Source organism: Trifolium pratense, linkage group LG6, assembly GCF_020283565.1.
Source record: "Trifolium pratense cultivar HEN17-A07 linkage group LG6, ARS_RC_1.1, whole genome shotgun sequence".
NCBI lineage: Eukaryota > Viridiplantae > Streptophyta > Magnoliopsida > Fabales > Fabaceae > Trifolium > Trifolium pratense.
Genome location: NC_060064.1, coordinates 32,839,780 through 32,948,463, shown reverse-complemented (window position 1 = coordinate 32,948,463; position 108,684 = coordinate 32,839,780). Strand labels below are relative to the sequence as shown.

At 31.6% G+C, this 108,684-nt stretch overlaps 15 protein-coding genes and 1 long non-coding RNA gene across 24 annotated transcripts; 7 read left to right on the top strand and 9 right to left on the bottom strand.

The window, feature by feature from the left end:
• Nucleotides 1-6,395: 6,395 nt before the first annotated feature.
• On the bottom strand, nt 6,396-10,202 carry LOC123893003 (PI-PLC X domain-containing protein At5g67130-like). Of its 3 annotated transcripts, none has more exons than XM_045942917.1 (8): nt 9,898-10,202; nt 9,683-9,802; nt 8,827-8,964; nt 8,496-8,594; nt 7,925-8,228; nt 7,134-7,233; nt 6,833-6,919; nt 6,396-6,622 (listed from the first exon to the last, which is right to left on the bottom strand). In XM_045942917.1, the coding sequence occupies exons 1-8, from the start codon at nt 9,979-9,981 to the stop codon at nt 6,574-6,576; spliced, it is 981 nt and encodes a 326-aa protein (XP_045798873.1). In that variant the 5' UTR covers nt 9,982-10,202; the 3' UTR covers nt 6,396-6,573. The 3 variants fall into 3 exon arrangements, with proteins under 3 accessions (XP_045798873.1, XP_045798872.1, XP_045798874.1); XM_045942916.1 differs by having other exon boundaries at nt 7,010-7,233; nt 9,898-10,200; XM_045942918.1 differs by having other exon boundaries at nt 7,010-7,233; nt 8,827-8,900; nt 9,898-10,200.
• A 2,544-nt stretch (nt 10,203-12,746) lies between these two features.
• LOC123890490 (receptor-like protein kinase ANXUR2) lies at nt 12,747-15,319 on the bottom strand. Of its 2 annotated transcripts, none has more exons than XM_045940103.1 (3): nt 15,099-15,319; nt 14,032-14,473; nt 12,747-13,259 (listed from the first exon to the last, which is right to left on the bottom strand). In XM_045940103.1, the coding sequence occupies exons 1-3, from the start codon at nt 15,258-15,260 to the stop codon at nt 12,829-12,831; spliced, it is 1,035 nt and encodes a 344-aa protein (XP_045796059.1). In that variant the 5' UTR covers nt 15,261-15,319; the 3' UTR covers nt 12,747-12,828. The 2 variants fall into 2 exon arrangements, with proteins under 2 accessions (XP_045796059.1, XP_045796060.1); XM_045940104.1 differs by having other exon boundaries at nt 14,032-14,683; nt 15,064-15,318.
• A 561-nt stretch (nt 15,320-15,880) lies between these two features.
• Nucleotides 15,881-20,256, bottom strand: LOC123890491 (receptor-like protein kinase ANXUR2). Of its 3 annotated transcripts, none has more exons than XM_045940107.1 (3): nt 19,986-20,256; nt 17,996-18,635; nt 15,881-16,485 (listed from the first exon to the last, which is right to left on the bottom strand). In XM_045940107.1, exons 2-3 carry the CDS (start codon nt 18,615-18,617, stop codon nt 16,061-16,063), a joined length of 1,047 nt encoding a protein of 348 aa, XP_045796063.1. In that variant the 5' UTR covers nt 18,618-18,635; nt 19,986-20,256; the 3' UTR covers nt 15,881-16,060. The 3 variants fall into 3 exon arrangements, with proteins under 3 accessions (XP_045796063.1, XP_045796062.1, XP_045796061.1); XM_045940106.1 differs by having other exon boundaries at nt 15,941-16,485; nt 17,996-18,702; XM_045940105.1 differs by having other exon boundaries at nt 15,941-16,485; nt 17,996-20,256.
• Nucleotides 20,257-21,150: 894 nt separating this feature from the next.
• Nucleotides 21,151-27,319, top strand: LOC123888280 (putative disease resistance protein At1g50180). Its single transcript, XM_045937277.1, has 4 exons — nt 21,151-21,324; nt 22,800-23,837; nt 24,625-26,440; nt 27,043-27,319. Exons 2-3 carry the CDS (start codon nt 22,811-22,813, stop codon nt 26,409-26,411), a joined length of 2,814 nt encoding a protein of 937 aa, XP_045793233.1. The 5' UTR covers nt 21,151-21,324; nt 22,800-22,810; the 3' UTR covers nt 26,412-26,440; nt 27,043-27,319.
• A 1,421-nt stretch (nt 27,320-28,740) lies between these two features.
• On the bottom strand, nt 28,741-33,924 carry LOC123888281 (receptor-like protein kinase ANXUR2). 3 transcript variants are annotated; one of them, XM_045937280.1, is made up of 3 exons: nt 33,674-33,924; nt 30,638-31,320; nt 28,741-30,115 (listed from the first exon to the last, which is right to left on the bottom strand). In XM_045937280.1, the coding sequence occupies exons 2-3, from the start codon at nt 31,254-31,256 to the stop codon at nt 29,685-29,687; spliced, it is 1,050 nt and encodes a 349-aa protein (XP_045793236.1). In that variant the 5' UTR covers nt 31,257-31,320; nt 33,674-33,924; the 3' UTR covers nt 28,741-29,684. The 3 variants fall into 3 exon arrangements, with proteins under 3 accessions (XP_045793236.1, XP_045793234.1, XP_045793235.1); XM_045937278.1 differs by lacking the exon at nt 33,674-33,924 and having other exon boundaries at nt 28,741-29,288; nt 29,649-30,115; nt 30,638-33,593; XM_045937279.1 differs by having other exon boundaries at nt 30,638-33,885.
• A 635-nt stretch (nt 33,925-34,559) lies between these two features.
• On the top strand, nt 34,560-37,310 carry LOC123891588 (receptor-like protein kinase ANXUR2). Its single transcript, XM_045941475.1, has 3 exons — nt 34,560-34,803; nt 35,634-36,363; nt 36,787-37,310. The coding sequence occupies exons 2-3, from the start codon at nt 35,709-35,711 to the stop codon at nt 37,164-37,166; spliced, it is 1,035 nt and encodes a 344-aa protein (XP_045797431.1). The 5' UTR covers nt 34,560-34,803; nt 35,634-35,708; the 3' UTR covers nt 37,167-37,310.
• A 118-nt stretch (nt 37,311-37,428) lies between these two features.
• LOC123891586 (receptor-like protein kinase ANXUR2) lies at nt 37,429-38,670 on the bottom strand. The gene is made up of 2 exons (XM_045941474.1): nt 38,055-38,670; nt 37,429-37,862 (listed from the first exon to the last, which is right to left on the bottom strand). The coding sequence occupies exons 1-2, from the start codon at nt 38,668-38,670 to the stop codon at nt 37,429-37,431; spliced, it is 1,050 nt and encodes a 349-aa protein (XP_045797430.1).
• Nucleotides 38,671-49,079: 10,409 nt separating this feature from the next.
• LOC123892129 (coumaroyl-CoA:anthocyanidin 3-O-glucoside-6''-O-coumaroyltransferase 1-like) lies at nt 49,080-50,489 on the top strand. The gene has a single exon (XM_045941960.1). It carries the CDS (start codon nt 49,080-49,082, stop codon nt 50,487-50,489), a length of 1,410 nt encoding a protein of 469 aa, XP_045797916.1.
• Nucleotides 50,490-51,465: 976 nt separating this feature from the next.
• On the top strand, nt 51,466-52,035 carry LOC123892128 (F-box/kelch-repeat protein At3g06240-like). Its single transcript, XM_045941959.1, has one exon. The coding sequence runs from the start codon at nt 51,466-51,468 to the stop codon at nt 52,033-52,035; it is 570 nt and encodes a 189-aa protein (XP_045797915.1).
• A 498-nt stretch (nt 52,036-52,533) lies between these two features.
• On the bottom strand, nt 52,534-54,948 carry LOC123889384 (1-aminocyclopropane-1-carboxylate oxidase homolog 1-like). Of its 2 annotated transcripts, XM_045938685.1 has the most exons (4): nt 54,303-54,948; nt 53,378-53,699; nt 52,985-53,221; nt 52,534-52,733 (listed from the first exon to the last, which is right to left on the bottom strand). In XM_045938685.1, exons 1-4 carry the CDS (start codon nt 54,821-54,823, stop codon nt 52,707-52,709), a joined length of 1,107 nt encoding a protein of 368 aa, XP_045794641.1. In that variant the 5' UTR covers nt 54,824-54,948; the 3' UTR covers nt 52,534-52,706. The 2 variants fall into 2 exon arrangements, with proteins under 2 accessions (XP_045794641.1, XP_045794642.1); XM_045938686.1 differs by lacking the exon at nt 52,534-52,733 and having other exon boundaries at nt 52,912-53,221; nt 54,303-54,947.
• A 1,073-nt stretch (nt 54,949-56,021) lies between these two features.
• On the bottom strand, nt 56,022-62,573 carry LOC123889383 (solute carrier family 25 member 44). Its single transcript, XM_045938684.1, has 6 exons — nt 62,220-62,573; nt 61,050-61,431; nt 60,141-60,337; nt 59,039-59,183; nt 57,603-57,756; nt 56,022-56,423 (listed from the first exon to the last, which is right to left on the bottom strand). The coding sequence occupies exons 1-6, from the start codon at nt 62,258-62,260 to the stop codon at nt 56,398-56,400; spliced, it is 945 nt and encodes a 314-aa protein (XP_045794640.1). The 5' UTR covers nt 62,261-62,573; the 3' UTR covers nt 56,022-56,397.
• Nucleotides 62,574-69,095: 6,522 nt separating this feature from the next.
• On the top strand, nt 69,096-73,284 carry LOC123888759 (protein COBRA-like). The gene is made up of 6 exons (XM_045937921.1): nt 69,096-69,431; nt 70,092-70,171; nt 70,680-71,136; nt 71,766-71,925; nt 72,011-72,288; nt 72,523-73,284. The coding sequence occupies exons 1-6, from the start codon at nt 69,350-69,352 to the stop codon at nt 72,813-72,815; spliced, it is 1,350 nt and encodes a 449-aa protein (XP_045793877.1). The 5' UTR covers nt 69,096-69,349; the 3' UTR covers nt 72,816-73,284.
• Nucleotides 73,285-73,360: 76 nt separating this feature from the next.
• Nucleotides 73,361-81,396, bottom strand: LOC123888761 (COBRA-like protein 4). Its single transcript, XM_045937922.1, has 6 exons — nt 81,089-81,396; nt 80,891-80,970; nt 75,562-76,018; nt 74,981-75,131; nt 74,368-74,645; nt 73,361-73,870 (listed from the first exon to the last, which is right to left on the bottom strand). Exons 1-6 carry the CDS (start codon nt 81,138-81,140, stop codon nt 73,578-73,580), a joined length of 1,311 nt encoding a protein of 436 aa, XP_045793878.1. The 5' UTR covers nt 81,141-81,396; the 3' UTR covers nt 73,361-73,577.
• Nucleotides 77,187-80,369, top strand: LOC123888762. The gene is made up of 5 exons (XR_006802280.1): nt 77,187-77,557; nt 77,890-77,984; nt 78,379-78,534; nt 78,673-79,427; nt 79,839-80,369. It is a non-coding gene; the product is annotated as an uncharacterized LOC123888762 (long non-coding RNA).
• Nucleotides 81,397-91,641: 10,245 nt separating the features above from the next.
• LOC123890653 (UDP-arabinopyranose mutase 2) lies at nt 91,642-94,634 on the top strand. The gene is made up of 4 exons (XM_045940297.1): nt 91,642-92,088; nt 93,091-93,341; nt 93,443-93,611; nt 93,943-94,634. Exons 1-4 carry the CDS (start codon nt 91,777-91,779, stop codon nt 94,270-94,272), a joined length of 1,062 nt encoding a protein of 353 aa, XP_045796253.1. The 5' UTR covers nt 91,642-91,776; the 3' UTR covers nt 94,273-94,634.
• Nucleotides 94,635-99,026: 4,392 nt separating this feature from the next.
• LOC123893063 (cytochrome P450 85A) lies at nt 99,027-104,151 on the bottom strand. The gene is made up of 9 exons (XM_045942986.1): nt 103,563-104,151; nt 102,346-102,667; nt 101,977-102,126; nt 101,442-101,687; nt 101,259-101,345; nt 100,726-100,804; nt 100,075-100,184; nt 99,855-99,979; nt 99,027-99,322 (listed from the first exon to the last, which is right to left on the bottom strand). The coding sequence occupies exons 1-9, from the start codon at nt 103,748-103,750 to the stop codon at nt 99,235-99,237; spliced, it is 1,395 nt and encodes a 464-aa protein (XP_045798942.1). The 5' UTR covers nt 103,751-104,151; the 3' UTR covers nt 99,027-99,234.
• Between the last annotated feature and the right edge of the window lie 4,533 nt (nt 104,152-108,684).

Genomic DNA, 108,684 nt, shown 5'->3' with positions numbered 1-108,684 from the left:
CTAACTAAATCGCTAGGATATTGTCACAACGATTTCGCAATAAATCTCTAGCTGCACATTCCTAGCGATTTCACAGCCAAATCCAAGCTTTTAAAAATAAAAATTATTTGAATTCTTTATTATGTGCAGGATGTGGAGAAAATGAAAATTCTAGTCACTTATTTTTTGCATGTGCTTTCTTTGAATCTATATGGTAAAAAATTCTTAATTGGTTAATTAGGCGTTTCATGGTATTAAGATATGCGTCGCAAATTCTGTCCCGATTTAATTAGTTTGGGACGGAATTTAATTCGGTCACAAATTTCCGTCTCAGTTTCATTTTTTTCTAGTATTGTAGTCTGATATCAAATTTAATTAGGTGATGATCATACTTTACAATTTTGCAATGCTTATGTTTTTAGAATGTAGGTTATGACAGATCTCCAAGCCGCTTGGTTGACTTATTGGAGTATATGGAAAGAATGAAATAATAGTATTTTCGCGCTCTTACAAACATCATTGGTGTTTGCCAAAGTAAAATTATTGTCCGCAGAAAGAAAGTTTTGGAGTTAATCTCATATTTGAAATACTAGGATTCATGTTTTTTACTTGAATTTGTGGTGGTATAATCTCTTACCTTGCTTGGTATTAAGATTTGAGTAAAGAAGTTTTGGGGTTATTTTATTTTTTGTAATTTTGTTACACTTTTTTTTAGTTGTTTATTGTCGACTCCATCATTATAATTCCAAATAAAAATTTTATCTTATTTATTCGTTTTGTACTCCTAATTATTGCTTAGAGGAGTTCACAAATCTTAGCTTAACTAACAGAAATGTCGAAATTGCTAGTGTCGGACGTCAGGACCGGGGTTCGAATCCCGGTAACTCCACTTCGTGTGAGAGAGTTTTCAATGGATTTGTTATTTCGTCTATCAACAAAAAAAATTATTGCTTTGAGGAAAATAAAAAGAAGAAACTACCGAGCCCTGTATGTCGTCATTGAAGTTCAACTTATACTAATATATGGTCGATTTAACTTTATTTAACGAAAACGATGTTTTGGAGCTTTCTTCGTGGCTCTGTTTTAAATATCTTGTAACCAAAATATTCCACAGACTTCAGCAAGTCTTCGTCTTTACTCAAGAATCTTTATAAAGTTTATATATTGTGCATATATATCTCTTTTTATTTTATTTTTCTCGTCCAATCATACATGCAAAAAATATAGTTAAACAAGAAAATTGCTATATAATTACATGAAATGTGTTACAACTTTACACTTTGTCATTTGATAGGTAGGCCATGTTTGGATAAACAGTTAAAATATATATATATATATAGTTAAGCTTTAATCTTATAAGCACTTATGTATAAACATTTTTTCATAGCAAAACATAATATAAAGTCAGATTATTTTTTTATAAGTTATATAAAAGAGTTATAAAAATGAGCTAAAAAAATTATGGACATGTTATAACTTATTACAAAATTATTCCAAACATTTTCACTAGTACTTAAAGTGTCAGTTAGATTAATTAATTTTTAGTAATGATTTCATTGTTTTAAGAGCTTAATGGCGATAGCATTATAAAAAATTGATGTTTAGCCACGGTCATTTGGACTGTGGGTAAAGAAACTCATTTGTCACGGTTTAACCATGACTAAAAATATAATCTAATGCGCTAAATATAATCAAGACACGCCTTTATTTTTACGTTCTCCCTCCATCACTCTTTCTTTCCAAATTTTCACTTTTCAATTCCTAAAATTTTCACTTTCTCTTGTCTTGTCAGAAAATATTGACGAGTCTATCTCTTTCCTTACCGGAAAATTCCTCTTCTGCCACACCAGATCCATTGTTTTTGTCGTTTGGATTTCACTTACTATCACAAATATTCAATGGCCTATCACAACCATAGCCAAATCATTTTTTTTTTTAATTTCCATAGCCACGTTGGCCACGATATAACCATATCTAATTGGCCAATAACCGCGGTTCTAAACATGTTATACCACATTTTATTTTTTTCGTGGAAAATATCGAATTCAGGCGTGGCTCAATTTAGCAACGCCGGAATAAGCAACCCTCAAAATGTACATGGTTAAATTTTTTTAGCCACGGCCTATATTACTTTTAGCTGCGGTTTTGTCCGTGGCTAAATTGCATTTTTTTAGTATTAAGTGCAAAAACAAAAAGTCCTGAGTTAAAACATTTGTACCAACATATTAAATATTCATAAAGTATTTTAGATGTTATTTTCTATAATACTGTAAAAAAAAATGTTATTTTCTATAATACTGTAAAAAAAAATGTTATTTTCTATAATGACAATTTTTGATGTATTTTTTTATATTTACAATTTAAATAGAGAAACTTAACAATCATCCTTTATCAATATATTTGTCTTCGAAGACTTTTCAAAAGTTAACAATGAAATTTAAGAGATCCACATTATCCTTCATAAAAAAAATTATAATACTAATAATTTATCAAAATATTTATCTTCGTATTAAAGACTTTTCAAATTTTTATTTTTTTTGAAGAAAAAGACTTTTCAAAAGTTAGCAATCAAGAGACCCACATATCAACTTAATAATTTAAGCAATGAAATTTAAGAGACCCACACGTCAACTTAATAATTTATCAAAAATTGTCTTCGTATTGAAGACTTTTCAAAAGTTAGCATTGAAATTTAAGAGACCCACATATATGCTTATAAAAAAAACACAAAAACTAAAAAACAAAAAAAATATTGAGTATTGACGGTACAAAATAAAAGAAGGTTGTGTAGCCATAAACGATAAATTAATATCGTTCTTTCTTCGATCTCCTTATCTTGTTTAGTTCATTAGTCTTCTTTTAGTTTTCTCTTGTTTAAGGAAAATTTTCACATGCTCGAAGAGTTACAGAAGTTTTTTTTTTTTTTTTTTAATTTGTGTATTCGTCAAAGAAAAATGTTTTTAAAATTTAATTTGGTATTGTTATACAAAATTACTATACGAAGAAAAAATATAAAAAGTATATTTATTAGTAAAGAAAAGGTTAAGCAACAAAATCAAATTGGACCAATGAGTAGAAAATACTAACATCCGCAATAAAAAAATGAAAAAGAATTCAAATGAGTGTCTGTAGGACACAAGTTATGGAAACTAATGTGTTCAACTTTTTAAATATTATCTTGTAAAAAAATAGTTTTTAGAATTGTCGTTTTTAATGTAACAACTAATTTCTTTAAGTTTGTACATTTAGGTACTTATTACCATTATAAAATTTCTTTCAGCACAGGTAATGGAATTGTTGTGCAAAAGGCGCATGAAAGATTGACATGATATATGGAGATTGTGGGGAGGGGTACCACAGGCTCCACCAGTCTCCGAACGGCCTCCACTGATGATGATATCTTCGTAAATAGCTGCACGAGAAAGTGGTAGCAGACTCACTTCCTTTGGAATGGAGATAATGTAATGGCGAAGGACTCTAATTTGTCAAACGTCAGTCAATGCAACAAACTATAAACATCTTGAGTTATTCATGGGCTAACATGACTTAGAATGAAAACATTGTTGATTTGGTTAAAAACATAAATTAGTATTTTATGTTGAAGTCCCTAGAAAAAAGTAAAAAAATCTAAGAAATACTAGTATCATGTTGTGGATATTAAATGATTCAAGGTAACTGATTTTTTTTAGGGGATGTTGCCCCTTTTATTTTTGGACAACTTTATCTATTTTGACCTTTCTTTTTACACTTGTTTTTTTGAGGGTTTTGATTATTGTCTTGTCTCCTCTCTTATTATACTTTATTTTCTTTCAATTAATATAAGTGACCCCTTCTTTAGCATAAAAAAAAACACCAATAGTGAAAACCATACCAAAACAATATAAAGATAGCAATAAATAAAATATGTTAAAAAAATTTATTAAATGTTGGGAACCACATATTAAATCTATAGATAAAATTGACGAAGTTTGCACCTGGGAGAGGATTGTCTCCATTGACATTTCTCTCCCATTAAATCTACACCATTAATTTTATTTTTGTAGAAGTCATTAATCATAGTCAAAAATGAATGAAGGATGGATATCAACACTGAATTTTCTCCAGTGAGACATCCACGAGAGACAATCTTCTCCTCTTTGCACCTATCTACCACTTTGAACCAATAAACTAGTAAAGCAGGACATCACACCATGTGCAGATGAGATACTCACTAATAGAGTAAAGACTTAATTGCAGTTTTGTTCATTTTATTTTTACCATTTTGTAATTTTGATTCCCATATTTTAAAATTTTACAGTTTTGATCCCCCGGCACATATTTTGTCCAAAATATGATGATACAATGTGTTTTAAATTAATTTATGAATAATTTTTCTTACAATTTTATCGGTGTTGGTATTTTCTAATTTTCAAATCATATGCCACGTCATTAAAAACATATCACATTAATAATTTATAGTTAAAAATTAAGATAGGGGGACCAAAACTGTCGAATTTTAAAATAGAGGGACCAAAACGATAAAATGGTGAAAATAGGAGGACCAAAACTGCAATTAAGCCTGAAGTAAATTACAAAACTAATTCAAAATCAAATATAGGCACATTTAAGCATTTAATTTGCTACCGACTTAGCATCTAACAAATCATGACAATCTTGGCTAACTAAGAAATGAACAAGACACCACCAAAACAAACACTACTACAAGATCTAAGATCTGCTACAAGAAAAAAGAAGCCCAACAAATAAACAACAATAAAACAAGAAACAAAGTTGTTCAATTTTTGGATTTCTTATTCCTTTGAACCAAATATGGGCCTACTAAACAAAGTCCATTTTCTGTTTCTCATGCAACCGTTGTGAAGACAAACTTGCTTCCCTTGGTTTACATAGTAATGGTTTTGTTTGGTGGGATTCTATTGCCTCATGTGCCGCTGATTTTCGTAACCGCAATAGGTTAGGGCTTCCTGATTTTTGTTTCTATTGGTGTATCTTCAGGGCTCTTTCTTTTGTTCGCTCTGCACTATTTTTTCCTTCATCTTGGTTTCTCCCATTGAATTTTCCTAATAAGGTTTTTAACGAGGCATAAGATGTTTATGTCCTTGGTTGTTTTTATTGGGCATTGACCTAGTTCCCCTAGTAGTTGTAATCTCTTTTCTTTTCCTTTAATTTAATCTCTAATAGGCGTTTTTCTAATAGCCCATTTCTTTTATTAATTACTTTTTGAATTTTGCTTGTTACACCTGCTAAATTACTTCTTACCCCTCCAATATTCCATTTTTTATCCTTATATAAACTTCAGAAGACGTGTTCTAAATTACTATTAGGACTAAAAGATATATTTCGATCAGTGTGTTTGAGGATCTATCTTCCAAACCGTGTCTATATATATACACCAAAACAAAATTTTCATATGTCAATAGGGCTTTAAACATCCAATATTGAATTTTTCACATTCCAAGCTCTACTCTAAGTTCATCCATTAATTTTTATCAAGCTTACTTTAAAGACATTGTACTTGCTCTCATATTTCTTCTTAAACTCAACAACTATGCATTAATCCCACAAATATCTTTTTATTATTTCACTCTAGAAAAATTTGTCTTTTGTGACGGATAACTCTACTAAAAAGTAAATAAAAAAAATTCCGTCAATATGCAAATAACAAATTAATATATTTTTCCTATCATTATGGAAACTTTTTCCTGATATCCTTACAATTATGCCTCTACCCCGACAAACCATGAAAAATACCCATTTTAACCCTTTTAAAATTACACCATTCACCCTCATAAGTATTCCAGTGCCTTAAAAATTTCCGGAGATGAGTACCATACAGAAAACTTTGGGAAAGTATTTTGATTTTATAGCCATTGACTATTTGCCACGGAACCTTTAGATCTAATTGTTAATGGTAGAACACCAGCAATATTCAAACTGGTTAGTTTAGAGTGGTAATGCTTGTGTTGGTTTATGATGAAATTTTTGAATTTTTCTCTTCCCAATGTCTCTTTTCTTACCCAGAATTTTCGTTTTTGCTCTTTAATAAAAATTTCGGTACGCATATTTCGAATTTTCTTGCCTTGAAAAAAAAAACTTCATAACATGTTTTCTGAATTTGAACTAAAAAAAACTTCAGAAAAAGCATTCCAAAATTTTTATTTAAGGGCAAAACTGGAAATTGGGGGGGGGAAAGAGTCATGAAGGGGGGTGGGGAAGAGAAAAATCGGAAAATATTCCCATATGTGGCGTCAATCTAGAAGGCCCAAATATTTGGGTCAGCCCAATTGAAATGGTTATGTTGTTTCACTTGCAAATATTCTGAAAACTCAAATGATCGAACACATGATAGATCTCAATACTTTTCAATTCAAATTAAATAAATCTTCATTCAAACTTTTCTTTTCGACACAAATATATCATTCAAATTTAATTTTCTGATATCTTTATATTTTGGTAATATTGGAATTAATTTAATGTGTCACAACCATGAGGACATAATACAATGGTAAAGAATAATAATGCTTTAATGCTTTCATATCTCAATCATTGAAAGTCTCTAACATCTGAATTATTTCCAGTTGGTTGTTGCCGTTGTCAGTATATTTTTTTATGGTGATGTGCAAGTTTTTGAAGTTGATCCAGGCTGAAATTAAATAATCAACATAAAAATATTAGTAGTTAAATACTAAACATAAGTGACATATATATACAATATTCAGTTTCTGAAGAAATTTATGAAAGCCAAATGTAAAGAATATACACTTGTGCAAGTCCAAATTTATGAAAGTCAAATGTAAAGAATTCAAATTCGAATTTTTTTTTCTTTCTTAGAGTTAAGTTATAATTTCCTTACCACACATGTATGAACATCATCACATCCACACAATAGTTTTCCATTGAGAAAGTCTGTTGCCTGAAATGACCCTCCTCCCTCACTCCTCTGCATAAAAACCCCAAAAAGTATAAGAATATAATGATTTTGAATAAATTATTATATAAGGAATAAATGATAAAATTTGATTAAATGAACCTTGTAAAAATCAACAGCAACAAAATTAGCCCAACGGTTACCAGATGCACCATAACAAGTGTGCAACATGTTAATGAGTCCACCAGAATTATCTTCACATGAGAGTTGTTTTATTGGAAATGACCTAAAATAGTTTACCAACACTAGTGATTTGCTTGAATCATTAAGAGGAGGTGATTCTGCCCTGTTTGGACAATTTCCATCTTTCATTCCACCATCTCCATCTACATTATGGCAAAGAAAATTATAGAAAAATTATTGTGTTAATTAGAATGAAATTACTAATCATGAAATCCTTGTAACAAATGTTATAAAAACCAAACCGGACATCAAACTGACAAGATTTGTACATCATGATTCAACTCCTTTAAACCGTTCAAAGTAAAACAAAATTGCAATTGAAACAGCAAAGATAAAATAACCTAATCGTAGTAAAACTGATTCAAGGTTTAACCGTTGAACCATTACATTGAGTGTATTGTGTAACTATATATAACACGGTATAAAATGTGTTGGCGAAAAACATGTAAGCAACTACTTTTATCGCTAAATGTGTTAGACAATCTCATTGTTATTTATTTATTTTGGTAAAGTAATTTAGTGGCTAGAATTTCACTTTTTAAACTAAAATAGTGGGAGTATCAGGGTTCGAACTCCAATCCCTGCATTTTACGTGCAATGTTCCTACCAACTGAGTGATGCTCACGGGGTCTCATTGTTATTTCTAAATGTATTATAAAATTACAAAAACGTCTTTGAATCTTTCATTTATTAGCTAGTAATTTCATTGAACAAACTGATTAGCTAAAAAGTGGACCAAATTAACTAAAAAGATACATTCATGAATTAATAGTAAATAAAAATAGAATAGATGGTTACATATATTAAGAGATTTGATTGATGGTGTTTACTTACACTGATTTTCAACCATGTAGTTCCATTGATAAGCAATGCCTTCACTTTGTTCCTTAGATCTTTTAGAAGTGAACACTACTAATCTTTGGTTTTTGGCAACCATATCACTCACTAGAGGCCAATTTCCACCATTTTTTGGCATGCTAGCCAATGGAAACCAATACTTCTTAAGACCAGCTTGGGTGAAGACATTTGTCAAACCATTTGGGGTATCAACATAATCTTCCAAGATAATTGTGATAATTTCGTTTGGATTTGCTGATAAAAATGCTTCAATTTCCTTCAATGTGTCAATAGCTGGTTCCTAAAAAAACATAGAGTTAGTGATTGAAATTTAAAAATTTCAAATCTTTTTCCATTTCGACATATATCTTTTACAATTAGTTTTATGGTGCATTTCGACTAAAAACTGTTAGATTAAAAAAATGTGTGTTTTAATCTAACAAACTATAGTCAGCTGCACCATATATAGTTAATGAGAAATCAACACCCTCATTTTAGAAAAAAAATAGACGAAATAAAAAATGAAAGGCAAACAAAAATTATATATGTAGATGATTTTTTTACATACAAATGCGGTGAACTCATGACATTTGCCTCCAAAGGAATGACATAACCAAATATCTCCATCAAAATCATATGTATCTAACATTAGTGCCCGAACTCCATTCTACAAATTAACCATTGTTGAAACAAAATTGAGTTAAATTGACATTGTCTATAAGCATCTTACAAATTGAAAATTAACGAACATTCCCATATATGTAATAAAATATAAGTAAGACGCGTCTAAAAGTCAAATGTATTTAGTCAGAATTTTGAACGCATACATTTGACTTTTTAGAGTCATATTGTTTATATTTTATTATGGAGAGTAATTAAATAAGTATTAAACAACATACATTTAGTTGTTGGGTGATATTGTCTTCTTGGTTGATTGCGGTAACTCGAGGCACACCCGTGTGAGATGGCTCCCCTTCAATTGAAAATGCATTATGTGTTGTCAAAAATGCATATTTGTTGAATGGTAGAGAATTATTCTGTCCCAAAATTATAAATATTGAATCAATTAGCAAATTATCAAGATAAACATTACTAAAATTTCTGGTTATTTTCACTTCAAAAGAAAATTTGTTGTATTTGCCCCACCAAACATGAATTTGGATTATGTGTAATGTGAATGCATGTTGTCACAACCATCTCTGTTGTCCATCAAAATCAAACTTTTCAAAAAAAAAAAAAAATTAAAAAATCGAGTTTAAGATTTATATAGAGTTGGTGCTACACACAATTTAGATCTATAAAATATGGGATTATTACTTAGATAATGTGAAATGGTATAGAATAGTTTCTAGCCTACCAAAACCAAACAAGAAAAATGCAACTCACCAATAAAAAGTGATTCAATAAGTGTCAATAATCGGATCTAAATTGACAATTGTTCACACATTTTAAATTTCAGTCATTCATTTCTGATCAGACGGTTTATATATAAAATCCATTTCGGTCAACAACCATGGTTGTAATTGTTGGATGCTAAACTCTTATGCTGTGCAATTTGACCAATTTCACACACATTTTCAATTTCAATCGTTCATTTCGGATCGAACGATTGGTACATGAAATCCATTTTGGTCAACAACCATAGTTGTAATTGTTGGATACTAAACAATCTTTTGAGTTTGTGTGTATTAAAATTTTCTGAGAAAACTATGCAAAATTCCAAAAAGTAATAATTATAGAGATAAGGAATCTTACAATGAGCTTGAATTGATCTGTAACAGATGATCTCACACACCTTTGTCCTGAAAATCCAGTACATGAGAAACAGTAGAGTCCAGCTCCACAATCTTCATTAGAATTGCACTCATCAAGGAGCTAATAAATAAAAAAATTAGTAATTTGAAACCAATTAATAAATGATAACAACAATTAATTAACTTGATAATGTTGTAAAGTGTAGACATACATACCTTGCAACTTCCATTAGAACAATCAGCAGCAACGTTGTAAACAAATGGAAGAATTAACATAAGCAAGAACAAAGGAGAAGCCATGTGGACAATGATATGAAAGAAAAGGAATTAACCAAAGATAATATATATAATTTATAGAATAATGAATGGTGTATTTATTTTTTGTTTTGACTGAGAAAACAAAGTAATATATATTCATATGATATGTGACTTTTGTCATTTGGGTATATTCTGGCACCTTTTAAGCCAAGTTATAGGCAAAACCGTTACAACACAAAGATTTTTGTCATAGTTGACAAAGGTTTTTCACTATATCCATATAAAGTGTGATTATAATAATAATGATAAAAAACAAGAAAAATAAAACCACAAAAAACTAAGAGACTCATTTGACCATTTTTGTATAAATTAAGAAAAAGTGTAAAAATAAATAGGAGAATACAATTTTTTTATTGACTAATCTCGGTCGAAAAATTTGTCGACACACTAAGTGAATTATTTCTCCTCCCAACTGAATATACATTTTAGGCAACTTTTCGTTTGGTTTTTTTTGAAAAAAAAAATTAACTTTCCATATTTCCTTATTAAATATTGATATATTTACATATGCATTTAATATGAATATTAAGTGGAAGGAAAACATTGATTTGTGTTTATCTATACCATGATTTGTCTGATACTTATCAATTGGTATCTGCTATGGATATTATTAAGGGTGTGAGATTCAAATTTCTTCTAAATTTTATATATAGTATAGTATCCGATATGTACGCTATTGAACGGAAAAAATTAAAAAGCAAGACACAAAGTCTATGTCATAATTTATGTGGAAAAAAGATGTCTATATGATAATGATAATTATCACGGTTCGAATTCCGATCCCTACATATTACATGAATATCTCTATCAACTGAGTTATATCCAATGAGATCATATTGCAACGATTTTATTGGATTAATATGTTAGGTATAATCATGTAATGTACTTAGTCGAAATAATGTGCAGTGTGTATTGTTTTGTAGCGCGCGCCTAGTCAGGCAAGGCTTCGAGCAAACTTGGCTTGACCAAGTGAAACTAGCTTAAGCACTTAGTTTGTAATAAGCCTATATAAGGCATTGTCAATAATGAATAAGATCCGGCTTGCACTTTGTAATTAACAAGTGGTATCAGAGCCGGGTTAAGGACTGCAATGTGAGATTTGATCCAGGACCACGCTAGGTGTGAGGGTGAGTGTTGAATGTGTTAGTTGTGATGTTGGAGGTTGTTTGAAGTCTCACATTGCTTAGGTTCTTGGACGGTTAAGTGTATAAATATGTGAGGGCAGCCTCGCCTTTTGAGCTAGCTTTTGGGGATGAGATTCAAGCATATTTAACATAGTAAATGCCAATTATCAATAAAGAAACAAATAATTATATTATAAAAAATATATAAAATAATTAAAACACTATATTTCGTAAAAAAATAAAAATAAAAATATATCACTTTTTTGGAATATCAATAAAAATTAATAAATTAGTTAGAATTGAATACATATTGAAGCATGTCTCTAATTTCTTTTGGTTTAATAGTATAGTAGTTAGAAATTTCTCCTTAAAGGTGAATAAGTGGATGTCCGGGGTTCGAACCCCGGCTCCTACATATATAATGCGATGTCCCTACTAACTGAACTAAGCTCACAGGACTATCTCTAATTTTTTTATAAGAGATAAATTGGTCAAGTTGATGTATTTGATACATAAAAATATGAAGCAAATTCATCAAATCATGTTAATTCATTTGTCTTTTAAAAAAAAAATTGAAGGAATTATATAAAAGTCGAAGATATTTTTCTCGTTTTGTTTTGTTTTTTACCACCAGTTTAATCTGGTTCGGGAGTCAGTTCTGGCATCAAGTGGTTCCAGCCCCCTCCCGATCGCAGTTGCGAGGAATCGAACCGTGGTCCTCCCTACCAAGTTTAGCGCCAATCACCACTGAATCAACTAACGATTGGTAGATACTTTTCTCGTTTGTTTTTCGTTTATTATATATTTCTTAAAAAGACAGGGAGAATAATATATAATTTCATTTCTCTGTCTTTGAAATGCTAAGTAGTTGGGTTAATAGGTGTTTTGCTCCTTGCCGTTTGAGTGAGTTTTACTTTATCCTCTGTAAAAACAAAATTTTGTTTTACCTCCTTGTAATTCAATTCAAAGTGTTTTTAACTTCTGACCACACATGTTGGCATATGAGTATGACCATAAATTTTTATGAATTTAATAGTAAATAAAAAAAAAAGTGACAAGTAGGTATGTCACGTCGTCAAAATGTACAGTATGCCAACATGTACTTGGTTAGGGATTAGAAACTGAGAATTTTTTTATTACAAGAGGGTAAAAAAAATGAGGGGGTAAAGCAGATGACAGGGTAAAAATCACCATATTAACCCTAAATAGTTTAAGAAGTTAGTGGCAATTTTTTTAAAAATTAATGACAAATTAAACTAAATTTAAACTAAATGCTCGCTCCATCACCTTGCAAGGAGAGGGAAGGTCAGCCGGTTGTGGGAGTGTTATTAGAGGAAATCAAGAGGAATGGTGCATTTGGACGTTTTGCTAAAAGTATGGGTGTTTGTAATGTTTTTACCGCTGAACTTTACTGATTGCTAGAAGGATTATGTCTTTTTCGTTGATTGGGTTTTTTCAAGTTTTGAATTATGTCTTGATTCTCAGAATGTTGTGCATGTTATTAGCTCTGGGCGTCTAAAAGAAATGGTTGGTTATTTGTTACTCAAGAAGATAATATATAGGCTATGAATTGGGAGGTGAAAATTTTACATGATTATGGTGAGGCAAACAAGTGTGCGGATGTCTTAGTGAACATATGTTTTCTTTAAATAATAATGTAGTGTTTGACGATTGTTAGATTGAAATTAAAAAAGTTACAACACCATTACTCTTTCCAACACTTTTCTTCCTCCTCCTGCAGTGCTAGAGCATGCTCAAGTTCAACCTCAACTTCACCCATTGCTGGTCTTTCATTTGGATCAGATTTCAAGCATCTTTTCGCAATATCCATGTACACTTCCAAACACGGCAGAGCAATCAATCTCATAAGAATGGGATCAATAATCTCAGCATCTAGGAACTTGTCCCAGAAGTTATCTCCTTTAAGTATATCTTCATATAAAAGTAAAACCTCATTATGGTCTTCTAAAAATGCAATTTCCTCCTCCAACCGGAACATTTCAATCTTATCCCTGATCGTAAGATTGTAGTTTGTGCATGCTACATCAAGTAGAACCATACCAAAAGAGTAAACGTCAGATTTATCTGTGACAGTTCCATATAGGGCATACTCAGGCGCCATGTAATTGATTGTACCTGTCAACAAAAGAGCATTTAGTCTAACTTAACATGCATCTGAAATTATCTCCAGCCAAGTTAAGATTGGTTTGGGCCAAAAATCGCATATTTCATTTTAAGTTTTATATTTGGTCCTCCTATTTTTTATGATGTGACTATTTATTTACAGCATAATAGTGTTTATTAGGCATATTTTTGTTGACAAGAATATTCAATATGACTTAATAAGGATTGACACATCATAAATGAATAAACCACATCATAAAAAATGACTAAAAAATGAGTTGAGAACTAAATTTGAAAGAAGAAGAAAAAAAAGTGAATTGGAGACAAAATTGATTTTTAAAATAGGAAGACTAAGGGCCTGTTTGAATGAGTTGTGATTTTATTTAACCAAAAAATTGCATTGCATATACCATTTTTTTGTTTACCAACAAAAACAACACTATTCTTTCATTCATGTTTGTAGATAGTACATCAATCAAAATCATTACAATACCATTTTAGTTCTTAAGAAATTTTATTTTATAATTAGTACTCAAGAATGAAAATATTAGACCACATCTTACTAATGATATAGAAGTTTTTTTTTTTAATAGATGAAATGAGAACTAGAAACTCACACATAAAATGGAAAGATCGATTTTCAAACCCCAGTCATTGCGTCTAACATAGCAATTTCGGGACTTCTTCCCATTGAGGTAGGATTTGTGTACATACACACAAGAATTTTAATCACAAGTGCATAAATAATTTGAGTTTTACTCTATATATTAAAAAATTAAATTACCGAAAATTGCGTCGACTTGAATTGGTTTTTGGTTCAATTTAGAAAACTTCCCTTGTAAGGAAATTTCAAGTTTGAGTTTTGGTACCATTTTGCTATCTAAAAGAATGTTGTGAGTTGTGATGTCACGGTTGAAAATCGGGCGCTTTGCTCCAGTGTGAAGGTAGTGTAGTCCTTTTGCAACTTCAATGCTTATTTCAAGCCTTTTCTTCCATGACAGTGATTCCATATCCCTTGAAAGTAAGCGATCATGGAGAGAGCCATTGCACATGTACTCATACACAAGACATGATACATATTTGTTTTCACAAAATCCAATTAAAGATATCAAATTCGGATGATGAAGTTGGCAATGGAGTTCAATAATATTCTTCATTAAATCCCTCCTGTCTCTGCGTTTCATAACCTTCACCGCTATTGGATAATCAGATTCACCATTATGTTTGAGACAACCTCTATACTCTTTACCGTAATTTGCATCTCTAGTTTCAAATTCACTTCCAATTAATCGATCTTCATCAAAGTTATTGGTTGATTTCTTAAGGTCATCCAGAGAAAATTGATGACATAGCTCTTCTATAATTGTTGGATATTGTTTCTTGGATGAATTCTTATGCTTTGAATAATAAACAAACATATTTCCCAAGCGAGAGTTCTGTTTCATAGCCAATGAATATAATAAAGGTTCAGTCAGATTCATATATGTACATAACAAGTAACAACCAAGCCTACATATTGCATCATGAAACATGAATTCCTTTTAGGGAAGAAGGGATTGTTGTAAATGCATCATAGAATTAAACTAAAAGAAAGAAAACGAGGGAAACAAGTTGGGTAGAAATTTTAGCAATGTCAAAATTGTAAGTATCAAACCATTTTGTAAGCTAAAACTGATGAATTTTTGTATATATCACATGTACAAGTGAAGTTCAATACCACAAATCTACTTATACATCATAGTTTAAGTTGAGATCCTAAAACAAATGAAAGATTTCATCTAGGAGAGTGAAATCAACACACAAATTTGAAATTTACCTGGAAGATCAACAATACTAATTAGCACAATGTTCCGTTGAACGAACGTAACTTGAAAGCTTATTGTTTATAGAAAATAGTGTGATTGGCTTGAGACTTGAAAGAATTAATTTATTAAATTTCAGTATGCTTCTTCCAACCTGCAAATTTCTACGTTGACTTGAATTTTCTACACCTCCTTCCACGCAGTTTGGCATTGTTTTCTCTATGGTTAGGAAGGAGAGAATTGTTACATCACCACTCAAATAACAGCTCATATTTAGCTATATATTCAATCCGTTGGTTATTGGGGTCCCGAGATTATCACACTGGGCACTCAACAATTACATAAGTGAGTTGGACACCATATCTTAATTCAAAATCTTAAGGCATTAGGTTTATGGGTCATCTCACTTATAAAGTATTCAATATTTTTTTTATCTAATGTGAGACTCAACTCACACTTGAAATATCAACAGTATCCCCCTCAACTGTGAGTCCATCCATTCTTTGAAGGGTATATGCTCCCCCTCAAACAGAAGTTTTTTCAGCTATACACTTGCACTGCCGTTGTGGCATTCAACGGAACACGCCATCTGACAACCGTTGTCGGAAAGACTTTTTCTTCTCAAGCCCCTTTAAAATATCAAAACAACATTTATCAACTTTTTTCAATAAACTATCATTATTTATTATTTATTGTATCTCAATTACCAAATTACTCAACGTAACTTCCATTAATATGGCCATTTTTAGTAAACAAACACATTTTATTGTTAAATGAACACATGGTCATTTCCTTAAAAAAATGTGAAAAATTTAAAAGAGACACTTGTTCTGCATAAACTTTCCTCGATAATTTTCACATGAAGCTTGAAGAATGAGAGTGAGGTAGTATATAGATAATTAAAAACATTTTATGCTGCATTGATTTTTTAAATGACAATAAACAAATGGGAGATTTGTTTGTTTGGTAAATTAGATGGGAATGGTTGTGGGAAAAAAAGTTATAACACCATTACAATTTCCAAAACTTTTCTTCCTCCTCCTGCAGAGCCAGAGCATGCTCAAGTTCAACCTCAACTTCACCCATTGCTGGTCTTTCATTTGGATCAGATTTCAAGCATCTTTTCGTGATATCCATGTACACTTCCAAGCACGGCAGAGCAATCAATCTCATGTGAATGGGATCAATAATCTCAGCATCCAGGAACTTGTCCCAAAAGTTATCTCCCGTAAGTACATTCTCATCTAAAACCTCATTATGGTCTTCTAAAAACGCAATTTCCTCCTCCAAGCGGAACATTTCAATCTTATCCCTGATCGTAAGATTGTAGTTTGTGCATGCTAGACTAAGTAGAACCATACCAAAAGAGTAAACGTCACATTTATCTGTGAAAGTATTGGTTTCGTAATACTCTGGCGCCATAAAACCATATGTACCTGTCAACAAAAGCATTTAGTCGAACTTAACATACATCTGAAATTATCTGCAACCAAGTTATTAAAAAAAAAAAAAGGGTAAATAGTGTTATACCCCCTGCAAAATAGGCGAGTTTTGCGTTACCCCCTGCAAAATATTTTTTTGAGATTACCCCCTGCAATGTCAAGATTCTTACCCCCCTGGCTCAACAAGTGGGCATATGACATGGAAGAATCTTGACGTGGCATGACACATGAAAATTAATTTATTTTTTATTTATTTTTAATTGCCAACTCATTAATTAATGTGGGTTTTTAATTAAAAAAATGAAAAAAAAAACTTAAAAGTTGTTATATTTTTATGAACTTACTTAAAAGAAAGTTTTTTTTTTTTTTTTACTAAAAGTTGTTATTATATATATATAAAAAAATTCTTATATATATATAATAACTAATAATAGAGTAACCAAAAAAAAAATGAAGATGAAAAAAAAACTAATAATAATAATAGTAACCAAAAAACTAATAATAATAATAATAATAATAATAACTAATAATAATAGAGTAACCCAAAAAAAAAACTGCAATCACATGGTAACGCAAGAACAATCGCTTTGCCCTAACCCCCAAATTGAAATTGAAAACGAAGAACAATCGCTGCATATGAACGGAACGAAAAAAAAAAGTTTCTTTAAATAAAAAAAATTCTTATGTTTCTTTAAAAAAAAGTTTTTTTTAAAAAAAAAAGTTTCTTTAAAAAAAAGTTTTTTTTAAAAAAAAAAGTTTCTTTAAAAAAAAAGATTTCTTTAAAAAAAAAGTTACCGTAAAAAAAAAAGTTTTTTTCATTTTTTTTTAATTAAAAAATAAATAATTACTGAGTTGGCAATTAAAAATAAATTAATTTCCACGTGTCATGCCACGTCAAGATTCGTCCATGTCATATGCCCACTTGTTGAGCCAGGGGGGTAACGCAAGGAATCTTGACATTGTAAGGGGTAATCTCAAAAAAATATTTTGCAGGGGGTAACGCAAAACTCGCCTATTTTGTAGGGGATATGACACTATTTACCCAAAAAAAAAAAAGTAAGGTCAAAATTGGTTCGAGCAAAAAATAGCATATTTCATTTTTTTTTTTCCTTTTCGTAAACCTTGAAATTTAATCACTAACATGTCTTTGTTTTATCCATCTTACTAAAAGAAAAAATTGAGTGCCACATTTAAAATAGTTAAATTTTTTATTGACGCAATGAAAATGTTGTCAAGAAGAATCAAACACATGCCCTCATACTGCAGAATGTTAATAAAGAGTGGTACTTCTGACATTGTAAACTAATTTTGAAGAATAAATTACTATATGCACCAAGTCAGTCTAAAAAAAAACTCAAATTCACATTAAAAAGAGACAAACCTAAAAAAAAAGTTTTATAAAATGCGACACTTTTCATCTTACTAATGATAGACGCAACAATTTCATCTAAAAGTGGATAAATAATTTGAGTGTTTACTCTAAAGGTAAAAGAAAATAAATTACCATAAATGAAATCGACTTCAATTGGTATTGACTTCGAGTTCGAAATCTTCCCTTGTAAGGAAAATCCAAGTTGCCAGAGTTTTGGTACCATACTTTTATCTAAAAGAATGTTGGCTGGCTTTACGTCACGGTGAAAAATCGCGCGCTTTGCTCCGGTGTGAAGGTAGTGTAGTCCTTTTGCAGCTCCAATGCCTATTTCAAGCCTTTTCTTCCATGTCAGTGATTCGATATCCCTTGACAGTACGTGATCAGTGAGAGAGCCATTTACAATGTCGTCTTTTTTATACACAAGAATTTTCTCATCTTTTTGGTCACAAAACCCTATAAAAGATGCCAAATTCGGGTGACAAAGCTGGCAGTTGAGTTCAATTTCCTTCTGAAACCATTCGTCGACTATATTTCTCATCCGCATCACTGCTATTGGATAATCATTTTCCCCATTATGTTTGAGATAACCTTCGTACACTATATAGTATTGTGATTCTCCAATTTGTCGATCTTTATCAAAGTTATTGGTTGATTTCTTAAGATCGTTCAGAGAAAATTGATGGCATAGCTCCCTTATAAATGTTGGAAATTGTTTCTTGTATGAACTTTTATGCTTTGAATATTTTACATTCATATTTCCCAATTGAGAGTTCTGTTTGATAGCCAATGATAGTCAAGGTTCAGATTCTGATGTACATAAGAACCAATCCTCTGTATTTCTAAAAAAAAATGAAAGATTTTAAATGATACAAAATTTTAGTACATCAATATTTCCCATGTCTTTCTTTCACTCTTGAATAAAGTCATTTCACTTCTGTTGAGAAAAATAGACACTCTGAACTCGCATAATTTACATGTAAAATCTTGTTTTTTTTTTTTTAATGTAATACATATCTAAACAATTTCCACAAGCCAACAATCTTCTGTTACAAGGAACAGGGAGTGATATGGAGAACTGAGTCGGGGAGCGGGAGAATGCTCCCCAGTCTTGTCCTCTTGACATCTCTATCAGTGTATAATGTATCATTGCCATGTATTTCAGGTAAGTGTCTTAGAAGCATACTGATAGTTATGACATATTTTATAAAAGGAAACGTGGGCAAAAGGATACAGCTAATCATTCCCTTATAGGAATGTTTCCTTATTCAGCGAGGGAAGAGAAAATAGATGTGGATCAAATTGATTAAATAGCAGCATGTTCTCTGCCATTGTTTTTATGCATGATTTGAGTGGTGAATTTTACCCTAGGAGAGCTAAGGCCTCTCAAAGTACCTCCTTTATCATTTATAGCTTATTTCCTTTCATTTTAGTCTTCTGTTTGTATTGTGAGCTAGATCCCACATGAACTCTAGCTATTTCCAGCAATAAGATTTCTATTCACTACTATATTCTACTATTTTATTTTATTGATCAATGTTCATTCATAATCGAGATCGAGTCCTATCACATACAAATACATTGAAATCAGGCAACAAAAGATGTTGGTGGCAATAACCAGAAGCAAAAGTCACACCAAAGTTATTTTGGAGTTAACAAATGGTTCATGTTTCAAAAAAGTTTATGCTTCATTATACATCTGATTTTCTTATATTTATTGTGTATTTGGAATCATTCCCTTATGCCTTGTAGCCTATGATGTTCATTGTTACTCTGAAAGTTAATGTGGTTGCGGATAGACCACTAGAATAATTCGACCAATGGGGGATACTTTTGTTACACACTAATCCCTCTCTTCGGAAGAGAACAACATAAGTTTAATTCAATTTCTGAATGATCTGTTTCGTCTACCGTTTACCCAACCTAATTTGGATATGATCAGGACCAGAACAGACATCAAAGGTAAGCTACTCTAGAGATTTCTAGAACACTTCAAAAAATGACTAAAATTGAAATACTACAGTTACAAAAATTGAAGATCACTTTATACTAATTAAGAAACTAAAATTTATGAATGTTGTACATGAATTAAAAGCATTAAATATTTATACAAATGAAATTTTACCAGCAAGATCAATCAATCCGGAAGCGCTATCGTGAGCAGCACAAATTAGGACGGTGCTCTGTTGAACAAACGATCGAAGCTTGACAGCCTTTATTCCGTTTCCCTGAAAATGGGTGTCGTGGACTTTATTGAGGATCAATTGATGAAATGAAATGAAACTTCCGTAACTTCTTCGAGCAAAATGAAAAAAATTAAGCTTCAATTTTCTACTTTGACATCATTATTATACTCCTTCAACTTATTCTAACCTAACACCTCATCTTTAAGAACATCCAATCATGTATTTACACCTAATAAAATAAATAAATAAAAGCAAATCCACAAATTAGGGAAGAGGAGTGCTAGCAACACACTCTTTAACAAACACACTCTAACCTACTCTCTTCTATTAAACACACTCTAATACACTCTCTTCTATTAGTTAAAATTTATATGGGTCCCATAAAAGTCATGTGAGTCCACATTTTTTTTATGAGACTCATGAGAGTGTGTTGAAGTGTGTTTGTTAAAGAGTGTGTTCCTAACATTATTCATTAGGGAAAAAAGACCACGAGGCTCATCTCCTTTGTTTTCTCAAAGTAAAAGTAAATCTGTTGCTCTGCCGTGCGAGTAAGAAATTAAATAGTGTCCCCATACTATTTAAGCATTTCAATTTTCAATTTAACACATTTCCATAAAATGTTATTGCCTCCGGACTTTTTTATAAGAAAAACTTTGGAAAAAAAATTGGTTTTTTTATAAGAAATTTTGACCAATTTTTAAATATTTTAAATATTTAACTTCTGTTATGCCCTTATTTATTTTGAGAGAAAATTTAAAAATAAGTAAGTTAATTGAATTAAGGGTAATTAAATAAGGGTATATATGAAATAAATTTAAATTTTTAAGAGTATTAAATGAAAATAACCATTTACAATATATTTACTTGATTTGTGTAATTTTTTCAAAGTGTTTCTTATAAAAAATTACATGAATTATTTGCAAAAATTCTAAAAAAAACCTGGGCCAAACTAGCTGTTAATATTTTAAGGAGTGTCCCGGCTCCCAGCATTTTCTTTAATTTAATAATATATAATTTGAACCATTCGATCTTAATCAACGGCTATCATATACTACTGTGGGAAACTGTGTGATTTGTAAATGCAGATTAATAATTGGACGCTAATAGAAGTCGTCTTCTTTGTATCTGGTTGTCATATTTATAGGACACCAGTAGAAGTTGTCTATGTAAACGCGCTTTAGAATTCAGAACCATCCTACTCCTCTGCAAACACACACACACACACACCTCTGCTCTACACATTCCACAGTGAAAGAAGAAGAAGAACACGAATTGAAGGTGATGATTATATATTCTTTAATAGTTAATGTTTCCTATAGTCAACGCATGCTTCTTATGATGCATGGATTTACCTTTATTTATTTTACAATTCAACCACAAAATGAAATCTTTAAGTTCAGCTTTATTTATGGTTTCTGGAATATTATTTTCTCATGAATAGATTATAGATCCTTTTTCCCTTGCATCTTCTCAACACTTTTGTCACTTAAATAATTTTTTATTTCCAATTTTATCTGATTTTTGTACAGGAAGAAGTTCAAAATTTAATATGTTCTCAGTTCTACTTTTATCTCCATGTTGCAATTTGAAATGTAAAGAAATCTGTTTTTCGAATGGAACAATTTTCAAGCTATGCCATTTTGCCACTAATAATAATTTGTGTTGATGTCTGACACTGAGATACGCTTAATCCTATAGTTTTCAACGGCCAACAATATATACATTAGACATAGATTCCCTAAGATTAAGCTGATATCAGATCTGCCAACTATAAGAAAGAATATATAAACAAGCATATCAGAACTGTCACATGTTTTATTCATCATACTCCACCTTCATGTCTACTAGCTCTAGGAATCATTTGAGTCATCTTTGAATCCTTTTGACGAAATAGAGCCCATATTCTTACCCTTTTCCTATTTATAGGCAACACCTCTCATTCTCCTAATTAATTTATTCCTATTATAACATCAGTTATATATGACAGTTATTTTCTTTAAAAACTGCCTACTAATATTAACTAACAAGTTCCATTATTATTGCAATCCTAATTAAGAGCCCATATCTAACATCAACATTGTCGAAATCCAGCCTTGTGTAACACACAATTTGTTGGTGAATTGAACAACGAAGTTCAATTCGTCCAAATTTTGGAACACAGAGAATGTTAGTGTGTCTCAAGCCTCTCTCTAGCACAACAATCCCTTCTTTTGTTGCTTTTGTGCATAGACCATCAAGAAGTCCAATGGGCAGCTCTGAATGTCATGCAGGCCATGCTCACTATTCAGGTTCATGTCATGTGGTTTCAAGTTCCACTATCAATAATCCATGCACCAGTGATGCACTCACCTGTCATCCTCTTATTTCAATTTGTTTTCTGACTATTCAACAAATTCTTTAGCGGATGTATGAAAGTCAAAATAATTTCTTTTGCAAAATCTCATGAAAAATCAATTAATTGATGCACATTCAATTTTATGATGAAGAATATTATAGAAATTTTAAGAAACATTACTAAATTAAGACATAAGAAAGCACAAACTTAACATCCCTAGAGTCTTCTAGCCCTATGAACGGTATAGACCTTAATTTCTCTAAATTTTTCTTGCAATCAATTACTTGTTTTAAATTGCTCTAGATTTTTCTTTGAGCTACTTAGAGAGTTCTCTCTTTTCTTACCTTTCCTTTTGTCCCTAGGCCACTTAAGTGTGTATGTCTGATTTAATGCATAACTTATTATAACTTTTTTGTAGGATACAAGATAATGATAATGGTTGACTCAATTGTGTCCTTTACAATTGAAAGGCTTGGTGACCTACTGATTGAAGAGGCCAACTTGTTAAGTGGGGTAAGTGACCAAATTCAAAAATTGCAAAATGAGTTAAAGAGGATGCAATGCTTCTTAAGGGACGCTGAAAGAAAGCAGGATGAAGGTGGTGAGACTATAAAGAATTGGATATCAGAGATAAAAAATTTAGCTTATGAAGCTGAGGATGTGATTGAAATTTATGCCATCAAAATTTCATTATCAAGTGCAATGACTCCTTTCTATAAACTAAGACATGTTCACAAAGTCGGGAACAAGATTTTATCTATTAACTTTCAAATAGCTGACCTTACAAGAAGCTTACAAACTTATGGTTTGACTGCAACAACAAGAGACAATGAAGAATCACACTTTGTGTTTGAGACACGGAGACAATTGAGATGGTCGTATTCTCATGTAGTTGAAGAGTTCATTGTAGGGTTGGATGGGGACATAAAGAAAGTAGTTGAGTGGCTACTAAATCAAGATCAACGTTGTCCAATGGTTTACATTTGTGGAATGGGAGGTCTAGGTAAAACAACACTTGCTGAAAATGTTTATCATTATAGTTCCATTAGGCGCCACTTTGAGTGTTTTGCTTGGGCTTATATATCTCAAAAATGCATTAGAAGAGAGGTTTGGGAGGGAATTTTACTTCAGCTTACTACTTCCCCTTCCAAAGAAGAGAGAGATGAGATTAGGAACATGAGAGACGAAGAATTGGCTAAAAAGTTGTACAAAGTTCAACAGGAGAAAATGTGTTTGATCATCTTGGATGACATATGGAGCAATGACGCTTGGGATATTTTAAGTCCAGCTTTCCCCACAAAAAATACAAAGAGTAAGATAATTTTTACATCACGCAATAAAGCCATCTCATCACATGTAGATCCCAAAGGCTTGCTTCATGAACCAGGGTTCTTAAATGCAGAAGATAGTTGGGCATTGTTTCAAAAGAAAGCCTTTCCAACAAAAGATGATCCAGGTAACTAATTAGAAATGTCTATAAAAGTCAACTTTTTTGTTTAACTAATTTCTTTAACACTCATTTATATTCTATATTTCTTCACTATAATGTGATCACCGACAAAATGGGAAAATTAAGAGGTCCTTATATCTTGAAAATACATTTTTTCATTTATGAACAAAAAGTAGTTGTAGAACTTGATGGATGTTTAAGGGTAGCAACAATTGATTGAGAACAATAAACATAAGCAATTAAGTCTGGTTTGGATTAACAACATAATTAAATGTGTATAGCGCAAACTTACAGAATATTGGAGGAGGTCATAATTGAGTTGGAAGGATTGTCCTCCCTTCCATTTCCTTATGTTAAAGAAAAAGTTTTTTGTTCTTTAACAATAAATTATTTGGTGAGTGGATATTATTGCAAAGATTAGAAAATGTATCACTTAGCCAAAACCATCTGGATGGGGTGATCTTGATCTCTTTCTGCTTAATTAGAGGATTAGTATTCGAATATAGTCCTGCAAATGAAACAATACTAGAACTCTTGAGTAATAACTTTGCCATGCTTTGTGATCTTACCTGACTCGAGGGATTAGTCTATGTAATTGTGTGCAGAGGATACTCGATTTACACAAAAGAAATTGTTTTATTTTAAGTTTTTGCTAAACTTATTATAGGGAAACATGACAATATGTCAAAACTTTATGTTTATGGTTTTCATGCACCTCCAGGAATAATTCATGCATTCTTATTTGTAGTACTATTTTTTATTTAACTTGAATATTAACATATACCTTATGCAGGATTCACAATTTGCAATGAGTTTGAAAGATTAGGCAGGGATATGGTTGCAAAATGTGCTGGTCTCCCTTTGGCAATCATTGTACTTGGAGGTCTTTTAGCTACAAAGGATACCGTCAATGAATGGGAAATGATACATAAACATATAACCTCATACCTAATAAGAGGAGAGGTACTTGAAAGGCAATCAAGAATAAATGAGGTTTTAGACTTAAGTTACCATGACTTGCCTTATCAATTGAAACCATGTTTTCTATATTTAAGTCAATTTCCGGAAGACTTTGAGATACCAAAAAATAAGTTAATTCAGTTGTGGATGGCAGAAGGTTTTATTTCATCTCAATATGAGATTGAAAGGGATGAAACAATGGAAGATGTCGCTGAGCGTTACCTCGGTAGATTAATTAGCCGTTGCATGGTTCAAGTTGGTCAGATCGGGTCTACAGGAAAGATTAAAACTTGTCGACTCCATGATGTAATGCGAGATATGGGTTTGTCAAAGGCTAAAGAGGAACATTTTCTCTGCGTTAGTGGTAGATCACAACAAAATAGTAATAGCATCAATGATGTATCATCATCATCTAATGTATTATTAGACACAAGAAAAATCGGTGGAGTTCGTAGGCTTGCCTTTTTCTTAGATCAGCATGTTGATAAATTGATCCCACCTAACGACAAAGTGAATCAACACCTCAGATCTCTTGTATATATCCATGATAAGAAATGCAGAGTTGAAAGTTGGAAGCTACTTAAAGCTGTTTTTGAGAGCTTCAAATTACTTAGAGTTCTCGATCTTGAAGGAGTTAAGGGATCAAAGGGACAATTATTGCCTAAAGAAGTGGGAAACTTGTTTTGGTTGAAGTTTTTGAGTTTGAAAAGAACCTATTTACAAATTATTCCATCTTCATTAGGTAAATTGGAAAATCTGCAGAGCCTAAACTTACAAACTATCAATAAAGTAAGTTGGGATTCAACCGTAGAAATTCCAAATATAATATGGAAATTGAAACGGTTAAGACATTTATATCTTCCTAATTGGTGTGGAAATGTTTCTGGCATCCTGCAACTTGAAAATCTGATCAATCTACAGACACTAGTAAACTTTCCAGCTAGTAAATGTGACGTACAAGATTTGTTAAAATTGAAAAAGCTCAGAAAATTGGTACTGAATGATCCAAGATATTTTCAAAAGTTCGCCGAAAGTTTCAGTTTTTGTAATAAAAAGTTGGAATGTTTGGAATCATTGTCCTTAAAAACTGACTTGCTTTCATTCCCCGATCAAGTGGTAGATGTTGAAAAATTGGTGCTAGGTTGTCCTTCACTTCACAAATTGCATGTAGAGGGGAGAATGGAAAGGCTTCCGGAAGCTCAACTATTTTCTCCACAACTTTCAAAGTTAACTTTGTGGGGTTGTAAGCTTGTGGAGGATCCAATGGTAACACTAGAGAGTCTTCCTAATTTAAAGTACCTAAGTTGTTGGGAAATGTTTGTTGGAAAGAAAATGGTATGTTCATCAAATGGTTTTCCTAAACTGGAAGTTCTAGTAATCCGCGGCTTTTCTAATTTAGAGGAATGGGTGGTAGAGAATCAAGCTATGTCTTATCTTTATCGATTGAGTATATCTGATTGCAACAAGTTAAAAACTGTTCCTGATGGACTAAAATTTGTTGCTGGTCTAAGGGAGTTAGAGTTCAGATGGATGCCTAAATCATTCAAGAACAGGCTTGGAATTGCTGGAGAGGATTACCACAAAGTTCAACATGTCCCATCCATTGTATTTTTCCACTAGGCCTGCAATTTGAATCAATCAAACACCAGGTACAACTACAAGCAACTTTTTCAAAATTTTATTTTCTTCGACTATATCTACTTTACTCTACTTTCTTTTATCTGTTGATATTTCCGCTAGGCATGCAATTTGAATTGATCAAATACCTATAGCTACATATACTTTGCTGGTTAGGCAATAATTTCTATAAATAGGACCATTTGTAACTTATTTGATATTGATACAAAATGTTGCCGTCAGAGTATGCTCTGTATCTTTCTTATGTCTAAGGATTTTATCGTCTCGCCCTAACCAAGCAAATAAGAAGTTAGAAACACTTGTGGTCATTTTGAATGTGCTTGAGTGACTAAAGCATGATATTTTTATATGCACTCCATAATTAGTTGCATGTTATTATGTTTACAAGGAGAAATAATAAAAGTGCAACTCCCTAAATACATCAATCTATCAATCTAAACATACATGAACCTACGACTTAAATGCTCTTATTTTCAATGGAAAACATGCATGAACTTTACTACTCCAACATGATATTCTGTGAACTTTTATATTTTCGTGTCACGAAATTATTTTGTTACAATTTTGTTTACACTATAATTCATTCTTACAAATCTCTGCACTTCATTTGCAGTCTGGCAACAGGTGTCGTCAACCTTTCTTCTGATTTGGAAGCTTGAGTTTTAAATTGTGAACTTTTATGGTGCATAGTTGGTGCATACCTCTATGTTGGTGTTCAGTGTTTGTTTTCTTGGGCCCTTTTGTTGAATTTATTTAAGGATTTACTAGTATAATTTTATATGTAATGAACCTATTTGAGATTTTTAAAAGGTTTTCGAACTACGTACCAAAAAATGTAATTGGATCCCTAAACTTGTAAGTAATTTTTTAATTAAGTACTTTTTAACAGAGTACAGAGGTTGTCCTACTTGCATAGGGGCATTCCCCAGCCAAGTTTTGGTCCCAACAAAATCAAGAAAATCATGAGCTAATGCATTTAGATTCCTACTACTGATATGTCTAACAAAAGTGCTGTCAAGATTGTTCAGCAGCATAAGGTAGTCCAAGATAACAGCCTAACAGGCTCCACTCTCCAGTGCAGCCACACTTCCATTTATGTGAAACAGTCATCACTGCTACTTGTGAAACACACATCACTCTCGTCATCGTTAGTAAACTACAACGTACCGTTGCCTTTGTTCACTTTTTTACTTTTCTTGGATCCCATCAAACTTATTATCCTCCTCATTCGTCACCAATTGCAACACAAACTCTAAAGTTCCAACCACACGACCCATCGACATCCGATGATTTTCATCATCGTGCAAACAACTCCACACCATTTGACAATAACATTTCAAACACTGGCTTGTTATAGAATCCTTTATGAACGGGTCCACCATTGCTTCAATTATCGCACCCTCGTTGTAACATCTTTCGAACAAAACAACCAAACTCACTTGAACAAAACAACCAAACTCACATTTTCATATCCAAAGAATGATCCAACGATGGTCTTGAACACAAAACCTCAAGGAGCACCACGTTGAAAGAGTACACGTCAAAATTTAGAGTTAACCTTTGATGCAATGCAAGTAGCCTTCTGGATCCAAATACCCTATATATACTACCTTTCACCATAGTGCTGATATGAGTCTTCGACATCCCTATGGACCCCACTTTTAATAATAAGCCAAAATCAAAAACTTTAGCCACCCATTTTTCATCCAACAATATGTTCGTACTCTTCACATCACGATGTATGATATTATGCTTTGCACCTACATGAAAAATGAAGATAATGTAACCCCCTTGCTGCACCTGACCCAGCAGAATCTCGAGTCTTTAATTCCACCTATGAGGTTCATTATCCGAACCATGTAGATTTTCACGAAGAGAGTAGTCATGAAAAAATCCAATACTCCCTCCCTCTTGAATCTTTGGTCCTTTTAACTCTTGCAATCACAAAGAGTTATAAACACCAACTATTACACTTGTTGCAACTTGAAACTCCCTCTATGATCAGAAGAAAGCACTTTCAGAAACTATTTCCACAAAAACAAAAGAAAAATCACACAGTTACAAAGTGTGAAGTGTCCATTAGAATGAAATGAAGTACTTTGAATGCAAAATAAGCAATATTGGATCAGATGATTAAGTAATAATGTGTATTAATACACATAGTTATCAAAGTAACACATGTATAACAGAAACCAAATACCAACATCGAACATCAATATTTGAAGCTGCTGATTCAAATGAAACCTTGAGCATCATGTGCATATTTTGCTTCAATATGAATTGGCATTAGGAACACAAAAGAAACAGATAATGAACATAAGAAAATATTAACTTGCCATTATGAAAAACTGAACTCCAACCCTTATCATACATAGTTTATGAGAACTTGAATTTATTTCCATTTGAAGAGTAGGTTACAGAAAATAAATTCCAACCCTTATCATATTATATGAACTTCTATTTATAGGAATTTCTAGTAATAAGTGCCTATTCATCAGTGTTTCTAAATAACTTACAAATTACAACTGACATATAGGAATCAGCGTTGCCATTGTCGGCCTAAACCTAGTGTGCTTTGTACTGATCTTCAACTCGTCTATTCGACTCCACCATCAGCTTGTCCGAAACATGTGTTTACTTCATTGATCTAACTTTTGATACTCACTACCAGAACTCATAATCTTCTCTTTGACACTATAATGACTATATCATAGATGCTTGTCGAATCAAAACTGAAATTCTCGTCGTAGCAGGAAACGTAGGGACTAGGGAGAGTGTATATTTTCTTTTTCTTCTTTCATTACAAGAATAATTGTACATAGAAGCCAGCCAAAAAAGGAAGCAAAACATCAATACCATTTTGAATGAAACAGGGATAATGAAGTAGAATGGAAGAAAAGCTTGCAATTGATATTAATGGAGTTTCAACTACAAGGTAGAAAATAACAAAATAAAGGTAAGAAAGTAACAAACTAGTAGAGAGATTCTACTAGCCCCAAAGCACTAAGTGCCCCAAATCACTAACAAGTGATCCCATACAAATAACAGAATTCCAAGATGATTATTCTCTATCACTGACACCACTTATATAGCTATAATCCCATGCACACCATGCCTCACTTGGCCACGTCATCATTCTCTATGCCCTTCTCTTGGTTTGGGCCTAGTGTCAAAGCTCATAGTATCAAGGCCCATCTCTTATCCCTGTTTCTATCACATTTTCTATCAACCCAAATGGAAGATTACTGTAGTTAATTAGGTAGAAATGGTGGTTGGAAAAAACTTAAAATCACCATTACTTTTCCCATCATCTGCTTCCTGCTGCAGTGCCAAAGCATGCTCAAGTTCAACCTCAACCTCGCCCATTGTTGGTCTTTCATTTGGTTCTATGTTCAAGCATCTTTTCATGATATCCATGAACACTACCAAACATTTTGGTGCAATCAATCTCATTAGAATCGGATCAATAATCTCATCAGCTGGGAACCTCTCCAAAAAGATGGTTGGATTAAATGACTGATTTGTAAACCAATATATGTCCTCTAACATGACCATCTTATCAAAGATGGTATTCTTGTAGCTTGTGCAGGCTACTTCAAATAAAACTATACCAAAGGAATAAACGTCACATTTATCTGTGAAAGTGTTGGTTAAGACACACTCTGGTGCCATGTAACCAAATGTACCTATCATCAAAAGCATTTAGTGTAACTTAACTTCTGAAATTATCTGCAGCCAAGTTATAAATATAAGAGTAAAGATCAAACTTAGTTCATGACAAATTTGCATATACCATTTTGGTTCTTTAAGACATTGTATTTCATAACTAGTGCTCAAAAATGAAAAGATGAACTAAGTTCAATAGTATTATAAACTGATTTTGAAAAGATGAACTAGATCCAATATAAAAACAAATTTCACGCACTAAGTTCAATAGTACTAAGTGTGACGAGATGTATTTAGATAAACTCAAATCCTATATTCTATTTAGAAAAAGGGATATTGCAGTGCAAACTGCAAAGACATCATTTGTGACATCTGACATCTCAACTATATGTTGACACCTCAGACAATACCATACTCAAAACCTATATTAGAAAGAGATACGACATAAAAATGAGTTAATAAAAGGTAACAATCAATAATTTCTACTACAAGTCTAGAACTAAGTTGAGCCTTTACTCTAAAAATAAAAGAAAATAACTTACCAATGAGGGTGTCGACTTTAATTGGTTTTGGGTTCAATTTAGAAAGCTTCCCTTGTAAGGAAAATCCAAGATGTGAGAGTTTTGGTACCATACTATTATCTAAAAGAATGGTTTGAGGCTTTATGTCACAGTGAAAAATTGTGCGCTTTGCTCCGGTGTGAAGGTAGTGTAGTCCTTTTGCAGCTCCAATGCATATTTCAAGCCTTTTCTTCCATGAGAGTGGATCCATATCCCTTAAACGCAAATGATCATAGAGAGAGCCATTTAACATGTATTCATACACGATAATTTTCTCATCTTTTTGGTCACAGAATCCTATTAAAGATGTCAAATTCGGGTGATGAAGCTGGCAGTGAAGTTCAATTTCCTTCTTGAATTTCCATTCGTCAAATATATTTCTCATCCGTTTCAATGCAATTGGGTAATCAGTTTCACCATTATGTTTGAGATAACCTTTGTACGCTATGCTGAAACTTGTTTGTCCAATTATTCGATCTTCATCAAAGTTATTGGTCGAATTCTTCAGATCTTCCAGAGAAAATTGATGGCATAGCTCTTCTATAACTGTTGGATATTGTTTCTTAGATGAACTTTTATGCTTCGAATATTTTGCAAGCATATTTCCCACATGAGAATTTTGTTTGATATCAAGGTTTAGATTCAGATTTACATAAGAACCAAGCCTGCATTGCATCATGAAACATGATTTCCTTCTGGGGAAGAGGGGGTTGGACATGTATCATATAATTGAACTAAAAGAAGTAAATCGAGGGAACAAAGTTGGAAAAAAAATGTTATGATCATCAAAATTGGACATGTACTAAACCATTTTGTAAGCTAAATATTTTCTCATATATCCCAAGCAAGAACGAGAGAAGTAAGTAATGGTTTATAAAATTTGTTTAATTTTGCTTAGGTTGGCTTTCTTTATTGTCTATTCATAGAATAGTGATTTTGTTTATGTTTCATTTGTATATCCTTTGTTATATTGATTTTGCATGTTTGGAATCATTCATTTGCGTAGGAAAGAACCAGTTGGTTCCTTCTGAAACAAACTACTCAGGATGTGACTCTCTGCCATCCCTTTTTACTTTTTGTAAAAAAACTAAATCATGTACCAGTTCAGTCTAAAAGTCATACCATTTTATGTGTTAAATTATAAAGATTTTCTGATAAGGTTGTATCTTGTCATCTGCTAAGTAATTTATTGAGTAATTGTAATGAATATCTATCAGTTAAGTATTATTGTGAGGTTGAGAATTAAGAAGAATAACATTTGAATGTGGATTAAGTGAGGTTAGGATTTAGTATGTTGTGAAAGGAAGGGTAAGTGAGGTTAGTTTTACCTAATTGGAAGCAACTTGCAACCAACAATATTATGTTCATATTTAGACGAGACAAGGGCAATGTTAGGTTTCATGAATATTTTCATTGACATCAAAGTTTTGAAGTTATGAGATTGTACGTTGTTTTCGGATCCTATGGATGTTTTAGGTGCAACTTTAGCTTTTAGAAAAAGGAAAAGTATATTAATAGCTTCAATCCAAGCACAAACTGCGCAAGGATACGGGAAAAAAAAAATACAATCAGAGTTTAAACCATCAAAAAAGCTAATAAAAAACCAACCTAAATACAAAATAAATAGCCACCCAAACCTCTCATACACCAGAGGAACCTACAAATTAAATACACTAATCCTCTGCCATAGTTCCGCATGATAACAGCTGAACCATAACATGTGATATTTATGGCTGCAGCCTCCAAAGAATGCTTGTCAAGTAAATACTATCCAATACTGCTCCAAGTACGAGGAATAAATTTAACACAGCAGAAGGTAATAACCGACAGACTTCTTAGGATCTCTGATGTCACAACCGATCACCAGGCATCCGAAGAAGATGAAAAATAAAAATAAAACTCCTTCTAGTCCAGACAAAACGAACATGGATATTGAGATACAACTAAGACATCTTAAAATTACCGAAATCTTACCTCTGCTTGGATAATCTCCTCACACTCAAAACATAATATCAATAAATATGCTACCATTTCCATTAACCAAGTTGATGTTTGATCCTAAGGATATTAAATACTTCTTTTGTATTTATTTTTTTGTATAAGTTGGAGGTATTGGTTCAGTTCAGGGACTTGAAGAGTTTTAACATGTCAACCATAATGGTAAGATATCTAGGTTTCTTGATACTATAGCCAATTTTGGTGGTGAGAATGCACCACTCAAATGAAAAACCAAAGACATTGAAATAACATTCATGTTTATAAACCCAACTAAAGGATATAATTTGTTACCTTTAATTGCACCTCAATTTATCTCTTCATTCTAATCCCCCTCTTTTATCTTCTCAAGAGCACAAAATATGTTTTTTAGTCTTGTCCGTCTGGTTCCCAGGAGAAAGGGTTCTAAGTAATCTAAAATTCAACCAGAAGTTAGGTAAAGTAATCTGCCTAATGATTGTTTCAATCAGGATTTGAACTCGGATACTCACGATCTATTCGACCTTCACTAAAGCTCATTAAATCACACAAAACAAGTTTAATTTAAATTCTGAAGAAGTTCACTTCAAGCCCCTACCTGTTTTGTTATCTTGAATAACTCTTTATTTGCTAAGAAAGTGTATGCTTCATCTCTACAAGTATCTTTTTTATTAAATGTTCGATATTTATATGGTTTATCGACGTTGTTTTTTCTCATGACAATCAGCTCAAAAAAATATCATATGGGTTTCTATATAATAATTCAACATATTTTCTAGTTATATATACCTGTTCTAGAGTTACAAAATTGAAGATCACTTTAAACTAAGAACCTAAAATTTATGAATGTTTACATGATGTATCCATAATCCATCCAACAAAATGAATCTACCTGGCTGTAAACAATGATAGATTTAACAAAAAAATCTGTTACAAATTAAGTTTCCATCCCATTTGGCAGTATACAGCATTTACTTAATAGGTCAAGATAACTTATTACTTGCATCAATGAATCTATTACTATATATAAAAATGAAATTTTACCTGCAGGATAAAAATTCCGTTGATGAGCAACACTAATTAAGTTAGCACCATGCTCCGTTGAATGAAATGAATTGATGAAACTTCCATATGTATATATGGATGGATGTAAAATGGAGAAGGAAAAATTCAACTCTGTACTTTGACTTCATTTATCTAGTACTCCTTCTTCTTCTTCTTCAACGCAGTGATGAGTGAGTGGTCCCATTCACCACCTAACAGGAGACTTTAGCCACGTAGCCACGCCCAATCATGTTCTCGCTGTTTTTTTTTATTATTATTATAGATGAAAAATCATTTTTTACATTTAGTGAATAATTGTTGAACTATGAAACCTGGATACTTCAAAAACGACGAAGTATCTTGTTCGATACATATCTGATATCGATATGTGTCTGATACGTCCTGATATTCGTATCGAAAAGTATCGGATAATTAATGTTCTTTGATGATGAAAATAGAGGAGAGAGGACTGATACAATATGTGTTTCCTCTTAAATAGTTAATATTAGAGTATGATGTTGTTTATGAATCGTCAACTATGTCTTTTTTTTTTGTGGTACCGATGATGTTTTAGGGGTAGTACTATATCATTTTTGGGTAGTACTTTTTGGATAATACTTAATTACTTACTTAAACTTAAGATATGTAATTGTCATTTATTTGCTATGTTTAAGGAATTTGAATGTTAATCTATTATCATTATCAATTTTAGGTATATTTATATATTGTGCATTTGTATATTTAATTTTAAATTTAATTTTTAAATAACATATCGCGGCCATATTACATCGGAAACTTTGAGAAAAATTTTGTATCGTATTATCGTGTGACACGTATGTGAACTTCATAATTGTTGAATATTATTAGTTGAATAATGCTAGCAACAAGAAATGGAGCAAGTGTCTCTCACGTACGAAACAAAACGAAGCCTCAAGAAACGGGATCGGGACCACTGCATTGAATTGAAGGAGTAGAAGAAGAATAATGAAGTCAAAGTAGAAAGCTTCAGTTTCATCAATTCCTCTTCTTCTACGGAAACAGTTTCCAGCTTCGTTCGTTCAAACTGATCATTCATGCCTGCAAATTGCTAATCAATCGATGCTGCTGATCAAAAACAATAGCGCTTCATGGTAATGTTCTGTAATATGCTATATATGTTGTTCTATCTAATTCTTACTTTTTAGGAAGGACCATAAAACGTGTACAACTAGATAATCTCTTGGATTATTATTGATATACAAACCAACAATACTTTAAACAAGATTATTATAGGACCATAAAATGTGTATTTTAATTTAGTTCATTTGTTTCATTTCATAAAATTTATCTAATCTCAAGTTTTATCTATGTTATATGTTTTTATATTAGAATTTGGAAATTAAATCTGTTTTCATGAAGGACAAATTTGTACAAAAACAAGTTAAACCAAATTTAGTAGTAGTTACTTTTGGACTCTGAAGCTCTGATCCGTCAAAATTGTCAAAGTATACGTGTCGGGCACGTATCTAACAGCAATACGTGTCCGATATGCCTAATGATACATACCGAGGAAGTATCCAACAATTTAAGTTTAAATTTTTAAGAAAATAATATGGTCGATACGTTTGAGATTCGGTTGAATGACACACATTCAACACATGATATAGGTGAATGACACATTTACGGCATGAGATACGAAAAACTCCAAAGATATAGGATTTTTTTTAACAAAAACCAAGAGTTGGAAAGTGGAAACTACATTGTTCCTTGATGATGGGAATGAGGGAGACGAGATTGACACAATTGGTGTTAACCGTAAAGTAGTGAATATTAGACAATTTTATGAGCCCAAATTTCTTTTGGATAGTATTGATGATCTTCTTTTTGCCATATTCTAATTGATGTGGAAAAGATATGTAATTGTCACTTATTTTGATCATTTAAATTTAATTTCTGTATTCATGTTTCTGATGCATTTCAGGTAAAGTTATGAATGAAGATTGAAGGTTGACAACTACACAGGTTATATAGTTTCTGAAGTTAATAACTAATAATAATGTTTCTCAAATATTTGAGTTTCTACCATTGGATATGGAAGCATAGGAAGCACAATCCAACACCAATGGTAATAGAAGAGTTATGCCATCAATTTTCTCTAGCTAGTATTAAGAAATCGACCAACAACTTTGATAAAAATCAAAAAGTCGGAAGTGGGAGCTTAGGCATAGTGTACAAAGGTTGTCTTCAATTACATAATGATACTATTGATTCTATGGTTATAATCAAACGAGTTCATCCTATTACAGACAAAAAATTAAGAGAATTTAGGAATGAAATTGAGTTGCTATGCCAACTTGATCATCCTAATTTGGTCAATTTATTAGGATATTGTGACCACAAAGATGAGAAGATTATTGTGTATGGTTACAATTCCAATGGATCTCTCTATAATCTCCTTTGTTGTAAACATAGTAGCATGAAACCTCTTACATGGAAACAAAGGCTAAAAATATGCATAGGAGTAGCATGTGGACTACACTATCTTCACACAGGAACCAAACGCACCATCTTTCATTGCGACATTCAATCTCATAAGATTTTATTGGATAGCAATATGGTGCCTAAACTCTCAGATTTTTGGATTTCCTTGCAAGGTCCTTTGTTTACTTCAATGCCAAAACCAAAGTCCATATTGAATGATAACATTGTTGGTAAGTACCCTTTTTCAATTTTCTACCATTTGTTGCATAATTATTAGTCCTCTAAATTGTATGTATCAGTCAAATGATCTTTAAAATTTTATAAATTGACAATTACATTACTAAAATTATAACCAATCAATCAAATGGGCTCTCTTTTAATACGCATTCTTAAATGAACATGCGTTCTTTCACGGTAGTTCTCATCGCATCACTTGAAATTGACATGAAATATGAATTTAACATGCTACATGATATTTTGTGGATGATAGTGTCATTGATGTGCGATCTACATAGAAAATTATGTGTTCATTTAATGTGGCGTGTTGATCAAGACTAATTTGTCGTCTATTCACACAAATTATTGAGAAAATATTTACAAATTAATCAGTTAATTAATTCAACTGATTAATACTTTCTCTTATATATATACAGGTTCATATGGTTATGTGGCTCCAGAGATTTTAGAAAACAATAAAGCAACATATAAGTGTGACGCTTACTCCTTTGGTATACTTCTACTAGAAGTGCTATGTTGGGAAAAGTTAGAAAATGTTAAGAGACAGAGACTCCCAATGGAAGAGAATATTGATGAGAATATCAAAGGAAACATTGCACCAGAATGTTGGGAAATATTTGTGGATTTCACAAAAAGATGTTTAAAGTATGATCCAAATGAACGACCAACAATGGGTGAAGTTGAGGTGCAACTTGAACTTGCTCTATCACTTCAGGAAAAAGCAGATAATAACAAAAACATCAATGTTGATAATGATCATTATACACTATCATCTACAACCATTATTGATGAATGATGGAATCCTTATTTAAAATGTTCAAAATTTATGACAAAATCAAGATTTCGTGAAGTTTGATTGTACGTACCCGCAAACAATATTTACTGTGACGGTTCTAGCTCGTAGTCCTTATATTATAAATTTGTTATTTTTTTTCTTCCATCTCTACTAATAAGAGTAATGATATTTAGATCGTTCTAAAGTTGAATTATTTTATATACAACCCAGCATTTTGGAAATTATGATCTATCTTTCCCAAATAGGAGCTTTCTATGGTTAATTAGGTAGGAATGGTGGTAAGGGAAAAGTTATAATCATCACCATTACTTTTCCCATCATCTGCTTCCTTCTGGAGTGCCAGAGCATGCTCAAGTTCAACCTCAACCTCACCTATTATTGGTCTTTCATTTGGTTCTATATTCAAACATCTTTTCATGATATCCATGAACACCACCAAACATTTTGGTGCAATCAATCTCATGAGAATTGGATCAATAATCTCATTAGCTGAGAACTTCTCCAAAAAGTTAGCTGCTTCAATTGACTGTTCTATAAACAAATTCGGGTTCTCAAACATTCTCATCTTATCAAATATGGTAAGGTTGTAGTTTGTGCATGCTACTTCAAGTAGAACCATACCGAAGGAATAAACGTCACATTTATCCGTGAAAGTACTGGTTTGGACGTATTCCGGTGCCATGTAAAACAATGTACCTGTCAACAAAAGCATTTAGTCTAAATTAATTGCTGAAATTATCTGCTGCCAAGTTATAAAAATAAGAATAAAATGATAACCTTGATAAAAAATGACATCCCTCATTTTACAAATTATACGCGCAACAGTTTCTACTGGAACTGGGTAGCTAATTTGAGTGTTTACTCTAAAAATAATAGAAAAGAAATTACCAATAAGGGTGTCAACTTTAATTGATTTCGGATTCGATTTAGAAAGCTTCCCTTGCAAGGAAAATCCAAGATGCGAGAGTTTTGGTACCATATTGTTATCTAATAGAATAGTTTGAGGCTTTATGTCACAATGAAAAATTGTACGCTTTGCTCCGGTGTGTAGATAGTGTAGACCTCTTGCAGCTCCAATGCATATTTCAAGCCTTTTCTTCCATGACAGTGATTCCATATCAGTAGAACGTAAATGATCATAGAGAGTTCCATTGAACATGTCATACACGAGAATTTTCTCATCTTTTTGGTCACAAAATCCTATTAATGATGTCAAATTTGGGTGATGAAGCTGGCAGTGGAGTTCAATTTCCTTCTTGAACTTCCATTCGTCTGATATATTTCTCATCCGCTTCAATGCTATCGGATAATCAATTTCGCCATTATGTTTGAGATAACCTTTGTACCCAATACTGAATGGTGATTTTCTAATTATTCGATCTTCATCAAAGTTGTTGGTTGATTTCTTAAGATCTTCCAGAGAAAATTGATGGCATAGCTCTTCTATAATTGTTGAGTATTGTTTCTTGGATGAACTTTTATTCTTTGAATATTTTACAAACATATTTTACAAAACTCATTCTTTGCTATCTTTTGGTTCTATTTTTTTCAGCACCTTTGCATCCATTTTGGACAAACCAAAGGCAACAATTTATTCCTCTTTCATACTATATATTATTGGGTTTGTTGTTGTGTGTTATATTTTTAACTATATAGTAAAGTTGCTAGATGTGCTCTAATGATGTAATAGACAAGTAGTAATAGTGGACCTATAGCAAATAATACAATAATAGATAAATATAATCATCCACTAAATTGATTTTTTTTTTACTTCCATATATGTAAGTTTTGATCACTTATAAGCTTACATATAGAATGATAGTTAGTGTTCGTTTCACTTTTGTCTTGCCTCTTGATCATGGTTTTTAAAGATAACGATTTATGTGTCGAAATGTATTGTTTCTGTGGTTTTGAGAATGAATTGCGTTCAATATCATTTTCTATCAGAGGTATAACTACATGTTTATGTCTACAAGGCTTCAGGGTTGTAACTTGTATAACAAGGTTCATCAGGATCGTGTTCTTGAGTACCTTGAAAAGGTTGATAAATGTAACATCTGGTTGAAGGGTATGAAGGTGGCAATGGAATTAATGGATAGGTATGACAGAGTACCTCAGATCCTTCTACAAGATTGTTGATCATATTTGGGTCTTGGAGGGACAAATGGTTGGTGCTTTGAAGTATTTTAAGCTGCTTGAACAAATGTGAGCAAGTAACAGGAAATTTGATCAAGCATCCTTCAACACAAGAAGTATTAAAATAATTGAGAGATTGTTGGGATGATCTTTTAATTTCAATTTATTTTGTTTGTATTGATTTAGGTTTAGATTGTGTGTAGATTAGATGTTGCGTGTGTGTTTGTAGGGTGATTTTGCGTTTCGGCGATAGTTGGACGAAGGGGTTGTTTATATCATGTCCTTCTTTACTGTTGTTGCTCCCAGAGACGGGTGCATATTTCCATCCTTATAAGCTTGTGTTTAGATGAAGACTGGTTTTTTTTTTTTTTAACGTGTTATATTTTTAGATTTTTAGATTTGGTTTGAGTTTGGCTTTGAGTTTAACACGGGTTCCACCCTAGTAAACAACTAATCCTAGAAGCTTCATAATTTTTAAAATTAATTTTTATGATAGTAATCAAATAGAAAGTAGGATTTCAAAAAAAAAAGTAGTTTTAGATTTTTTATAAAATCTCTAAAAAATAATATTTAGATTTTTTAAAATAAAATCATTTTTCTAAAAATCAGATTAAACTGATGGTGCAAAAGCCAAAATGCGACATAATTCTAGAATCGACTAATACTTCATGTGGTGTATGATGGACAAAAGTTTATGGTGATTAAATGAATCAAGATATCATGGTCATACAATAGACCTTACACATATATCTAATTATTTCTCCTCCCTTTTCATTTGTCAATATCGCCTTTTGTTTCTTGTCGTTTCTTAACAATTGTTTTTGTTTAAACAATTGTTTTTTGAATTTTTATAAAAATTTGTGGAGTTGATTTACTCAATGAAATCTTTGAATTCAACAGTTGGATTGAAAAAATATAATGTCGATATCGAGTTATTAAGCGGAGTAAGTCAATGGAGACTTACTCCTAGAGTCAACGGATCCCCCTCAAAAAAATATTAAAAAAAACTTAAAGATTTTTGGGTTAAATATTTTTTTTTTTTTTTGACTAAAGGTTAAATATATTTTTATTCTCCACTGAATCACGAATTTTTAAGTCTAAATTTGTTATGGCTGATATTTTTGGGTCTTAAAGGAATTCATATACAAATCCTTCCATCTTCATTAGAAAAATTAGAAAATTTACAAAGCCTAAATTTGTAGACTATCAATAAAGTGAATTGCGCAACGATAAAAATACTAAACATTATATGGAAGTTGAAACAATTGAGGCATCTATATCGTACTAAATGGTGTGAAAAAGTTTATCTGCAACTAGAAAATCTTAGCAACTTACAAATATTGGTAAATTTTATGTGACTTAAAAGATTTGTTACAACTAAAAGGGTTCAAAAAATTGGTATCGAATGATCCAAGATGCTTTCAGAACTTCGTCAAAAGTTTCGATCTCTATAATAAAAAGTTGGGATTCTTGGAATCGCTATCCTTAAAATCTGACTTGCTCTTATTGCCTAATCAAGTAATAGATCTCTAAAAGTTAGTGCTACGTTGTCCTTCACTCTACGAACTGCACGTAGAAGGAAGAATAGAAATGCTTCCACAAACTCAACTATTTCAACTTACAACCCCGCAAAGTTTGCGGGGTTATAAGTTTGTGGAAGATCCAATGGTAATATTAGAAAAGCTTCGCAATTTGAAGTATTTAAGTGGTCGGGAAATGTTTGTTGGCAAGAAAATGATATGCTCGTTGGTTTTTCGAAGTTGAAAGTTTTAGCGATTCGTGGCCTTTTGAATTTAGAATAGTGGGTGGAAGAGAATAAAGACATGTCTACATAGTTTGAGTATATATGATTGTAGCATGATATTATAACATTTAACATTGTTGGAAGAATGGACATAAATTGTAGCATGTTATAATGTTATAATTTTATATAACTATATTCAAGTCAATTTCCGGAAGACTTTGAGATACCAAAAAATAAGTTAATTCAGTTATGGATGGCAGAAGGTTTTATTTCATCTCAATATGAGATTGAAAGGGATGAAACAATGGAAGATGTCGCTGAGCGTTACCTCGGTAGATTAATTAGCCGTTGCATGGTTCAAGTTGGTCAGATCGGGTCTACAAGAAAGATTAAAACTTGTCGACTCCATGATGTAATGCGAGATCACAACCAAATAATAGCCTTCCTGATGCAAAAGAAGTCGGTAGAGTTCTTAGGCTTGCTATCTTCTTGGATAAACAGGTTGATCAATTAGTTCCATTAAAGTTCGTAGGCTTGATACAAACTCTTTTTTTTGCTCGAGTTCGGCTCATTTAAAGTTCACAAACAGTTCAGTTCGTTTTCAGCTCGAAATTCAACTAAAGAGTCCAGCACAATTTTTTCCTAAGTAGGATGAATTAGTCGAGCTAAGTCAAAAATTCGTGAACAATTCTGTTTAACTCATTATATCAAATCACATAATTTAAAAGTAATAAATTTTAAACTTCATTTTATCGAACGTTTAATGAAAAAACTCACTAATTTTGATGAGGAAAGTGTTAAGCTTATAATAGTTAATGCTAAGTACATTGTTGCTTTTATATACATGATGATAGTTCTCAATTATTCATAAATATGTCCGTGGGACTTTTTGTTTCACTATTTACATACATAACTTCGTTATTGCTGTTTTACACAATTTGTTTTATCATAATTTCTCTTTTGTAGCCTAAATATTCTTTATTATAATATATACAATCGAGATAGTTCATGAACCAAACGAGTCAAACTATATATAGTTTATGTTCAGCTCATTTATTTAACGAATTTAATTGGGAACTCATATACAAATCCTTCCATCTTCATCGGGAAAATTAGAAAATTTGCAGACTATCAATAAGGTGAATTGCTATTCAAGAGTAGAAATAACAAACATTATATGGAAGTTAAAACAATCGAGGCATCTATATGTTCCTAAATGGTGTGGAAAAGTTTCTCTTAAACTAGAAAATCTTAACAACTTACAAACATGGGTAAACTTTCCCTCAAGAACATGTGACTTAAAAGATTTGTTACAACTAAAAGAGCTCAAAAAATTGGTATCAAATGATCCGAGATACTTTCAAAATTTCATCGAATATTAAACATGACATGTGGACACCGATAGAAAATTAATGTGAATTATTTTAACTAACTACATGTTTCTTTTTTACTAAAACTAACCACAGGTGTTGAATACCGGATAATACAATCTAAAATGTCAGTTGTAGATAATATATAATCATTAATTGTTGGAAGGAACATAATGTTAAGAGAGAAAATAACATTGTGGAAGAATGGACATTAATTGTAGCATGTTATAATGTTATAATTTTATATAACTATATTCAAGTCAATTTCCCAAAGACTTTGAGATACCGAAAAATAAATTAATTCAGTTATGGATAGCAGAAGGTTTTGTTTCATCTCAATATGAGATTGTGAGAGATGAAACGATGGAGGATGTTGTTGAGCGCTACCTAGGTAGTTTGATTAGCCGATGCATGGTTCAAATTGGGAAGATACGGTCTACTAGCAAGGTTAAGACATGTCGACTACATGATTTGATGCGTGATATGTGCTTATTAAAGGCTAGAAAGGAGAGTTTTCTCTATGTTATTGATAGATCACAACCAAATAATAGCCTTCCTTATGCAAAAGAAGTCGGTGGAGTTCATAGGCTTGCTATCTTCTTGGATAAACAGGTTGATCAATTAGTTCCATTAAAGTTCGTAGGCTTGACACAAACTCTTTTTTCTGCTCGAGTTCGGCTCATTTAAAGTTCACAAAGAGTTCGGTTCGTTTTCAACTCAAAATTCGACTAAAGAGTTCAGCACAATTTTTTTCCTAGCTAGGATGAATTAATCGAGCTGAGTCAAAAATTCGCGAACAACTCTGTTTAACTCATTATATCAAATCACATAATTTAAAAGTAATAAATTTTAAACTTCATTTTAACAAACGTTTAATGAAAAAATTCACTAAACTTGATGAAGAAAGTATTAAGCTTATAATAGTTAATGCTAAGTACATTGTTGCTTTTATATACATGATGATAGTTCTCAATTATCCATAAATATGTGCGTGGGACTTTTTGTTTCACTATTTACATACATAACTTCGTTATTGTTGTTTTATACAATTTGTTTTATCATAATTTCTCTCTTTGTAGCATAAATATTCTTTATTATAATATATTCAATCGAGATAGTTCATGAATCAAACGAGTCGAACTATGTATAATTTATGTTCAGCTCATTTATTTAACGAATTTAATTGGGAACTCATATACAAATCCTTCCTTCTTCATCGGGAAATTTAGAAAATTTGCAAAACCTAAATTTGCAGACTATCAATAAGGTGAATTGCTATTCAAGAGTAGAAATACCAAACATTATATGGAAGTTGAAACAATTGAGGCATCTATATCTTCCTAAATGGTGTGGAAAAGTTGCTCTTAAACTAGAAAATCTTAACAACTTACAAACATTGGTAAACTTTCCCTCAAGAACATGTGACTTAAAAGATTTGTTACAACTAAAAGAGCTCAAAAAATTGGTATTGAATGATCCGAGATACTTTCAAAATTTCATCGAAAGTTTCGATCTCTATAGTATAAAGTTGGAATTCTTAGAATTACTATCCTTAAAATATGACTTGCTCTTGTTGCTCAATCTGCCAATAAATCTTGCCAAGTGGTTAGACATATGAATATCAAACATGACATGTGGACACCAATAGAAAATTAATGTGATTTATTTTAACTAACTATACATGTTTTTTTTTTTACTAAAACTAACTACAGGTTGAATACCGGATAATACATTTTCAATCTAAAATGTCAGTTTTAGATAATATATAATCATTTATCGTTGGAAAGAACGTAATAGTTAAAAAAATTATTCTAAAAGTGAATTTTCGCTTATAGTAGGGAATTGAGGGAGTACATTAGAAAAAAAAATTAGTACTCGTGTGTTTCCGTCTTATTTTTATGCATGTGAGCCAAAATAAGAAATTGAAAAAGAAAAAAAAAAACAAAAAAATAGATGAAAACATGACACACGAAACATATAAGTAATTATATTTCGATAAAATAATAGAATATTACAAAATTTATGCAATCTAAACATAATAAGTTATTTAATAAATAATAGATACATAATGTAATAGGGATTTCGTAAATATAAAATAACAGGGGTTAAAATTTACAATACAATCACTTTATATTTCTATCATACTCCCTCCGTCCTAAATTATAAGGGAAAAACAAAAATCACACTTATTAAGAAAAAGTAAAACATGATAATTTGAAATATGTTTTTGTGGGTTTTCCTTGGAATAAGTTGCATGAGAAGATGTAAAAATAATTTTTATCGGTTGTTGTTTATTGAGAAAATGAGAGAAAGAGAAAATTAAATGCAATTTGCATTTAATTTTATGAGATTAAGAAAAAAAATTCTTGAAAATGGTTTTTCCCTTATAGTAATTTGGGACAAAAATATGGGGTTTTTTCCCTTATAATTTGGGATGGAGTATATAATAATCATTCTTACATGACATGCATGATTTAAAGAGTCATATTTAATACATATGAACAAAATGAAAGAGATAATATTTTTTATAAGATATATTGATGGGTATATAGTTGTTGATGTTGTTGAGAAAATCATGACTTTTCGACATTTATATTTTCAACCAACACGAACAATATTTAATATTGAAATGCATGACTATACTTATAATTAATTTTTAGTAAAAAAAAAAGTTACAACTAATTCACAAGAATGAAACAAAATCAATTGAATGTGAATTATATAATATTTAAAATAGATTTTTTAATTAAAAATAAATAAATAATATATCAATTTTTTATATTTTCTTTAATTAATATTCATAACATATAAATTTCTAAACTAAAAATAAAATTCTTAATATTAGACACATATTATAAAAAGCAAAGCATTTCAATTTGTGTCCAATCACCTAACTGATACTTCCATACCGACCGACACTTGGATTTGGACCATAACAATGTAGAACTATTAGAAACCAGCCAAACTCCCAACAGCAGGCCATCAACAATATGCAAGTTAAAAACAAAAGCTTCTTTCAGCAACATAATTGACAATGGCATAAGTCTCCTAATTCCTAAATAGAATCATTAAGCTTAAATTTGGTTCAAGAGTATAATAAGGTTGCATCTACAAGAATATGATCATAAAAGTTTCATGGAGAACACAGTAATCAATCTATTTGCTTAATATATTAAGATAAGGATTAAGGATATGAGTTTTTTTTTTTAATCTAGTGGTTGTTCTTATTAAAATTCACCGTTAGATTAAAAATTTATATAGTTTTAGTTCTACCAAAACCAAATTTTTTAAAAACATTATAAAACAATAAAAATTAATTAAGACTAAATTTAGAATATACCGATACAAAAAATATATTTAACTCTTATAAACATGTCGTCACTCATCTCTATAAATTTGTATTTTGCCATATGTTATAGAACACAGTTTCTTTCTCCAAATTGAAACACATTCTTTCATTGCATATAAGTTCCATGGATGATGAGGTGAAGATCATACATCAATGTCAAGTGAGTCCTCCACAAAGATCACTCATGAAAATTATAAATAAAAATTTGTCCAATCTCATGTTAAAGTTCATTTCTTTGTTCACATATTCATATTGTGTTTGTATTATGTTATAAATAAATATTTTTATTAAAAATGTGTAATAGTTTAATAGTGTTTAATTTTTTTAAATTGATATACATATGTTATTATATAATAATATATATAAAATAAATATATATCATGTGGATATGGGGCGAGGTGGGTACTAAGGTACCCACACCCATACCCGTTAATTTTTGCGGGTAATTACCCATTTTCGTGCCCATAACCAAAATGCAGGTTTTTACCCTACCCGTTATATGTGTTTTTTGCGGGTGTCCACTGAGTATGGGTCAAATTGTCATCCCTAATGTTGGTCCACCTAATACATTTGTGGTTGATAAATTAACGAAATGGAACAATGTGACAAATGGAGATGTCTTTAAGAGACCAATTCAGACTTTTTTTTTTTAAGAAATTATTGTGAAATCTAAAATGTGTTTAAGGGACCATTAAGTCTAAATAAAATAAAATAATTTATTATACCAAGATGCAATCTCGTTGAAAACGATATTGAGGTGATCTGATATCAACGTGATACAGCTAAGAGAATCTGTCAAATTGATCGTTGCATCTCATATTATATTATTACTATCATGAATAAACAAAGAGTGGTTCGAGTGAGGAGTGATCAATACACAAATTAATGATGAATAATATTATAGGGAATACAAATTTATTAAAATTTATTGTTAAATTAAAAATTTATATCATATATATATTTTTTGAAGAAACCAACAAGATATGCTATATATTAAAACAAAATTAAGCACAAGTGCTTAACTAAAGAGTTTTACAAAGTCTACAAAAAATGTACCATCAACAATATCCAAAAGCCAATCAACATCCTAGACAAGATAATCAATTTAATCACCACATATTCAAATCATAATGAAAATCAAGGTTATCAAAATCGGACCGGTCGGACCGTGAACCGGTCATAAAAATGGTTCGGTTTTGAGCAAAAAACGGATAGGAAACCGACCGGCAAAAAAACGCATGAACCGGGGTCGAACCGGGTTGAACCGGCGAACCGGCTGAGCGGTTCAAGTGGTTTTGCAGATTTTTTTTTTTAAAAAAAAAGGCAAAACGACGTCGTTTTAATTTTTTTTTTTTTTAAAAAAATCTGAAACAAAACAACGACGTCGTAGGAATAGGAAATGTTTTTGTTTTTCATTTGGTTTGAATTATAAATTTTATTTTATTTTGACTTGTGATATTTTATCTTTTTAATGTGTGAAATTATGAAATATTGAGCAATTATTCATATATATTTATTTATATATTAATTAAAATATATATTTAATTAAAAACGGTTCGACCCCGATTGAACCCGGTCCGACCAATTGAACCTTGAACCGGTGAGCTCGCCGGTTCGATGACCGGTCCGGTTCTGACAACCTTGATGAAAATCATTCTTTCTAGATTTCAACCACTACCACGATAATCTTTTCACCTTATCAAACAACATCTCCGCAGAAGAATTTTTATGAGCAAAAATTCTACTGTTTCTTTCCTTCCAGAGAATCCAACAACAAGACAATCAAACCGCTTGTAAACCAGAGCGAGTTTCTTTACGAAAGACATAAGCATTACAAAATTGCGAGGCGTGGTCACCAACAACATTTGGTAACGGACCGTGCACACCTATCAAATATGGATGAGTTTCAATAACCTATCAAATGATTTTCAATTTCTTTAAGAAAAATGATTGATAATCTATACGATATAAATTTTTAATTCAACGGTGAATTTTATAAAATTCGTATTTATTATAATATTATTTATGATTTATGCATCATGCGCCACTTGAACCATCATTTCATATTAGACAAAGCCGCTAATAAGAGACATTATTGGAGGAAAAATACTGAATCTAACTATTAGGCTAGTGAAAGAAAAAAAAATATTTCATTCGTCTCAAAATAATTGTCATATTTGACCACTGCATACTTGTCGATGCACAATTTTGATCATGAATATCTTTTGTCGTGTATTATTAAAAATTATGAAAAATTGATATTTTGATAGTACTCATCGAGACGAATCTAACAATGTCTCATTTGCTAATATTTATCTTTATACATTAATAAAAAATATGGTTAAAATAGTTTATATGAATAGTACACACAATCAAATTGTGACAATTATTTTGAGACGAAGGGATTACTGATCAACCAAAGATATGAATAAGAAAATGGACATGCTTTGAGCGTGGAATACTTATTTTAGCAACAAAACGGAAACATGGCTTTGAGGGTGGCATAATTTATTAATATATTATATGCCGTATCTAATATTTAATAATTTTGTTTGCTAAAATCTAATATTTAATTTGTAAGTGTAACTTTCATTTTTAAATAATATATTAACCGTACTTTGTTCACATTAGACTACTAAAGTTTTATTTTTTTTTTAAATATAATTTGAAACATGTTTTACTTACAAGTTATGATAAAAAAATTTATTAAATTTAAGGTCGTGCTTAACTGAAATTATCGGTAATATACTATTATTAGACTGAATATATATATAGTCATCCGTATTTGAATTTTAGGATTTTTGAATGAGGACGCCGAAGAGAGAATTGCTCTTGTAGTTCCACCAAATCTACTGTGTTCCAATAAAATATGGAATTTCTAAGAATCTTTGATAATTTTGGAAATTCAAAACAACAATTTCAACGGACTATCCCAAAAAAAAAAAAAAAAAAAAAAAAAAAAAAAAAAAAAAAACAGAAGCAAACTAATAATAGCAAAGAGAATTACTGTATCAAATTCACGGTAAGTACTTCCAATGTTTTTTTTTAAACTTTCATCACCACCAGTTTAATCTGATCGGGATAGTTCTAATATCAAATAATTTTTTTTTAAAACATTATAAAAACTCCGTTTAAATTGTGCCCTGTATTATTTTGTAGGTGTTATAAAACAATAAAAATTAAATTAAGACTAAATTTAAAATATACTCATACAAAAAAAACATATTTAACTCTTATAAAATATATGTATCACACTCATCTATAAATTTGTGTTTTGCCATGCTATAGAACACACATTCTTTCATTGATAAGTTATGCATGATGAGGTGAAAATCATACATCAATGTCAAGTGAGTCCTCCACAAGGATCACTTCCATCTTCAATCACCCTTCCATTAAGTTACCTTGACCTCCCTTATTTTTATTGTCCCAATATCAAAAGAATTTTCTTCTACAACTTCCCTCACTCCACACAACATTTCCTTCAAACTTCACTCCCAATTCTAAAAGATTCTCTTTCCCTCACTCTGCAACATTTCTTCCCTTTTTCCTCTAAAATCATCTTCCCTCCTAAGCCTCAAAACCCTCACATTCTCTACTCTCAAGGTGACTCCATCACATTAACAATTTGTGAATCCAAATCAAACTTCAACTACCTAATATCCAATTCACCAAAAGATCTTAAAATTGCATACCCTTTTGCTTCCTTAATTCCATCACCAAGTATTATTTCACAAGATGGCACATTATTGTTACCAACATTTGCCATTCAAATCACTGTCTTTCCAAACTTTGGTTTCACAATTTGTCTCACTTTTAGACATGAAATTTGTGACGGTAAATCATTTCATCATTTCATTAAATTTTGGTCCTCACTTTCAAAAGGAAACGTAGAAAATTCTTCTCTTTCATTACCATTACACAATAGAGACATGATACATGACCCAAAAGAGCTTAAACAAAGTTTCTTAGAACAAATTTGGAATTCTCCACCAAATTTGGAATATACTAGTGCCAATAATAACTTGCTTCGTCATAGATTTATATTGACACATCACCAAGTTGAAAATTTGAAGAAATGGGTGCGTACAAAAAGTCAAACTATTGGTCTTGAAACACTTCATTTGTCAACCTTTGTTGTCACATGTTCTTTGTTTTGGATTTGTATGATAAAAACAAAATCACAAGACGACAAAAACAAAAGTACTATAGTTGATTGTGATTCCAACAATGATTTTGAAGATAATTACGGTTTTAGATTTCTAATGGATTTACGTAACCATTTTGAGGTTTCAACAAATTATTTTGGAAATTGTTTAGGTGCATGTGTTGCAACACTTCCAAAGTGGAAGTTGGTTGGAGAAAATGGTATTTGTGAAGCAGTTAATTCTATTGGAAGAGAAATTAAGAGTTTTAGTGATCCATTAATAGGGGTTGAAAAACTTATGTTTCATCAACGTATTAATGAGTCAGGTATAAAGTCACATAACATGATTCTTGCTGTGGGGTCACCAAAGTTTAATGTGTATGAAACTGATTTTGGTTGGGGAAAACCTTTATTGAGTGAAAACATTCATGTGGATAATTCAAGTATATTGTGTTTTTCTGATTCTAAAGATGAAGATTGTGTCATTGAAGTTGGGATGGTATTAGATGGGGATCAGATCAAAAAATTTAGTGATGTGTTAGAAGCGCAACTTAGAGATATTGTTGGACCTAAATGAAATTATTTTATGGTTTTGTATTAGGAAGCTTTCTTGTTGTATTGTTGACATGAATTCGAATAGGTCTATCTAGTTCATCGTATTTGGAGACAAAACTAAGTTGTTTCCTTTCAACACTTCACAGTTCTTGAGCTTGACTCGAAAAGTAGTTGTTCTCTAGGGTTGATTTGATATCTATACGGAGAATATTTGGAGTTTTCCGATCGGTGGGATGTGTTCCTAGTGTAGATTCTCTTGCTAAAACTTGTCATTTCAAGTTTTGAGATGAAAGAAAAAGATTTGGAGAGATTCAGACGAGTGTTTAGAATTGAGATTGAACCTTTCAATAAAGTTGAGCAAAGCTTCTTTGTTTTTCTACCTTTTACTTTGTTTCCGATTTTTTTTTTTCACCACCAGTTTAATCTTGTTCGGGTGTCAATTCTGACATCAAGTGATTTCATCCCCTTTCGATTTTTTGTCTTGATTTCGGCTACGGTATAGAGTTGTAAACCTTAAATATCTGCTTAGGTTACCTGTGAAGTCTCTTGTACACTTCAAATGTGTTTGTAAGTCTTGGTTTTCTATAATCTCTGATACCTATTTTACAAATTCACACTTTCAACTTACAGCTGCAACACACACTCATAGAGCTTTGTTGATATCAACTGTAAAACCTCATGTAACTCGATCTATAGATTTAGAAGCATCACTTGACGATGATAGTGCTGCTTCTGTTTCACTCAAGCCCCCTTATTATTCTTTACCTTGTAATGCAATTAAAGGTTCATGTAGAGGCTTTATACTTTTTCTCCATGGTTATAGAAGCTTCTTTTTATGGAATCCATCCACTGGACTTCACAAAAAAATACCATTGTCTCCTTTTAGTTACAATTTAGATCATATGTATCCCAACTATTATGGTTTTGGGTATGATCAGTCAACAGATGATTACTTTTTTTTTTTGAAACAAACAACAGATGATTACTTAATCGTTTCAATGTCATATAATTTAAGCTCATCATACTATGAGTTTTTCTCATTGAGAGCTAATATATGGAAACAAATTGATGAGGGTACTCACATTCACTATTCGACTTATAATATGAAGGGAGATTATCGCACACAAGGGTCACTCTTTAATGGGGCTATTCATTGGTTTGCTCATCGTCTTGATTTAGAAAAGAATGTTATCATTGCCTTTGATTTAACCGAAAGGAAACTTTTAGATATGAATTTGCCAGATGAGTTTGGCGCTGAACTTCACTATGGTGGTTTGTGGGTATTTCAAGAATTTCTCAGTTTATCGGGTGGGAATTATTATAATGGTACAGTTGAAATATGGGTGATGAAAGAATACAAACAACATTCGTCTTGGACAAAGACTCATGTTCTTCCTACCGATGCCATTCCCTATAGGTACTTTTGCCCTTTAACCTCTACAAAAAGTGGTGATATTGTTGGAACAGATCTTCTTCCTGGATTTGTGAAGTATAATGATGAAGGACAGTTGGTAGGGCATCACTCCTACTCTATCCGTCGATATGAATCCCTAGTGACCAGTATATAGAGTCTTTACTTTCACTTCCCGGGGACAATGTACAAGCTTAAGAACAAACAAGAAGAAGAACGAGGTTTGTGAAACATTCTTCATATATTTCTTGATATTTATAATTATATTGTATTATGTACTCTTGGGTGGCTTCATTTGTAGGGTAATATGTGTTTGGCAGCAATTGTAACATGAGCTGATCCAATCTGTCATGAAATTTTTCTTTGCTTAACTATTTGTAGTATGCTTATTTGAAATGTTGACTGCCTTGTTTGTGTAATTTCATCGAGTTTTGATGTATGTTAGTTTACAAGTTTATGCATGTTGATCAAGATCGAAATCATAATTAAACGATTTTGATTCAAAACAATTCATTAAAAATTTGATCTTGGCCACATATGTAATTAAAGGACAAAGAAGATTAATACTTTAGAAAGATCGTAAGATGCTTTAAAAAAAAGATCATAAGAAACATCAAATCCTCATGAACCTAAATAGTACTGCCATTACAACTTAGAGTTTTCAAAAAAAAAGGGGGTTAAGAAAAAGGAAATGCAGTTTACAAGGTGATAAGCTTCTTCATGAACCTAACTCGGGCCAACACCGGCGAAGTTGATGGTTATCACCCAGCACCTCGGAATGTTTAGTCTGGAAACACAAACTATGTGTCGACAGAAATTTTGGAACTTTCATAGGCCCCGCTGATTGTGAGCTCTCTCCTTATAAAACAATGTAAGGGATTAGCTCTCTGCTTGATATTATGGGGGTCCGTTTAGAATGGACCTTTACATGAATTGATCCGTGTTGGGCAAATGTATGCGAATCATTAGATTAAGTGCACTAGATGATTTTATGATGTAGTCTCTCTATCATATAATGAAAACTTTACAAAACTCAGAGGGAATAAATCTGGACTAAATCAATCCTTGTAAAAACATAATATACATGTAGTTGTTCATAATCACACCTTGAAATATGATAATGCAGAAGTTCCAATGCCCTTTGCATAATATTGTGTTGAGTAGTCTTTTAAAGAGACATTCCTGTATACTGGTGGATTTTCTTCAGATAACAGTTCCTTGATTGGACCATAAATTATTGATTCATCATCTGTTCTAAACAATGATGCAACTGAAATTCTTGGACCTATATGCTTTGCTAAAACTCTATGCTGAACACTAATGAACTTGTCATTAGTTACAAGCTGCACAATATACAATTATATTGATAATCATAATCTTATTATTACTTTGTTTAAGAACATTTTGTTTAAATCATGAAAAATAGAAACATATGACTAATAAGAAACTATATGCTTAGCAAAAACATTTAAGCAATAATACTTTCAAGATGATTTTACCTGTAAAAGATCTCCAATGTTTACTACAAGAGCTCCATGGATAGGAGTTACATCAATCCATTTATTGTCATGAAGAACTTGAAGTCCACCTATATGATCTTGCAAAAGTATGGTTATGAAATCATTGTCTGTGTGATTGCTATTTCCTATAGTTAATTCTGGTTCAGGACATGGAGGGTAATAGTGACACAGAATAATAAAACCTTCATCACAACCTATTTCCTTAAGGTGACCGCGGTTTAGGCCTAGAGCTTCTGACAATAACTCAAGCAGTGTAGAAGCAAACCTCAATATTTTCTCTGAGTATTCAATCACTATATCTCTGCAATTACAATGTAAAGGAGCCACAAAACTTAGAGAGGAAAACTAGAGGTAAAAGAAGAGAAAATAGTTATATTTTTCATTGATTCAAAAGTTATGAGGCCATGCAGTGGTTACATAAGTTGGTGTATACACAAAGGACCAAACAATAACATTGTTGCCATCATCAATTTAGTCTTTTTTTAGTCTTATAAGTAGCATTCTCTGTCAAATTTAATCCCTAAAGTATATAAAAATAATAAGTAGTCGGAGAAGTATAAGAATTCTGTCATTTTTTTTTGTCTTAACTCCAATTCTCGGAGGAAGACGTCCTGGTGATCTTAAGTTCGGTCAGAAGGTAAACTTTGTCAATTTAATCCCTAAAGTATACAAAAATATGTCATGTTGATCCCTAAAATGGTGGATTTCATATAGTTTAGATACTACATATTACATTTATATACTTTAGGGACTAAATGGTTTATCTTCATACCATAACAGAAAGACCCTTTATAAAATAAATTAAAAAAGCCATTATTTTCTTAACCTCAAAGATCCTATATCATCAGTAAATTATTGTTTAACTTCAATGATAATAGTAAAAGTAGCAGAATTAAAAACAAACCTGCAAACTTCTGGAAAATCTTTTAGTTTTGGTGGATTAGGTGCCATCAAAAAACCAAGTGAGTCCCTCCAATTAGCAGAAGGGTCATGATAAAGACTATAATTAGAAACATAAACAACTTTCTTGCTAGGATCACGAGTATAGTATTCTTTCCTCGTCATAACATCTTGTTGATGAAACTTACAAGTTCCTTTAATCATCTCATCCAAAACATGAGTTGAAATTTCATGATTTATTACTTGAAAGAAGCCCCATTTCTCACATGCATTTTGAACTTTTCTCACAACTTCATCTCTCAAAACATGATCATCATGGATACCTGTTAAGTCAATTATAGGGACACTGACCTTTGAATTTGATTCATTGACTGAACTATCATTGATGTTATATTGCTGACAATAGAACATCTGTGGAACTTTTGTTACTCCATTTTCTATAAGTCCTTGAACACCAGCTTTTGAATCATCAAATTCCTTCACTGCACTTTTTCTATCATACTCTAAACCAGTTCCTCCCTCCATAGGTGATCAAGAAGACAATATTGAATTGAAAGAAGAAACTTAAAAGTCTTTGAGATATCAAAATTTTCTTTCCATTAGAGCTGAATAACTAAGGCACCTTTTTTTTAATAAATTATGGTGACAACATGTATTTAATAAAGCAGCTACTTAAGAAACACTTGTAGTAATCTACCTAAAGAATAGACCACAATGAATAATAAACTTTTATAGTAAAGTATTTAATTAATCTTTGTCTTGATGTTGAGGATTACAGCCTGTCTTAAAACTATCATCTCCCAATTCATGTGTAGCTTAGGAGTTATAGATTATACTATTTGTTTAAGAGATTTATTTTTGCCATCATATCACATTTCTCGCACGCCCTATAAATTTACCAAAATACTCATATCCGCTACTTACAAGATGGCACATTGTTGTTACCAACATTTTCCATTCAAATCAGAGTTTTCCGATCGGTGGGATGTGTTCCTAGTGCAGATTATCTTACTAGAACTTGCCATTTCAAGTTGTGAGATGAAACAAAACGATTTGGAGAGGTTCAGATTCACCATTTTTCCTTAAAGACTAAACTTTATTTAGCATGGTGCCTTTTAACTTTTAATGTACACAACGCATTCTATTTGTGTTATACATATACCCATTAAATCTAGTCTATTCTACAACTTGCGATGGTGGGTTATATTAAGTCTAAAAAATTTTGAAAAAAAATAATTTATCATGTCCAAATACTTGGATGGTTGTTCTTAAGGAGTATGTTTTTAAATTTAAGAACGATATTTCATTTATTTATAACTTGAGAGTGATGTGATGTGAAAGTCAAGCTAACCGTTCTTATAGTAACTAAAATAGAATATTTAGAAATTGTGTAACTCTTTAAAATTCATAGTACATTGTAGCGACAATATATGAATAATTTCCTCAAAAAAATAATAAAAGAATGCCCATAACATTTGAATTTTAAGACCATGTTTGTTGCATTTGAATGAAGGAAATGCAGTGGGAGAGTATCTAAATGATTCCGAGAGGTAAATAAAATCTGGTAAAAAATTGTTTCTTCCAAGAATCGAATTGTCCTTAAGAAGAGTCATTAACCAGGAGTTCTATCATTTGGTTCTAGTTATGTGGACTTGGCATGATAAATTTAAATTATTATCATTTAAAAAATAACAAATACTTTCACAATATGTAAGCAAAAAGGTCTGCAAATAAGATTTCATGTTTCAAATAAGATTTCATGTTTCAAATAAAACTACATTCAATGCAATCTATTTCCTTCCTTTTCATGATACACAATCCACAGCAAAGCTAAAAAAATAATACAAAAAATCCAATTTAATCATAAAGAATGGAACTATTAATTTCCTAGTGTATCCAGCAATTATTTTCAGAATAATCTGTTAGTAAAGCTTTGCTGCTTCAATTTTAACCCTCAAGTCAAGACTGAAAAATGTGTCAAACAGCAACTCCAGTGTTGAAGGCGTAGGGTAAAAATTATTGTGTAATTCTATAACAATATTACCACTCTAATCTTGGCTTAATCAATTGTTGGAAGAAAAGCTTGCAGACAATTGCATCTATTCGTCTTTTGCGCATATGCGTTCTGAGAAATAGAAAAAGAATAAAATGATTTTAGGATAAGAAACATATAGACACAAAAAAAAGGCACCATGATACATTAGCATTCAAAGTTTGCATTTTTATTTTTAAACTTAATAATCGGTAAAATGAGAATGGAAGCCCCAGCAAAAAAACCAAGTCATAATATTAAGGCAAAATTGTTTTTGTAGTCCTTCAAGTTATTTAGTTGTACCAGATTAGTCCTTTAAACGGTGGATCAACCATGATTTGCATCAATTCGTAAAATGCATCGACAAGAAGAGAAAAATCAGTGGTTCCCCCAAACCTCAAGTTCCCAAAAACAGCAAATTCCATTTGAGTAAAGGCAAAGGCAAGGACTTGCCAAATAAGTACTGTAACAGATGCATCAGCATCATAACGGACATGTGGGGTTTTCTAAACGTAGTTAAACAGAAATTCAGAAAAAGGGTGCACGTTATGAGACTTAAAAGACCTAGTTGGGACCAGAAAAACTTAAAAGTCTAATCTGATACAGTTAAATAAAAAAAAAAATCACTAAATAAGCTAAACTTGTAAGAGGAAAAGAAAAATAAAGAGATAAATACATTCAGTAGAACACTAAAAATAGTTTGTGGACATAGATTGGGTCACTACTAAGCAATCTGTGAAGGATGGTGTGTCAGTATTCAGTAAGCTCACACAAAGAATCTAAGAGTCATTCAAACAATCAGAAGGATTGATGCTATAAGGCTTTGGTTCAATTACCCCTGTTGTTCCTCTATGTTGAGAGTCTCATGGTAGATGAGATATGGCCTAAAAATTTCTTTATGTGGGAGGCATGCCCTGCATTACAAGCCAGTTTTGTAAATTTGAGTTACGTCTAACCCAAAGTCTAAGATGGTATCAAGACCTAACCAAGATCAATTGGGTCACCCACTATCAAGTCACTCGGGTGACAGCCCAGATGTCCAGTCCCGGGCATGGGAGGATGAGTTGAGAGTCTCACATTGGATTAGATATGACTTGAACATGTTTTATAAGAGGCATCTCTCAGCTCGAATCAATTTTGTAGGGTTGAGTAAGGTCCGACCTAAAAACTAAGACTCTAACAAATATCAAACACAAATAAATAGCATAAACAAAAACACCAGTTCAGATACACAAAAAAGATAATATAAACCGAGAGAGGAAGGGATCTTACTCAGATACTCATAAGTCAATATCATTGAAGTACCCCATGCAGACATGCTAAAAAATCTCGGACCAAGCCCTCTATATAGACCTTTCCAACCATCTTCTTTGATTAAATCTTTAGTAACTTGTTTGATAGAGCTTCTCTTCTCAAGTCCCATCACCTAAAATGCAGAACCATCCGGTCAGGAAGAAATTAAATAAGCACTAATCTGGATTGCAAAATATCAATAATTAAGTGAACCACAACTACACAATCAATGTTCATGAAATGTTATTTTCACTCTCTTCTTCCATTTTAAGTATTCCTTTTGGAGAATGCGGTCACGATCAAACTCTCTTCATCTTTATAAACTAAGTTCTACACTTAGAATGATAGAAAGAGTATGAACTGAAATGAAATTCTGCTATGCAACAGTGCTATACGCCGCTTAATCAAATTCTGCTACGCAACAGTGCTATACACCGCTATTTGACAACACTTTCTAAAAATTAAAACGTATCACAAAACAACAGTGATTTGTTTGACACTACAAAGATATATGCAAAAAGAGAGGGAAACAACATGTTCAATGCAGCCTGTATGAGTAACAAAGAATAAATCAAAATTACTTTAGTAAACACAAACCTGACCTAAGAATAGGAAGTTGGATTCAAGTGATGAAATGGTTTCATATAATTTAGAACACAAGATATAAATAAGTTACTATAAAAGTTCAAAGATTGGGAACTGGAAAAAATCTAGCACAAGATAATGGAAAAATAGATAAGAATAGTTGTCATGAACTATGCCTCCTGAAAGCTTAAACTGTTTGGGGAAGACATGAATGGTTGGTTTAATATTACACTTCAAACATGCCCCCTTGTGCTAGACCCTACTGGCTTTGAGCATGGACAGTGCACAAGTCCACCTAATTAACTTGAGCAGAAATTTAACTATAATTTTAATTAGAAAATGGGGGAGGCAAGGATCAAACTTCGGATACTATGTCATGAATCGACTATCCCAAAAGCTTAAGCTCTAAGGTGAAAACACTTCAATGTTTTTTTTATCATAATTTCTAACAATATTAAAGTAGACTTTTTTGTTTATGATTTTTGTGAACATGGCAGTTGAATAATGACAAGATTAAGTCATGCCATCATGAAGTGGAGTATTGCTTCAATACTTTAAAAGCAAACTTTCTCATTAAAAACAATTTTTCAAGGAAAGAAGAGAAAGAAAATAGAAGCGGCTTAGTAAGAAGCAAACTTTCTTATTTCTAAGCATCCCTTAGAAGGCACAGGTAATTGTTAAAATGAAGTTGCATGACAGATGGAAAAACACCTAAAATTGCCACTTCCAAAACTCCATAAGAATGTTATAAGAAACAAATACAACAGATAGCACGCACAATAACAATTACCGAGGACAATGAACTAACAAGAAAATGAGGTTGTGCAAACCTGTAACCGTGTCTTGATAGTATCCAATGGGGTTGTAATGCAGGAAGCAGTTGCACCAGCAATAATACCTCCCGCAGCCTGAACTAACATAATCTTCGGCACACTTGGAGCAACTTCGTCATATTTTCCACCTTGGTCCAACAATCTGTCCATGCAAACAGTTGCTAATTGTCTTTAGTATTAGAAAGTTTGCATAATAGTGTAGAAATAGAAATGGCAAGCACATATACAAAAAATTCTTAACCTATTATTTATTAAAGTTAGCACATATACAAGAACATTTATCAGATTTAAGCGATTTACTATGCCAGAGCTTCTGCAGCTCTGTGTTGTTATTGGAACACAATAAATGCCCATAACTCAACTTCATAGAAGACCTATAGACTGTATGAAATTCATGTGTACAACATAATTAACCTTAGTAATTGTCGTGTAGAGGATACCATGTAATTTAGTGAAGACTTACTTGATTAATACCATCTGAACATTATCAACACACTAGTACTAATCATGGCATAACAGTCAAACAGTTCAACTTTAAATATAAAAGGGAAAAAAGTTAGGTTTAATTTTATGAATCTTTTATCAAAGTTTTGATACATAAAGCAAGTCGGCACCAAGTTAGTTGCATCAAAGTTGTCCAACACTAGTATCCAAAAAAAAAAAAAAGTTGTCCAACACTTTTGGTGAGAGAGAGAGAGAGAGAGAGAGAGAGAGAGATTGCAAGGTCTAAATAAAAACATTTGTAAAAGCAGACAAAGGGCTATCCTCATATAGAAAGCTGAAAAAGAGAGGGAAAGGCGGAGAGCCCCTTAGTAAGCAGTGGGATAAAGTGTTGTCAAATATCGGCCATGGCGGATTGCGGTTAGAGATTTTTTGACAATGGCCTTGGTGGACATTGGTGAAGGATGGCGGCGCCGTGGCATTTTATGGCTTTTTGCCATGGTCCTCCATCCGCAATCAATACCACTGTATAGAGATGGGGATAATTTTAAAGTTACAATTACTTGAGAGTTAATATAAATAAAAATAACTGAAAATGTCATGCAACTACTCAATATTCATATTCAATAAAAAAAATACAAGCATTACAAAGTCTTACCTCCAAATGTAGCGCTGGCTTGAACCATAACTTGCCCACCAAACTGCGCTAGAAGGTGAATAAGTAACAACAGAAAGACCAAACCCTCGATACAATCCCCGAATGCCATCAGCCTTTATAATCTTACGAGCAACATCCAGACCCCCACTATATTTGGTATGGCCAGAGTATCCTTGCACCATCAACTTTTGGCTAACCTGAATACCATTCGATGAGAATTAGATATTAGAATTAGTCATGTTTTGTGAAATAAGAAAATTTTATCAACAAGAAAATAAATGAGAACAAATTAATAGGCAAAACAAAAAAAAATTCCTATTTATCTAAGAATCTGATATATCTGTCAATTGACACCCTTCAAATGAAGCATCAGTTGAACAACATTACAAAGACAAAAGGCATTGATAGAACAATTTAACAGAAAAAATTTCTGTATGTAAAATCCTGCATCATGTTCCAATTGAATGCACCGTAAGTATGCAGACAGAACACATCCTTGCATAACCTCACTTTCCATACTTCTTCCACAGAAAAATTTCTGATATTTAAGCATTATAAAACCAACAGTTGCATTTTAAGTACGTATGCAAATACCGAGTCCTAACAATATAAAATGAAAGCATCCATCATCCATCAATTGACAGTAAAACAATAGGACTAGGAGTATAGCATAGTTTTTAAAATAAAATTTAAACAACACTTATGAATTCATAAACAAAAATGAGTTCAATAAACACTTATTTGGATTGCAGCGCACGTGGTAGAAAATCAGCAAACAAATTCCAATACTTGCAACAGTGAAAATTAACATCAAAGATTGATAAGCAAGGAAGAACTAAGTTAACAATCCAGAGCAGAAGCACTGAATGTACCACCCTATCCATATCAACATGAATTAGATTTTCGTACCACATCAATTGGTACAAACACAGATTGAGCAAAAAGTGACGATGTCATGCCTGCAAATCCATTTGCTAAGGCAGCCTGAGTAGTTCCAGATAGTCCAAATGGTTCCAGCATTTTAAAGGCATACACTTTTGTGCTCTCTAGAACCGACATGAATATGACTCTGGCCGGTATTGCACCAGTGATAACCGTGCCAAACCCTTTATACAAACCAGGGATGCCATCAGTTTTAAGTAATCCTTTTGCAACAGAATAGGCATTTTTCTCTATAGAAGCCTTTGTTGCTACCTGCAGCCTAGTTTTCACAACTGAAACCGGGTAAAGTGCAACTGTAACACCAGTGAAGAGTCCAGCACCAACGACATAGAACTTAGTTTTATCTAGCCTGTACAATTTAAGTGAACATAATTAGGATACAGAGGTTGCAGATGCAAAAGCAAATACATACAAATTTATTTATTTGCATAAGCTGTTTTACATAATCTCAAAAATAAGCTAATCCAAACATGTTTCAATAATAAACAACTTAATTAAACACGTATAGCATAAGTGCATAACATATATGTGCTTTTGCATAAACTATTTCTATAACAATATATAAAACAAAGTCAAATTTTTTTCAAATAACCTACAAGTTGTTCTCTTAGCTATTCTGTAGAGCTTAAACAAGGTGAAAACAGCTTACGGACATGTCATAAATAAGTTATTTCCATAGGCTCTCACAATTCCTTGTGTCAGTAGATAAGTTCAAATAAGTCAATTTAAACTCAATTAAAGGGCAAGATAGCTTCAATCTTCATAAAAAAACTATCATCCACAGATAGAACATACTTAATAGAAAAACAGAATTAATAATTCAAACAGAAGAATGTAATCACCTTAAATATGCACCATAAAAAAAATCTCATCTTTTTTCAGCAATTTCTATCATATTTCCTATTTAATTAAGAAATTTATAAGCTTTTTCAATATTTCAACCTATCAGTAGCTTACCCTTTTGTTGATTTCCCACACCATAAAACCCTAAATCTCAAAGCCCCAATAATAATATTTATAAATTATAAAAAAACATAATGAACAATAGTAACAATCAGAAATTATATAAATTTTTGAAAAAATAAAATAAAAAAACAGAAAATAAAAAAGAAAAAGATAAAAAGAAGAGAAGCATACTTGTCCCAATTAATTTCGGTTTGTCCAAAAGATTGGGCCATTTGATTTGATTGATCAATTATTGTTCAAGAACAAGAACAAAATATCATGACCTAGCTGCGTTTTTATGATGATGATGATGATGATGATGATGATGAAATGAAAAAGTATTGAATTGAATTGAAGTATAAACTAAAAACAAAAACAAAAATATGAAAATGTTGTTGATGGGTCGAAAGTAGGAGGAAGAAGACTGCGCGTACGCGATGTTGTTGGAAGGAAAAGTTCGATTTTTTCGATTCACCGATATTTTTATTTGTTTTTTTGACTAATGTTCTAGTTTTTTTTTTTTTTTGTTACACCTAATAATGTTCTATATTTTTCTTTTGGTAATAACTCTTTATCAGGGGAATTAATAATGTTCTATGTTTTTTTATGTATGTGTGTTAATCTTTTGTTTCGGTACATAGATGAAATGATGAAATCATCCTAAACTCGTACATACGATGGAGTCGGACTTTGAATTTCGGTCGTGATATTCAACCTAACAATTTTGAAATTTATTTATCAATTGATCTAGGACTTGTAGATTGTACACTAATTTATTTACTTTTTGGGTAATAGATAATGTAAATGGTTATTCATGGAGAAATATTATGATATATGTGTCCTTTTATTGGATAAATATACAAGAATGAGAGTATTTGTTAGGAAAAATAAATATATTATTTGACAACAAATTATGCCCTAAGATTGAATAGTAACAAAGTTGATATTAAAGTTCAATTGGATGCAATAAATCCAAGGACCTTCGATTGAGTCATGATTGTGATCACGAAGTCAAATATTCTCACAAGTCACAATTAAGATTGAGATATATCCGATTGAGAAATGTTCTTATGTATCAGTTATAACTTGAGATTGAATCGTAACAAAATTGGTATTAAAGTCCAATTAGATGCAATAAACCCAAGGACCTTCGATTGAGTGATAATTGCAATCATGAAGTCAAACATTCTCACAATTAAGACCTCTTAGGATTGAAAAATCTTTGTACCAGTCTCCCTCTTGTCAATTTGGATTAATTTCATAACTCATTTTAGTTCATACTACTAACAAGATGTTGAATATTTATATTGGTGTCTCATTGGAAGCTTAAAAAATATATTGAAAACAAAAACTTTATTTGTTACTAATATTTGCATTTTTTATATAGTTTGGAAATAGATTTTTTGCTGTAACTGCATCTGAATCAACGGATTATATTATTTAACTGTGTAATTAATTTGGACCGTCCGATATGGATTAAATGGTTGCGATTCATACAATTTCTAGTGTTTTATATACTTTTATTTGCGTATGCCAGATGTATAAAATTTTCTGAGCTCTTTGCACTTATGGTAACGATCTATGTTGCATGGGTACTCCATTTTAGACCGAGTACCGGTACCGGGTACGTACCGGGTACCGGTACGCGTATGGTACTCCCCCGGTACGCACCGACGCCGTACCTATTTTTTTTTTTTGTTTTTTGCAACGGGTACACGCGTGGTACACCTGTGGTACTCGCGTGGTACACCAATCCAAAAAAATACGATTTTTTTTCTCCTTTTTCTTTTATTATTAGTTTTTTTATAGGAAGATTTACGTTTTTTATTTGTTTATAATATAAAGTAGCAATTATTGCTAAAAAACAATAACAAAGTAGCCACCGGAATTATTCACTCATTCGTTGAAAAGGAATAGACTAAATTCAAAGAGAGATGAAGATCTAGTTTTTATTCATACCTATCTTCGTCTTCTCTCAAGAAAGATAAATATTAATACTTATAATGAAAGTGCAACAAAAATGTGGGATATTCGTAGAGATGAATGAGATTTATTTAATATATAGTTGATATTCTTGAAATTGCTAGTCTTTCTCGCGGTGAACCTAACTAGAGGTCACTCTTTTTAGTGATGATGAAGAGGGAAATAATTGACTCTTTTTGAGCTAATTGGTTTTTAATTTCATATTTTGATGTTTCGAACAATTTAAATTACATTTAAAGTATGTTGTAATATTTTTTATGTTTAATTATTTGTTTTAACAATATAACTATATTATTTGATATATATAATTATATTTTTAAAAAAAATTATAGGGACGTACCCGTACCTTAGTTTTTCTAAAAATGACGTACCCCGTACCGGTACCGGTATCCGATACCGGTACCGTACCCGCACCCGGGCAACATAGGTAACGATTTTGCAATTGCAACTGTTGAGCTATTAGCTAGGAATCTGGTTGACACAAAGGTAGTAAAAAAAATTCTCCTATATAAGCACTGGTCAATTTAGCTCCTATTTTTAAATACTAACCAGCACTATACACATTCCTCAGTGATAGGCATGTGTGTAAAAAGATTGAACAAACAACGTGATACATTTTCTATGCCATAATATCCACATCATAATCATATGATACTTCAACATTGGTGTCTACTAAATCATAGGTAGATTATGTTGACGAAATTGAGGAATGTGAGTATTTTTCATCAAAAAATGGTTGCAGCCAGGACCAAAGGCTAGTATTATTCAATTTTTATGATATGAATCAAAGATGAATCAAGCATAAGTAAGGACCTCTCATACGCATCGCGAAAATGTGAGTGAAAGAACTTTTTAAAACTTTGTTAATGACTTTGTAAAAAAAAAACACTTTGTTAATGACTCCATTATATAAACACTCTCCAATGTAGGACTTGATGAACTTTTTCAAATTCACTTAGTTCAAACCCCTAATTTTGTTTTGTTTTTATTTTGTTTCAAAGAGGAGAGAATATAATTTCTAGAATATTCACCTTTATTTATTTATTTTTCTAAAATGGAGGCCCATCTCCCAAAAAGTATCAAACGACAAACCATTTGCAAAATCTTGTAGAACAAACGCATAAAGTATATTTTGGCAAACCAAAACCATTATTTTTTTCAAAAAGAACCAAAACCATTATTATTTTAAGACATGCATAAATTGACAATTATAGCTGGCATTCATGTTCTTTTGTTCCCACACACAACATAATAAGTTGACAATATTTACAACCAAACAAGCAGTACATTACATGCCATTTTTCTTTCCTAATATGTGCAACTTGTGGGGGAGGGGGGAATACATACATGAACGTGCAAGGAATTGTTTGGCTTGGCTGCATTTGTTTGTTGTACTTCACAAGGGACAACAATATTTTATCAAATCAGAAATTTCATTTGGTTATGAAATTCTTATGAAATTTATTATATATTCAGTCATTTAGATTTATTTTTTTCGAAAACATTAGATAGAGATAAGCTTTTACGGCGACTAACGATGAAGTTATTAATTGAATTTGTAGTATTTAATAAAAATTAAAGGTTAATTTATAATGTTCAGTAAACATAGGTTGAATTGGCCGAAAATTAAATATCATAAATATATATATATATATATATATTAATCAAACAGATTTGTAAGCTAAAAAAATAAGCAATAAGTTATAAATAAACTATATGTTCTGATCTCTACGGACTTGAGATATAAATGATAGGCTGGTAGTGAGTTGTCGAGTAAGGAGTGTTGGTGGTTGTTATGGTGAAACTCTGTTGTGAAAGAGGGAAACGATTGATTAAGTTTTTAACACCTCTCAATAGCTAGCTACTTGATCTCGACATTGATGGACACTGTTCGTAACGGCTCTTCCATGAATGTCCAAAACAAAAGGTACACTATCTTAGATGAACAAGACTTCCATGGTCACGTGACCATATAGATACACTTATATGATTTTTTGATTATTTATAAAATAATTAAAAAAATAAAATAAAAAGTAAATTTTGTGAATGTGACTAAGAGAATTATATTCGGTCACTTTACCATATAAAAATAATTCATTTTAAATATATATCCTCAAAATCTGTGATCTTAAAGTTTAGAATGTTTACAATTGTACCATCCCACGTTAAATTAATAGTATACATCTCTATTTCTTCTAAGATATGGTAATTACCATGATAAACTTATCTTTAAAACAAGTTAAAGAATTAAATTGACTAATTAAAAAGGGTTATTATGATCAAGGAAGGTAAGATACAACAAATGGAAGATGTATTTGTGAGGAGCTGAAGAAGTGAGAATTGGATTGTCTACGGTAATAAATTCAGACAATTATTGTAGTATATAATTTCAGTCGTTGATTTGAAATTTCATATATATAAAATTAAGTAACTCTAATTATATTTCGTAAAAAAAAAATAACACTAATTATATATTTTTTTTGAAAACTTGATATCCGGCCTTAGGACCGACTAATCCAAGGGGACCAATCCCACCGCCCACTTGCGGGGGCCCCATTTAAAGCCAGAATTTTTTTGCTCTGTATGGACTTAGCCCACCGAAATTGGCACCAATGGGAATCGAACCTGAGACCTTGAGAGGAGCATACTCCAAGGGCCCAAGCCAACACCACTCGACCAACCCCAAGTGGATTAACACTAATTATATATTAATAAAATTAATTATAAATGATCTCAGTTTTGAACCCGGTTCAAGTATTTTGAACCAATTACCACGTCTTGACATGTTTGATTATGGAACATTATATATATAAAGTCATGAGAGAGGAGCCTTATACAATTCTGAAGACCTCAATTTCTTTAATTTTGTGATTAAAAAACAAAACAAAATTGTGGAAGAGTTGACCAAATGGTTAAGGTTGCTTTCATGAATCTTCAGACATAGTTGGTTTGATTAAGACAGTAATTTACTATCGATGAATAGCTGTACTTATAGTTTGAATTCGTCAGGTTCGATTGTTCCATATATTATAGAAAACGATTGAAGAAAAAACATATATGCATATTAAATGATGGTAGGTGTAACTATTTTTCTAAAAATGATACTCCCTCCGGTCCTTATTATAAGGAATAATTTGGAAAAAACACACATACCAAGAAACATTATCTTTCTTAATAAAAATTCTAAAATTTTACAATCTATTCCAAAACTAACCTTGGTGTATTAATTTATCCTTAGGGAATATATCACTCTAATTAATGCATAACTTTGGAATGGATACAATTTAATAAGGGTAAAAATGAAATTGTAAGAATAAATTTAATGATTGTTTCTTATAAAAAGGACCAAATTTTTTTTCCAAATTGTTCCTTATAAAAAGGACCGGAGGGAGTATATATTTCGAAGAAAAACATATTGGAAAAGTTTTGTCCTAAAATATATATAAAAAACACCTATTTTGTCCATTTTAAAATCCGACAATTTTGGTTCATTTATCATATTTTTAATGATGTTCTATAAAATAAGAAAAAAAAATTAATGATGATAAAAGATCAACTTCAATTAAATTGTCCAAAAAATTCATAAAAACTTCATTTTTCTTTTTACAATAGCAAACTCAAATCATTTCATCAATCAAAATATTCTCAATATAAAGAGAAATCAAATCAAAGAGACGGCGACTAGATTGAGAATAGGCCGCCCTAGCTAGGATGTGAGCTATTTGATTGCCGCTTAATCAACTTCACCTCAAAGTTGGTATAATAAAACATTAACATGGACTTAATATTAGAAATTAACTTGCTAAATTTAGAGTAGCCTACACAACAAGAAAAAATAGCATCAACTACAATTTTTGCGTCACTTTCTAAGGTAACATGGGATAGACTTCTTTGAATCACTTCATGCGCGACTTCTTTAATTGTCAAAGCCTCCCCTTCCACTGTGATGAGCCTTTCATTTAAAACATGTCATATCATCGGTGGCGGATTAACTACATGTGCGAGATGTGCGACGGCATCGGGCCTCAAAATTTTGAGGGCCTCAACTCAAAATTTTGAGGTCATATAATATTACTTATATATTATTTATACCTATAAAATATCAGATGTACATTAATAGATTAATTTTTAGGCCCTAAAATAATAGTAATATATTGTTAATGTTCATAAAATATCATGAGTATCAATATATTAGTTATATATACTCGTAAATATAGTTCTAGTCCATTTTAATCTTTACATAAAATTTAACCTTAGATTAGGAGGTTTATATACAATGATAATTATTTTGTATTTCTTATCCATTTGATTTAATGTAATTGGTTTAATATTGATAATTTATATGTTTGCAAGAATAAGAATGATTTTTTTTATATATATTATATGCAATTTAAATCGACAAATATCTTTTTTAAAAAAAATTTATATTTTTATTAAGGGTCCACTTTATATTTTGCACAAAGCCTCCTAAAACTCGGAGACGCCTCTACATATCATCATATTTCACGTTGGAACCAAAATTATCAAAATTTGGGATCCAAAGTTTCAAACTCTAACCTCTATAATAATATCTATCAGGGACAATTCTATCATAGACACAACACTAAATATATTTATGTTTAGACACACAGATACATTAAAAGTAAAAATAAGAAGAAAGAAAAAACAAAAGGATTGATTATTAGTATCTTCATCCGTGAGATTTTATAAGTAAATACAATAATTATGCAATTTACCTAAAAATATGAAATTTGTTTATAAAATGCCACGGAGCAGGATAATATAAGTTTTTTTTAGTGATAAATTATTAGTATCTTAATTGTTATCTTAATTTTTCTTCCCACCTTATGAAGTTGAACCTTTCAAACCCTTTTAACTCTTTTTAACTCTTAACTCAATTAGTTTAATCCGTTGAACAACTCATCTCATTTCAAGGAATATAATATACTCCATCCAGTCCTATATATAAAAAAAGTTTACATTTTAGATTAATTATAAAATTGATGTATCTAGACTCTAGAAACATCAACTTTACAATAAATCTATTTTTTCTTATATATAGGACCGGAGCCGGAGTAAGTGAACAACAGAAAGAATCCAACTGGACACAACAACACACTGAGAATCCCAGTTTGTGCCGTTTGTTCTTATTTTCCACATTCTTCCAGTCTCTCTCTCTCTCTCTCTCTCTCTCTCTCTCTCTCTCTCTCTCTTCCTTTCTTTTATCACTTTCTTCTGTTCCCATTCTTCTCTTCTCTTCCACGGATCTTCAAAATCTTAAGCTATTCTACCAATAACACCATAATTCTCAAACACAAATTCTCATCCAGAAAACAAAAATGAGTTTTTCTTTGTTATCTAAAACAACTCCTTGCATTTTTTTCTTCATTCTACTTTCTTCCACTTGCTTCATTTCAACAGGTTCATTCTTTTACTATTCTCGTTTGTTCTGTGATTTTGTATAATTGTTTCCATTTTTGGAATTCATGATTGTGAAAGATGGAATATTTGTTATCTCAATTTGATTATGAAAGTGGGTTTTATACAAGTTTGATTTTTTCCCCTTTTGGGGTTTGGAATATGTATGTGATCTTTTCCCCTTTTGGCGTTTGGAATGTGTTTTAAGCAATTTTGAGAATGGACTTATTTGTTGGCTTAAGCAACTGTGAGAATGTTTGAGAGGAGTTATGGAAGCAACTTAGCTATCTATGATAGATTAGGAAAACAACTTATAGCTTATATGAAAAATGGTTTGACTTTGTTTGATCTTATGATGGAAAAAGTTTTATACATAAACACTTAAATGATAAGCTTTTAATTAAGTTGGATATTCAAACATGGTAAAAGTTGAAATTATGATTTCTTACATGAGGTTTTGTGTTTAAAAACTCCTATAATAAGGGAACTTTAGTATTGGTTTTTTACATGATTTTTCATTGTTTACATATTTAAAAAATGAAAATTTTGATTTCATGAAAAAAACCATTGACCAATTGACTTGAATAATGTGTTTATTTGTTTTCAATCTTTGATCATAAATTAAAATTGATATACTTGATGTTTTTGGTTTAACTTTTCCAGATGCTTATGACCCACTTGACCCAAACGGGAATATCACAATCAAATGGGATGTTGTGCAATGGACACCTGATGGTTATATGGTAAGTATACTTTTCTTTTACAATATCACATTAATATGAGAAGCCAATTATATAGTTGTACACTATTCATGGTGTTTAAATGATTTTTTCTGCTTTTCTTTCCACTTCTTTGTTTGGTGCATTTTTTGTGATGAATCAATTCTTACTTGAATAAGGGCCTATTTAGAATGACTTATTCGAGCTTATCTACTGATTTTGATGTGAGATTGTTTATGAGAGCTTATCTACAAAGGATTTTGATGTGTATAGTATTAATTATTGATTGAAGCGGGAGGGTTCCACCGCACAGGGCACCGATTTTTTTTACACTTAGTGTGTGTTTATGTGCGTGCGTGCGTACAATCATGTGTGCGTGCATGCGTGTGTCCGTGTGTTAAAATAAATAAATTAAATCAATATTAAACTAAGGGAGTTTATATAAATTAGTGGCCATAGCTTTTAAGAATGAGTTTTGTTTATTTATGTTCCATTAGTTATTTAGATATCGTTGAAACAATTGAATTTGCAGGCTGTTGTTACGATGACAAACTTCCAACAATATCGACACATTGATGCGCCCGGCTGGTCCCTAGGATGGACGTGGGCGAAAAAGGAGGTAATCTGGAGCATGGTGGGATCGCAGACCACTGAACAGGGTGACTGTTCAAAATTCAAAGGTAATGTTCCACATTGCTGTAAGAAGAACCCGACTGTTGTTGATTTTCTTCCGGGTACACCATACAACCAACAAGTCGCGAATTGCTGCAAAGGCGGGGTGCTCAGTTCGTGGGCACAGGATCCTACCAATGCAGTGGCGTCATTTCAAATCAGCGTTGGTAGGGCTGGAACCACAAACAAAACGGTTAAAGTCCCTAAAAACTTCACCTTGAAAGCACCCGGACCCGGTTATACTTGTGGGCCGGCGAAAATTGTGAGACCTACTCAGTTTATTCAACCAGATAAACGGAGAGTAACACAAGCACTCAGTAAGTTAATAAACTTCTATGCTTGTTTTGTTGTCTCAAGTATGTTTATTATCTAAATTTCCACTGTCTCCTACCAACTTCACACTCTTCATTGAACAAATTGCCATCAACGAGTTGAAGTTTTTGTTGTTTACTAAAATTTGCACTCGTTTCTAGTTCTTCTAATTTTTACACTGACATGCTCTAATGGCACTTGTCCTAAGTAGCTATCAGCAGTTTGGCACAATTTAGTGTTTGTTTATTACAGGTTTTTTATTTAAAAAAAAAAATAATACTGTTTTTGAAAAATAATTTGGGAGTTGGAAGAAAAACTCCACATTAAATTACTTTTAAACTCCTCCGTTTGTTAGAGTTTATAAAAAGAATGAGAATTTGGAAGTTGTTTTGAGTAGTTTCACTTAAAAATTGGGTAGCTGCTTAAATTGGGAAGTTGTTTTTCAGTAGCTTCTCTTAAAATTCATTTTTGATAGATGTTGTTTTTTTAAAAAGTGATTTTTTCATTAAGATAAACAAACACAAATTAACTTCAGCTTTTCTTAAAATAAAATTCACCAAATTATTGAATATCAAAATCACTTTACTTTAAGTTGTAACAAACACAATCTTACCATGGTTTTGATCCATTGCAGTGACTTGGAATGTTACGTGCACGTATTCTCAATTTCTAGCGCAGAAAACTCCCACTTGTTGTGTTTCCCTTTCAGCTTTCTATAACGACACGATTGTACCCTGCCCAACGTGTGCATGTGGCTGCCAAAGTAACTCATCTCAGTCGGGTAGTTGTGTAAAGTATGTTCCTTTCACCAACCGTACTGCAATTTTCTTCTAGTTTGTAAGTTGTGCACTCATATATTTCTTTTCTTTGTGGTTGCAGTCCAAATACGCCACATTTAGCCTCGGTTGTTGCTGGTAACGGAAAGAATAATTTATCACCTTTGGTGCAATGTACCAGCCATATGTGCCCAATCCGTATCCATTGGCATATCAAAGTTAACTACAAGGAATACTGGCGTGTGAAGGTTTCTATAACTAATTTTAATTACCGTATGAATTACTCCAATTGGAATTTGGTAGTCCAGCATCCAAACTTTGACAATCTGACCCAGTTATTCAGTTTCGACTACAAGTCATTAAATCCTTATGGTTCAATAAGTAAGTGTTATCCTGACTTGTTTGATTCATGCTTCTTTAGTATTGACCACAAATTTGGATGTGGTTAACCACAATTTTCACATTTTCATATATCAACAAGTAGTTGAACACTTGAAAGTTATGGTTAACCCATGTCTAAATTCATGGTTAATGGATTTCGACACATGATATATCAATTTATCATGATTTCTGTTTTTTTTAGTTACAGTTACTGACATGAGTTGCTTTTACCAGATGATACAGCAATGTTGTGGGGAGTGAAGTTCTATAATGATTTTCTTAATCAGGCTGGCCCTAGCGGCAATGTTCAATCTGAGCTACTCTTCCGAAAGGAGGATATGTCACATTTCAGTTTTGGGAAGGGTTGGGGTTTCCCTCATAGAATCTACTTCAATGGTGACAACTGTGTGATGCCACCGCCCGATGCATATCCATGGTTACCTAATGCTGGTTATCGGCAAGAGGTTTCATTGTTTGCTTTAGTAACGGCCTCCTTGGTAGTCTTAGTATTTTATGCATACATTTAAGGTTCCAACCTCTGGTTATACTTCATCATTTTGGCAATTTGGTTTCAAACTAGTTTTGGCTTCATATTTGTGATGTCAATTTGGTTTTTGCGGCAATCAGAAAGACAAAACCGAGGTGGCAAGTCAAGATTTTCTCGTGCATCCCACGATTGCTTTGAAGGATTTAGTATATATTGGTGGTAGAATTTACTGTTTAGTGATTTGTGTCTGTTATGATGCAATGTTACATCTGTAAAAATAACAAATATATACAGTAACATTATGTGAAAATATAAACTTGATGAATCTTGTGTGCATTTGAAATGCTAATGGTCTTAATTTTCTACTTGGAATCAGTATTGGTTCTGTTTGGATTGACTGAGTTTATCCATTTAAACACTAGTGTGGTTATTTGAGATAGCTTATGTAAACTGCTTATGACTTGTTCATAAGCTCTTCAATTATATGAAAATAATTTGACTTTATTTTATTTTTTATTAGTGAAATAATTTCTTACATAAGCATATATATGATAAGTTTTTAATGATAAGTGTTTAATTAATCTGTTTATTCAAACATGACATTGTATAAGAGAGATATAATAGCATTGTAACACAACTATTTACATTGAGACAAAAATCTTGGCTGAGAGTTATACTCATCATTCTGTTGCTAGTGCTCATGAATCACACAACACATTCATTAGAGTCTTCATACCAGTTATAACATTTTTCAAGGAACAATACCTGGCTTCAAAATTTCAACATGATAATCCAAACTTGTTTATGTACCAATACACCAAAGAGCTAAGAAGAGAAGAAATGAGATAATGAATGTTTGGAAGTTGAGGACATTCTTAGGAGAAGAATTAGGGAGGTAAGGGTAGGAATCAGGTGAAGGCATCATGCATTCTTCACCATTGAAGTAGACTCTTCTAGGAAACGCCCATCCTTGATTGAATGTGAACGTTTCCTTGTTCTTTTGAAGAAGCACTTCTGATTGTACATTTCCACTTGGTCCAGCTTCCATTAAGAGATCATTGAAGTATTTCATACCATAAAACATGCCAGTGTCATCTGTATACAAAATCAATAATACACTTTAGCAGTCATTCATAATGTTACTGACTTGTGAAAACATGTTTATGTAAACTTTTAGGTTCTATTTTGATTAGCTTATTTGAGTCTAATTATTGATATAAGCACTTGTGAGATTGTGTAGGAGAGGTTACGAAAATAGCATATAACATGTTTACAAGCTGTTTTCAGCTTATTTTTATAAGCTCTTCAGAATAACTCATGTAATTAATAGCTTATATGAAAACAAATTGACATTGTTTTATCTTTTGTAACATAAGCGCTTAATTAATCTGTTTATCCAAATAGATGCTTATTGAAAAACTATCTAAAGAACTAATTGAAATAAGTCGAAATCGGTTTATGAACACAGATAGACATGTGATAAGTTATTTTTGTGAGTGTACTACTATATAAGTGGCTATATCATGTGATAAATTCAAATTAGTTCTAAATAAGCTCTTCCAACTGTACATGATCTATTTACTGTTACTTACTTATGGATTGGTAGGGAAGCAAAGGTTTGTAATCAAAGCTGAAAACTTGGGTGACATTGTTAAGATTTGGATGCTGTACAGCAAGAGTCCAAAGAGAATAGTTCAATCTGTAATTGAAATTTGTCACTGCTAGCTTAACTCTCCAATAGTCCTTATAGTTGGTCTTCACATGCCAGTGTACCCTAATAGGGCACATATGATGAGTACACTGAAGCAATGGTTCATTGTCCCTCTTTGGAGTATGTAACCCTACCATGTCCAGAAATTTGGAATTACCCCTGCATTACCATACCAACATATGAGAAAATATTAAGATTTTCATTTGTGTTGTCTAGTGTAAGAACTTATAGACAATGTTTTAAAAACCGAATCAGAGATCAAACCGATGAAACCACCAGCTTATAATTGAAAAATGGTAAAATCAACCATAGTTCAACTGGTTCACTCGATCCGCTCCGGTTCAACTATATTGTGGTAAAATTGGGATCAAACTAACCGAAAAATCGAACCAATTTTGGATTCAACCGGTTGAACTAGGTAATTAGGTCTGATTTTTAAAAACATTGCTTAGAAATGAAGAGTTCATTAATAGTTTTGAAAGATCAAAATTTACTTGACACAATTCTTCTTGTTGTTCTGGCAGCCACAGGCACAAGAAGGACAAGGGGTGATAGTCTCATTATAGAAGGATGACAAAGATACACAGCAACTTGGATTCTTTCTTGCAAGAAATTGTGAGTATGTACATGTAACATTCCATGTCACTGCAAGAAATAGAAAGAAAATGAAACTTTTAGAATTGTTGAATATGGGGGAAGTTTGATAGGATGCGATGACAAAATATATTTTGCGATCCTTTAAGTTATTTAATCGTACCATATTAGTCCTTTAATTTCTTTTAGTCCTACATAAGTCCTTTAAGTTCCATTACGTGTATATCGTAACCCTTTTTCACACATTCTGTTGCAAATATACCTTCATATTTTTATCCTACATAGTTCCTTTAAGTTTCATAGCGGACAAATGTGTATTTTGTAATAGAATGTGTGAACTAGGGTAACAGTATACGCGTAATCACAATCGGACTTAAGAACCTATGCGAAACAAAAGTAAAACTTAAAGGACTAATCTGGTACAATTAAACAACTTAAAAAACCAAACGATGTATTTTGCTTATGCATGTAGAAAACTTACTAAGCGCTTGAGTCTTGCGGCGCTTATCTGGGGTGAGGAAAGTGGTGGAAGGAACAATCTTAGCCGGACCACAAGTATAACCAGGACCAGGAGCCAAAAGAGTAAAGTTCTTAGGAAGTTTCACTGTCTTGTTTGAAGTACCAGCTTGTCCAACACTAATTTGGAAAGCTGAAACAGCTGATGAAGGATCTTGTCCCCATGCTGCTACAACTCCACCTTTACAACAGTTTGAGAATTGTTGATTGTACGGTACACCAGGTAGAAAGTCTACAACTGTAGGAGTTTTCTTGCAGCAATGAGGTACATTGCCTTTGAATTTAGAGCAATCTCCTTGTTCAGTTGTTTGAGATCCTACCATTGACCATATTACTTCTTTCTTAGCCCATGACCATCCTAATGTCCATCCTGGATTCATTATGTGTCGGTACATTTGGAAATTGCTCATTGTTACCGCTGCCTGGTTGAATATCCAAAGCATAAAATTAGAGATCCGGTTCATCAAAAGTGAGTATAGAGCAAAGTAAGGAGTGAATAAGCAAATTGAACCTTGAAATTGTATGTATCGGTCAAAATAGTCCCTCGTTTTTGCAAATAGCTAAATAAATTCCCGAAACTGTAAAATATCATTCAAAATGGTCCCTCCGTTGACTTCTATAGTTAGAGGCTATAACGTGACATGTTAACTAGACATTTTACATAACACATTGATCCCACATTAAAGCCATCTCACTAGGGACTAATTTTCCTATGAAGTTTAAGCCATCTAAGAGACAAACTTGTCACTAATTGCAATTGTGCAAGGACTAATTACTTACACATCAGTCTCGGAGAGACCTAAATTTCATAGGAAAATTAATGTCTAATATGGAGCCAATGATGTTGGAACAATGCATAGGGGCCGCATATGTAGTTAATGCGTCACATTATACTGTATTCCCTAACAATAAAAGTTTACAAAGAGACTATTTTGACTAACACATTATAGTTTCAAGAACGTATTTCGAATTTGCAAAAATATGCGACTATTTTGACTGATATATACGATTCCCATGACCTATTTTCCTATTTACTTGTAAAGTAAGTAATCTCTATCATTGACAAATTCAAAGAGTCGATATTTCAAGGCACTCATAGTATGTTATACATGTACATCGATCTAATATTAACCTTGTAAAGTAAGTAATCTCTATCATTGATCTTTTATTGCAGCTTTATAACTATATCTAGATTTCATATGGCCAAGAAAATAGACACTACTACAATTTTGGGTTATTATAGCGCCTATTTAATAGCGCTTTTTAAAAAGCGCTATTAAAAGGTAAGACGGAGCACCTACAAAAGCGCTTTAAGATGAAGCGCTATTAAAGCCTGGAATTTAAGGATGATATAACAGCGTTTTTGTTAAAAGCGCTATGAAAACTACGAATGCGGAACATTATTATAGCACTTTAGGAGAAACGCTATTAAATCTGATAACCTATAATAGCTCTTTTAACAAAAGCGCTATAATAAAAAAATAAAAATTCGCTGCTAGTTGGGTGTCGAACCCTTACCTTTGGTAATTGTTTTTTTTTTTTTGGTTAGTAAAGAATATAATAATAATTATAATTATAATAAGAAAAATAAAACAAAAATAAATTGAAAACATCTTCAACTTTCACGATAAACCTCCATCTTCTTTCTATCTATCGTGAAAGCTCCATCTCGCCAAACTCCATCACGTTTCAACCCAGCACCTCACATCTCCATCTTCGTCGAACCCTAGTTCCTTTGTTTCGACTCAATATCTCCATCTCCGTTGAACCTCAAATCTCGTGATTTCTCTCCCGACCCAGAAAAAACCCACTGTTGAACCCTAAATTCTTGCTCTGAAAACCTCTGTTTCCCTTACGCCCTTCTTTTATCGAATGTATTTTAGGTTCTCACGAGAAAGGCCAAGAATCAACATCCCTGGAAAGGATTTGGGGCAATTCGCGTTGATTTGCAGGAGCTCAAGGTAAATTCAATTTCTCTTTGTAATTTAATTTTAAAGATTAACTTTTTTGGGATTTTTTTTATTAACTTTGTAGGAAGAGGGTTTTGTGTGAATTTTATTGGGCTAGAATTGAATTTGACCATTGTTTTCCTTTGATCTTAAGTGCTTCATCTGTTAGGTCTATGAGGTTTACACAATTGTTCTGTTTTTATCTAGTGAACTTTTTAGATCTGTGAATGCTAGCTCTTTGGTGTAGCCCTAATTTATCAAGAGTAAATTCCATTGATTTTCTCAATTTCTTTTCTAAAATGAAAGAAGAAGCTGCCTTAATTTATTTATCTATTTTTATGTAGCCCTTGTGAGCTTTGGAAAGGTTACTCCAGAACAAAATCAAGAAGTTGAGAAGTTTGAGTTGATAATATATTCATGGGATGAGTTTTTAGAAGCGGTGAGTTATCAATTTTTCATATTATTACTCTATTTTACTTGGCCGGTATCTACAATTATTGTAACACAAAATATTAGATTAGATACACTAGCATTGCAATTTATAGATCGGAGATATTGGAGAGTGGAAACCTAATGGAAGCATGAAAATTATAGATCGGAAGAAGAATATATTTAAACTTTCACAAGGAGAATATGTTGCTATTGAAAAGCTGGAGAAAATTTATGTTAAAGTTTCTGTCATTGAATCAGTAATTCTTCTAGAGCCTTTGAATAGTTTTCAAGATCTATCTTGTAATAATGAATTTATATTCCCTTCAATAAAGGAATTAGTTTAAGCTTCTTTTCTTGAGCAGACAATGTCTTGTGACTGTTTATATCCTCCTTTGTTTCAGATATGGGTCTATGGAAATAATTGAGTACTTCCTTGTGGCTGTTATTGACCCAAACAAGCAAGCACTTGAAGCTTGGGCAGGAAAAAATAATATGAAGATTCTAGGACGAAAAGTTACATTCTTGGAGAGCTCGTAAAGATTGCGAAAGAAAAGAAGGTTCTATTTATTTTTATGCCTCATAATATTTCTCTAATATTCCATATGAATCATGTTGGTAAAATTTCACATAAATCTGAAATTTTATACACTGTCACACTATTTTCATAATTAACATTGTAGCAAATATTGATCCAGTTACATTTGACATGGAACGCGATCTTATAGCACCAACATTTAAGAAGAAGATACCCTAGTTGCTTAAACATTACCAGGTAGCCCTTGTGAGCGTTACCTTATGCCTTGCTGTTGAAGTTATGCTTTTTTTCTTTTAGGCACGGTTAAAGCTATTGAAACTAGAACTTTCTTTGTTTTCCTTTCATTTCATCTTTTATTATTTTTCGGTATTAATTTCAAAACTAATCATCATTGTTGATCATTGGAGGGAGAGAAGAATAGAAGAAAGGATTTATTGGGGCATCACTCTTGCTGCAACCAGAAGGTTAAAAGGATGATAAATTGGTCCAAATCCATAAATAATACCAATCTTATTTTAGATTATTTATTTTAGTTGTTTAAGAGTCTAGTAACATGCTAACTTGATTATCTAGTTTTATTTGAAATTTGGTGTAAGGGTTGTAATCCACAAGGCACTGAGGTTCGGTAATGTTGTGGTCTGTGAATTCGAGAATAAGTCCAAATAGGTATGATTGTTTATTTATTTCTTTTAATAGTTGTCAATGAGAGGTATTTATCAATCAAATTAGCTCTTGGTCTGATGAACATAGGTGTATGAGTTGTTTAGTTATTTCTTTTAATAGGTGTATGTTGCTAGCTTACCTGAATGCAGGTTAGTGACCTTATAAACCGCCGCAGTGTATATATTTACAACAGATATCTATGTTTCTACCTTACCGCGGTGCGTTGTTGGTGTTGCTCGTACACCAATATGGGTGGGTTTCTTGGTACTCTTACACCAGATATCTATGAAGCTTTGATCATAAATGATATATGACTTTATTTTTATTTGTATTATAAAAGAATAAAAGAATATGGCAGGGCCAGTAGATGTTTTTAATTACATGGACTTTGATTTTGTTTGTGTGTGTTACTTAGCTCCTAGGAGGTGTTGTCTTTCCTGGCCATGTATGTGTTTTTGGCTCCAATAATTTTTTTTTTTGATTAATTTGTGTTTCATGCACTTTTTCAGAGTTGTTGAACTCATTAATAGAATACATGAAACTGAAAAATATGTTTATGAAAACTCTGCAGATCTTATATAGATGTGTTTATGATAGTTGTCTTTACGATGACCTTCAAAATTTTGTCAATTAAAGATAGCTCCTTGTGAATTGTTTTGACAGGTAGAGTTTGGAGCTAAGTTTTGGAGACCGTTTAGCTGCATAATCATGTTATTCTCTGATGGATTAGTTTTTCTGCTATTGTGTTACTGCCTTCCTGTGGTGTGGTGTTTTGTTTGAAGTTCTGGAGGTGTCTTGGTTCCTGTGGTTTTTCAGGGACTTGAAAACATGAGAGGTACTGCTGACTTGGTTTGGAAAATGGCAGAGGAGTGCTTAAGTTAATTTTAGTTTGATTGTTTTGGTGTTCTGAACTCACCTAGTTGCAGAAAATGGTATGCTGGGAGCTTATTGTGCAGGTTGTTATTATTTGATTAAGGTTGAGGCTCATAGAACCTTTGTATTAGTATATCTTAGCATAAGTTAATTTGTTTTGGTGGTGAGAGTTATGTACTCAGTTAGCTTCTTGAGGTCATAGGACCTTTGAATTAGCATAAGTTTGTTTTGTTGGTTAGAGATGTATTCAAATATTGTTTCAGACCAAATCTAGTATATTTTTCATGTTATATCGAAAAAGTACCTTTTATTCTCTATAAATTAGTTGATGTTATTTACTAGTTTTTAAATTTGACATTAACTCCAGGTTTACATATTAAAAAATAACTCTAAGTCTACATATTAAAAAAAAAGCTCCAGGTTGAATAATAATAATAAAAAGCTTCAGGTTGAAAAAAAAAAAAAAAAGCTCCAGGTTTGATTTAAAAAAATAAAACGTAAGACTTACAATAGCGTTTCTTTATAAACCGCTATAGAAGCATTTGAACTTTATCACTTATAATAGCGCTTTATACACGGGCGCTATTAAATCTGGAACCTTTAATAGCGCTTTTTCCGTAAACCGCTATTAAATACTGTTGTGAAAGGCGCCTTAATCACATATATCATAGCGTTTTATTACTTACAATAGCATTTTCTGAAAGCGCTATAATAGGCAGCAGACTTATAATAGCGGCAACATCTATAGCGCTTTTAAGCGCTATAAAAGCTCAAAATAAGCGCTATAAAATGCATTTTTTGTAGTAGTGAGAAAACAAAAAAAGGATGCAGCTTTTACTTACCACATAGCCATCTGCTGTCCAAGACACAACATCCCATTTGATCGTTATGTTTCCGTTGGGATCCAAAGGATCATACGCAGCTATAACCAGAAAGCGTCCAAGAAATCAGTTGAATAGAAACGCGAAAACAAAATAGGCCAAAAATATGTGAAGTGAAAGATAAACAAAATCAACAAAAAAAAGGTAACTTTGCATCACCTGCATAAGAAAATAGCACAATGACACATAGAACTGATATATTAAGCCTCATTCTTTGAATATGTGCCTTTGATATTCTCAAATTATGATAATATTCTGCTGGAATTAGCAACCTTATTTGAATAAGATTGGAGTAATTTCAGCTCAATGCTATAACATAACCATGGAATTTAATATGTGATATTGAAGTAAAAGTGGCTTAAGGAGAATTCTCTTTGAAGTTCATGGCTTACCTAATGGTTGTTAGGTACCTGCACATTTATATACTTATATCATTGTCTCATACTGAGATTTTTTTCTTTGAATTTCCTATATCTTAAAGCAACAGCAATTGACCAGAATAAGGTGTGGAGTTTTGAGATACAAGAGTGAAAATAACACTTCAATTGTAGATTTTGAATGCTCACTTGTACTCTTATGAGTTTGCTACACTCCATACAGATAAATTCTTTTAGAAATGGATCCAGTAGTATAACACAATTTTATTAAGAATATTAGAAGATTGTCAAAAATAAGCCTATGGTGATTTTATATATTTTTCTTCGAAGTATCGATTGGTTTTGTTAATGACTAATCTCTGCCGAAGAATTTGATTGGTCACCTGTTTTAATAGAGTCGCCCTTTCCACCTACATTTTTTTCCATCCACAAGACTTGAATTCTAGACCATGCATAAATAATTTGAGTCCAGTTCCACTCAGACCAATGTACCGATATTTTATATATAATAATATGCTTACTATTGCAGAAAAACTAAAATCTTTAATGGACCCTTAAAAAAACTTTTTTTTCTCTCCCTTTCTAGTATTTTTTGTATTCTAAGAAGTAAGAACTTCCCATTTCTTTGAACTTTTTTCTCCAAGATTTATTGGATAACAAGGGTTGAACAAGTTTGCAATGATAATTAATTAAATGTGGTATTATGGTCTTCATGTGACAACAATTTGCAACTATTTATTTGAATACATTCATAAAAGGAATTGAACAATAAATTTAAGTGTAAAAATCAATTATTTAAGCAAAAGCTTCAAATTCTACTAGAGCACATCCAAACGTGTAATAATCAATTCTACTCTAGAGTCAATTTTATTTTATCTCATGTAAAGGTGAAACTTAAAAAGCACATGTTAGGTAACACTCTCACTTCTCTACACCTTGTGCCAACTAACTTTTCTGCATCCACTTTGAGTCAGAGACATGAGTTTGAATCAAGCAAGCTTAGTAGGGACAGTTTAGTAAATTCCATTCTGATCAAAAGGACACTCCAACAAATGCTTGCATCTCTCAAATACTAATCATTATCTCAGAAATAACATGCAACGCATAATACATACCGAATCTTGTACATTAGCACATGATCATCAATCATGATACCATTAAAGAAAAACTCATGAAGACATACTTCCAAACATGGTTTTAAATTGCAGCCACACTATAAAGAATTTTGAGGCATCTGACATCTGCAACGACATCACAATCACAATTTTGATCATATCGACTGCATTTTCCTATAATATAAAAGATTAGAGCGTAAACTAGAATCGCAATTTAAAACCATAAGACCAAAATTATCAACATTCACATCAAAATAGCACCCGAGAGCAAATGTATTCATCATATTACAAAATTCACTCAATAAGACCAAAATTACATCTTTTCTTTTGTAATGACAACTTCCAAATAAAGACTTGATAAAAAAAAAAAAACTTCCAAATAAAGACCAAGATGAGAACTCTGATGCTTCCAATATCATAAGGGACAGAGATATTCATAGTCCTATAGTATCTAATATACACTAAAATATATCTTACTTTGTCACTGAAATATGCTAAACCAGATTCTACCGTATGATTAACTTGGAATCTGATTCTAAGTCAGCTAGTGATCTCATTCTTGAAGATGACAATAATTTTCACCCTCACGCAATTGTTCTTGGTCAGATTCGTATCCTCCGGACGCGTAATTGGTCTTTTTCTTTCTCTCATACTCTTAGAGAAGGGAATGAATGTGCTGATTGATTGGCTAAATATGGTGCTCAGTCAGATGTTAATATTAAGTTATGGACTTCTCTGTCTCCTTAAATAGCGCATGTGCTGCTTGCGGATGCAACGGGTGTCTTGAGGCAGCATCCTCGTTAGTTTGTGTTGTTGTCTTTTTATTTTCCCCTTAATAAAAAAATTCAAATATTAAATAGAGACTTGTACCAAAAAAATAAAATAAATTATATAGGAACCGGATATATACTATATAGTGATAAAATTTGAGTAATATATTCTAACGACAAATTTTGGACAACAATTTTGACGATATGATAAAATGGATGAATTAAACTTTTATCTTGCAACCGTTTTTTTATTCTTTTATTACAAGATGAAAATTTATGATTTCATAAACCAGCCAATGACCAACTGACTTCAGCAACATGTTTTCATTTTTGTTTGCATTCTTTGATCATTACATATTGCTTGCTCTTTTTAGTTTAATTTTTTCAGGTGCGGGTTATTTACTTGATTCGTATGCAAAGCGAATCTCACAATAAATTGGGATGTTATTCAATGGTACCTGATGGTTACAAGAAAATATACTAACTATATAATCATCAGTTATCCATCGAATGATATCCCATTTTATTCGCATATGTGTTAAGTGAATGATATCGTCACATTGTTGCACCCGGTTCGTGCCTAAGATGGACGTTGTCGTAAAATTCAGCAAAGTCCTGACCGCAAAAGGGTAATGTTTTATGTAAAACCATTGACATATATCTTGGTTGCTGTGATACATATGCAGGCCAAAATTTGATGCATATGTCAATCGATTCTAGTACGAAAACAGAGCAGCCACAACACTTGTTGATCAAGTTCCCTAAACCGACCAGCTCAGTGTCAGTGATGATTTCTTATAAGACTACTCAACAAGCTGTAAGAAGGAACTTTAAATTGGAGGAGATATGGACACCAGAGGTTAAATTGGTATATGGTTTATTGAATGTGCCAATTCTATACAAATTTTATAGATGTTCATATTATACATTGGCATTGCATATACAATTTGTGGGATAAAAGGAAGAAAAACCTATTCTAGTTAGTATCATTTTCTCCACTTGTATATGTGAATAGTTCATTCTTACAAAGTTTGGATGCACTTTATTGTTCTTTGTTTCAATAGTTTCAATTTTGTGTCAATGATGTTCATTTAAGTATGATACATATGCTACCTTGAGAGTTTAGTTGCATTTATTTAATGAGAAATAATTTTAGCTATTATAAATTTTCCTTTATATTACTATATTTTAATGAAAACCGCCGCTAAATGGCTTAAAAACCCCGCAAAATAGCTTCTTTTTTTTTTTTTTTTATTGAATTGCAATTACTTGTAATTTAAACATTCTTTATTTTTAGTCCCGCATCATGACTTCTAATTGTGTAAAATAATGATAATGATGTATCATACCGAGGGTGCATCTAACTATGTAAAAATAATGATTTGGCACAATACTTTTTTAGATAATGGAAGAATCTTGGTCCTCCATCTATAAATTCGTCATATGTTTGACAAATGGCACACATGTAGTTATGATTCATGTACTATCTACAATAAATCGTTCTGTCTAATGGAAACATATTGGACATTGTTAGCTCAAATTCAAACACGATTAATTTGGTAGATATAAATTGAATCTGCATGAATAGTTTGGCAATAAAAAGCATGTAAACCATTATTGGGGGGCAGTTTTGTGACTTTTGTGTGTGTCTAAGTAGGCTTTAATTAGGCCACTCAAATTGATATTTAGTTCACTTTAGATTCTTTGATTACTCTTTTTACGGGTCCATAATATACGAACCCTCTTAAACATATTCTCAATTTTAAATTGGAAAATGCTAAACAGTGCCCCGGACACGAGTTATTGATGCAAAAATAGTAATTTGGTATTGGAGTTTGTGTGATCAACTCCTCAAAAGTTTAAAGTGTTCTTTTCTTTTCAAAACTTTCTTTTTTTGATTTTCTTAATCAGTGTCCCGGAAGCATCGGTTAGCATGTACCTTCAAATTAATGTACAATACAATTGACATCACATCATACAATTGGCCTCTAATTGATCCCTCCAACCTTATATTACTTAAATACCACCCCTTCCTAAATAAACATCATAAACCTACAATGCACCCAAAAACTCAATACTAAGCATAGAAAATCACACTTAACCTTGTATTGTGTTAGTATCAACAAAACATCCACCTTGTTGTAGCTGAAGTGGAGTGGAAAAATAACTTGAAATGCCTACAAGCATATTACTACACCATTTTGCTTTATTATCTGCAGTTTTTTTTGTCCTTATTTTATTAAATCCTCAATTTTTGCCTTCCTATTTTATTTTCCGCAATTTTAGTTCTCTCATTATAAAAAATTAAGGCATTCGGTCCCCTCTTCATCTTGTCTTCAATTTTGATAGATACTAGACACACACTTATGTGGCTGGCTGCCACATCAAATTTATTTTCTCTTTTAATTATTTAAATTAAAAATATAATTAAAATAGATGAAAATAAATATTTTGAACTGGTTTTTCATCATATTCTCAGCTCCTTCCACCGATTCCTCTCAATCCCCTTCAAATTGCAAATAACACCAAAGCTGAACATTTTACTTATTACGACAGGATCATGAAAGTTAATAGAATTACTTAAATAATATTAATAGTTAAATTAGAGGTGGAATTTATATTTTGGACTATTCTAATTGTTGTTTAGTTGTTGGGCCTTCAGCCTTTTAGGCCTTATATGTTTGCACTATATAAGTAGTCATTGAGACACTTTGGAATCAAGTAATGAAAAATGAAGAACTTATGTTTATTTTTGTAGATAATTTTTATTGCATTTTTTAGTGTTAGTGTAGTTTTTTTTTTTTATAGTTTCCTAGTAGGTTTCGCAACCTATTATGTCGATAACATGCTGTCATTTTGTTCATTTCTTTTAAAATCCTACTACATTTCATGTCATTTATCTAATGTATTTGATCTATAATATGGTCTAGATACATTAAATTCTTAATGAATCTAAATTTTTGTTTTTATTTTTGTATATAGGACCGGAGGAAGTAATAGCGATTGAAAATGGTGGTTGTTTGAGACGGTGACAAACAATTATAGATGAATAATATGGGAAATATTTTTTAAACACAAAGTTTTGAACACAGTCGGCCTATTTTTTGTTATTTTTTAATATTTTTGCTTACATATTTTTTTTAATCAATTTTTTTGTTTACATATATCATGAAGTGTACGGTATCTATATAGTGTTAAAAGAAATTTGTTTGGATAACATGCGGATCTCATAATACCCACTACTGTTTCGATTTTAAGTAACAAATTTTTTTATTTATTAGTCTTAAATATAAGTAAAAATAAACTTCTATAATTCTTCATTCCTTTTAATTTTTTATTAACTTTATCATATTTAGAAAAATATAATTTTAATGATTGGAGTTTGTTTGCGATGTAAGTTAAATCTGAAGAAAAAGAAATTATTTCAATTCAAAATTTAAAATCTTGAAGGGTTCCTCTTTTAGGTGGTGTTTAGTTTTGCCTTTATTTATTGGTGTTCCGCTTATATACGACGCCTTTGTTTCGTAGTTTCGTTTTTTCCGATATCTGTTTGTCTTGTACATAGACCGGTTATTTATAATAATATATTTGTTGTTAAAAAAAAAATTGTTCTGAACGAACAATATTTTGGTAGAACTCGATCAAATCTATATTATTCTTTAATTCATCTTTTAGTTTCATGCAAAAGCTTTATTCAAGTAAATACAGAGCAAATACTTCTTTGAAAATAAGAGTTTTTTTTTTTTGTTGACAACAGGAAAATCATATTATTTTATTATATAATAAGTTGTTAATACAAGATGGTATCAAATCGAAAACATGGCGACGAGACCAAGAAATGGACACTCTAGCTAATTAATGTATGAACAACCATATTCGATTGTCGCTTTATGGACTTCACCTCAAAGCTGGAATTTAAAGACAACATACATTTAATCTTATGAATAATAGCACTATATTCAAACATCTCGGTATTCTTATGCCGGATTGCATTCACAATGTTTTGAGCATCTGTTTCAAAGATAACATTATTAAAACCTCTTTGTTGTAGCTCCTTCATGGCTTTTAGCATTGCTATTGCTTCTCCTTTATTTGAAAATAAGAGTTAAAGATGTGTAATTGAGAAAGTTCACAGGGAATATTATGTGCAAAAAAACACTTCAAATTTTGGTCAATATTATAAGGAAAAGTTAACTATTTTTAAACTAATTAATACTACTAATTAATAAAATTATACTCCTTCCAGACACAAATATTAGCAAAAAAAAAACTGTTTATATTTATGTCTGGATAGAGTACTCTTAAAGATATACTAGTATAATTGAACAATTTTCATTTATTCTAGTTAATTAGTAATTGTCTTTTTAACTTATTTCTTGAAATAGTAGAAAGTCAACCCCTAGTGTTTTACTCTCTCGGTCTCAATTTGATTGACACATTTCACTATTGTGCACTATTCACACATATTGCTTTGACTTTATTTTTCTACCAATAAACAAAAAAAAAAATTAGCATACAAGATTTTGTTTGATTCGTCTCGATGAGTATTTTCAAAATATAAAATTTTTATAATTTTTACTATTATACAATTAAAAATATTAATCGTCAAAGTTATGCAGCAGCATGCGTAAAACAGTCAACTCTATCCATCAAATTGCGACGGAGAGAATAATTGATTGAAGTAATTAACGTAAAGGTGAATAACGTTAGATTTGGAGTGGAACGTGTAAGTTTCTTTTTTTTTTTTTTTTGATCAACAATAGTTTATATCATTTCATTATTCAATAAAGGAGTAATACAAAGTGGTAGAGATTCAAAATGACAGCGGCGAGGTCAAGAAATGGCCGCCCGAGCAAGAGAATGGACAACCATATTCGCTTGCCGCTTAATAAACTTAACCATGAAGTTTGGGTTACAAGTCAAAACATTATTGATGTGATTAATAAGTAAACTAAACTCAGAACTACCGGCGCGTAAATGATGAGTTTCATCGACCACACTTTTGGAATCCGACTCAATAATAACATTAGAAAATCCTCGTTGCCCCAATGCCTCCAAAGCATTGAGAACGTGTAAGTTTTTAATTCCTTACGTTTTGGAAATTCTTTTCCGCCATTTTCTCCGCATCGAAGGACAACCCTTTCTTTCCATAGAGTCAGCCGTCCCCACAGACTACAATTCCCTCCTTTGCGTGGCGCTGTAATTATAGTTTCTTTAATCCCTTCCTTCTAAGATGAAAATCTATTACGAGAACTTAATTACACCGCAAAATTATATCTCATGAATCTAATACCGTCATTTATATACAGTACATACTCTAATTATTTTATTTTAATTTTATTTTAACTAAGGTTCTGAGTTCGATCTTTAGCAAGTATGCAGCAGTGTTAAAATTCTTATGAAGAATTTGCCATCAATTTGGGTCCCATAAGACTTGAAGGATTAATCTCTGCAGTTGTGCACAGAGAGATTCTCAATTTACACAAAAAAATACTCTAATTTTGTTTCATAGACACCTATTTTCTTCTTCATCCGATACGAGTAACATCTTTAATGGAATGCAATCCCTATTTTGTAAACCACTTAAAGATGCTCTAACTAGTAAAATAAAAAGATATTTGACAATATAATTTAGTTGTCGAAATATTAAATTTTCTAAAATAAAATGTGTTAAAAATACATGTTAATATTGTAAACAAAAAAAAAATACATGTTAATATTAAAAAGTACTTATATCATAAGCGATACTCTAAACTACTTATTTTATTTGAATTTAAATACTCTTTTGGCTTTGACTCAAATTACTTCACCTTTTCCGATCATGAAGGGAAAAGTTTGAAAATTTTAAAAATTAGAATAGTCTTTCACCGTCTAAGGGGAAATGCACAGCATAATCATATAACCATCACAAACAAATACTCTCTCCGTCCCTGAACATATTTATTATTATTTTTTTAAAAATAATCCTATTTTGTATTGAAATACATAGAGATATTACAAATACATATTTTTACAAAAGATAATATAGTAATTGTAATATTCAAAAAATACATATTTATTATACTACCAACTTTTTTTAATAAACATAAAAAATTGTAAAAGAGACTTATATTAAGAGACGGAGAGAGTATATTAATAGGTGTAGTGCACGTTGAGTTGATTGAGTTGATGACAAGAAAATGAAAACACCACTAATTTAAGGGAAATTGAGATAAATCGCTTTTCAAGATATATATATGCCCATAAGTGGTCTCTTTTTGTCGATACAAGTTTGACCAATCATCATGCAAAGATACTTCTTAGCTGTGAAAAGGCAATTATTTTTTGAGGAGTGTTATCTAAAAATAAAATTTGGGGACACACAATTGACACATCTTTTTACCACTTATATGCACGAAAATCGATGCATACAAATAATATTAAAAAAATAAAAAATATATATTTGTTGTATTTTCGTTTAAAAATCGTGTTGAATAACATTTTCCTTATTTTTTTCCCATCTCTCAAGCACTATTATATTCAAATATGCTTTTAATAATAATAATAATAATAATAACAATGGATTCATTCATCCAATCTCAGTCTTGTTAACAGTGAATCGCGGAAAAAAGCGGATTGCCAAAAAATTGATATGAGAAATATCGGATATCGTAGCGGGCAAATAACGGAAGTCGCAAAGCGGTTAAAATAAGTAATTATACATAAAATAAAACATAAAACACAAATAAAAGCTACTTGATATTACAAAATAATTGACTGGCTTTAATATGAAAATCTCAAATTCAAACAACTAATAAAGCAAAAAACAAAAATTAAAATCAACTTAAAACTCAAAGTAGTTCAAACTTCAAAACAACTAATAATCGGTAGTTCTAACTCTAACTAGTGAAATGGTGCAGGAGAAGATAAAATAATGAAAAATAATAAAAATCTTTGGGTGGTTTCTTGGGTTTCTTTTTCTTTGATTTATCTTTTTACTTTTTTGCTTTTTTCTTGAGAATGTTTTGGTTATGTCCCCCTTCTCTTTCTCTATCTATATCTCTCTTTTTATTTATATATCTAAGGTGTTGTAAGTAGTACACTATTTACTACCTTTTTACCTTAAAAAAAAAGGGACCAAAATTGATTTTTCAATCATAATCTTTTTTTCTTTTGAAATCATAATGTATCAATGAAATATGCGATGCTTCTATTACAATATCATTGGGATGAATTTAATAAACAGATATATTCTCTATATTAATAAAGAATAAACAAATTTGAATCTATAAATATAGAGAATATACGTTTGATTTTATCAAAAAAAGAAGAGAATATACGTTTGAAATTCTCAAATAAAAAGAATAATTTTGAACTATAGTTCATACATAGATACAATTTTTATCATATAACCCCATAATACCATTTCATTAAAAAAATGTCATTATCATTATGTTTTTACTTAAAATGTTTCATCATTTATTCTTTTTATATAAGCTAGCTAGACATTTATTTTATTTAAAAAAAATTACATATACGGAATTCTATTATTTTGAGATTTTGTCATTTACTCAAACTTTTTTTTTGCTTTTTTGCCCATGTAACACTTTGGACAAATGCTAATATGTACATTTAAAATATATGATAAGAATTTCAATATAAAAATATTCTTCTTAAAAATCATAAATTAAATTGTTTCTAAAATTAACATATTCTACTTTCTAAAAACAATGTCATTATCATTATGTTTTTACTCAAAATGTTTTATCATTTATTCTTTTTATAGTATAAGCTAGCTAGATATTTATTAAAAAAAAATTACATATATGGAATTCTATTATTTTGAGATGTTGTCATTTACTCAAACACTTTATTTTTTTCCTTTGTTTGTGCCCATAACACTTGGACAAATGCTAATATGTACCTTTAAAATATATGACAAGAATATAGAATATTCTTAAAAATCATTTTTTTTTAAATTAACATATTATACTTTCTATTATAAATATTCTACTTTTGTAAAAAAAAAAAAATATTCTACTTTTAAATTATTAACATCTCACAATCCCCGAATACTTACTCTATTACTCCCTCCGTCCCAATACTTTAAAATATATGACATAGTTTACTGTTTCATGTATGTCGATGCATAACTTACGATTAATATTTTTAATTGTATAATAGTAAAAATTATAAAAATTTGATATATTTAAAATACTCATCAAGACGAATCCAACAACATTTTATATGCTAATATTCATTGGAGAGACGATTACTTATTGTGATGTGAATGGTCCATAGTATGTTTATTGAGTGTTGAAACTTGATTATAGATTTGTAGGGCAAACCAAACAAACAAAAAACCACCAAATTTCCAACTTTTGAAAGTTGAAACAGTCATCATACCTCTTACATTCATCCACGTGTCCTTACACAAACACCCTCACTCGTGCCGCTAACATCGGACTCTCACGTGTCAGCTTTTTTCTCATCCTACATAGTCTCCTTTATGTTCTGTCTCTCTTCTCTCATTCTTCTTTCAAATCTCTCTCTCTAATCTCTCTCTCTCTCTCTCTCTCTCTCTCTCTCTCTCTCACACTACCATCATGGCTTCACCGACACCATTGTTGAAAGATGAACTTGACATTGTGATCCCAACAATAAGAAACCTTGATTTCTTAGAGATGTGGAGACCATTCTTTCAACCTTATCATCTCATCATTGTTCAAGATGGCGACCCTTCAAAAACAATCAAAGTTCCTGATGGTTTTGATTATGAACTCTATAACCGTAATGACATTAACAGGATTCTTGGTCCTAAGGCTAATTGTATCTCATTCAAGGATTCTGCATGTCGTTGTTTTGGTTACATGGTTTCTAAGAAGAAGTATATCTATACCATTGATGATGATTGCTTTGTGAGTTTTTTCTTTTCATACCCTCTTTCAATTTTTCATTTTTATATCTGGGTTTTGTTCAATTTTGGTTTTTTATTTCAGATCTTGATCTGGTTTTTTGAATTTTGTATTTTGGATCTTGTTCTGTTTTTTATTGTTTGTGTTTTTGTTTGTATGTGTGTAATGAATTTTGGTACCATTGTTTAAACTGTTTTTGGGTTTTTATTCATTGTATGAATTAGATCTTTCATTTGTTAGTCATTGTATGTATTGGATCTTCATTTGTTTGGCATTGTCTTGAAAGTCTTAATATTGGTCCATGGTGTTAGCTGTAATTCGTTTGCTTAACTATTAACTTATGAATGAATCACTGTCATATGAGTGAGTCACTGTCATATACACTGGATACGATACCGACACTTGATACAGTATTGACATGTAGACATGTAGACATCTGTCCTAGTACAAACACCTGACATGATACGGACACATAGACACCTGACACGACAATATTGCCTCTAATCCGAATTTATCAACACTTGATACGGTACTGACACGTAGACATCTGTCGCAGTACAAACACCTGACATGATACTGACACATAGACACTTGACACGACAATATTGTCTTTAGATTAAGGAATTCAGATTGTATGTAGTGTGGCCGACTGCAGCGTCCCGATTTCAATGCAAATTTGATATTTTTGAAAAATCTAAATTACCAATCTTGAAATTTGGATCATTTGATCAAGTTCAGACGATCCATAAGTGGCCGACATACAATCACAAGATTGTGACTACATGCAAACCAGATCCTTCCATATTTGTACCTGGTAAATAGTAATGTGAAATAGATTGAGTCATTTGCTACCGATTGTACTCTGGCATGTATACTTTTAATACTAATTGTTTTATGTGTCAGCACATTCTAGGATTTTATGAATGAAATTGCTAATCTATTTAAAAAATGTTAGGACTCATCATAGCTTTGTTCTTATTATATTTTGTTGTTGGTTTGGCTTAGGTTGCTACTGACCCAACAGGGAAACAGATCAATGCACTTGAGCAGCATATCAAGAACCTTCTCTGCCCATCAACACCTTTCTTTTTCAATACCCTCTATGAACCTTACAGAGAAGGTGCTGATTTTGTTCGTGGCTACCCCTTCAGTCTCCGTGAAGGTGTACCGACTGCAGTTTCTCATGGTCTTTGGCTCAACATCCCTGACTATGATGCTCCTACTCAGCTTGTGAAGCCTCTTGAGAGGAACACTAGGTACTACTTCCACTTGCACTCTTGACAAAATTTGAAGTGTTCGATAATTATGATTTTGAGTATAATCTTGATTCTGAGTATTTGTGATTGTTATTTTTAAGGTATGTGGATGCTATTCTGACCATACCAAAAGGAACTTTGTTTCCCATGTGTGGAATGAACTTGGCATTCGATCGTGAGCTCATCGGACCAGCAATGTACTTTGGTCTTATGGGTGATGGTCAGCCTATTGGACGCTACGACGACATGTGGGCTGGCTGGTGTATCAAGGTTCTTTCTTTGCTCTTTTTCTCCACCGATTCTCTTGAAACAATTAAGGGTTATATTTAGGCCCTGTATGAATAAACAGTTTGACTAAGCACTTATAGCTTGAACACTTATCATATACTAAGTGTTTATCTATAAACTATTTTTATAACAAAAGATAAACTAAAGTCAACCTGTTTTATAAGCTCTCTCAAACAGTCTCACAAGTGATTTTGTCCGTAAATAAGCTCAAACAAGTCAATCCTAATAGTACTTTTCAATTAAATCTATATTTATATTATGAATATTATTGTATGAAAACAGCTGAGAATTTCTTTGATGATTATGCGTGTAGGTAATCTGTGATCACTTGGGATTGGGAGTCAAGACTGGTCTTCCCTATATCTATCACAGCAAGGCCAGTAACCCATTTGTTAACTTGAGGAAAGAGTACAAAGGTATCTTCTGGCAAGAAGACATTATTCCATTCTTCCAGAATATTGTTCTATCAAAAGAAGCTACCACCGTTCAGAAATGCTACATCGAGCTCGCCAAAGAAGTCAAGGCCAAACTTAGCAAGATTGATCCTTATTTTGATAAGTTGGCAGATGCCATGGTCACATGGATTGAATCTTGGGATGAGCTCAACCCTGCCAAACCAGCAGCAGCCAACGGCAAAGCATGAATCAATTTTGGGTAGCTACAAACTGCCACGTAATTTGAAGCGATATTATTTATATAGTAATATTATTTTCTAGTATTTGTTTCCAAGTTAATGTTATTGGTGGTTTAGAATTTGCAGCATTGTTAGCTGTGATTCTGTTTAGTAATTTCATGCTTTGAGCTTTAGAAGAAATAAAGGACAATGCGCTCTTAGGGCGCACGGCTGCATCAGTTTTCAAGTCAAATGAGTCTCATAGGAAGGCTATATTGATGTATGATTTATTAGCTCATGTTTCTGTTTCTTGTTTTTACTTAAAATGTCATTTTTGTCATGTATCTTACAATTTATTTATTTATAATAAGAGTTGATTCAGGATTGAGAAATTAAGTATTCTAGTATTCAGTTTCTATCTCGATTTAGAAATGAGTACATTATCCTTCTATTATATGCTAGTTTGAAATAAAAACATGTAAATCTATATGGGCCATTGTATGTTATGCTTTATGCTTGATTGGTATAAAGTCACTACTGAATCTGAATCATTCAAGCAAAAGTGGACACTATAATTTAATGCATATTTTAAATTATTTTTTTTTTAAATCTAAAATAATAAGCTTAAAATTTGGATCGTCTGATTAGGCGGTCCAAATGTGGTTGGTTGTGCGTAGTCATGAGGTTTTGGCCGCACACAACCCAAATCTTTTAAGCTAGCAACTCTAATTTACAGAAGGCATATCAACCAATTTGGAAGTTATTATACCATATTGAAGCAATTATTCATATACTGTCAACAAAGAAAAAGTCAATTTTGGAAGTCATGGCAAATTATTGAAGCAAATGTTCATATATATTATCAACAAAGAAATGCAAATGTTCATTTTAGCTATGATTGATACCTGTGTTACAACTTTCACCTTTCTAAAATGAAGTGGCTTTTCATCAATTTTACTATGACCTACATCTAAAATGAAAGCAATGAAGGTCATAAGCACAAAGTAAAAGAAAATGAGAACATAACGATTTGATCTACCACTCAAAGTATTCAAATATCAATGAATACTTTAATTTGTCAAATATCAAAATTTGTTTTAAGAATTTACCTACTTTGAAAAGTCAAATTATTGATTTGAATTTATAAGGTAGTAATAATTATTTAATGGTTTCCTAATTAAAATTTTATTTTGACTTAAAAATATTAACAAATTTTATAATATACTCACATTGACAATATATAATAAACATTAACCATGTATGTCACACAAAATATAACAGAAATTTAAATCTTATACAATGGCTTTTTCCATTTATCAATCATTTGTTTGCTTGTTTTTGTGCATTGCTTTCATTTTTGATAAATTTTTAACTAACATATTTAAATGGTTACAGGATTAACAATTGATTATGATCATTGCTTAGACTACTATTGCACAAGAGACTTGCTATTATTTTTGTCCGGATATTCCAAATGCAAATGCTTGTATTTGTTGTAAGGGACTTGCTACTAATTAGGTTGGAGTTTGGGAGAATAATTGTGTAAACCATAAAATTATTTAATCAGCTGTGCTATATGGTGCGATAGGCACCCCACGAAATTGCACGAACACGTGCGTTACCACTTGCCACCAGTTTCCTTTATTAATAAATTAATATGAAAATAAAATAAATAAAAAATATTGTAGAGAAAATTTTGCAGCGCGTCGGTGTTATTTTGTTCAAGAATGTAAACTACCCACTAATCCTATATCAATCCAAAGCGCGCACTGTTAGGACTTGCCGCCATCAACCATTATTGACAGTTTAATTCACTATCATCGACTCGATATATCTATTGTTGCGGTTGTCGTTTTCGTTGTTTTTATTGCTGTCTATCTTCATTCTGGTTGTCTCCATTGAAGCCTCTGACGCCTTTGTCGTCGTTCTCGTTGTTCTCGTTGTTGTCATCATTGTGGTTCTCGCCGCATAATAACCTCTCCATACCAACACTGCAACTACTCTGCATTTCGTTCAATTCAACAGTGAGTATAATTTATCTTTATTACTTTTCCTTATGTTACTAGCTAGAATAATCTTGTTGCCTTCAGTTATAATTAGTTGATTAATTTAAGTATTTTAACCGAAATTATTCTGCGGTTGACTCTCTAGTCGCACATATCAGCATAGCACTCCGTCTTTGTTTAGCAATTGTGCACCATTTTGATCTTGAGTAGTAGTTTATTAATGGTTGCTACCTATTTAACTCCTTCCCTTGCAATTTTAACCTGCTAGAGTGCTAGACTGCTATTCATGGAAAACCTGCAAAACACAACCATACATGCTACAAAACAGCAGCCATTGTCAACAGTAAACACTAATTCATCACTGTCATCGATTCTTTATATCTATTGCGGCCGGTTCATCTCTATTGTTGCCTTTATTGTTGTTATTATTGTTCTTTTATCTCTATCTCCATTGTTTCCGTTTCACACAATCACCCTACTGCACATTGCAAAACAACCAAGCTTATTATAACTATATTTACTTCTTTTTTTATTTGGAAACAACTTTATTAGAATAAAACCTTGAGTATAAAGGCAAGGCAACAAACAGAACCTGCATAATACAGCAGGAGTAACAAAACAGAATCCAAACACACACTTGGAAACAACAACTCTCAATCAACCAACTAAGCTACACAAACACTTCTAACAAGATCCTAAAAAAACCAGTTTCACAGAATCTAATCTAACACTTAATCCAACACACCAAGTTCAATTTAGCTTATAATGCCAAGTGCCAACAATGAGTTTTGCAGCAAGTGACTTGTAGACGAACTCCATCACCTATAAAAATCAGAGGATATCAAAGGCAGACAAAAAGAAGAGAGTAGTATACTGTTACTGAACCGAAGAGAGTTATACGGTTACTGTAACACATGAGAGGGTGGTTGAGTTGAACGGCGGTGGTTAGGTTAGAGAAATCGATTTGATAGAGATCAGAATTGTGACGAAGGATTAAGCTTAAATTGAAATTGAAAGAGTTTCTGAGATGAAGGTTGATGAAGTTGATGCTATCGATTAAGGAACGAAGTGATTTTGAAGTCGATCGGAACGGAGAAGAGATGGAACCGGTAAGAAGGAGAGTATGTCAGTGAATAATTCCGGTGGAACGATGGCGATGGCGATTTCGATTTGATCCTCACGGTTGTGGAACGATGGCGATGACGTAGTTGATTGTAAGGAAGGAGGGTGAAGGAACGCAGAGAAGTATTTTGCGGTGAACAATTTAGGGTTAATTTGGGCATTTTTGTCTATAGATGAATTTAAGAGAGTGGCCCCATCAGGATGCCAAGTCACTCGCGGGATTTTCACGACAACAACTCTCGTGCCTTTCAGCATTTTCCTTATTTAATTCAACTTTGTTGATAATTTTATTATAATAAAAAATTTAGAATAAAATCAATATGTTAGATGTATTCATTCTTTTGTGCTAACTAGTTTAGAGATTCATGCATTTGCACGGGTCTATTAACTTTTATTTTTGATACATTTTATTAATTTTTATTCGATATTTAAGTTTTTCATTATATTAAGTTAGAAAATGCTATATATATGAGTTGCTTTAAACCGCAATACAAATGAGTCTTTTCTATGATGGGTGGTGATTCTGCCATCTTTCTGAATGTGACCTCAAAAGTTGAAAGTTGGACTACCTCATCTTTTATTCTTAGGTGGAGATGTCAATAGAAAATACTCCATTTAATTCTTTTTATAAGAAACAAAAAAAGTGATAAAATATTTAGGCATTTCTTTCTGATGTAATTTTTCCCCCTCTAAAATTCTAGTTTTGATTCTAGAATTCAAACACCCTAATTCGAATTCTAGAATCCTAAATAAGAAAAACATGTTTCAAATTGTAAAATTCGAGCAAGATATTTATGAAAATTCAAGGAGCGTGAGAGTCTCTATGAAAGCAGAAAAGAAATTATTTGAAAAAAAAAAGGCAAACAAGACACAATTCTCAAAATCTCAGCCCAATAACTTTCAGTATAAAGAGCCCATGTTCTCAAACTGTGCATCATTTGAAAGTGAAAGGAGTAAATTATAGAGGAAATTAATCCTTCTTCTCGTTTATAAATCAAGCTAGAGAATTTCATACAAAGTAAAATCCTTAGAATTTATGTTGAATGATCTATTTAAAAATAGTAAATGAGAAACTTTATATATAGAGCTTGTGAAAAATTAACCAACCAACTATCTTATAACAAACTCTAACTAACTAAATTTTAACTAACTCGATATATTGCTAATACCAACCCCTCAAATTTATAACACCTACCCTCTCAAATTGTACTCATACCTCACAAATTCTATAATCTCAAACATGCTCTTACATTTTTAAGAAAATATAAAACTACATTGCTATGCATATTCTATGTTTCAATAAATTCAATTTTTTTTTGTTACAATAGAGAGAAAAACAAAAAGAAAAAACAAAACCAAACAGAAGCGAAACTACTCCCGAATGAATTTTATTTATTAGAATTTATTGTAATTTGTGGGAGTAGAAGTTTTAATTTTTGGGAGCATATAATTTGAGAAAATTTTTATTTTTTGTTATTTTCCTATGGATAGTGACACACTACTAGCATTGATCAACGTTTTGATATAGTCTGGTCCATGGACAAGGAATACTATTACTTATTAAATATGGGCTAGGTCTAATAACACTGACATGCTAGGCCTCTTAACTAGTGAACAAAGTAGTCAATTTTCTAAACTTACTATTCACACCCCACATTTCAACCATAAAAAATTAGCTACATAAATAAAATGCTGCTCAAAAAACAGTTGAATGGTCTTAAATGTTGTTGCAAAAAAGAACAAGAATCTAAATTTTCTTGATGAATTTCTAATTTGTTAGAGCATTACTAATAATTTATCATACAAAAGTACAAAACAAAAACTCTAGTACTACTATGTGCTGTACTATCTATACAAAGGCTAGTTAATAAGATGAGACTCTTATGTGTAATCCATTTGGTGCCACAACTCTAGGAAATTTCATTAGTTTATCTCCTCCTACTTCTTCCCATCTGCAATGTAACAATAAATATCATATGTCAGAAACTGTTCATGGAATTAATATATTCGATTCTCAAATCAGACAAACCGACATTTTTTTAAAAGCATTGAAAATTCTTGCATAGAATGTACAGCATCAATCAATACTTAATCAACAAAATATACTGCTAGAACTTTTTTTTATTAACTACACATCTTACGTTTATTTTAGGTTTAAATTTGATCTCTTACGTTTAAAAAGTATTAATTTGACACTTTACGTAATTCCATTAGTTAGTCCTTTCTGTCAGTTTTGTCATATGTGACAACAGTTTGTATATGTGAACAGACACGTGGACACGTTTAAAAATAACATTGTTAATTTTTTTTTTCCAGTAATATCCCATACATTATTAAATAGTTTACCTAACTATTTTATTACTACTGCTACTTTCAACTACTCAAATAAATATAAGAATCTTAAAAATGATAGTAGTAGTATTTATAATGAGACAAGGGTAAATAAAAAATGACAATTATGACTAGATGGAGAGAGTAAATAACCTGTATCTAGTTACAAAGTAATGTAAGAAAGTAGAAATTTCTGCTATTCCCAGCTCCTTTCCAGGACATTGTCTAGTGCCTCCTCCAAATATCAAGAAGTGACTTTGTGACTCTAGATTATTACCCTGCATTTTCAATTTTCATGTTAATTATGCTACTTAGTATTTCAAGATTTTTTTTTATATAATCAAATAAAATAGTATTGGTGATTGTCACCAACCTGTAGCCATCTCCATGGATTAAATGTTAGTGGATCATGATAAAGAAATGGATCATAATTTATCTCTCTAGTATATACATATATCCTCCATCCTTTAGGAACCAAATAGCCTGAAAACATAATTCATAACAAAGCTCTAATTAGCACAATCAATGAAGTAGTGACACATACACATGTACACACCAAATACAACACTAATAGTGACACGTCAACACCAATAATAATTTAAAAAATATAATTTTGAATATAATCATGTGTCAGGGTTGTGCAAGAGACCAATAAACATTGGATACCAGATACGACTTCGATATGAAGTGATAATTTTTTATAGTACTAGGAACAATTTTGTAACATCCTTAAGATGCTCCCTATTAAAGTAATCTAAGTAATTTGGAAAAGATGCATTTTTTCTAGTAAACTTTTGATACAATGAAAAGGGACTAGTTGGTTTGTTGAAGGGGTAGTCAATGCCATGTGAACAATACACTATCCTAGGGATGAATTTCTTTTTGTAGTTACTGTTTAAAAAGCTTTATTGATACTGAAAAAGTTGCTGAAATAAGCCCAAAAAGTCAAAACATTTATCTTGAGCCCATAAACATAAATACATAAGAGCTGGAGAAATGAAATAGGCCACTCAAAAAAACCCACCATTTAATTCCATGTCATGAGTTGTTTTTCTCAGAACTCCATTAACTATTGTTGCTAATCTCGAGGTCTCAAAAATTACCTGCAAAATACATTAGATTAATTTAATATTCTACATAGTTTGATCAAGAATTTCGAATTCCCCCACATTCACGAATTCAGGACATCAATGGTCGTTCGATCAAGGTCAGAAGGTCTAGATTCATGCTTTGTATTTTGATTATTATACATAGATCTTGATAAATAACCACCGATGTCCCGACTTCGTGACGAAAGGAAATCCGAATTCAAGTTCTATGATGCATCGCCTAGTGCTGCATCATGGGCCAGTAGTACTTGAAAATAGTCATGAAGATTGAAATCAACCCTCAGAAATAGAAATGCACGGTCCTTCTTATTGTAATGTCTGATCAACGTGATCAAATCATCGTCTCAGATGTGCAAACAAACAAGACAAAGAACTTCTATTTCTAGACGATTTTAAAGTACTAGTCCACGATGTAACTTTGAAACGATATTACTAGTACACTTCTTACCGCACGAGTAAACCTCATCGACTTAAGATCATTACAATCAATAGGATCTTCTGGCTTTTTTCTTTCTCTAATAGCAAAATGCTCTTTCTGCACAATTCCAACATTATCATGAGAACTTTATAATAAAAAACTCAATTAAAAAAGGAAAAAAAAAGCAATAATAATTAGAACTTTTGCACATACTCTCATTTCTTCAAGAACTTTAGGATGATCATGAAGGTACTTTACAGCCATCATTGATGTAGTTGAAATAGTTTCATAACCAGAATACATTATTGTAATGATTAAATCAATAAGCTCCTCATCATTTAGTTTGCATCTATCATCATTTCCTTTCATCAAACAACCAAGCATGTCTTCATAGTTATCTTTTGATTCTCTCCTTTCCTCTAGTATTTTACTCAAAATGCTTATAATACTTTTCCTTGCCTACAAGAATCAATCAAATATATTTCATCACTTTCTAATTAAACAAAATTAGTACTAGCATTAGTATCATCATGAAAAATTCATGATACATTTCATAAACACCAAAAATTTTAGAAATTTTTTCGCGTTTTTTATGAACACCAGAATCACGGTGGATTAGAAGTTACACTTTGGAGCTTCTAAAAATTACTGCGGTAACTCTAAATTTACGGCGGTAGTTGTATACCGCTCGACCGAACACATGTTTATGTACTAATCGGAAAAGACGAAGGGCTTTAACTTTATATACCTTTAATCCGTTGTGGTAGTTTGTGCCGGGAAGGTTAATAGGAAGGGAGAGAGTTCCTATAACAAGCTTAAAGAACTCTGTCATGAAAGGCTGAGAAATTGAGCTTGACTCCATACCAGCAATTTGTTTCAAGGATGAGAGAAATGCCATCTGTTCAAAAAACATAATTTTGACCTAAGATATAATTATGACGCAAAAAAAAAATTATATGTTTGGAATCACGGTGAGTTTCAAGAAATTACAATGTTACGGTAATTTTGTTTTAGGTTAAAAAATGTAGCTTCCGGCAAAATCACGATGCAATAAGACATTGTAATTCTTCAAACTCACCGTCAATTTAAACATGCAGAAAGTTACGAACTTACGAACCTCTTTAGTTTTATCTTGAATGTTGATGACTTTGTTATCCCAATGACTTAGGTGTTTTCTCATGAACTCATCAATTTTAGGTAAAAGCTGATTTCTGATTAAAGTGGGGCTAATGATTGAAAGTAAAGTCCCTCTCATGTACTTGTGAGTGGAGCCATGAACAGCTGCAATGTTACATTTTCCTAAGATATCTAACATGGATTGAGGGTATCCTGGAACAAACCCTTTTGCTTCATTCATCAATATGTATCTATTTAGTTCAGGATCCATTGATACAATTGTAGGACACCCTAATATGTGAGATTTGAAAAAACTTCCATACCTGCCATTCACAAAAGTTATACCAAAAAACGTTACGATCATAACAAATTTGGTAAATGACCAAAAAGTACATGAATAAGATATATTTACCTTACACTTAGTTTAAACTAGTTTGAGAAAATCTTATTAAGTGCATTTTTGGAATCATTGTAAGTTTTTGCATAATCACAAATAACCACTGTAATTTTAATAAATTTTACATTTTAGAGCTTCAACCTTATGATGATTCCATCAAATTTACCGTAAATCCAAACATGCACCAAGAAAATGTTTTGTCCGATAAACACTAGTTTTTCATTTTCACACATTCCTAAATCATGATGTGAATGTTATTCCATGGATCATAGTAACTATTTCCTCGGGTTACTGTTTATAAACCAAATACATCAATTATTCAATACAATTAAAAAGTGACTCGCCTCTTATAAACCGGACAAGACATAGTTGTATTATGTTTTGCACGTTTAGACCAACAGTGAGTTTGACACAATCACCGATAAAACATAATTTTGGCAAAAATTAAAATTAACTTTGACAAAATTACAGTGTCATCCTTATTTCGTAAGACCTTCAATAGGCTAGTTAATTAATTAATGTAACAAATCACAGTGCCATGCAGGGGAAGTTGAAAAAATAACAAAAGTTTCAATTAGGAAAATGCAAAGAAAATTAAACAAGTACTACATAGTACTAATACTCATTCCAATGGAATAATCTTCAAACCCAAGTTCATAAAAACTTTTCAAACAAATTATTCCACTTGCAAAAATCATAAACATAGGAAGATTAAACTTATTGAAACATGCACAAAAATGACCAACCAAACCATGATGATGAAAAATACCAAAAAAAAAAAAAAAAAATTAAAAAATACTAAATGTGATGTTTTTAATTACCTTGACCTTTGATTTTTCATAAAGTTAGGACCTTGTTTAAGAAACTCAGTTGTTTCTCCAAAAACAGGCCACCCCATTGTTCCTGGTGGCAAACCTTTCCTTCTGTATCTTAACTCATTCCATTTCAAAAGAGCAGAGCAAAAACAGAACACAAAAACAAAACCAAGAATTCCAATGAAGATAGCCATAAACTTGAAGAAGATATACTAATACTAATACTACTAATTTAGTTGTAAGAATCACCACAAGTGCTTATATATATATAAGCACTTTGAGGTACCATTTGCATATAAGAGTGGACAAAAAGAGCCACCCTATGAGGGTAGTAGCATCCCCCCTATTGTTTGTCTTGGAGAATGAAAAAATAATAATATTAAATAAGTAAATAAATAATTATATATAAAAATAAAGAAAATGGATTAAGGAGATTGTTGGAAGAAAAAAGTGGGAAAAAGGAGTTAGCTTTTGGGAAGGAATTGAGGGGAGTGGACAACTCAGATCAACTCATCAAATAGAAAGTATATTGATGATTTAATACTAAAATAGTTTTTTTATTTTTTATTTTATTATTATTGGAAGTTTAAGAAATGGAGAATGAAAAGTATTGGTTGGTTATATAGAGAAGGAAGGGAGAGAAATGGGGTGAAGGGTTGGTTGTATGGATGTTGATTGATGATTGCTCAATGAAGTAGATATGGCAAACTATTTACTGCTCTTGTTCTTTTTGTACAAGGTGTTGGGGTTGTCTATCTATGAAATTGAAAACTATTGCACAATTTCATAATCCTACTCATTTCATTTGTAATTTCTTTTTTCATTAATTCTTTACTCCATCTTGACTTTATTTATAAGTAAACTTTGTTGCGAAAAGGGTGAGTTAAATCTCACATTATTTAAAAAAATAAAGGTTGAACACTTTATAAGTGAGATTAACGCCTTAAGATTTTCGGTTAAAGTGTGGTGTCCAACTCATTTATAGAGTTGTTCTTAAACCCAATGTGGATGGTCCCCTAGATGCCCCATCATAACCCAACAAAATTCTCTTGTTTCACACTTATTAAAAAATTTGTTATTATTTACTAAATTATCATTTACAATTAGGGGTGGATTAGATCAAATCGGCCTTGATGACAGTCAATTATATGATATTTTTAGTAGTAATCCTGAGGTAGTTTTAATTGCAATTGAAGCCCAAAAGCAAACAAATACATGGAAAAGTGAAGTGATTTGGCCCAGAAGCAATAAAAGTGGAAAAAGCATAAAAAAATGGCAAAAACATAATAAACAGCGCAAAGTCATCATACCTATGATGAGATCCAACGTGGCGTGATGAGAAAGCAGTTTAAATTGAAAAAAATCTGCAAAAAATCTTTTCCATCGTACCACAATGACTTGTCATCGTGGCACAATAAAGGCGGTTGAAGAAAAACAGAAAATCCTGATCAAATCTTCCATCGTACCACGATATGATCCATCGTGGCCACGATGAGGCAAAATTACATGCCATCGCGGCCACGATGGATGCGTATAAAAAGTCCAAATTCAGCTTAAAAACTATAAATAAAGCTCTCCTCCTTCACTATTATTCATTCAGAAATCATTCAACAATAGTGATACTCATGAGAGAGTTAGGAGAACTCTAAGGAGAAAGCAATGGGGGTCAAGGAACTCCAAGGCCAATAAGGTTCTTTTCTTTATTGTCTTTGTAATTTATTTTTCCTACGTTACGTCGAGTAGATGAACTCTCTTATGAATGCTTGAGATATGTAACCCTGGTTCGATAAAGTTTATGCTAAATTGTTATTACATTATTTTCTATATTTGTCTTGGTTTTAATTCTGCATTCTTTAGTATTGATCACATTAATTGAATGAACTCAGAGGAAAATTAATTGATCCCGTGATAATAGCTTAATAAGCCAGACTAAAAAGACATTTCATCCTACCAATATGTGAGACCATTAAATTAAGTATATGACGGTACGAGGGCAGGATTAAGATTAGCACATAGTTAAATTCTGCACTGATGTTTGGAAACTGAGATCACTTAGAGAACTTGTTAAATTATGAACTTCTAAAGGTCAAGACGCCCCTTCGAGGCTGAACCCGTTAAAGGTAATGATATGAAATAACGAACGCTAAACCTAAACTAGCTTAATTGGTTCGACCTAAACAGATTGCAATAGAAGTAAGTTAGTAATATTAAGCTTACTTTACTTAAACTTAATCTGGTAGCTTATAACTGATATCAAGGTATAGTATAACGCCACTTACCAATCAGGAGTAAGAAAGAGATTCAAAACACTTAATCAAAGCAAATTGTTTATTTTTCTTGGTTTTGGTTTATAGGCCGAACAGGGAACAATGTTAATTTAGTTTTTTCTGAATGGTGTAATAATCCTTTAGATTGTTTTCAACGCATCTAAAGTGATCTATTCTGAATTGTAAGGGTTGAGTACCCCTTGTACTCCTTATAATTCATTTTTTGCTTATAAAAAAAAACGGTGTTAGTAGATAATGGATGTATTTATGTATTTGATAAAAATTTAAGGGAGGTTAATGCAAGTTTTAAAACTATAGGGAACGTTCGTGTTATTTTAATAAACATAAGGGTAATTAATCTGTTTACTTGGTATGTGTTTGGTTCTGCGGTGGACAAATTTGATTTTGATAGAATTTAGTTTGATAAAATTGATTCATATTTGGATATATTCATACAAAAGTGAGTTGAACAAAGAATTTAAGTGTAAAAATCAATTTTAGAATCAGAAGCTACGATTTCTAGCTTCAAATAGAATCAATTATAGAGGTAGAATCAATTTTACTTTTGAGAAATCAAACAAGCTAAAATCAATTCTACACGTTTATAATCAATTCTGCCTTCTCAAGAATTGAAACCAAACATACACTTAGTATTGCTAAAATTTTAATCAATAACAAATTATTTTATTTTGATCATAGAAGCATAAACGGAAAATTTTTAGGGAGAAAAGGTATCAATTTTTAAGAAAAGGCACATGCATAGCATACCCTTACACCTAAAATAAAATGTATAGCCATTGCTAGCTCCAGTTCTTCACATGCATGTCAACAAGATTTGGTCAAACGACAGTAGTAGTTTCCTTGGTCACCATGTGGATCTTATTATATGTGTGTGTGAGATGGAAAAATTCGGTTCCATTTTAAAATTCCAAGTTCAAGTTTCAAACTTTCAATTTGTGTGAGACTGTAATTCCTAGAGAAAGAGAACCATTATAATTCAACAGTGCTATTGACTTTTTAGGGTATTCAGTCAAGTGGCTTTGGGTTAATCACCAATCAAAAGTAGTGCAAGAAAAGTCTCAGTATGTGTTTGGTTGAGCGGCGACTAGAATTGATTCTGATAAAATTGAGTTTGATAGAACTGATTTTGGTTAAAAGTGAGTTTAACAGAATTGATTTATGTTTGGATATATCAATGCAAAAGTGATTCTCAACATATGATGTTGTTTGGGTAATTTTAATCAAAATTACTTTTAAACGTGTAAATTACCAAAAGAGTCTTTTAAAATATATAAAATCATAACTAATAACATAACTTTTATAAGAAAACTAATAATGTAATATATATTATATAAAATAAATCACAATATCTCTATCAAAAAAAGTAAATCACAATATTAATTAAAAAGTTGTTAAAAAATTTGAAGGGCAACTTCAGTCCAATATTAAAAACAAAACCCACAGAGACAATTAAAAAAACAACCCATAGTAAAAAACAAAACATATTTACTTGACAAAAAAAATCCATATTCATCATTATCCTTTTCTCCAGAATTTATTTTAAAACAAAAACTCATATTCATCATTATCTTTTTCTCCGAAACCTGCAACACATTCAGTTTCCCTTTCTACTATTTCTCCTTCCCCTTTCCATAACACTTCTATTCTTCTCCATTGTCAAATCTCATCTCCCTTTCCTCTCAACATATATACCCATCAATTTTTCTACAGTATAGGGAGACAAAATTTGTATTGTTATTCAAAAGGCAAAATTGTTGTGGATTTTGGAAGGCAGAGGCATCATGCAGTGAGTGAAATTGACAATTTGGGTGTTGAATAATGAATTGAGTTCTTGTAAGGGGAATAGAAATAAAGGGCAATAAAGGAATAAAAGGAAGAATCCAAACTGGAAAATGAAGAATTGATTTTGGGTCACCGCAGAAGCTAGGATTTCTTGCTTCTGGTAGAATTGATTCTAGGAGACAAAATCAATTTTAAAAGAGAAAACCAAACACGCATCAAGAAGAGAAGAATCACGTCTGTGGGTCCAAACGTGGGTTTAGAGTGCGGAAACGCGGAACCAAACACACGCTCAATCATGTCCATGCAAAAGGTAAAAAAATTATAAAGAAAAATAATGAAACATATACCCCATCCGTCCCAAAATATAAGAATTAGTTGATCACTGCATGCACATCAATACATAATTTTGATTACGAATATTTTTAATTGTGCATTAGTAAAAATTATAAAATTTTGATATTTTAAAAATACTCGTCGAAACAAATCAAACAAGATATTATATGATAATATTTACATTTATAACTTTCAGAAAAATACGGTCAAAACAAGACATATGAATAGTGCATTTAGTCAAATGATATCTTATAAAATGGGACAGAGGGAGTAAATATAAGGGTCATGCTAACCCTTAGTTAAAGATATCAAAAGAGTAATTTTTATATTGAAAAGAGTATTCTTTATGCTTATAAAAAGTAGATTATACAATTTTTAATATATTTATACCTTATTTAATTCCTTAATTTTTATAAAAATCAAAATGAGTATATCAACTCTACAAATTTTTATAAAAATTCAAAACTGTACGTTTGATATTTTTTCTGATAACTTCAATTGAACGTAAGACAAACTTTAAAAAAAATCGTTGAATTTCAATAATCTGAATACATAACTACATTTTTTGAATTTTTATAAAAATTTGTGGAGTTGATCTACTCAATGAGATGCTTAAATTCAACAGTTGGATTGAAGAAATATAATGCCGATATCGAATTATAATACTCTTCCTATTTTAAAATCATCGTCACTTCAATAAAAAAAAATATTTCAAAATAATTTGA

Excerpts from the sequence above, each read along its gene's own strand:
- LOC123893003 (XM_045942916.1), bottom strand. The coding sequence starts at position 9,981 with ATGGCTTCTCCTTTGTTCTTGCTTATGTTAATTCTTCCATTTGTTTAC. Across the intron at positions 7,234-7,924 it reads CTACATGGTTGAAAATCAGT|ATGGAGATGGTGGAATGAAA; the intron begins GTAAGTAAACAC and ends GCCATAATGTAG. Across the intron at positions 6,920-7,009 it reads TTGCTGTTGATTTTTACAAG|AGGAGTGAGGGAGGAGGGTC; the intron begins GTTCATTTAATC and ends GTTTTTATGCAG.
- LOC123890490 (XM_045940104.1), bottom strand. The coding sequence starts at position 14,665 with ATGTTTGTTTATTATTCAAAGCATAAGAATTCATCCAAGAAACAATAT. Across the intron at positions 13,260-14,031 it reads TCAAGTCGACGCAATTTTCG|GTACAATCAATTACATGGCG; the intron begins GTAATTTAATTT and ends TTTTGTTGACAG.
- LOC123890491 (XM_045940107.1), bottom strand. The coding sequence starts at position 18,617 with ATGAATGTAAAATATTCAAAGCATAAAAGTTCATACAAGAAACAATTT. Across the intron at positions 16,486-17,995 it reads TGAAGTCGATTTCATTTATG|GTACATATGGTTTTATGGCG; the intron begins GTAATTTATTTT and ends TTTTGTTGACAG.
- LOC123888280 (XM_045937277.1), top strand. The coding sequence starts at position 22,811 with ATGATAATGGTTGACTCAATTGTGTCCTTTACAATTGAAAGGCTTGGT. Across the intron at positions 23,838-24,624 it reads TCCAACAAAAGATGATCCAG|GATTCACAATTTGCAATGAG; the intron begins GTAACTAATTAG and ends TACCTTATGCAG.
- LOC123888281 (XM_045937279.1), bottom strand. The coding sequence starts at position 31,373 with ATGTCCAACCCCCTCTTCCCCAGAAGGAAATCATGTTTCATGATGCAA. Across the intron at positions 30,116-30,637 it reads TAAAGTCGACACCCTCATTG|GTACATTTGGTTACATGGCA; the intron begins GTAAGTTATTTT and ends TTTTGATGATAG.
- LOC123891588 (XM_045941475.1), top strand. The coding sequence starts at position 35,709 with ATGTTTCTCAAATATTTGAGTTTCTACCATTGGATATGGAAGCATAGG. Across the intron at positions 36,364-36,786 it reads ATTGAATGATAACATTGTTG|GTTCATATGGTTATGTGGCT; the intron begins GTAAGTACCCTT and ends ATATATATACAG.
- LOC123891586 (XM_045941474.1), bottom strand. The coding sequence starts at position 38,670 with ATGTTTGTAAAATATTCAAAGAATAAAAGTTCATCCAAGAAACAATAC. Across the intron at positions 37,863-38,054 it reads TAAAGTTGACACCCTTATTG|GTACATTGTTTTACATGGCA; the intron begins GTAATTTCTTTT and ends TTTTGTTGACAG.
- LOC123892129 (XM_045941960.1), top strand. The coding sequence starts at position 49,080 with ATGCATGATGAGGTGAAAATCATACATCAATGTCAAGTGAGTCCTCCA.
- LOC123892128 (XM_045941959.1), top strand. The coding sequence starts at position 51,466 with ATGTCATATAATTTAAGCTCATCATACTATGAGTTTTTCTCATTGAGA.
- LOC123889384 (XM_045938685.1), bottom strand. The coding sequence starts at position 54,823 with ATGGAGGGAGGAACTGGTTTAGAGTATGATAGAAAAAGTGCAGTGAAG. Across the intron at positions 53,700-54,302 it reads GATTTTCCAGAAGTTTGCAG|AGATATAGTGATTGAATACT; the intron begins GTTTGTTTTTAA and ends TTGTAATTGCAG. Across the intron at positions 53,222-53,377 it reads ACATTGGAGATCTTTTACAG|CTTGTAACTAATGACAAGTT; the intron begins GTAAAATCATCT and ends TATATTGTGCAG.
- LOC123889383 (XM_045938684.1), bottom strand. The coding sequence starts at position 62,260 with ATGGCCCAATCTTTTGGACAAACCGAAATTAATTGGGACAA. Across the intron at positions 61,432-62,219 it reads ACCGAAATTAATTGGGACAA|GCTAGATAAAACTAAGTTCT; the intron begins GTATGCTTCTCT and ends TAAATTGTACAG. Across the intron at positions 59,184-60,140 it reads AGCCAGCGCTACATTTGGAG|ATTGTTGGACCAAGGTGGAA; the intron begins GTAAGACTTTGT and ends TTGCATGGACAG.
- LOC123888759 (XM_045937921.1), top strand. The coding sequence starts at position 69,350 with ATGAGTTTTTCTTTGTTATCTAAAACAACTCCTTGCATTTTTTTCTTC. Across the intron at positions 69,432-70,091 it reads CACTTGCTTCATTTCAACAG|ATGCTTATGACCCACTTGAC; the intron begins GTTCATTCTTTT and ends TAACTTTTCCAG. Across the intron at positions 71,137-71,765 it reads GAGAGTAACACAAGCACTCA|TGACTTGGAATGTTACGTGC; the intron begins GTAAGTTAATAA and ends GATCCATTGCAG.
- LOC123888761 (XM_045937922.1), bottom strand. The coding sequence starts at position 81,140 with ATGAGGCTTAATATATCAGTTCTATGTGTCATTGTGCTATTTTCTTAT. Across the intron at positions 74,646-74,980 it reads AACAAGAAGAATTGTGTCAA|GGGTAATTCCAAATTTCTGG; the intron begins GTAAATTTTGAT and ends ATGGTAATGCAG. Across the intron at positions 73,871-74,367 it reads GCTTCCCTACCAATCCATAA|ATGACACTGGCATGTTTTAT; the intron begins GTAAGTAACAGT and ends TTTTGTATACAG.
- LOC123890653 (XM_045940297.1), top strand. The coding sequence starts at position 91,777 with ATGGCTTCACCGACACCATTGTTGAAAGATGAACTTGACATTGTGATC. Across the intron at positions 92,089-93,090 it reads CCATTGATGATGATTGCTTT|GTTGCTACTGACCCAACAGG; the intron begins GTGAGTTTTTTC and ends GGTTTGGCTTAG. Across the intron at positions 93,612-93,942 it reads GGGCTGGCTGGTGTATCAAG|GTAATCTGTGATCACTTGGG; the intron begins GTTCTTTCTTTG and ends TTATGCGTGTAG.
- LOC123893063 (XM_045942986.1), bottom strand. The coding sequence starts at position 103,750 with ATGGCTATCTTCATTGGAATTCTTGGTTTTGTTTTTGTGTTCTGTTTT. Across the intron at positions 102,127-102,345 it reads TTCAAGATAAAACTAAAGAG|ATGGCATTTCTCTCATCCTT; the intron begins GTTCGTAAGTTC and ends TTTTTTGAACAG. Across the intron at positions 100,185-100,725 it reads TCATGACATGGAATTAAATG|GCTATTTGGTTCCTAAAGGA; the intron begins GTGGGTTTTTTT and ends TTATGTTTTCAG.